This window comes from Sturnus vulgaris, chromosome 29, assembly GCF_052056855.1.
Source record: "Sturnus vulgaris isolate bStuVul1 chromosome 29, bStuVul1.hap1, whole genome shotgun sequence".
Taxonomy (NCBI): Eukaryota; Metazoa; Chordata; class Aves; order Passeriformes; family Sturnidae; genus Sturnus; species Sturnus vulgaris.
In genome coordinates, this window is record NC_142271.1 from 3871069 (window position 1) to 4009566 (window position 138498).

Below are 138498 nucleotides of genomic sequence, written 5' to 3' on the forward strand. Positions count from 1 at the left end.
TGCCTGCGTGGGCTGGGGTGGTTTTGGGGGGTTTGGGTGTCACAGGGTCCCTGCTGGGGACAAAGCCCGGTGGGGTTTGGGGTGGTTTGGGGGAGCAGTGGTGTTCCCCTCCAGGGGAGGGTGGGGAGGTGGGATGGCCGTGCCAGGCACTAAACGGGGGATGAATGGGAGATAAATGGGAGATAAATGGGAGATAAATGGGAGATAAATGGGTCTGAGGGATCCCACCTCGGCCAGGCTGTGGTGGGATGAAGGAGGGATGAACATCCCAGAAAAAGGCAGGAGAAGCTCGGCCCTGGGTGCCTTTGGCCATGCACCAGCCTGGGGTTACCTGGGCATCAAAGGCAATACCCGAGCCCCAAAATCCCGTGTCCCTGATCCCAATGTCCCTGATCCCAGTGTCCCTGATCCCAGTGTCCCTGATCCCCAAAACACTGTGTCCCTGGGGAGAAGAGGAAGAGAAGAGAAGAGAAGAGAAGAGAAGAGAAGAGAAGAGAAGAGAAGAGAAGAGAAGAGAAGAGAAGAGAAGAGAAGAGAAGAGAAGAGAAGAGAAGAGAAGAGAAGAGAAGAGAAGAGCTTTTATTTTAATTATCATACACTGGAGTTTGAAAACCCACTGAAGGAGGGGTTTGTTTACAGAAACTCAGATGATTCTCCTTTGAGCTTTGAAAGAGTTGTTGCCATATTTGAGGTGTGAGAGGCGCTAAATATTCCCCGAACAGACCCCTGGAGAGCTGCTCCCCATTTCTGAGCAGTCAGATGCTCCCAGCCTGCTCCTGTTCCCTCATTCCTGTACACATTCCCAAGCTGACCTGCTTTAGGAACGGGACAGTTTGGCCAAACCCAGAGGTTTGTGTTGTATTTACCCTCATGACTCCCTGAGCTGCCCCTTCAGCACCCCTGGAAATTACAGAAATTCCCATTTTAGCCCTGCCACGGGAATGTTCCCATTTCAGACCAGTTTGGGGATGCTCAGGGGCTCAGGTGGCATTGCCACCTCCCTCTAACACCTTGTGGAAGGTTGTGATGGCTCTTGGGAACTCCAAACCAAGCTTCTCCCATCCCAAAAGTGCAGGTGAAGCCCCTCCCTGCTCCTCCCAGGCTGGGAATGTGGGAGCAGCTGATCCCTGAGCTCACCTTTTATACAGCAGAGCCATTGGGACAGAGTGAACACCCCCAGCTCCTCCAGCCCCTCCTGGAGGATCCCCAAACCTCTTATCCTTGATTTCCTGCTCGCCTTTGAACTCCCTGAGGTCTCTGGGTGTCCCTTGGATGGGTGACAGGCAGGGCTGGCACCTGGCAGTGCCCCACAGCCCAGCCCTGGGCTCCCACACCTTGTTACAAGTGCACCCCAGCTGCTTTTTACCCCAAACTCGTGCTCAAACACAAGTTTTTGGAGACTTTTCCAAAAAATAAGCAATATTTGACTCTTTTCCTTCTCATTCCTGGCCCCCTGGCCAGGCTGCAGCTCCCTAGGTTGTCATTCCTTTATCAAAATTATCTGGGACACCAGCCCTGTCCCCTGAGGTGTCCCTGTGTCCAGCCTGATTTGTCACCAAAAATATCCACCAGGTCCATGTTGGGGACAGCCCCCCTGCCCCAGAGCCCTGGGAATGTCATTCCCATTCCACAGGGGGACATTCCTGCAGCTCCTGGGGTGTTTTCCCAGCCAGCTGTGCCCTCGTGGGGCAGTGAGTTCATGCCAGGCTGTCCCGGGATTTCCCTGTGGGAATACCTGGGACACTTCACAGAGCTGTGCCACCACTGTCCCTGTGCCACCACTGTGCCACCACTGTCCCCGTGCCACCATTGTCCCTGTGCCACCATTGTCCCCGTGCCACCATTGTCCCTATGCCATCACTGTTCCTGTGCCACCACTGTCCCTGTGCCACCACTGTCCTTGTGCCACCATTGTCCCACCATTGTCCCTGTGCCACCATTGTCCCACCACTGTCCCTGTGTAACCATTGTCCCTGTGCCATCATTGTCCCTGTGCCACCACTGTCCCTGTGCCACCATTGTCCCCGTGCCACCATTGTCCCTATGCCATCACTGTTCCTGTGCCACCACTGTCCCCGTGCCACCACTGTCCCTGTGCCACCATTGTCCCTGTGTAACCATTGTCCCTGTGCCACCATTGTCCCTGTGCCACCACTGTCCCTGTGTAACCATTGTCCCTGTGCCACCATTGTCCTTGTGCCACCACTGTCCTTGTGCCATCACTGTCCCTGTGTCACCACTGTCCCTGTGCCAGCTGTTCCTTGCAGGAGGGAATTCCTTGGATGCAGCATCCAGGCAGACCCATCTCCTTGTCATCATCCTTACAAGTTGAGTATTTAATGATCTATTTTTGTGGTTTTCTACCAATTTACCCTGACTGACCCCTCCTCCTTTCATGGTGGATGTTGGGATCGGTTTTCCAGTGGGAATTCGCCCCCTGGGTCCCTGTGGATCCAAACCAATGGATCAGAGAGTCCCTCCTGGTCTATGAGAAGGAAATGCAGAAATTTTTCTATTTGAGGAGGAAGTTTTGACCTCCAGCCTTGGATCTGGGTGACCCCAGTGAGGTCCTGGGGGTGAGCACAGAGCTCGTGGTGGCTCAGGTCCCTGCAGGGGCACAGGGACAGGGACATGCCAGCCCCCTGTGCAAGGCCACCTCCCTCCTGCTCTTTGCCATTCCCAACCCCAGTCCTGACCCATTTCCTTCCCTCAGCAGGAATTTGGAGCTTCCCAATTCCTTTTCCAGCCCGTTCCCATCCCTGGATTGGCTCTTCTGGGCCAAGGGAAGCCCCGTGGGGGGCATGGACTGGAGACAGCACTTCAGCCTTTGGGCCTCAGCATCTCATGGGAAGGAAAGAAGGATTCCAGGAAGGATTCCAGGAAGGATTCCAGGATTCCAGGATTCCAGGAAGGATTCCAGGAAGGATTCCAGGAAGGATTCCAGGATTCCAGGAAGGATTCCAGGAAGGATTCCAGGAAGGATTCCAGGATTCCAGGAAGGATTCCAGGAAGGATTCCAGGATTCCAGGATTCCAGGATTCCAGGATTCCAGGAAGGAAGGAAGGAAGGAAGGAAGGAAGGAAGGAAGGAAGGAAGGAAGGAAGGAAGGAAGGAAGGAAGGAAGGATTCCAGGCCCTTTTGTTGAGCTCTCAGGCTGTAATTTCCCTGTCAGATCCCAGCAGCAGGTCAGTGTTGTGACTGACTGCCTGAGGATCGCTCCCTCAAGGGTAATTACACTAAATTCCCGTTTGAAGGACAGCTTTTCCTGGATATGATACAAGGAACCCACTTTTTTTCCATTCACTTAAATTCATGAATTCAGCTCGGCTGTCACCGAGCGTGGAGCAGTCGGGGACTCGCAGCTCTTGCAGCTCCGTGCTTAAACCCAAGGATGTGGGATGGGACAGAGCCCCCAGCCTGGAGAAGTTGGGATCCACGGAGCTCCTGATGGATTTGGAGGATGGAAAAGCGCTCCACACAGAGCTGGGATTTCTCCCTTCCCTTCTTTCCACCTGGGTGGCTCCGCTAAAGCTCCATCCCTTCCTTCCTGGAGTCCTGGATGCTCCCGTGGGCTCACCCACGGAGTGTCCAAGAGCCACCCATCAACAACAAACAGTTAAAAGGAAGAAAATAGGCTGGAAATATCAATGCACTTTGGTAACAATAAACCCTGCTTTTAATTTATGCTAATATGTAGGGTTGTGGTGACAGTAAGAACAAAATTACAGAGTGGCTTTCTAGCTGGTAATTATCCCTCCATTTTCGTTGCTCGGGAAGATGGACACACAATTATGCTCTCTTGCTGTATATTAATACGGATTCTTGACATCTTCAGCAGACCTGGAGCTGTCATCGGGCTTTTTGTCTACTTTAATTGAAAATTAATGGTTACTGTGTTACCACGGAAACCGTGGCAATGGACGCCAATAGCGCTCACATATCAAACAGGCACTGGTGGCATTGTCTGTCCGTGGTGACCTTGAAAGTTAAAAGAAAAACTTAAATTAAAAAAAAAAAAAAATGGTGAGAGGGGTAGGAAGGAAGGAAAAAAAAAAAAAAAAAAAAGAACACATGGAAAAGAGAGGGTTGGATGAATTGAGGGGAGGGGAGAAGGGGGAAGAGGGATGGGGAGGAGAACTTGGTGCCTTTGTATCTCCAGCAGGAAAAAGAGGGAGCTTTGGAATGAGAGAGGTGGAGTGGTGGAGAGGAGAAGGAGGCTGGAGTGTGGAATCCATCGGGATGTCTCCAGCAGCTCCGGGGATTTTGGGGCTTTGCCTCCTCGGGATGCTTGGGATGAAAAGAGGGAACAAAGCGAGCAGAGGAGCCCCGAGCAGGGTGGGCAGCACCGGGAGAAAGTTCATGGGCTGTGTGGAGATAAGAGAGGGGAAAAAGGCTGGGAAGGCAGAGAAACGGGCAGGAGGGAAGGGACAGCAGCTTTGCTTTGACTGGAAGCTGCAGAGCCTGGGGATTAAAGCTGGGCTTTGGAGAGGCTTTGGGGCCAGGCAGCGCCTCTGCCCCACAGAGAGACCCCAAAGCCCTTCCCTCTGTGAGATGAGAGTGGGAGAGGGGCTGGGGCACACAGGACCCCCCTCCGGGACCCTCCTCCAGCTCCTGGTGTGGCTCAGCCCCCAGCCCAGCCTGCTCCGAAGAGGGTGGGACTTTTTCTCCCTGGAAAAGCAATTTTAGGTAGGTTTGGCTGTCCCCAGCGTCCCTCTGGGGGTGGCTCCAGCTTCCCCAGGGGAAATGCAGGAGCACCGACCCTCTGGGGGCTGCAGCTGAGGGGGGAGGACCCAGAGCAGGGTTTGGGAAGGGGGATTTGGGATTGCTGGAGTGCAAACGCACAGCAGCCCCTTTCCGGGGACAGGGGGAGCAGGGGAAAGTTGTGGCAGGGTGACAAGTGGCCTTGGTGACACGGTGGAAGCAGCAGGGCACAGGCAGCAGCCGAGGGGACTGAGGTGCTCCCTGCCTGCCCCTGCTCCAGTGTCCTGCCCCTAAATGAGCTGCACCACTGGCCTGGCTGTTCCTGCTCCCTTCTCGCTCCCCTAGGGCTCTCACGATCCTGGTTTTTCGCAGTTCTGGAGCTCGGGGAGAGGCGGCTGCTCTGCTTTTCCTCGGGCAATAAAACCACCCTGGAGCAAAGGGATTTGCAGCTGGAGTTTGCAGTCACCACCTCGGTGCCCCAGCCCGGGAGGGAGGCAGGGATGCCCTGGGCCAAAAGTGGGAATAGTTCGGTCAGGAAGTGGAATATCGACATTTTGGAAACTCCTGGGAAAAGGCAGAGATGTTCAGAGAAGAACCAGGGATGTTCCTGCATCCTCGCACGGGGCAGGGCTGGGTCTGCCCTGGCTCTCCCTGGATCTGGCTCCTCCAGGAACAGCAGGATGGCCCCACTGCCTCCTCCCGAAAAAAACAAATTTAAAGGGGAGATGGGAAAGGGGAAAGGGAAAAGGGAAAAGGAAAGGGAGAGGGAAAGGGAAAGGGAAAGGGAAAGGGAAAGGGAAAGGGAAAGGGAAAGGGAAAAGGGGAAGGGGAAATGGGAAATGGGAAATGGGAAATGGGAAATGGGAAATGAGAAATGAGAAACAAGAAAGGGAAAGGGGAAGTGGGAAGGAGAAGTGAGAGGGAAAGTGGGAAGGGGGAAGGGAAAGGGGAAATGGGAAATGGGAAATGGGAAATGGGAATGGGAATGGGAAAATGGAAAAGGGGAAAGGGAAAAGGGAAAAGGGGAATGGGAGCTCCGAGGTGAACCCCAGCCTCTTCAGGAGCCTTTGAAAGCCTGGAGCTCGTCCCTGCCCGGCAAACACGAGCACAAACACAGCGGAGACACGCCTGAAAGGCAGAGCCTTTTTTCATTTCCCTGCATCCCTGATCCCAGCCTTAATCCCTGCTCTGAATCCTGTCAGCCCGGCTGTTCTAGCACTGACATTGCTGCAGGCATCCTCCGCGCTGCCTTCCCTCAGATCTGCCTCCTCCTGGGACACCTAAAGAGGACTCGGAGATTTGTGCCGTGCTCGATGATTCAGTCCGTGCCCTCCAGCAAAGCGCGGGGGTCCCGGGGGGGACGGGGCTGTGGGGCCGGGGATGCTCGGGGATCGGGAACGGGAGGTGGGGGATGCGGGGTCCGGCCATCCCAGGGGGCAGGAAAAAGCACGGGATGGGCAGGGAAAGGGAAATGGGAAATGGGAAAGGGGAAAGGGAAAGGGAAAATAGGAAAGAGAAAGGAGAAAGGGGAAGGAAAGGGAAAAAGGAAGAGGGGAAATGGGAAGAGGGGAAAGGGGAGGGGAGGGAAGGGAAGGGAAGGGAAGGGAAGGGAAGGGAAGGGAAGGGAAGGGAAGGAAAGGAAAGGAAAGGAAAGGAAAGGAAAGGAAAGGAAAGGAAAGGAAAGGAAAGGAAAGGAAAGGAAAGGAAAGGAAAGGAAAGGAAAGGAAAGGAAAGGAAAGGAAAGGAAAGGAAAGGAAAGGAAAGGAAAGGAAAGGAAAGGAAAGGAAAGGAAAGGAAAGGAAAGGAAAGGAAAGGAAAGGAAAGGAAAGGAAAGGAAAGGAAAGGAAAGGAAAGGAAAGGAGAAAGGGAAAGGGGAAATGGGAAAGAAGGAGAAAAGGGAAAGGGGAAAAGGGCGCTGCTGGCTCTGGTGCCCAGGAGGTAAAACCATCCCCCAGGGCTCTGTGGTGCCAAATTCGCTGTCAGGTCCTTTTGATAATGAGGCACCGGAGCCTTTTCCCAGCCCAGCAACGGGAACGCTCCGTGACACACCCACAGAGGTGCCCATGGCCCATCCCATGGGATAAACTGCAGGGGGACACCCTGGGAGTGTCCCCTGTTTGTGTGACACCAGCAGACACCCCTGGCGATGGAGCAGAGCTCCTGGCTGAGCTCACCCTGCTCTGACTCCCTGAAATGGGGAAGGAAAGGGAAAGAATCCAAAGGCTGAATTCTCCTCGCTCCCATCCCATGACAGGGCCGGGAACGCTGCGGGATTTCTGCACCTCCAGAGCCGGGGTGGCCCCAAATCCCGGATCCAAACACCTCCGCCCCCGGGCGCCTGGAAAAGCGAGTCACAGGCTCCCTGTTCAGGCAGGTTTCCTCCATAAAACGCAGCCAAGCTGAACTGCAGCTCTCAGGCAGCGTTCCCTGGGCCCTGGGAGGGACAAGAGCTCCTCACTCCCACCCCGGGCTCTGCCACCCCTGCCCCACTCCCCTGGTGGGAAACAGAGTGAGATCGCAGTTGGCAACTCCAAAACACCCCAAAATCAACCCCTGGTGAGACACAGAGAATCTTTGGGACCTTCAAGCTGGGAAAAAAAAAAAATGTTGTGAGGTCTCAGAGAGGGTCTGTGCCCCCTCCTTCACCCACCCAGGACACCCCAGCAGTGCCACCCTCTCTCCTTGCTGCAGTCACAGGTGGTGGCACAAACCTTGTCCCGTGGTTTATGTGGGCAGTGAGTAGGGTTTTATTCTCTGTGCAGGGACTTTACTGGCAGATATTTGGATTTTATGAGCCTGAGTCCGTGGGTTTATGGCAGGAAAGGTGGGGATGTTAATGAACTGCTCCAGAAACAGGAACAAGAGTGGAAAGACATTTTCAATGGGCCTTTAATAAATAACAAAGGACCCATCCATTAAAATGTTGTAAGCAATAAAAAAATCTCAGTGTATATTGTTGAAAATACAGAGTCCCTGGGAAATTTAAAACCATTATTACTTAAAAATCCAACTGTGCCCACTGCCCAGACGAGAATATCCCTGGGGATGCTCCATGAGAGCCAGGCCTTGAGCATCCCCAGCCAAATTCCAGCACTGCTTTTGGGTGAATTTCTGCTTTTTGAACACCCACAGACAGAGGTGAAGTGGGCTCCAAATCCCGCAGTCCCCCAGCAGGAGGAGGGCTGGATTCCTGCGAGAGAGCCTGGAAATATCTTTCTTTTTTGAAATGTTTGTACAGCATGACTTGGCCGATTTACCTCCCAATCTCTCACGCTGGCCTCAAGCCGAGGGCATTAGCGACACTGTGAGCCAGATAAATGAGCCCAACGCTTTTTCTTCTCCCTATCTGCTGCTACAATAAAAAAAAAATATAAAAAAAAAGGTTTTTTTTCTATCCAAGTGCCTCTCGTTAACCCAGGCACTGCTGGGGGGGGGTGAGTGGAGGGGCTGGAGAGCAGCAGGGCCGGGTGTTTGCACAGCCAGGAGTGGAAAAAAGCCATGGAAAACCTGGATGCTTCCTGGCACAGCCGTGGCTGGAGGCCTGGAGACAAGGGATCTGCAGGTAGAAGAGCTGCCAGGATGGAGCTGGTTTGATGTTCCCTGCAGTTGTGTCAGATCCAGCTCCCAGCTGATGTGGGATCAGCTAAAATTGGGATTTTACGAGCCTGCATCTGTGGCTTTATGGCAGGAAAGGTGGGCACATTCAGGAACTGCTGCAGACACAGCAGTGAGCTTGGAAAGGCATTTCCAACGAGATTTTAACCAAAAACCAAGGATCCATCCTCTCCAGAGGGTTTGGATTCCCCCAGTGCCATCAGCCTGGTCCCCAGGCTGGCACCTGCACTGGTTCACCCCATGGCAGGAGGGTCTGGGGTTTGTGACCCCACACGTCCCACACCAGGACAGTGACCTGGGGGAAGAGGGGACATCCCCAGCTCCCTCTGTGCAGGGAGAGGGGCAGCAAGGACACGTCAGACCCAGCAGGGCTCTGCTGGTTTGGTTCCAGAGGCAAAAGGGGGTTTTAATATGAAATAACCCCAATTAACCTGCCAGCAATTCCCAGCCCTCATTTGGTGCTGCTGGCAGGGAGAGAGGAGCAGGAGGAGAGGAAAGGAGAAGGTTTGGGCTGAGGAAGAGCTGGGCCAGGAATGGGGTCAGGGAACCTGCAGGGTCCATCTCCCCCCCAATCTGCAGCTCAAGCCCTGCAGTGAGAGCTTCTTGTGACCTGAAGCAAGAAGATCCTGATTTCACTCAGTTAATTGCTTTTAGAAAGGACAAATCCATCAACACCAAAGTGTTCAACCCTGAGCACACGGCTCAGACTCCGAGCTGGGGTGGTTTTGCTGGGATGGAGTGGCTGCAGTGTGGAGAGCAGCTGCATTTCCAGCATTTGGGGTGAATTTGGGCACTTTTAGGGCAACAACCTCATTGGTGGGACCTCAGTGAGACCTGGAGGGCGCAGAAAAGCCATTCTGTCCCCAAAGCTGTCACTGCAGAGCATCACAGAGCAGCTGTGGGCACCGGAGCAGGGTGGGGATGGCTCTGAGTGCTCAGGCTGCCATCACTGCACACAAAACCTCGGGAGAAATGGTTTCCCTACATTTGGAAAAGGGACCAGCCCCGGGAGGAGGTGTGTTTGCCGAGTTTAATTGAGGTAATTCACACCCAGCCAAGGCTTTGGGATGCTGTAAGGATCAGATATTGTGAGCACGTCGTGCTTCCACACCGGGGGACAGGGCCTGGAGCCACCAAGGTTGGGTGACTGCAGGAATTCTGTGTGAGGGAGACACTCGGTGCCATGTCAGGGCAAAGGTGACCAGGGACAGCAGCCAGGGAACGGCTGGAGCTGCATCAGGAGGATTTAGGATGGAGATCAGGGAAAGTTTCTTCCTCCAGAGGGTGCTGGGCACTGCCCAGGCTCCCCAGGGGATGGGCACACCCCGAGGGTGCCAGAGCTCCAGGAGAGTTTGGAAAACCCTCTCAAGGACGGGGTGGGATTGTTGGGAGGTGATTTCCATGCCGGGGTGAATTCCACGGAGCAAATCCACGGCAGGGTCCGGATTTTGGGGGCTCGGCGCCACTCGGGCTCTTCTCTGCCTCATCCACAGCTGGTTTGGCCCCTGGGAATTTTGCCACGGTTAATTGCGAGTTTCCTGGGAGCTGGGCTGGGGCTCTGGAGCGAGCCAAGAGCCGGCTCGGGATGAGCCGAGCTGCGGGCACACCCGCTCGGACCGGGCTGGCGCAGCTCCCCGAACGTTGGTGACCTCATGCCGCAGACATGGATGAGGTCACTGCCATAATTGCCCTCCCAGAACGAGGGAATCTTGCGGGAAGAGGATGTTGTGAAGCCGGCGAACTTGCCGGGGCGAAAAAAAAAAAAAAAAAACCAAAAAAAAAAACCACCTCGCACGCCCCTGGCCGGGAGTGCTGAGAGGGGAAACTCATCCCCGGAGCGTGCCAGGAGCTCCCGAGAGCGCCGGCAGCTGCGGGGGATGGCAGGAGAAGAGACGGCGGCGGGCGGGATGCGGATAATTGCTGCAGGAAGGTGTGCGGTACCTGGCGGGGAGGGAGAGGGGCCGTGCAGGGACCTGCCCTCCCCAGGGCACGGGCGGGATGCGCTCCCGGAGCTCTCCCGGGCCTCTCCTCGCTCATCTCCTTCTCAGGCTGCCACACATCCTTCCCTCCCCCAGTTCGCACCACGCTGCGGGATGGGTCACGCCTGGGGGATGGAAGTGCCCTGGATGAGCTGCCTGGAGCACACAGTGCCTCAGTTTCCCCTCCTGCAAACAGCGATGCTCTGTTACCCTCCCAAAACGCTCAGAGATACAAAAGCAGCTCGTTCTCCCTCATCCGAGCTCCAGAGGGTTTTATCCTCCCGGAGGAATTGCTGCAGCCAGGGAGATGCTCAGCTCAGCTCAGCTCGGCTCGCCCGGGGTGCCGAGCCCTCCCCACGCTGCTCTCAGCTGGTTCTTCTCCCCGCAGCCCCGTGACAGGTATTTGAAAAGAAGCTGAGCACAATCCTATCAAACCTCCGCAGTTCCTGGGACAAGCCAGACTTTAAGGAGTCGGAGTCCGAGCGAATTTCACAAGAAAACAAACAGAAATACTTCAGTCGCTGCAGAGGGGAAAAAAAAAAAAAAAAAAAGAAAAAGAAGGGAAGTCGGGCAAAAAAATCGCAGCACTGTGGAAAAAAATCAACTCTTTCCTGAATAAAGCAGAAAAAAAAAAACCGCGGCCGTATTGAGCTGTGACATATGGTTACACAAATAGAAACCACAGAGGGGAAAATCATGTTTTCTCTTTCATTATTTATCACTCTCTAACTGTCTCCAGCTGGGTGAGTAAACAGCCTCATTGGGCTGTAATGAGAACAGCCTGCTGCCACTGTGCCGGGGCTGCCGGAGCGTGTGCGAGCCGGGCTGGGACCTGCCGAGCCCCCGAACCAGCCCCCCGCTGCCCTCGGGCATCGCTGTGAGCCCCGGGGATGCGGAGGGACCCGGGGGGGACCCAGGGATGAAGGAAGATCCAGGGGGATGCTCGCACGTGGCCGCGGCGCCCGCAGCATCCTCCCCTCGGCACCCGCTAACGAGGTCCAGGCGCGGAGTTAAATTAAGCGGCCGCTCCGGTTATTGTTCAGGGGAATTATGTGCCCAATTTCCCCCCTGAGCCGCGTTGCAAATTGACTCCTAAGTGTCCCGTGAAATGGCTGCATAATTTGCACATTTGAGAAGCCAGCAGCGGGTCCGAGCGCCGGTTCTTGGCTTCGCTTTTCTTCCCTCCCCTCCTCGCCCGGTTCGTGCCGGTTCCGCCGCCGGTTTTCGCCCATCCCGCGGCTCTCAGGGGGTTCAGTCTCACAGTCCGTGGGCTCCGAGGGCATCCATCCTCCAAAAAGGATCCCAAAGGGGAATTTTGGCAGCTCCCAGCACTGTGGGAGCAGACCCGAGGCCGCGATCCTTTCCCACTCGCTGCTCCATCCCCGGGAGCCTCGGTGGCTGCCCAGCAGCTGCTCCCGGGCTCCCGAATCCCAGCGCGATTTCCATCGGCTTCCCTGGCCTAGGGGGGATCAGTCTCGAAGGTTCGGATTGCCCCCGATTAGGACAGGCTTTGGATTAGGCTCTGAATTAGGTCAGGCTATGGGATCTTCCACCCTCCCCGTTCCTCTCGTCTTTTCATCCCACGTTTTTTCTCCTGGATGGAGTTGGGATTCCCTGAGCAGCTCATGTCGCATACCCAGGCAGGGTGACACAGGTGACACAGGTGACACGGGCACAACCATCGTGGCCCAGCTTTAATCAGCCCCATCCCACCTGAATTCTCACACCCAACACCCCCCCAGGAGCCTCGGGAAGGGGCACCACGGAAACAACGAGTCCATCCCAACTTTTGGGAGGAGAAAGGTCTTCATTGAGATCCAGAAAGTCCTTGAGCAGTGATTTCCCAGGAAAATTAACCCATTTCTCCAGTGGAGAAGGGCAGCCGGTGTCTGGAGCCCATCCCAGTCCTTCTGACATGTGAAAAACTATTAGTAAACGGAAGCGTTTTTAATGAAAACTGACCCAATTTTGAATGCCACTTCTCCTCCCGCCTCAGGAATAGGCTGTGCCAGAGTTTGAGTGAAATTAGGTCATTGTTGAACAAAGGTCATGAAAGAACTTGAAAAGCTTTTTGATGGGAAACCCCAGTTTTTATGGGGTTTTGTGGAAATCCCCTCCCAAATAAAGTTATAAATTGAGTGACAAAACAGCTCAGGGAGCCAACCATCCCTGAGTTACCCATCCTGGTAAAAAAATCCACTGCAATTTCACCCTTCCTGAACTCAGGGGAAGAAACAGAGTGAGAACCTGACCCTTTTTTTTCCCCCCCTTACTAAATCCTTGCATCCTTCAAGCTTGGCCATCCGGGATGGGGATTTAGGGAAATGTCCCAGGAGCTTGGAGTGTGGGCAGGGAGGGCTCTGCTGTGCCTCTGATTCAACACATTCCCCATCCCACTGCCAGAGCCCTCGAACTCAATCAAAGGCCTCTTACAGTAAATGCTCCCTGAGCTTTCCCAATCGCCCTCGGGATGAGCTAATCCCTGCCCCATTCCCCTTCCTGTGCCAGACTTGGAGCCACCGGGGGAGCTTGTGCAAATAAGTCAATGAAAAAGGAAGTTTTTAGGGTTGGGAACACCCCAGGAAGTTGGGGTTTTTTTATTTTTAAGGGGAAAGGATGGTTGAGGTGGCTCCTGTGGGAAGAAGGTTTTGTGTTTCTTCCCCCAAACCTGCTCAGGTGTGGATGGATCCAACCCCCAGGAGTGTGCAAGAGGAGCAAAAGCCTGAAAAACTTCTGCCTTTGCATTTGGGGATGAATTCTTGGATGAGGAGAGGCCTGATCCAGCAGCAGAGGCAGCTCTGATCCAGGGAATAACTTGATTTTTGAAGGCTCCTTGCACACACACATGGCCATATAAAAACAAATATCCACACTCAGCACCAACTCCCCCTTCATTCTCCAACAGAAATTCGGGCTGATTGTGACTATTTTGGGTGGTTTGAGGTGCTGGTGGTCACTTCCCTGGCCATGCTGAGGTGCCACGGGTGGGGACAGGGTGGCAGCAGAGCTCTGAGCTTGGCGTGAGAGGGACCAGGGGTGTGCAGGCACAAAATCACCAGGGAAGTGACCAACAGCACCAATTCTCCCTTCACTCTAACAGCAATTTGGGCTGATTGTGCTTGGTTTGGGTGGTTTGAGGTGCCCCTTTAACAGAAATTTGGGCTTGTTGTGCCTGGTTTGGGTGGTTTGAGGTGCCCCCTTTAAGAGAAATTTGGGCTGATTGTGCCTGGTTTGGGTGGTTTGAGGTGCCCCCTTTAAGAGAAATTTGGGCTGGTTGTGCCTGGTTTGGGTGGGTCGAGGTGCTGGTGGCTGATTTTGTGCCTGCCCAGCCCTGGTCCCTCTCACGCCAAGTTCAGAGCTCTGCTGCCACCCTGTCCCCACCCGTGGCAGGGCCAGGAGCCATCCCCAGGGCACAGCCAGCACAGGCTGCAGTGCCCAGGTTGTCCCCACGCTGCCAGGAGTGGCTCTGAGGAACCCTGGCCCCAGGGATGCTGCAGTGCCCTCAACCCCAGAGCCGCGGTGGGGGAAGCAGCACAAGGAGAATTCCAGCCCCAAACAAAGCACTTTTGTGCTCCCACAGCGAGGGGCCGGGGGGGGTTTCCTGCTGCCCTGCTCTGGGGGCTCCTTCCCTCCTTCCCTGGCCTGTCCTGACCTCCAGAGCTTCTCCAAGCCCACATTTCAGCTCTTCCAGCAGCTTCCCTCGCCTCCTCCTCGCCATTAGCATCCTCCCCGTGTAAATGTTAATGAATTGTCATCAGCCCAAAGTAATCGCCAGTCAGCAAAACTTAATTTTACTAAAAGACAAAAAGAGGCTTCGCTCTAATTGATGGAAAATTGGTCGTTTCTTGTCAGGTTATTGTTCATTTCCCGCCTGTTAATGACCGGATCCCTCCAGCCATGCCCAGCCCGGAGCTTGGAGAGCGGCACGGAGGAGCCGTCAGGAAACCTGGGATGAGCAGGGACATTTTCATTAAACTTCCAGAGGAAAAGCAGTGGGAGCTTCCAAAAGGAGAGAGCAGGACGAGCCCCTGAGCTGCCTGGGGAAGCAGTGAAGGCTCCTCAGAGCTCACAAACAGCACCCAGAGTTGATAAGAGACAACGATTACATTTTTTGGATGGTTTTTCTGTTTTAATCACCCAAGGGGTTGGAACTGGAGGAACTTTGAGGTCCCTTTCCAAGCCAAGCCATTCCCTGATTCTGTGATTCCAAGAGCCAGGCAGAGGGGGTTGGAGCCCTGGTGCAATTCATGGATGTCAGAAACGCCTTTGGATGTCCCTTTATCACAACGTTGGGTTGGGAAAAAAAAAGGATGGAGAATTGTCTTTGCTTTCAAATCCTGGCAGCCCAAAGGGAAGCAAACCTGCTTCCCACTACCCCAAGCTCTGTTTTAGGGACACAAGGACCCTGCCCTGGTCACACCATGCTCGGTGACATCCGTGGGGGCTGTGGAGTCCCGGTTTTGGTGGGAGCAGCCCCCAGGCTCCCCGTGCCGCTCCCCGGGCTGGCTCTACTCAAGCTATTACGGTAATTTGATAAGGCACTTCTTCGTGATATGAATCTTCGCCTTCGTTAAAGGCAGGGGGGAAAAAAGAAAAAAAGAAAAAAACAACATTGCATTTTGATGGCTCACAGGGACAGTTCATTAAGCAATCAACTCTTTTAATGAAATATTTCTTTGTTAAAATATTCATTGATGTGCCGCGGGTGTGCGTGGAGCAGGGGAAGGGCCGTGTGTCCCGAATGCTTTTCTGTTGAGTCCTCCCGAGCTGGTGCTGGGAGCAGCAGGATGAGCCCTGGCATTGCCAGGACAGGAATTCCCACAGTGACCTTTCCCTCTGGAGAGCCTGGAGCAAGGATTTGGGGGTTTGTGGGTTGTTTTTTTTTCCCCCTCCTCTAACCCACAGAGGTGTCACACTCCGGGTCTGGGGAGGGATGCAGGGTGGGTTTGGTTGGTGCCACGTGGGGACATTGTGACTGAGACAGGGGAGGATTTGGGCCAAGAATGAGGAGAAATGGGCAAACGTGGAAGTGGCAGAGTGGAAGGGGAGGGACTGGTTGTCCCAGGCAGGTGTGAGGGGACCCCTCTGTGACCATGGGACAGCACAGCAAAGAACATTTGACACCCCACAGGGCTGAGTGTCCAACCCCAACCCAGGAGCGAGCAAGAGGGAGCTCAGGGAGCCAGGACGGAGAACATTGGCAGGAGAAGAAAGAGAGGAGGGGGAAAAAAAAAAATATCAAAGGGTGAGAAATGAACAACTGCAGACAAAGCAGCGAATGTGGCCTCCCCCCTCCTTCCTCCAACCTTACACCGTGAGTAATTCCCGGCCGGCACCGTGACGGCTCCGGCAGCAGCACCACGTGCGAGTGAGCATCTCCTGAAGGAGCAGGAGGGAACAGCGCACACAAACACGGCAGCAGCCCGGAGCTGAGCCCTGCTCCGATGAGTAACGCTCTTGGAAAAGCAGGGAAATGATAAAAAAAAAAAGAGGAGAGGGGAGGGAAATGCAGCAAAATTGCTGCTGGGAACAGGGGAGCCACGTGTCCGGTGTGCCCAGGTGCTGGTAGCACAGCTGGGCTTGGCAGAGCTCGGGAATTCCGTCCGGGCTGGGTGATCGCCACTTGCAGCTCCTTCCTCTCCCGGCGTGGGGCTGTGCAGGCACTGAGGGACTCTTGGGCACTGTCTGGGGACTCCCCAAACACCCTGAACATCCTCATGTCCCTGGCTGGGAGCAGCACTCCCAGGCACTGGGGGTTTCCTTCCTTTATCTATTACCTGCAGCTCCCCAAAACCCAGCTGAGTCCAACCCTCAGAGTGCAACGGGGGAAACTGAGGCACGGCACAGCCACCAGCCAGGGATCTGAGGTGGTGAAAAACCCCCTCAAAACCCCCTTTGAGCCCAAATTCCTGATTATTTCCTTGATATCCCCTCTCTGGGATGTTGGGATGCCCCTGCCTGGGGAATCACCGGGAGAATCACTGGGATTTCTGTCCGAGGGTTCTGGGATGTCTCTGGCTGGAGCAGGGGAGCAGTGCCAGCCCCTGGACAGGCAGCAGCCTGTGGCTTTCCCGGGGAGCCAGGAGCCTCTCATCACTTCCAGGAACTCGGTGCATCATCCCTTGGCCTTACGCAAGAGGCGAGCGGGGTCCAAGAGCTGCAGCGGCCACGGCCTCGCCAGCACGTCCGGGCAGAGCCGGATTGCTCCGTGTGCTCACAGCCTGGGATGGGGCCAGACTGACCCTCGGGGGGGCTCTGGGGCACCCCACAACCTCTCCAGCCCTGTGCTGGCCGGGGGTGCAGCACCCAGAGCCGTGGGATTGCCCCAGGACGGGCTGGTCCTGCTCCCTGATCCCATGGGTGATGCCCTGGAGGGTTTTTGGGGATGGGATGAGCCCCAGGAAGGGCTGGTCCTGCTCCCTGATCCCATGGGTGATGCCCTGGAGGGTGTTTGGGGATGGGATGAGCCCTGGGGGTTCAGGCCTGGATCCTCAGGAAGGAGAGGGAGCAGGCACAGGGCTGGGATGTGGGCACTGCTGGGCATCACACGGTGCTGGGGTGAAAGTGGATGGTGTAATTGGGCTGGAAAAGCACATTTGCTGCTCATCAGTTGAAATTTCCTCCTTGGAAGGGACGGGAGTTTGGAGTTTAGCTGTGTCAACGCACAACACCATCCCCAAAACACTGCTCTGCAAGGGAAAAAATCACTTTCTCCCCTCATTCTCTCCATTTTCCCATCCCCAATTCTCTCCTTCCTCATATTTCCAAAATTTTTTTTTTCTTTCTTTCTTTTGCCTTGGAAGCAGAAGGGAGAGAATCCAAGACAAGGCAGGAAGCAGAGGAGTCAGGGGGACTTGTTCCCATCACCAAACACTGATATTTCAAGCGAGCACATTCAGAAAACTCAGATTTTCTTTCTGAAGTTGCTCTTCCCACAGAAGAAAAAAGACAAACCAAAGGAGATGCTCTCTCCTCCTCGTTTGCCAGAAATCCAATTCAGAACCTGTGACAAACATTTGGATTCATCTCGGAGAGGACTTTCCTGGAAGGATGAGGATGCTTCAGATGAGGTGATTCAGAGCTGCTTTTCCTTGGGTGGGATGCAGGACAAACCCAAATTGACCTTTTCCATGGAAGATTTCAGCTTTCTGTCAACCCTACAGCAAACTGGGATTGTTCCCATTCCAGGCAAACACGGGATCACCGTTCTCTGGCTGAAGATTTTCAGGTTTTAAGGGCTTTCAAAATCCTGGTTACGAGATCAGACAGTCCCTGGAGGAGGAAAACCAAGTTCCCACAGCTGGGGGTGGAATGCAGATGCTGAGGATGAGCTGGGAAGAGGTGGAAGGTGGAGTTTTCCTGGAAGAGCTGAAGGACTCAGGGTTTGGGACTGATCACCCCACTGTGACTCTGCCCACGTGGCTCAGGGTTTTATATCCACACAAAATGTTTCATCCCAGAGCTCCAAACCCTCCTGCCTCCTCTGGATCCTTTGGTGGTGATCCACACCCGAGGCTTTATCTGGTGCAGAACAAAAGAAGTTTTTTTTCCCTTTCCCTTCTTCCCTGTGTCTCTCTTTTGACAGCTCAGCTCTGCTGCAGGAGTGGAATTCACCTTCCTGGGGATTTCCTCATCCCTGCAGCATCCCTGATGTCCCCATTGGTGTCCCAGCAGCCAGGTGATCCCTCAGAGACCAAACCCCAGCAGGGAAGGAGCTGTTCCAGCCCTGATCCATCCCAGATCCCTCCTCCCTGCTCTGCCTCATTTCCAGGCTGACGCAGCTGAACAAAGAGGGATCTCAGGGCCAGAAATTCAGAAATTCCCCTCTGTGGAAGGCTGCCCACGTCTGTTGGTGCAGCTCCTTCCCACTCTGATGGTGTTTGATGTCTTCAAAGGGGCTCCTCTGGTGCAGGGAAAAGAGGGCAAGCACAGGTTGGACGAGGCTCGTCACTCAAAGCTGTTTATTCGTTCAGAAAAATTTGGGATGGGATAAAAGTGGGCATTGTGTTTGGCGTGGACTGATGGGGGGGTGGGTAACTCACAAAGCTCTCGGAGCTTCCAGCACTTCCTGGGGTTTGGAATCCAATGGAGGGATCTGGGCTGAACTGGGGGGGGGTCGAAGCTGCTGAACTTCCCATGTGGGGACCCCCTAAAATGGGGAGGGGTGTCCCAGTCCCATAACTCTGAGTCCTGAGCACGGAATGCATTGAATTGATTGATCCAAGGGCTGCAACTGCCCGGCCATACTGGGAGAGCTGGGAATGTTCAGCCTGGAGAAATGGCAGCTCCAGGGAGACCTTAGAGCCCCTCACACCTCAAGGTGCTCCAGGAGAGCTGGAAAGGGATTTGGACAAGGGGGAGAAGTGGCTTCCCCATCCCTGGAAGAGCCCAAAGCCAGGATGGATGGACCTGGAGCAGCCTGGTCTGGTGGAGGTGTCCCGTGGACACCAGAGCCAGCCCTGCTGGGCCAGCCTGGCCCTGGATCCCAGGGGTCACCCAGAATGTGGGGCTGGAGGAGAGGCTCTCCCTGGTGTTTCCTGGTGGGGAGAGGGAACACTGTCCTCCCATGAAAGGAGGTGCTGGCAGGAAGCAGAACTGTGGCGCTTCCGAGAAACGGGGCCTGGGCGCCTCTTCCACGAATGTTGGGGCTCCTTCCAGCAGGAGCAGGTTCTGCAGAAATGGGTGCAGCAGAGGCTCCTTGATGGGAGCTCCAGAGGGGGCTGAAACCAAGCCAAGCCCTCTGGAAAATCCCAGGGCTCCAACAGGGGTGGGTTAAGACCTCGGTTTCAGGCTCAGCACAGCCCAGGAGCCAGCCTGGCACTTGCCCTCATCCTGTTTGGCCCCTTAAAGGAAGATTTTTAGGGACAAAACCAATGGGATATTTCCTAGGGCCATCCTAATGTAGTTATAGAAAACCAGCTTTGCCATCTCACAGAAATTCCCTAACTTTTCATTCAATAACAGATTATTAAAAAAACCCAAACCAACCATCAACAGTCCTCTTGTAAAAGATTAAATTATAGGGGGAAAAAAATCCAGGTGGGTTTAAATACTTTTCATTCCAATTTCACCTCTCAAAGCTACTTTAGCTGTCCTTAAAATGGAAATTCAAAAGAGCTACTTTTGAATTAAAAAAAAAAAAAGGGCAGAGTGACCACTCCTTGGTGCCATGAAGATGTAACTGGCTTTGGAAAACTTCTCCATGTGGGAGTGGGATCATCCATCCCCAGCCTGTGCTGGTGCCTGAGGCTGGTGGCAATTCAGGCCCCAAACCAACACCCCAAACCAGCCCCAGTGGCAGGGCTGGAACGCTGCTGGTCCCTGCTCTGCTCCAGCTGTGTCACCCTGACCCGTGTCCCCAGCGCTGGGCGAGGGTTTGGGAGCAGCACCTGGCTCCTGGATTGGGTCCAGCCTCCTCATGGAGTTTTGGGGCCTCTCTGCAGATGTTTGGGTGCAATATCTGGGTGCAGGTTTGGGTGCAGCACCCTGACACAGCTCCGCTCCCGCAGGGGCTCTGGGGACCCTGTCCTGCTGTGGGACAGGATATCGGGGTGTCACAGGGGGTGTCACAGAGCGCAGTTGGGGGTGTTGGGGTCACCGGCTCAGCCTCTCGCTGTCCCCATCTGTAAATCGCCCTGTCCTGGCTCTGTCCCGTGCGCTGAACTCGATGTTCCGAGCGCTCTTTTCCCCACGCGGCCGATCCGCTGATCCCACCGAGCGCCTGGGGCCGTGTCCCCAAAACCCCCGTGCCTCAGTTTCCCCGCCGCTCCCCCCCTTCCCCATGCCCACATCTTCGCTGCGCGCCGGGGACCCAACGCGGCAGAAACCAATTAGCGCAGGCATTAATGAGCAAAACGCAGGAGGGGAGGGGGAAGGAGGGCAAAGAACTGCGAGGCGAAGGGGGGTAGGGAGGAGGCTCCATCAAGCGAGGTGGGGGGGGGGACGACACCTCAAAAAAAAAAAGAAAAATAACCCAGAAAACCAACATCCCCGAGCGAACGGGGGACACGGGGCGGTGCAGGGGGGGCGATGCTCGGGCGGGGAAAGCGGCTGCACCTGCTTTAGAGGAACTATGGTAGGGCGGCCGGCGCCCGCCCCGCGCCGCCGCGCCCGCGCCGCCGCCGCCGCCGCGCCGAGCCGGACCTGAGCGCGGCCACGGCCCGGCCGGCCCCGGCTGCCCGAGCCCCCCGAGCCCCCCAGCCCCGCACGGCCCCGCTCCGTCAGCGCGGCCGCACGGAGCCCCCACCCCTCGGGCCATGCCGCGCCGCCTCTGAGCTCCGGCCCCGCCGCGCCCGCCCCGTCGAAGTTTGGGGAAGGTGCCGGTGCGGGGAGGGCTGTGCAGGGGTGGGGGGGGGGGGAAAGGAGCGGCTCGGCTCATGCCCGTCCCCGGAGCCCGGCGCTCGGAGCGACCAGGTGGGTGCGAGCGGAGCGGGAGGGTCGGTGGGTGTCCTTCCCCCCCCCCCCCCGCCAACAGCAGGGGAGGGGGGGGCGTGGGGCGGGACCCCCCGGCAGGTGCGGGGGGCGCGGGTTGTGTCCCCCGTGTGTCCCCTCGCCCCTTCCCCTCGCCATGCTCCCGGCCGGGCCGTGCCCCGCGCTCGGCCGCGCCGCGCTCGGAAGTTTTGTTACGGAGCCCGGACAAAGGGAGCGGGGCCGGCGCTGGGGGAGCCGGGGGTGCGGGCGAGCCGGGGCTCGGCGGGGCCAGGGGGGCACCGAGGGGCTCGGGGATGGGGGCGCTCCGGGGTGCGGGGGTCCTGTGGTGGGGGGGTGCGGGGGATCCCCGCGCTCGCAGCTCGGGGGTCCCGGTGCGTGCGGGGGTCTCGGTGCGTGCGGGCGAGCGCGGGGGTCGCCGCCGCCCCCCGAGGCGTTTGGGCGGCCGGGAATGGGGAGGGGGGGGTGGTCGCAGCCCCCCTCGGAAAGGAGGGGGGGTCGGGCCCCGGGAAAGTTGCGCTGCCGCCGGCACAGCCGCGCTGCCGGTGCCGGATCCGGACCCGCCTCCGCTCCGGCGCTTCGGGGGTCCCGCACCCCCCGAGGGGGCAGCGCACCGGGGCGGGGGGGGGAACCCGGCCGCCCCTGCCCTGCAGCCGCCCCAGCGCTCCCTTTGTTGGTGCTTCCCATTTCCTCCCCATCTTTTCCTTTCTCTCCGGCAGTTTTGGTTTAATTCCGGCTGCTGGAGGGCTTGGGTGGGTTTCCCCCCCCCCCCCTTTTTTTCCCTCCTCCATCACATTTTAACTCAGCCTCGACCCGCCGCTGCTTGGGCCCGGGGGTGTGATTCCCTCCTTGGGGAGAAATCCGTAAGTCTGCCCCAAGTTTTGCAATTCCTGGGAGAAGCAGCAGCAGCCGCCGCCGTCCCCGACAACCTGCAGCCAGCCCGGCCGTCGCTCCCGCAGCGCCCTGGGAAAATCCAGCGCCGTGTCCAAAACCCTAACCCAGACCGCAAGGTGAGGGAGAGGAGGACGAGGCACGGCTTCGGATGGAGCTGGAGAATATTCCCGAGAAAGCCCCGCAGGTTTGGATTCCGGAGGGGCTGGCGGCAGCCGGCTGCCCCGCGCCTCGCCCGCGCCCGGCTTTCACCCGCTTGTAAAGTTTGCGGGGGTTCCGTGCGCCTTTGTTTGGACGGGGAGAGAGGTTGGGGGGGCTTTTCCGAGGATTTTGGGTCGGGTCTGTGGAACCCGGACGCGATTGCCGCGATTGCCGCGGGAGCTCTCGGTGGGGACGCTGCCGGCAGCGGCTGCTGATGGCACCGGCAGTGATAACGTGTTTGGGAAGAGTTTTTATTACGGAGCATCGTCTTCTGGGAGTTCCGAAATTCCCGGGCAGACAGCGTGTGCTGGCTCACCCGGAGCCCTGGATCAGCCTCCAGCAACATCCCCTTCCCAGCCGGTGTCCGCCGTCGTTGCGATGCTCTCCCGGCGCTGGCAAAGTTCAGGGATTTCTATTCTTCCCTCTCCCCGCTCCGTGGGATAAACAAACGCGCCTCTGTCTGCTCGCCCCTCTCCCCCTCTCCAAGAGCGCTTCGGGAAGTGCCGCGGATGGCTCTGGATATTTCTTTGGGTGTAGGAAATCTGGTTTGAGTTGGCAGGCGCGTTCCGAGGTGTGGATGGGAGAGAACAAGTGGAGCGTAATTGGGTTTTCTTTTTCCATTTGGGAGCGATGCTGGTTTCTCTTTCCCCGTTTAAAACGCAAACAAGTCAAGGGCCGTGTGTCTCCCCCTCTCTCCCTCCTGTGCACTTTTTAATACATATGAAAAATGTGCGGAGGAGAAAGCAGGAATAATTCACAAACCCCACTTTTCCCGGGAGTCGTGGTTGGGAAGCGCCCGCTCGGAAAACTTGTGCTGAGATTATTATTATTTTTTTTTTTTTCCTTCTGCTCTTAATATAGTGCTGGAGGAATTCGTGTCCGAATTCCTGCCTGGGATCGCTCCTCAGCTTCAGGCAGCTCTTCCCTCCCCATCAGTTGATACCCCAAGATTTTCCTTTTCCCACCCTCCACCCCAACTTCCATCAGATTAAGACCTCACTTCTCTCCGCGAGCGTCGTAAAGCTGTGGGGCAGACAATAAAATTGTTATTAGTTTCTGTATTAAAAGGTTGGGTTGTTTTTAACCCAAACCAGAAGGAGGATTTACTTTTACAAATTTCTGCTGGTGTGTTAAAAATTTACACGGGGAATACGTTCCGTGGAGAGCAGGGATTTGATGTTAAATCAACCCAACATGTGTCTCACGCAGGCAGCGTGACCCGGTCCCGGGTGTCGGCAGGGATGTGTTCCCTTTCATGCCTCCCCATATCCTCGATTAAAACACACCAAACTCTCAGGGTTTTCCAAAACCTTCACTCTAAATTAAGGATTTTTAGTTGGTTTGGTTTTTTTTTTTTTTTTTAATTGCCACCCCACCTTAAAATCCATCAAAAATAAAAATAAATCTAACAAGCTCTACGAGCGGGTGGGTGGAGGAAATAATCAGGATTGGAAAAATGACTCTGCTCTCCCCCCTTTTTATTTAATTTTTTTTCCTCCTTCAGGTCGCTTAAATCGAGCTGGGAAAGGAGAAAATGTGGGGGAGAAGGGGCAGAATTCCCTGTGCCAAGCCAGGGAGCTTTGTCAGGGCTCTGGAGCTTCTCCTGCCCTTTGTGGTGTGGGATTGGGGGATCTGTGGAGAAGATCCCGGAGCCCTCTGCTCCCAAATCACGCCGGGAGCTGCTGCTTTGAGCTGCTCCCCGTTTATTTTGATGCGTAATTTTAATTTATTATTTCTCGGGAGTGTGTGGGGTTTTTTTGGTGGATCTCCCCCATCCCAAAAATCCCCTTTTTAACGGGATTCTCAGTGTGGGGGGGGGGTGGGATGCGAACGTTCCCGGCCGGATCGAGCATCGCTCCGGAGGTAAAAAAATATCAAATGCAAAGTGGCAGTGCCGAGCAGCACAAAGTTGGATTTGATGGAGGAGGGGGGGGGGAAAGGGCAGGAGAACGGGATCGGAAAATGGAAAATCCCCCCCTCCCAACCCCTGCACCCCGGGATGCGTCGCCCGGCGGGGTCAGGGAAGGAGGAGGCGAGGGGTGGGGAGGGGGGAAAAGCTGAGCAAACGGAGCGAGGTGGAATAAAACGGATTAAAGTTGCTGCTGGGGGAGGTGGGGAAGAGGCTGGAGAACAGATAATATCCCAAATATCTCTAAAAAGCCGTGTCCAGCTCCTCTGTCCTGCCTGGGAAGCAGGCAGCCGTAGGTTTTACATCCCTTTTGGAAAGGGAAGAGCAGGGAGCATTCGGAAAACAACAACAACCAGAAAAAAAAAAAAAAAAAAAAAAAATCAGTGCAATGTATAAAATCAAGTGACACTAAAATATCTCCTCGGGCCCTCGGCCTTTCTCTCCTAATAACCCGGCAGGAATGCGAGTGCACTCAGTTGTGAAGTTGCTGCCCGGAGAGCCCGGGAGCTTTTCTTTTCCGCCGCTGGCTCGGGGGATGCTTTGAGTCTGCTGATGTTTGTGTCTCGCTGTGGGGCTGGGGAGGGGCCGGGGGGCTCCGGCTTTCAGGGTTTTTTCTATCCTTTGATTTTTTTTTTTTTAAATTTTTTTTTTTCATTCCCCCCCCCGCACTCACCCTTTTTTTCCTCTTTTCTTGTCGGGCCGGAGGGGGGAGAGTTGTGGGGCTGGGATTGCCTTTGTGGCAGCAAGGTGGGGGGCGAGGGGAACGGGCTCATTCTTCCCACTGGGGAAAGGCGGGAGGAAGGAGAAGCCCGGAGGTCCCTGGGTTTATAACTCATACACATTTATGGCTCCTTGCCTTTCCCTTCAGTGGTGGGGTTTGGGAGCCTGAAGGATTTGGAGAAAAATTCTCTTATTTCGGGACGGGAGAGCTGGAATGGTTTTTTTCCCCCTTCGTCGCCGTGGGTTTGAAGCCCAGCAGAGCGCTGGGATGGGCTTGGCAGGTGGCTTTGGGGTGTGCAGGGGTTGTTCCCCATTTCTGGGTGCATGGGGGGGCTCCCATCTCATCCTCCAGGGCCACCTTTGGGTTTTTTCCTCCGCTCCCGAAATGACCCCGCTTCCGCCTCGGCGTCACCTGCCACTTCTGGGAATGGGAACTTGAAATTTCCTGGCCCTTCCTCTTTGGTTTGCAGCTCCTCCAGCACGGTCAGGGGCATTCTGTAGGGTGGGCAGCTCGGTCCTGCTCCGTGGGCATCTCCCCACAGAGGGATGAGCTCTACTAGGGGCAGAAGGAAGGAAAAAGGGAGAAAATAAAATTACTCAGAGCTTGGAATTTCCATGTGTTTGCCTCAGAAGGTGTAAAAATCCTCCGTGAGCCACTCCTGGATGCACCTGATTGAAACTCAGGGGGAGCAGCTGGCTCAGAAATAACCCCAGGGGCTGGGACATGGCCCTGCACGGTGCTGGTCACCCTTGGGGTGGCCCCAGAGCCCCCTGAGTGGCCCTGGGGCTGTGACCAGCAGCTCTGGCTCCTGGGCCAGCTTAGGGCAAGGACTTGCACCCATTTTATCTCTTACAAAACCTCCTTGTGCTGCACCTTTTCAAGTCAAACAGAACTTGTAGATCAAGATGGGGCCGGGCACAGCTTGAAAAACTTCCTAATCTTTTTTTTTTTTTTTTTTTTTTTCTTTTTTTTTTTCTCTCCCCCCCTCTCCAAGTGTTTGGGAGATGAAATCCAGCCAAGACGCTGCTTGAGGGTTTGTTTTTGTTTTTTACAAACTTTTCCTAATTTAAACGGCTCTTGGCATGGCTCAGGCGAGGCTCCAGCGTGAGACGTGCTGTGGTGATCCGGCTGCCCGTGACAAAAACGGGTTTGGAAGTGGAATGGCATCAGGGAAAAGGGAGAGAGGAGAGGCAGGAGCAGCAGAGGAGAGATCCAAAGCCACGATTTATTTCCCAGGGATCCTGCCGGAGCAGGGATGAGCTGGAGGGAAATCACGACGGGATTCCTGTGCCACGGGCACGGCGTTGGCAGCGGGATGCGCAGGGAAAGGAGCCCGGCGTGAGTCTGGATCCTTTCTCCCGGGCTTTATTTATTTATTATCTTTTTTTTTTCCTAAGGAAAATCCAGGCTGTGTTTGCAGCCTGTTGTGCCGAGGTCTCGCTGGGGTGGAGCGATCCAGTGCTGGTGTTCCAGCCCCGGGTGACACTTCCCGGCGGCTCCCGTGCCCTGGCAGGTTGGCAGCAGCCGCTGGCAGCGTGTTCCAGCAGAAGCTGTCCCTCCTCCTCCTGGATTGCAGAGCCAGGTTGGCAGCAAAAACAGGGATTTTTTTATTATTATTTTTTTGATTTTTTTTTTTTTTTTTCCCCTGGGAGAATAAGGAGCAGAGGGTGGATGTGGAGGAAATCTCACCTTGCTCTGCTCAGGGCTCCGCGCTGGCTTTATCAGAGGCAGAAGTCGGGGGTAATAAAATGATTTGATGGGTGACTGCTTTCAAAGCTGTGGAAAAGTGCACAAAAAAATTTAAGGTGATAGAGGAGGAAAAGAATCCCGTGGGGGGGATGATTTGGAGGTGATTTGGAAGTGTTTTTTTTCTGCCTCGTTGGGAGAATTCCTCCGGTGTGACCGGGGCTGGAATGGGCAGATGGGGCTGGAGAGCACCAGGATGGCCCCGGCAGGAGAAGGAGGAGGAGGAGGAGGAAAAGGAAGAGGAGGAAGCCCCAGTGGGATGGGTTTGTGCTCTGGGTGCTGTGCAGGTTGTGTTTGGCAGCTCTGGAGCTCGGGGAGATGCTGCTCCCGTTTCCACAGCCATGGATCCGTGGCTGGGATGAGGCGCTCACTCGGAGCAGGTGCTCACAAAACAACTCCTTGGAACAGCCCTTGGCCAGAGCTGGGGTTATCCACAGGAATTTCACTGCTCCAAGGCTGGAAAAGGCACAGAAACGCTGCCATTCCAGGTTCCTGGCTGAGCATCCCACTGCCAGCTTCCCTCGGGATGTGTCAGCTCTGATCCCAAACCTTCCGAGCCTTCCTTTGCTTTCTCCAAGTCCTGCTTTATTCCACACCCCGTAGATTCTAGGTGAGTGATTTTCTTTCTGTTGCTTGTTGTGAGTCTGGGAGCCGGGGCCTGGCTGCAGCAGGATGTGGATGGGACCACCTGGGAGAAGCTGTCATGGACTGGGAAAAGATCCCTTGGGAAAGGGGGAACAGTGGAGCAGGGCTCGGGGCTGGAGGCTGAGTGCAGAATGGAGCGAGGGATGAGCTGGGATCCCGAGTTCCCAGCAGTTCCCTCTGTCTGGAGCCCCTGGGACTCAAATTCCTGCTGTGCCTGGGATTGGGGATGTGTCCCCAGTGCCATTGTGCCAGGGACAGCTCCAGGGACAGCTCCAGGAGCTGGCACCGGGCTCAGGGCTCCACTGGTGCCTCCCATCCCCAGCCGGGATCACGGCACATCCATTGGGATGGGGGTTCCAGCACAGGGGCTTTGCCCACACGGCCCTGGAGCTGCTGGGGGGATCTCCTGGAGCAGGAATGTCCCCACAGCCTGCAGGGACCTGGGGCTTCCTCAGCTCCTGGATTTTCACCTCCAGTTCCTGGGAGAAGGGAATGCCTGGCAGGAATGGCAGGGGACAGCCCCACTGCAGCCTCAGGAAAAGCTTTTGGGGCTCAGGGTGGTCACAGCGGGGTTGGAGGAGCCACCCAGGGTGAGGGGACAGCTTGTGCCAGGAAATACCTGGCAGAGCTGCAGTTCCTTGCTGAGGATCTGGCGTTTTTGGCTGAACTGGGGCAGGAATATCGGGCAGAGACTTTGTGCTGGACAGCGAGAAGAGCTCTCCTGTGTCCCCTCTGGGTGCCACTTGCCGGGCTGTGTCCCTTGTGCCAGCAGGGAGGGAGGTGCTGAGGAGCTCTGTGCTCCCAGGAGGGTTTCTGGCACCCAGCAGGTTGGTTCTTCCTCCAGGATGCTGCCAGAGCTGGCAGGGACAGGGAAATTCCCTGGAGCGTGGGGTGACTTGGAGCAGGAAGAGAAACACGGCATCACCGGGCCTGTTAAAAACAGAAGAAGAGCAAATAAAGGCACGGGGAGCAGTGTCCTGTAAGTTTTGAGGCAGGAAATGTTGATTTTGGAAATGTGCTGGGCCGGGCAGAGCTGCAAACCTCCGGATTTTTACCGAGGTGGATTCGGGTGGGATTATAAAGTCTCCAGCTCTGCCTTTCTCCGGGATTATTTCCTGAGAATTTCCATTTCTCCTTTACACCCCAACCTGCTTTCCCTGCAGCTTCCTGGATGGATTTTTATCCTGCATTTCTGCAGCTGGGATGAGGTTGGGTTCCCCCCTGTGCTCAGCCTCAGCTCTGTCCAAGCGGGGTTTGGGGAACCAGGCTGCCACAAATCTTCCTTATTAATAAATCAAACCCTCAAAATCAGGAATTCCTATTTTGGAAAACAAAAGAGGCTCCTATCACCTGCTGGGTGGGTAAAGCTGGGGCTGGGGGTGAGGAGGAGGAGGAGGGGGGATGCTCCTGCTCATCCCATGGCTCCCAGTTTGTCTCAGCCTGTTGGAACTCACGCTCTGGGGTTCTCATCCTCAATTCTGCCTCAGCAGGACCCATCCCTGGCCCTCTGACCCCAAAGCACTCGGGGTGTGTAGGGGCTCGGCTGCAGAGCCCTTGTTCCCCCATGGGGGTGAAGGAGAGGAAGAATTGGGGCAGATCTCTGTAATTTTGCCTTTTTGTGCATATTGGGGAAGGGAGATTCCCTCAGTGTGCTCTCGAGAGGGGCAGGTGAAGGGAAATGTCCAAAAATCCATCCTGTGAGAGGTGGGAGCACGAGAGTGCTGGAGAAACCCTGGGAAGGGATTTCTGTCTGAGCTCTGCTCCCGTGGCACAGCACAGCCTTCACTTCATCCCCTTTTAACAAAGGGACAGCGGTGAGATTGGGGCTGGAATCGGGATTTGGTTTTCCCAAAATCAAACCCAAAGGTGCTGGGGGCTGCAGGGCCCAGCTCAGCTCTTTCCCACGGGATGGATCTCAGGGCTGGGCTCTGCATCCTTGGGATGCTCGGGCCCCTCTGGATGCAGCAGCACAGCCCTGTCTGGGTTATTCCCACTTCTCCTTTTAACCCAGGATTTATTATTAAAGGATACAGGGCAGGGCCTGCTCCCAAATCCCTTGAAGTCTTTCCCTTGATTCTGGTGGACTCCCACTGAACAAATTCCGTTTTCCCTGGGAAGTGGAGGCTCTAAATCTGGGTCAGCCTTTGGAGCTGTCAGAGCAGCCCCATCCATGGATCAAACCCCTCCTCATCCCTGCATCCACAGGTTTGCCACTGGCACCGCGGGGAGGAGGAAATGCTGGAGTGCTGCTCCTGCTCCCTGGGGCTGGGGGTTTAAAATAATCCCTGAGGAAGAGCCTGCTCCGTTTGGGAGTGCAGTGGGAGGGAGTTGGGGGTTGCTGCCCTCGTGTCCCCACCGTGCCAGAGCAGGGGATGCTGAAATTTCCAGCTCTAAATTTGGGATGGAGCTTCAGGAGGAGACAGGGCTGTGCCCATCCCTCTGGGAAAAGGATGGGGGGACAGACCTCTGTCCCCTCAGAGGGGACACGCAGCTCCTGCCACTGCAGCCTGGGCCCTTTCCAAGCGCTGTTGGAAGCACAAACGCTCTGGGAATGAGCACAAATCGCTGGGTTTGTCTGGAGGTTTAGAATAATAACTGAGAGTTGAAAACTCCTGGCAGTGGGCAGGAATGTGCTGGGGCTGGAGGGGACATGGGGGACACGGGGCCAGGGGTGTGGCTCATGTCCCTGAGGGCTTTGGTGTCCCCAGCTGCGTCCTTTTCACATCTTGTCTGATTCTGTGTCCCGGTGTTTTTGCCTTCCCTCAGCGCGATGTGACAATTTTTGGTCTGGGGACAACGGGGGATGTCCCCTGGCTTGGTACCCTGCCCCTGTGCCACCGTGTCGTGCAGTGGGGGATCTCAGCACTCTCTGCCCGCCCAGGGACAGTTTGGGGACAGTTGTGTGTGCCCCTGTGGCAGGAGGATGTGGCTGGATTGTGAGAGCGGTGCCAGCAGGGCTCGGGGGCTGTGCTGTGGCTGCCAGGGGACAAAGGTGGCACCCAGATGGTGCCCGAGGTGGGCACCCTCACCTGTGACCCAATGCCACAGCCCTCAGCTGGGGGAGGTTTGGGATTTCTCCTAAAAATTGAGATTCATTGTCCTGTGGTGAGTCCTGCTCAGGCAGGGGACACGTTGGGAGCCAGGTGGGCACCAGGGACCTCGAGCCCCTCCTTGCCCCAGCACCCCGAGGTGCTCACAGGACCCCAGCCCTGCAGGAGGGTGATGGCAGTTGGTGAATCATTAATTAATATTTTTAAAGGATGAGGGTTATTTTTAGTAGGGGTAGAGGGAGCCCAATTCCTGGGAATAATCCTTGGGATTTGCACGGTGCTGTGTCCCACGGGTGCCCAGGGCTTCCTTGGCCACTGAGCTGGAGCAGCAGCAGCCACCTGGGGGCCAGGCCACCCTGAAGATGTGCTTTGGGATCTCAGCATTCCCGGGAGGAATCACTGGCTGGGATGAGCAGGATTCAGGACGTGCATTCAGTTTCCTGAGCTGTGTCCCAGTGCACGGAGCAGGGACGTGCTGGGTTCGGGAGGATTCTGTGCCTGCTGTCGCTGAGCTGTGGGGATGCTCCAGAGCCTGGATGGATCAGCACAGCCTGGGAATGCTGAGAGTGACCCCGAGCGATGCCGTGGGACCCTGAGCTGGCATCCATGGAGCCACAGAAGAGCTTTGCTGCCATCCCCGTGGGAGGCAGAACCTCCGGGATTCCCGTGGAAGAAGCACAGAGGGGACATCGCTGGGAAGAGGACGTGGTGACACCGAGAAGGGGACCCCGGTGACCTTTTGACTTCAGGCTCCTGGTGGGAAATGCTTCCCGCAGCCGAGGGATGCTCCTGCCTCTCCTGCTCTCTTCCCACCACTCAGATTTTAAATGCAGCATCCCAGTCCCCTCCAGGGCAGCCAGCAGCATTCCCAGGGCAGGATCCCAGCCCTGCTGAACACGCTGCTGCCCTGATTTTAGTGGAGAAATCTCCGGGGTTATTCCCAGCCGAGCTGCCGGGAGCTGGGGGTGGCAGGTGCCCAGAGAAACCAGGAGATGCTGAGGCTGACCCTGGAGAAGCCAAACTGTGCAGGAATAAAATCAGGGAAGCCGTTTGGAAGTGTGGAGCTGGGCTCTGGCAGGGCTGTGAGACGGAGCCGGCCTCGGCTGCCTCCAGTCGGGATGAGAAGAAAAATGGACTTGAGACCAGGAGTTTGAAAATGCCCAAGGACAGTTCTCCCCCCCCACTGCCTTTTTTCTTCTCCCTCCTCGTGAGCAGCATCATTTCTGGATGGAAACCGGGCCCTCTTCCTGCACAGAAATGGGATTTGCCACGGAAATCATCGGGGAGCAGAGTAACCAGAGCCTTTTCTGGATTGATTTTTTCACAGACCTGACGGAGTTTGGGAAAACCTGTGGCATCCGAGTTCCTCCCTCCTGCCCCATAGGTACCATGCCTGTTTTTTCCTCCCCTCTGGATTATTTGAAGGCCACGAGAGACTTTTAGCAGCTTCCAGTCTGAACTCGGCTGGAAAATTTTGCTCGGGGTGGGACGTGGGAGGCCCTGGCATCGCTCCTCATCCCATTCCAGAGTGTCCCTCACCTGCTCCGGGGATTTTCTCCCTCCCTGGCTCCATCCTTGCCCTTTGCAGCCTCTGCTGAGGGGATGGGGCAGGGGAAGCTCCTGGAGTTTTGGGATTTATTTTGATTTCAGAGCTTCCCCCATCGCTCCCCTTTTCCGGGAGTTTTTGTCCTTCCCAGGGATTGAGTCGGGACATTTTCCCGTGTCCCTGCTCCTCCTCACTCCCACAGGGCAATGTCCTTCATGCCTCCATCCAGGAGGAAGATCCCTCCTCTTCCTCAGGTGTCCCAGGCTGTGGCACCATCCTGGCTGTGAATGGGAGGCACAGAGGAGATTTTGGCTGGAGAATTCCGTGTGCTCCAGGTGGGATGAGGGCTCTGGATGCACAGAGGAGATTTTGGCTGGAGAATTCCGTGTGCTCCAGGTGGGATGAGGGCTCTGGATGCACGGAGGAGATTTTGGCTGGAGAATTCCGTGTGCTCCAGGTGGGATGAGGGCTCTGGATGCACAGAGGAGATTTTGGCTGGAGAATTCCGTGTGCTCCAGGTGGGATGAGGGCTCTGGATGCACAGAGGAGATTTTGGCTGGAGAATTCCGTGTGCTCCAGGTGGGATGAGGGCTCTGGATGCACAGAGGAGATTTTGGCTGGGGAATTCCGTGTGTTCCAGGTGGGATGAGGGCTCTGGTGCTGGTGGGATGCTGCAGCAGGAATTCCAGGTGGGATTTGCACCAGGGGATGTGTCCCCAAGGCATGAGTGTCAGTGTGAGCCAGGCACTGGGAGTGTGGGAGAGGCTTGAACCGAGCTGGGATTTATGGAGAGATGCTGGAAAAACCTTTGGAAAACTGCTGTGGGTGATGCTGTGCTGGTTGCAGCTCTATCCCACCCACACCAGCGATGGGAGCTGCTGGTAATTATTTTAATGGGAGTTTGGGGGGATTGTGCTGAAAACCTCATCCCAAATCCTAAATCCCTGATCCCATGTGGAAGCGTGGAGCGATGGACGGGAGTTGTGCATGAATCTCACCTCATCCCGTGGGCTTAGGTTTTTTTCCCCAGGAGTTTGGAGATTTTTTTTTTTTTTTTTATTTTTTTCCCCCACCATCTTCATTATCATTTTTGTTAATTAGATTGTGCTGGGGAGCAGTCTCTATTCAAAAAGCTCCGAGATGGGTTTTTCCAAGTGCGGCTGCGTTCCGGGGCTGGGAGAAGGACAGAGAAAGAAAGAAATATAATTTTTTTTTTTTTAAATAATTTCTTCATAAATCTCTTTAAAAAGAAAACCCCGTGTCCCCTTCCCCCACCACGGCCACCTCCCCTCTTTTTTCCCCCCCCCTCCCCAATTAAACGATTTGAATTTCCACGTTAACCGCTTGGTGCTTCCTCGGCGCCTCAGATGATTAGAAAGGGATATTCATTTATGCCTTTTAAACGCCGCCCCGATTAAAATCAGAGAGATTTTTTCCTTCATCAAAATCTAACATCCTTGAAAAATTAATTTGATGCCTCTTGTTATCAATTAATTGAATCTCGTTGGGAGAGAGGCTCGTGCGGCGGGTGGTTGGAGCCGGCCCTTCTGTTCTTAGTTGCTTTCCCCCCTCTCCTCTCCCTTCTGCTGCTTCCAAACACTGGGACATTATCAAACTCGGCCTTTTCTTTTCTTTTTTTTTTTTTTTTAAATTTTAAATATATTATTTTTACTCATTTAAAATAAAATAAATGAATAAAACTTGCTCTTTTTTTCTCTCTCTCTCTCTCTCTCTCTCCCCGCCCTCCTCCTCCATTCCCCCTGAGTTCCTCTCGGATGAAAGACTCTTTTTTCCCTTCCTTTCTCTCATCCCTCTTTCCTATAACTTCCGAGAAAAGGGGGAGAGAAAGAAAACTTGGGGCTTTTAGCAATTTCTCGGCGGCCAAGGTCCGTCTTTCTTCTTTTCTTTAACAGGGGATATTGGATATTTCATTTGAATCTCCCTTTTTTCAATTAAAAGTGCCCCGTTCCTTCTCTTCCAGCCTCTCCATTCTCCTGCTCTGCCTCAGCAGCCGGAGAAGCGATTTTCCTTTCTTTAATATTTCAGCTCTTCCCCTGAGACGGCCTGCCTGCCTTATTTTTTTTTTTTTTTAATAGACTTTTTCTCCCTCTATTAAACTTTTCCAATCTTCGTCCCTTTATTTTTTTTTCCCTTCCCACCTCTTTAAACAAAAAAAAAACCAAAAAAAAACCAAAAAAAAAGAGAAAAAAAACAGAGAGGAAAAGTTATAAAATGGGAAGAACTGGGTCATTCAGGAAGTTATTGGAATAACTTCAAAATTAGGCTTCACTTTCACTCTCCTTGGAGTGGTTGTGCCTTTGGATCCAGAATCTTCCCTGGTGCCTCCGTTATCGATGTCCAGTTGGGAATTTGGGGTTGGGGAGAGCAGAGTTTTGGGTTTTTTTGAGGGAAGGATCTGAGATGGGGTTTGGTGGGGGTGTCCCTTCCCAGGACTCCTCAGGGGGGTGGTGAGGGGATGTGTCCCCCCAGTCTGGTGCCCTAGGGGGTGATTTGGTGTCAGGATCTTGGTGTCACATCCCCTGTGCCCTGCAGTGTCCCCTCACTTGTGCCCAGCTGGATTTGGGATCTGACAGGTGAGAGGCTCTTCCAGCCCTACCTGTCCTCTCCTGCTCCTGTGTGGGGTCACCCAGGATTTTGGGGCAGGAGAGAAGGTGACCCTGATCCATGTGCACAGAGGGGGTGTTTTTGGATGTTTCAATTCCCTTTTGGATCATGTTGGGCAGAAGGAAGTTTTTGGGGGGATGAGAAATGAGGGGATGCAGGGCTGGACCTGGCACTGCAGTGGCTGGTGTAGCTCCATGGGGGCTGCCTGGATTTTGGGATGTGCCCTTGGCCTTGCTCCCAGTGGGCATCCTGCAGAATTTAGGTGCTGGGCTTGCATCCCAAACTGGTGGGACAGAGGTTCCAGACCTGCATCCCAACCTGATAGGGCACAGGTACTGGATCTGCATCCTGACCCACCAGATCATGGGTACCAGAGGTGCATCCTGACCTGATGGGACACAGGTACTGGACCTGTATCCCAACCTGATGGGAACTTGGGTACCAAATCTTCATCCTGACCCACTGGGACACCAGAGCTGCATCCCAGCCTAATGGGACACCAGGTACTGATCCTGCATCCTCAGCCTGATGGAGCACTGGGACCAAACCTGCATCCCATCCCACTGGGACGTGGATACCAGATCTGCATCTCTAGTGGTGCCCTGATAGGACACCAGGTACTGGTCCTGATGGGACACAGGTATTGGACCAATATCCCACCCTGAAGGGACTTGGGTACCAAATCTTCATCCTGAGCTACTGAGACATGGACACCAGAGCTGCATCCCAACCTGATGGGGCATGGCTACCAAACCTGCATGGGTGGGACAGGGGTACCAAACCTGCATCCTGGATGGGTGGGACAGGGGTACCAGACCTGCATCCCACCCTGATGGACACAGGTGATGGATTTCCATCCCACCCTGATGGACACAGGTGCAGGATCTCCATCCCACCCTGATGGACACAGGTGCAGGATCTCCATCCCACCCTGGTGGACACAGGTGCAGGATCTCCATCCCGGCCCAGCAGGATTCTCCATCACCCCAGCAGTGACCCATGGTGGGTGCAGGGAGCAGCAGCACCCACCGAGGGGCTGCCCTGCTCAGGGTCCCCCGGGTCCCCGCGTGTGGTGGCTCCGGAGCAGCGAGGTGGGAGCCCCGTGCTCCACGTCACTATTTAATTAGACGCCCCTGATTAACAAAACTTGGCGTTCGGCTTCCTCCTGCCCTCATCTTTCCTGGCTCCGAATCAATGGCTTTGATATGCTAATTAGGGAGTAATTTAATTTCAAAAGGCCGCAATTAACAAGGGTGTTGTGGACATGCTGTAGTTAAGCGGCGTAATCTAATTTGCATTAGTAACAAGCAGGGACTAATTAGAAGCTTAATTAGACACTTAGACGGCTCTTGTGTTTACTTTCTTAATGAGATGGAGTGGGGTTCCTTTTTTTTTTTTTTTTTTTTTTAATCTTTTCAAGAGCACAGCGAGGGAAGCCGGGATGGAGCAGCAGCCCCGGTGCCCGGCACGTGCTCTGGGATGGAGCAGCAGCTCCGCTGTCCCAGCACCGGCCTGGCCACCCCCAGCCCACGCTGGGAGGGGTTTTTGTGTTCCTGGAAGCTTGGCAGGGAATGGGAGAGGTGCCAGGCAGGCATTGGTGTCTCTGGGAATGGCTTGTGTGGGGTGGGCACAGATCTCCTGCGGGGTTGGCTCTGGAGGGCAGGGGATGCTCTGGGGGTGACGGATTTTGGAGGGGCAGGTGGGGCTCACCAGGAGCACAGGAATCACCCCATATTGGTGTCCTCACGCTCCCATGTGCTCTGCAGCTCTCTGAGTGAGCTGATCCGAGCATCCCCGATTTTTTGGGGGGAGCAGAACCTCGCTGTGGCCATCCCTGCCTGGTTTCCACAGAGCAGCAAAGGTTTCTCACTGCCTGCCAGTCCCTGGTGCCCACGAGCGTGGCTGGGCTGGGCTGGCACCGAGGCAGGTGAGGAGAGCCAGGGGGTGAAGGTGAAGAGCTGGAGCTTGGCTCTTCCCAAAGAAGTTGCTGGGAGCGAGATGAAAGTGGGAGATGAAAGTGCCCAGAGGTGAGATCCCATTAAAGCAGTGCCTGGGCTTAGCCGGTCCCTGGTTCCTTAAATATCTTCTAATTTACAGTAATGCTCCGGATTCGTCTCAGCTCCCCCAGACTTTTATTTTAATCCCCTTTCCACATTTCCATGTGTTTATGTGTTAATTAAAGGGTAAAAAGCCACTCTCGGAGCAATCCCGTGCTGCTGCTTCTTTTCCAGCCGAAGCCTTTTAGGATTAGCAGCCGCTTCCTAAAGCCTGGCGGTGCCGGAGCAGGACGGGCAGGTTGCTCAACTTTCTGTAGCTGGGAGCGGATCCAGTGCCTGGGATCCAGCTTTTCCTGAGTCCTCTTCTCCTTCCAGCTGTGCACAGGAACATCCTGCAGATTTCCGAGGGCTTTTGGGAGGATTTGCTGGGTCCGTGCTCCTTCGGGATCCGCCGGTACCCGGGGGGAGAGGCCGCCTGCTCCCTCTGCATCCTGGCGAGGCTGGAGCTGGGAGAAGGCTCTGGAATTCTGCTTTGGGGCTGGGATGTGCTGGGAAGCCTCTGGAATGTCTCAGTGTGGGTTTGTGTCGTGTCACCTGTGCTGTCCCAGCTCGTGGAGATGTGGCAGGAGAGTTTTCCCAGCGGTGTTTCCCTCGTCCTTCCCTCCTGGGTGATGGTTTAGGAGCTCTTGGAGTTTGTGGCTGGGGAAACTCAGGGCAGGGTCACCCACAGTGGTCAGGGATGGGGAATCGAGGACAGGGACAGCAGGGTGGAGGTGACACTGGGTCTGTGCGTGGCCCAAAATTACGGAGCTGCCGAGGGTTGTGGTGCCGAGGGGTAATGAAAAATAGGGAAAGCTGCTGGAATTGGTGTTGGGGCAGCGGTTTCTGAGGAGCTCGTGGTGTGGCTGTGGCTGTTCCAGCAGCTCCTGGGGGCTGGGAAATGCCATTGAATTTCCCGTGGAATCAGGTGGAGCAGTGACATCGCTTCGGACGGGTCTGGATGACCCCAAATTCCTTGGGAGCTTTTTGGAAATCGCTGCTTCATCTGCTCTTGCTGCTCCTAAAACCCCACACCCGTCGCTTTGAGTCCATGGTTTTGGTCAGCTCCATGTTGGCCCTGCCCTTCTGGAAGGCTCCATGGCATGGGACACACTCGGCATTCCCACGGGAATCGCGGCACACGCCGTGGGACCCCGGCGCCTGCTCCAGCCCCTCCCTCCCAGCGAAGCTCCGGGCATCCATCAGCCTGTTAATTGCGCTAATTAGAGAGTGCGGAGGTGTTAATTGGAAAACCCTGGGATGGTGGCTGTTGGCGGGAGGGATGGATGTCAATAAAGCGGGATTGATGGCTGGGATGGCGCGTGCTCCGCGCAGGTTAGCGGCGAGTCGGGGGATGTCAAGGAAATGTTGCTGCTCAGATGAAGCAATTGTTAATTAAAAGCCACGGTAATTAATACACCCTCGTTGCCATATGGTCCTGCCGAAGGCAGGGGGATTCGTTGCTCCGTTTGTAATTCTCCGTTTCCTTCCCTTTGTCCTGCGGAAGGTGCGTGGTTGGATGAAAGGGGGGGAACAAAAAAGGCAGAGCGGTGGTTCAGCGGCGGGGCTCGGAGTCTGAAATGGTAATTAATGGTAATTAACGATCCATTTGTGCAGCTTCTGTTGCTGTTGCCGTTGGAGGGGGCTCCTCCCTCCCCTTTTAACCAAGCCCACCCTTTCCCCTGCGTGTGGGTGTTGTTGGATCTCCCCCCCGGCTGTGTGCACCCCGTCCCTGTGCCCGGGGGAAGCTCTGACCCTGCCGAGCCCTCGGGGTGCACGGCCAATCCCGGGAATATCGGCTGGGTGTGAGCTGCCAGGGATGAGCAGCAGGAGCCGGGATGCTGCGGATCCCTCCCGGCTCAGGGCAGGGCTGCACGTGTGCTCCGGCATCCTTCAGCCCAGTCCTGCTCTTCCCAGTCCTCCCGCATCCGTCCTGGCTGGAAAAGTGCTTGTTCCTAATTTAAATCCGCTTTAGAACCTCGCAGACACCGGCTTCGTTTTTATTTCTTTCCCCTTTCCCTTTTTGTTTTTTTTTTTTTCTTTAAGGTTTTGTAAAACTTTTTATAGGAATGGAAATATTTCCATTATTATGATGATGACTTTCTTTTATGACTTCCCTCGCAGCGTTGTTGGGATCCCAGACACTCCAGCATCCCAGAGGGGTTTGGGAACGGGAAGTGGAGTTTTACAGGACTTGGAGAGAGAACTCAGCTGGCCTGGTGTCCCCAGCTCCGGGAATCACCCGGGCTGCAGGAATCTGCTCCAGCATCCCGCCTCTGGCAGGGGCTGGAACCACCAGAGCGAGCCCAGGGCTCCTCCACCAGCAGAGATTTCCTCCTAATTCCCAACAGTTAAACTCCAGTTTATGCCCGAAGCCAGGAAAGTTTTATATCCTTTCCAAAACCGTTTTTTTCTCCTTTTTTTTTTTTTTTTTTTTGGCCTTTTTTAATACTTCCTGTTGTAACTCTGGATATTCCTGTTCTCTGTGTAAAAGTCAAATCCCTGCTTGAATCCTGATGAGTTTCTAGCCCTGGTGATGCCGTTCGAGTGTGGGACACGAAGCGTTCCCTGTGGGGCCTCGTGGGTTTCAGAGGGAAAATGGGAATAGGAACAGCAATAATTCCATATTTCCGAACTTGAAATCCTTGAAATTCAAAGTGGGAAAGGAAAAAAAACGTAGTTTTAAGGCAAAAGGTGAGAGGTTTATTCCAGATTTTTTTGCTCCTGTGAGCATCCCATCCTTGGGAAGCTGCTCCAACCACGCCGTGCTCCAAGCAAACCCAAATCCCAATAATCCCCTTAACCTTGAGCTGTCCCACAGCCACCGGTGTGTCACCCCCAGAGCCCTGGGACAGTGGCAGGGAGCCAGGAGCTCCCCTTGGGAATGGATGTCACTCATATCCCCTGCGGAAATGACTTTTGAAATGCAGATAATCTCCAACATGCAAATGAGCAGCTCGCTGCTCCCTGTTTAATATGAATGATCAGCCCCTGAATAGCGATTATTACACGCCACATTTCAGCAATTATGTTGTTCCTGGTTTGTCTCGCTGCCTTTTGGGGTGTGGAAGGGGGAAATAAGGAAAAAAAAAGAGGGGGGAAAGAGAAAGGGAGGTGGTGTTTTTTTCATCCCATCCCACTGGTTTTGTTCCCATCTCGTTACAAACTCGGCGAGCGGCGCTGGGTGAGCGCTGAGCCCGTGCTGCTGGGATGGAGGGAGTGGAATTAAAACTGCTTTTCCATGGAGGGAGTGGAATTAAAACTGCTTTTCCACGGAGGGAAACGTGTGCTGGGAAGGAGGGAGAGGCCCTCACTGCTGGGTGGATTCCCTGCTGCCACTTCTCTGTGTCAGGGCTGGATGTGGCAGAGACCAGAGCTGGGTGTGCTGGTCCTGTTTCCTCCAGCCCAAATCCAGGAGGTTCTCCCAGAAAAAGGCACCCACACCTTCACAACCACCAACCTGCCACTCACCCAAGCCCACTGAGCAAAAAACTGGGAGAAAGGAAGGATTTTCCAACCTGTGAGCTCTCATTTCCACATCCCAGCTCTGCCGTTCCTTTGGGTTTCCTCTACCTGGTGCCTTCTGCCAGGTGTTTTTTTCCTGCCAGGTGTTTTTTTCCTGCTGGGAGATGAAGCACTTGGAGGGAATGTTTTGACTTTATTAGGATTTTCAGGGTGCAGTCTGAGGTGCAGGTTCCCTGTGCTCGGTGTGCAGCCTTGCTGGGGTTTCGGTTGTGCTCCCACCGTGGAATATTTTGGGATTTGGGGAAAACAAATGGATTCCTGGAGCTCTGTGCCTTGCACCAGGCTCAGGCAAAGCTGGAATTGTGGCTTTTCCTAAGGATTGGGTTGCACTTGCTTTACCTAGGGACGTGCATCGCGTTTGCAGCAGCTTCTCATTAATTTCCCGGGGTGAACTGAACACAGCTTAAAAAACCCAAACAGAGTTTTGACATCCCATCCCACTGGGGCCGGGGACAGCCAGGCATCTCAGCCCTCCTTCTCAGGCTCTCCTCTCTCCTCTTTAGGTCCTGCTAGCGAGTCATGATGGTTGAATCAGCCTCGGAGACGATCCGCTCCACGCCCTCGGCGCAGAACGGGGTGAGCAGCCTCAGCAACCAGCCCGATGGAGGAGGGGGTGGCCCCGGGGGTGGCCCCGGGGGCGGCCGGGACGGAGCTGCCGGTGCCGAGGCCAACGGAGAGATGAGCCCCGTGGAGCTCCTGCACTTCCAGCAGCAGCAGGTAGGACGGGGCGGTTCCTCCGGAGCTGCCTCCAACCAGGCAGAAGGGTCCAAGGATGGGGTTTGGGGTCAGCGCCGGGTTCTGAGCCCGTTTTGTCCTCTGGGTTGGGTTCTGCCGGGTTTGGTGGTTCCTGGGTGAGCTGGGGTGTTGGTGCTGCCCCAAAAACCGGGGGTTTGTCCTTGTCGCAGTTCCTTGGGAAGCAGAGCCCATCCATCCCTGCAGTTTGCTGGTTTGGGGGGAAGGTCCTGCCTGTTCTGCCCCCCAAAAGTCTGAGGGACACCAAAAACCTTTGGAGCAGCTGCTCCATGAGAAGGTTTGGCTGTCCAGGAGCTGCTTTCCTGTTCCCTGGGGCTCCTGGAGGTTGAACCTCACCCACATGGCCCAGGACACGTGTGACAGTGACATGTGTGTGCAGAAACTCAGGGATGTGTCCCCGGCCACACACATCCCTTCTCAGCCCTGGGGCCGTGCCTGCAGTTACCTTTCCAAACAAACTTTGGCAAAAAAACATCAATTTCCCTGCTAGGCTACTAAATAAGGCAATGATCCCTCGCCTCGTACGGAGATCGCCTCCCTGAGCCATAAATTCCAGCGTGAAAGCTGTAAAAAATTGCTGTGTCTGATACTTTAGTAGGGAGTGCTGTAAATCCATTACCTGGATAACAGGCGTTCTGCACGCTGCTAAGCCCCTGTTCCCCGCATCCAAAGGGTAATCATGCGTGTAATGCTGCTGCCAGTGTCCCTCCGAGGAGCTGCCTGCTCTCCCTCCCGGAATTCCAGCGGAGAACGGGAGATCCGTGTTCCCCCCCCTCTCCCCCCCCGGCCAGAAAGATGCAAATCGTGGCTGTGAAATAGGGGATCTCCTCCAGAAAATCGGGGTTTTTCCATCCTTGGGGATGCTCGCTGGATGCTGATGTTTCATTTCAGTCCCTCGGTGGGAAGGTACATGGGGTTATAAAACAGAGGGTTTGGTGAACTTCCCAAAAATCCAACAAGCGAGTTCACCTGGGGAAGGGGGAGGATCTATGCCGAGGATTATCCATCTTCCTGCTTCAGGGAGCAGGCTGAGCACCAGCTGGGGTCAGGGATAAATGTCCCCACAGCGGCAGTTTTGGACAATTAGGTGCTTGATGGAGGCTTTGCTCCATCCCAAGTGTTCTCCGTGGGTTTTCGGACCGCTGGGCTCTTCCCGTGTGCTCACTCGCTCATCCCAGAATGTCAGCACTCAATCTTGATTCTCGTTGAACTTCATGAAATCTCTCCAGGAAATATTGGGAAGCCTGCAGGGGGTGGGAGCCCATCCTGCTGAGCCTAAAGCCCCGTGTCTGTTGGGATTTTTGTGGGAGCTGCGGCTCCCTGGAGCTCGTGGTCCCATTTTTAGGCTGGGTTTGACCTTTTCCGGTGCCTGTGACCTCGCTGCTTTTACAGGGATGGAGCCAAACAAGCCTTTGCAGGGAATTTTTGGGTTAAAGCTCCTCTCCAGGGGTGCTGTCTCGAGGTGGGTGGGATGTTGAGGCCATGGGGGTGTTTTGGGATGTTCAGGGATGTTGTTTTGGGATGTCCCCGGAGCAAGGGGACGTGGATGTGTGGCAGCTGGATTGCTGAGACAGGGTCACCCAGCTCTGCTCCACTCTGGAGCACAACATTCAACATTCCCTCCTCTTCTTTTCCTTCCTTCGCTTTCCCCTCCCTCTTTTCCTTCCTTCGTTTTCCCCTTCCTCTTTTCCTTCCTTCGTTTTCCCCTCCCTCTTTTCCTTCCTTCGTTTTCCCCTCCCTCTTTCTTTTCCTCCCTCTTTTCCTCCCTCTTTTCCTCCCTCTTTTCCTCCCTCTTTTCCTCCCTCTTTTCCTCCCTCTTTTCCTCCCTCTTTTCCTCCCTCTTTTCCTCCCTCTTTTCCTCCCTCTTTTCCTCCCTCTTTTCCTCCCTCTTTTCCTCCCTCTTCCCCTTCCCAATCCACACCACTTCCAAGCATCCCAGAGATCCTGGAAGTGGGGAGAGCAGGCAGCACTGGGGTGGGGAAAGAGCATCCCCCTCCCCTTCCTCCCTCCCTCCCTCCCTCCTCCTCCTCCTCCTCCTCCTCCTCTCCTTCCCTCTCCCGCTGGCGCTGGGCTTAAATCCCTGGATTTCAATGCTGGGGCTCCAAATCCTCAAAAGCTCCGGCCCCGCTTTGTGCCGGGGCTGCCGGAGGGGAGAGGTCGCCCGGGGGGCACCGGGGGCAGCCCCCGGCCCGGGACCCCCTCCCCGGAGTTGCTGTGGGAACGTGGAGGGACCCCCAAAGGGATCCGGCAGCCCCCCCTGCCAGGCTGGATCCCCCCGGAATTCCCGGTGGAAGGAGGAAATCAGGGCAGCGGGGGTGCCGGGGGTGGCACAGCCCAGTGCTGGGGGATGCTCTGGGGTTTTAGGGGAGTGCTGCTCTGCCACGATTTGGGGGTTTCCAGGGTTTTTTTTTGCTGAATTCACGCAAAAAATTCCAACTTTTAGCCAGCAGCTGGTGTTTAATGTATGGGGTGCAGAAATGGGGTCAGTGCAGATTTTGGGGTACAGAGATGAAGTCAGTGGAGTTTTGGGATGAAGAGATGGGTCAGTGCAGGTTTGGGATGCAGAGATGGGGTCAATGAAGATTTGGGGTGCAGAGATGGGGTCAATGAAGATTTGGGGTACAGAGATGCGGTCAGTGAAATTTTGGGATGCAAAGATGGGGTCAGTGCAGGTTTGGGGTACAGAGATGGGGTCAGTGAAGATTTGGGATGCAGAAATGGGGTCAGTGCAGATTTTGGGATGCAGAGATGGGGTCAGTGCAGTTTTGGGATGCAGAGATGGGGTCAGTGCAGCTTTGGGGTGCAGAAATGGAGTCAGTGCAGCTTTGGGGTGCAGAGATGGGGTCAGTGCAGATTTGGGGTGCAGAAATGGGGTCAGTGCAGAGATGGGGTCAGTGTGGATTTGGGGTGCAGAGATGGGGTCGATGCAGAGATGGGGTCAGTGCAGATTTGGGATGCAGAGATGGGGTCAGTGCAGATTTGGGATGCAGAAATGGGGTCAGTGCAGATTTGGGATGCAGAAATGGGGTCAGTGCAGATTTGGGATGCAGAGATGGGGTCAGTGAAGTTTTGGGGTGCAGAGATGGGGTCAGTGCAGATTTTGGGATGCAGAAATGGGGTCAGTGCAGGTTTGGGGTGCAGAGATGGGGTCAGTGCAGATTTTGGGATGGAGGAGAAGAATGGGAAGAGCTCCTTGCAGACCCAGCAGGGGCAGCACATGAAGAACCCAAATGTGCCCAAACCGATGGATCAGGGATGTCCTGGGAGAACCAAGGGGACAATCCCCAAATCCATCACCCCCCTGAGCTCCTTCCACCTCGAAATCCATGGAAAAGGAACCCTCCAGAAAAACCCAGCTGCTCTGGTGTTGTTTTACACAAAAAAAAAAAAATACCTCCAAAAAATCGCAGCGTGCTGCAGACAGACGTCAAAGAAACGGCGAGGAATAAACAAAAATAAAACTTATTTTGGAGAGGGAGCAAAAACGGGACTTTTTTGGGAGTTGGGGAAGGGCGTGGAGGGGGAGGAGAGACACTTTGCTGCCCTGGGAGAGATACCATTCCATAAAACATGTGATCACATCTCAAATATATTGTGTAATCCTCTATTATTAGGGTATTGAAGATAAAAACGAGGCCAGAGCACTTAAGTGAAACTCATCTCTCTCTTCACTTCTCTGATTCGTATTTAATATTTCACTGAGGGCAAATGCAGGAGCAGTTTTTTTCTTTTTTTTCCCCCCTTTTATTCAATTTTTTTCCTCCCTATTTTCCCCCTTTTTCCCCTCCCCTTTTTCTTCCCCCCCCTTTTTTCCTTTTTTCTTTTTTCCTTTTTCTTTATTTTTTCTTTCTTTCCCCTTTTTTCCTTTTTACCTCCTTTCCCTTCTTCCTCTCCTTTCCCCCTTCCCCCTTTTTCCCACTTGTTCCCCCTCCTTCCCCCCTTTTTTTCTCACTTCTCCCCCCCGTTTTTTCCCTTTTTTCCCCCATATTTTCCCCTTTTTTCCCACTTTTTCCTCATTTTTCCCCATTTTTTCCCCCATTTTTTCCCTTTTTTTTCCACAGAATGGGATTCTCAGGAGCACCTTCCTTTTACCCTTAATTATTGGGGCTGTTTTTAACCCCTCTCCTGTGAGAATTAAGCATTCAGGAATAAAATCCAGGAGCTGGGTGTAAAAATGACTTTTTTTTTTTTTTTTTTTAATTTTCCTGTGAGGAATTATGTCATTTTAATATTTTTTTTTTTTATTCTTTTGGATCTCTTGGAGCCATTTGGTTCTGGTTAATCGAGGCCAGGGCTGGGCTGGTGGAAATGCTGCTCAATATGGCATCATTTACTGTTAATATCCAGCTAAAAATATCCCCGTGTGTTGTTTTAATGCCTCTAATTCTGGAATGTGACCATGTCATTTTTATGAGGTTAGTGTAAAAAATCTTCTTTTTTTTTTTTTGTTTTTTTACCATTTTTTTTCTGCTCTTCCCAAACTCTTTCCACCCTCCAAAAGGATTGGAAAGAAAAAAAGAAGAGAAAAATTCCCTCTTTCTATGCAAAAATTCTTGTTTTAATGGAATTTTTCAGGTGTTTTTTTTTGCTCTTTTTGGAAGTTAAAACACCACAAAAAGCTCTGATCCAGGTAAAAAAAAAAGAAAAATCCCTCAGCTGATTTTGGGCAGCTCTTCCCAGCTGGAGCATCCAGGAATTAAAAACTCCATCCTCATGTAATGAAATATCTGATAAATGATGCACCCCAAATACCCCGGGAGAGATTTTCCTTTGTCCTGGGATTATTTTGGGTTGATTTTTTTTGGGGGAAAAAGCTGTAACTCCTCTTTTTTGATGTCCCATAGATGTCTCCTTTTTTTTTTTTATTTTTTTTAATTTTTTTTTTTGGAGCTCTTGACCCTTCCCAATCAGGAGGTCTCAGAGAGGCTCTGCTGGGGCAGGTTTTGAGGAGAAAAATGTAAAAAAAATTAATTTTTTGGGGGGGAAAATGAATCCCAAATTAATTCAAGGTGTGAGGCAGGTGTTTTCCTGTGGCAGAAAAGGGAATTTTTTGGTGTTTACCATGGAAAAACCAAAATCTGCCCTTCCTGGGGTCAGGAAAAATGTCCAGAACATTCAGGGGTGGATGTGTGAAGCCTCACAGGCTGGAGGGGGAAAAAATCAGGATAATTTAAATAATTGTATAAAAATTATAAATAATATATAGCTAAGAAATAAATACAGTTCTATAAAAATAATTATAAATGATTTATATTAGAAATATATATAATTGTATAAAGTAATTATTTATAATTTCTATTAGAAATGTATAATTGTAAAAAGTAATTGTAAATAATATATAAGATATAAATATAATTATGTGAAATAATTATAAATAATAAGTATATATTAGAAATATATGCAATTATAAAATAATTATAAATACTGGAGATATATATTAGAAATATATAATTGTATAAAGTAATTATAATTATATAATTATAATAATAGATAAGAATTATGTGAAATAATTATAAATAATAAGTATATATTAGAAATGTACACAATTATATAAAATCATTATAAATAATATATATTAGAAATAAATATAATTATATACAATAATTATAAATATAGAAGAAATAAATATAACGATGTAAAAGAATTTTAAATAATAAGAAATAAATACAATTATAGAAAATAATTCTAAATAATTTCTATGAAAAATCAATATAATGATAGAAAATCATTACAAATATTAGATATACATGTGTTATAAATATTTATAATGATATAAAATGAAAAGGCTGGGGGGAAGTTGGAGGAAGGGGCTGCTCCCCTGCTGGAGGATGAGATGTGTGGGGCTGGGGATGGTGCAGAGAACTGGAGGGATTTGGGGTCTGAGGGCAGGGAGGATTTTAATCCTGGCAGGGTTGGGCTGTTCAGGGACCCCTCCCCAATCCCGGGGATTTTCCACATCCCAAAGGAGCTCTGGGCCTGCCCCAGTCGTGTCCATCCTCTTCCTCATCCTGGAGTGTGCTGCTCTGGGGGAGGGCAGAGCCAAAAAAAACCAAAAATCCAGAGCCAAAAAATCCCCAAAAAACCCACCCAGAGCCAAAAAACAAAAAAAACCCCAGAGCCAAAAAACCCCAAAACCCAGAGCCAAAAAACCCCAAAACCCAGAGCCAAAAATGCCAAAAACCCAAAAAATCACCCAGAGCCCAAAAAACCGAAAATCCATCCAGAGCCAAAAAAAGCCAAAAAACGACCCAGATAAAAAAAAAAAAAAAAAACACAAAAACCCAGAGTCAAAAAACAAACAAAAAAAAAAAAATCCAGAGCCAAAAAACCACCCAGAGCCGAAAACCACCCAGAGCCAAAAAACCCAAAAATCCACCCAGAGCCAAAAAAACCCAAAAACCCAGAGCCAAAAAATCCCAAAAAAAATCACCCAGAGCCAAAAAAACCAAAAAAAAACCACCCAGAGCCAAAAAACAACAACAACAAAAAAATTCCAGAGCCAAAAAACCACCCATAGCCAAAAAACCAGAAACCCCAGAGCCAAAAACCACCCAGAGTCAAAAAAAACCAAAAATCCCCCCAGAGCCAAAACAACCAAAAACCCATTCAGAGCCAAAAAACCAAAAAACTCAAGAGCCAAAAAATCCTCCCAGAGCCAAAAAACCACCCAGAGCCAAAAAATCACCCAGAGCCAAAAAAACCCCCAAAAACCCCACCCAGAGCCAAAAAACAAAAAAAAACCCCCAGAGCCAAAAAAAAACAAACAAAAAAACCACCCAGAGCCAAAAAAACCCAAAAACCCAGAGCCAAAAAATCCCCCAAAAAACCACCCAGAGCCAAAAACAAAAAAAAAACCCCAGAGCCAAAAAAACCCAAAAACCCAGAGGCAAAGCACAGCAGGCCTGGCTGGGTGTGACTCTAAAAATCCTTCTGAGATCCTTTGGGATCAGAGGGATCCACCCCAGAGTTTGACACCAGGAATTTCTTCCCAATTCTGGGTTGATTTTTATTAATAAAATAAATAATAATAATAATAATAATGATAATAATAATAATAATAATAATTTTTCTGACTAAAAATTATTTCTAAGTCATTTTTTTTTCTTCAGTTCACAGAACTAAAATCTCATTTACTCTCACAGGGAAATTTTTCCTTTTCCTCCCCACCTGCTCAGCCCCGAGGAGATGCTCTGGGTGACATTTCCCTATGGAAAAATTTCCCCTGGGCTGCTCCTCCTGCCCCGTTTGGGCAACAAATTTCAGCTGCCAGCTGCTGGCTCCTTCACTTTTGGGGTGTTCTGCATCCCAAAATTCCAGCCTGGCTGCTCCACTGGAGATTTCCAGGGACAGGGACAGCTCAGAGGGAATTGTGAGGCCATGTCAGGGTTTGGGGTTTTTTGGGGGTTTTTTTTCTTTTCTTTTTTTTTTTTTTTTTTTCTTTGTAATTTCGTGCTTCAGAGCACACCAAAGTGAGGGAGCCAGCGGGGAGTGAATTAAATTCCCCCCTGAGAGGTTGAGCTGGGCAGGCACCTTGGATTTGGGAAGAGAAAATTCCAGGGGAAATCTTGGGCAGCGGTTTTTTTTGGTTTTTTGGGTTTTTTGTTTTTTTTTTTTTTTTTTATTTTTTTAATTTTTTTTTTTTTTTTTTTTTTTTGTTTGGGTTTTTTTGTTGTTTTTTTGTTTTTTTGGTTTTTTTGTGAGCTGGAATTCTCCTCCTGAGGCTTTTCCCTCTGGTTTATCCATCCTTTTGCCAGGGTCCTGCCCTCACTCTGATGCTTGGAATTGAACTTGGAGAAGGCAAATCCATGTAAAACTCCACGCAGGGAGGACCTGAAATGGGAATTTTAAAATTCAGGGAATGACTTTTTCATTTGAGGAGAGGCTCTGGGTTGGGGTTTTGTGGGTGCTCCTTGGTTTGGATTGAGGCATGTGCTGAGCTGTGAGTGGATTTGGGAGAGAAGAGGGAGAAGGAGAATGGAGATTTTTCAGAAATGTGCCCCAAAAAAAAAAAAAAAAAAAAAAAAAAAAAAAAGAGATTTGGAAAAGCAGCTGGAGCTCAGGGATTTGCTGTGGGAACTCCAGCACCCATCCTGGTGGGTGCCTCCAAGTGGATTCCTCCACCTTGGGCTTTTAACTGGAATTACTGTTTTCATGCCCAAAAGTAATTAAAATATCAGAGCTCGAGCTGTCATAACTGTCACAGGGGTTTTGTGCACATCTATCCCTGCTAATAACAGGGAAAATAAAAATTGTGGGGAAACATCAGGGCTCAGGAGGCAGCTCTGGGATCTGGACCATGGGATTTTTCCATCAGGGATTCCCAGTGGTGAATTGCTGTGTTTGTCCTCAAGAATGTTGAGTTTTAAATTATTTGGGTAAAGGAAGTTTGGGAGTTATTGGTTGGGGGTGCTCAGTGGCCGTGGGGCAGCTCTGGGTGCACAATCCTGGGATGCAGCTCTGGTAATTCACCACAGGAATAGGGAATTTGGATCCATTCATTTATAAAAATTCCTCAGGTTTTGATTTTTCTTGGGGCTGTCTGGTTCATGTGATGGTGACAAACCCGGCCAAGGGTGCCCAGTGCTGTGTCTGGGGTGTTTGGTTTGGGTCTCCCGCTATAAAATTACAATTTTTAAATTTTTTTTTTAATAAAGCAAGGCTGGGTCTGTTAAACCTTCAGCCCCCAACTGGAAATTCCCTCTCATTTTCCACGTGGGCCAGGTGGATTTTCCTTGGTTTGGATTGAGGCATGTGCTGAGCTGTGAGTGGGTTTGGGAGAGGGGAGAAAGGAGAGTGGAGATTTTTCAGAAATGTGCCCCAAAAAGCCCCAAAGAGAGGGAAAGAATCCTTTTAAAGCAGGAATAAGGGGCAAGCAGGTCTGGGAGCTCTGGGTTGTTTTCCTCAGAGTTTTACTCCTTTTCCTGGCTCCCAGCTCACACTCTCTCCTCTCTCCTCCTCATCCCTTCACAGGATTTTTTCCTTAATTTCCCCCCTTTTCTCCATCTTCCCTCAGTGCTGGGCATGGCTCTGTTGTACCTGTGTTTTTCACAAGTGCATTTTATCCATTTCTATTAATTTTTCCCCCATTTTTGTGGGATTTTCAGTGCAACACCTTCACCTCTGTAAAAAACTTGAAGAAACTCATCACTTTTTTCTAGGAAAACTGAATCACCACCAGATCCATTTGGGCACATTCCTGGATTGATCCAGGCTGGATTCTGGCTGGTGACTGCAATTTTCTGCTTCTCCAGTGCCACAATCCAGTTAATAAAATCAAATACCCACGGTGGCTCTGGCATCAATCAGCCAGGATCTCCAGGTGCTTGTGCCAGGGCTGGGATTTGGGAATGAATGAATGGCCCGTGTGACGTGGGAATGGCCCGTGTGACGTGGCAATGGCCCGTGTGACGTGGCAATGGCCCGTGTGACGTGGCAATGCTGCTGGGGGTTTTTTGGAAGAGGACAGGACCGTCCCCGTGGGGGCTGGGATGGTCTCTGCTGGGATGTACTGGTCAGACTGGTGTGGCAGGAGGGAGCACCAAAGCATCAAAGCCAGCCCCGAGGAGGAGGAGGATGAGGAGGAGGAGGAGGAGGGGGGGGGAGCCTTCCTCGTGCCCACCCCTGTGTCTCTCTTGCAGGCTCTGCAGGTGGCTCGGCAGTTCCTGCTGCAGCAAGCCACGGGGCTCAGCTCCCCCAGCAGCAACGAGGGCAAGCAGCCAGCGGTGCAGGTGAGCCCCCAGCACGTGGGAGTGTCCCCTGTCACCTGTCCTGGGACACCACAGAACCCTGTCACCCTCCTGGGACACCACAGAACCCTGTCACCTCTCCTGGGACAGCACAGACCCCTGTCACCTCTGCTGGGACATCACAGATCCCTGTCACCCCTCCTGGGACAGAACCGACCCCTGTCACCTCCACTGGGACAGCACAGGTCCCTGTCACCCCCTTCTGGGACACCACAAACTCATGTCACCTCCGTGGCTGGAGCAGTCCAGCAGTTAAATCCTGTGGAAAGCTCCAGAAGTTTCTTGGGAGGTTTTTTCGTGTGTGGGAATGGGGAAGGGTGGTCACTGTGTGTCACCACTTTTTGGGACAGTGTTTGGGGCACAGAGTTTCCCGGGGTTGGAGCATCCCAGGATCGATGCTGGGTGATGTGAGGGTGGCACAGGGCTGGAAAAGGGAACAATCCTTGGGGCTGGAGCCAGGGCAGGTCCTCCAGGATGGGACAGAGGCCCAGCTGGGATGGGGATTTGTGGCAGTGGCAGGAAAATGGGCTTTGGGTGGGCACATCCTGCTCCTGCAGGGCTGGGGAACCTCCCCTTCGCTCCCTTCCCTGCCAAAGGAACGGGGCAGAAAATGGGCAGGGCTGAGGTGAAATGTGGAGAGAGGGGGAGGCAGGGAGAAGCAAAGCCCAAGCGATGGGAAGTGACAATTTAAATAGCTGTGCGGAGGGGCTCTCCCTTCAGGCTAATTAAATTTATCGGAGAACAGCAGGTTACCTTATTAGAGCCACGTGGGTTTAATTAACAAAGGAAAGTAATTAGCACAAGCGCTCTCGGAGCTGGAGGTCCTGCCTGTGCCAGGCTGAGCCGGGTGGCAGCAGGAGCTGGGATGGGATGGGCAATCCTGGCATCCTCTCCTGCCTGGGCACGGCTGAGCCCTCCAGCAGCAAATCCCGGAGCTGCCGGGGGTCAGCAGAGCCCAGAACCCCCCCGGGATGGGGAGCAGCAGCTGGGTGGGAGCGCTGGGAATTAGTCAGGGCTGCTGGTGCACAAACAGGCGGCTTTTTCCAGCGGTGCCGGCAGGAAGGAAATGCAGTCACTGCATGGAAAATGTCTGCAGAGGACAAAGGCGGCGAGGGTGAAGTCAGATTCCGGTAACCGGCGCCTCGCTCCCCTCCGTGGGTGTGTGTCCCTGCACTCCTCCTCCTCCTCCTCCTCATCCCTCCTTGCTCTCCCTGGCATTCCCGGCTGGATCCCATCCTCCCTTCCCCTGCCTGCCCATCTGGCCAGCGGCTTTTGCCGGAGCGAACTGGATCTCCCTCCCTCCCTCCTTCCCTCCTTCCCCTCCTCCCTTTTTTTATTTTTTTTTTTTTTTTCTCTCTCTCGGTGTTGCAGAAAGGACTTGTGAAAGTTGCAGACGTGAGTCAGAAATAGCTCATAACTCAGCGCCTCCCCCCGCGGCCCCGCCGGCAGCTGGAGCGGGATGGGAGCGAGGGGAGATAGGGGATTAAGCAGACTCCTTTGAAAGGAAGTTTATCTAAGGCACCGTGGTGTGCATGAGACTGGCCAGGACGGCTGCGAGAGGAGGAGGAGGAGGAGGAGGAGGAAGGCTGGCTCCCAGCACAGCCTGCCTCGGTTTGGAGGCAGCAGGATGGGAATTTGGGGTGTTCTTAGCGGTGCCAGCCTGGATGTGCAATGCCGCCCTCAAGCTCGGGAATGAATTTTCACATCCATTGGGAATTTTTGTGTCTCCTCGGCTCCCTGCCAGGCACCCAATCCTGGGGGGATGAGCAGGAGACCCCCCCCCCCCCAGGCTGGCCACTCTCCTTGTCACCCCTCCGATGGGGACAGGACGTTTTTGGGGCACCAAGCCAGAGGGAATATTAATGACATTCCCAACAGGCTGTGCTTAAAAACAACCACGGGGCTGCTGGGCTCAGCAGCATCTTGGATTTGGGGTTTGTTTTTGGAGTGGGGACCCTCTTCCCACAGATGCCTGGAGGTGTGTGGGGAGTCTCACGTTGTCACTCCACTTACAGGGCAAGGAAGAAAAAAAAAAACACCCCAAACCCCATCTTTGGGTTTTCTAAAACATTTAAAAATAGGTTTATTCCTTTACAACTTTAAAACTCTTGGGGACTTGGTGGGCACTGACAAAATGTTGCTTTTGGGGGCTTTTGGTGTTGCAGGGCATTGTCGTGCTGGGATCCAGCAAAGCCCAGGGAAGGAAAAAAAAAGCCAAAGGAAAGGAAAAAAACCCCCAAACCCCATCTTTGAGTGTTCTAAAACATTCAAAAATGGGATTATTTCATTGCAACTTTAAAACTCTTGGAGACTTGGTGGGCACTGACAAAATGTTGCTTTTGGGGGCTTTTGGTGTTGCAGGGTGTTGTTGTCCTGGAGTGGTGGGAGCAGCAGATCCCCCTGGGATCCTGCTGGGATCCAGCAAAGCCCAGGAAAGGGGAAAAAAACCCAAAACCACATCTTTGGGTGTTTTAAAACATTTAAAAATAAGTTTATTCCTTTAAAATTCTTGGAAGCTTGGTGGGCACTGACAAAATGTTGCTTTTGGGGGAGTTTTGGTGTCGCAGGGCGTTGTCCTGCTGGGATCCAGGGAAGGAGGTGCTGGAAAAGCAGCACCCTGAGTTGTCAGGGAATGATGATTTTTTTTTTTTTTTTTGGGTGCCCTCAGAGCTGGGGGTCTCCGAGTGGCTGGAAGGGGAGAGGGGCTGGAGGGCAGCCGGGGAAGGGAAGAGTTTGGAGCAAACTGCGGGAAATTGCTTTTCTTTTGTCTGCTGCAGCGGGGAGGGCAGCAGAGCGGAAAAGTGTATTTTGTTGATTTGAAACTTGAGTGAAATGGGTAATGAAGACAGATCAATACCAGCCCTTCTGTGTTCCCTCTCTGGGAAAAAAAAAATATATATAAAAAAAAAAAAAAAATCCAGCAGCCCGTCTGTCTGGGCTCACAGTGAGGTTTTTCCATTTGAACTTGGAGCATCCCTGCTCCATCCCAAAGCCCCCAGCTCTGCCAGCCCGGTGTCACTGCCACCAGCCCACTCTGGGATTGACATTCCGGGCTCACAGAGGAGCAAAATCGCTTTAATCCCTGTGGAATCATGGGTGTGAGAGCTGTGCCAGCACCCTGTGCCCACGGAGGGGACACGGGGACCCTGCCCCGGTGGTGCTGGGGGTCACTGAGGAGGGGGCTCAGTGCTGTCACCTCTGCTGCCACTGTCCCCAAGCAGCGCTGGAGCCCAGCCAGGTGTGATTGGGGCCTCCCCAGCGGGAAGGCTGCGCTAACGAGGCTGCACTAATGAGGATGCACTAACGAGGATCCTCGTTGGGCTGAACATGCTGGGGATTGATTCCTCCTTTTCTTCACACAAAGATGAACATCAGGGCCTGGTGTCCTCCAGGCTGGTGTCCCCTCACCTGCTCACCCTGCTGCCACCCCACCCGGGGCACTTGAGGCTTTGATGCTGGGGCTGTTCAGAGTGTTCCTAAAATTGTTCCTAAAACCACCCACAGCCTCTAAACCCAGCCTGGCACGTGGGGCTGAGCTTTATTTCTCCTCTGACCCTGGCCAGATTGTAGTGCATTGTCTCATCCCCAGCCTGGCGAGGTCCAGGGGTGGCACAGCAGCATTTGGGTGGCTCCTTGCCACCCCTCAGGGTTTCTAAGCCGTGGTTGGGGTCACCTCAGTGTCAGTGGCATCACTGCCTGGCACTGGGAGCACTCCCAGGGTGTCTGAGCCAGCTGGATCTTGGAGCTCACCCCGGGATGCTGAGGGCAGGAAGGGAGGCTGGGATGTGCCAGCGGGGCTGGGGTTGCTCTGCTGGGAGAATTGGGTGCTCTGGGGTGGGATTCACTCATCCCCTGCCCCTAGAACAGCACAGCTCAAAGCTGCTCTCTGTGCTTGTTTCCCCACTTCTGTTCCCAGTTTGTTCTCCTCAGTTTGTTTCTGTTGGGTTTGGATTTGAAAAGAGCAGTTACAACGAGGAAAAACAGCACGGAAATGTTTCCTGCTGCTTCTAACTGGGAGTTAAACCCCGAGGCTGGGTCAGAGCAGGGATGTGCATCCTTTGGGTGCTCATCCCAATGATCCCAGAGCCAGCAGGGATGAGATCTGGGGGATTGAGGTGTGGACCAGGAGCTGCCCCAGTGCAGTGACAGTGACGTGCAGCCCTTGGGGACACGGTGGCTCCTGCAGTGACCTCGTGGCTGGGTGACGGCCAGAGCAGGGATGTTTGGCGGCTGTCAGAGGATGTCCCCAGGCTGTGCCAAGCCAGCTGTCCCCGGGGTCAGGAGGGCACTGTCCCTCTGATGACAACCCCGTGCCTTTCCCCGCTCTGCCTCGCGCCTGGGAGTTCACTCCCTTCCCGTAAAAACAACCCAAAAAAAAAAAAAAAAAAATCTAGGAAAAATTTCTCAAGAGCCTCGCTCCCCTTCCTGCCTCCTTCCACACGGCCAAGTCCTGCTTCCCTCAGCTGGCTTTGGCTCGGGGAGGGAATATTCCCTGGAATACCTGCCTGCTTTTCCAGCCACCGCCTGCAGCTCCCGCCCCATCCTCTGGCACGGGGATTAGAGGCTGGAAAAGCAGCCCCTGGAGATGCTGCTGGCCGGCAGGAGCAGCGCCGGGTGTTTCTGGGAGCAGCCAGAGCTGTTAGTAAGCACTTTCTGCGGGGTGGCAGGCGGCCAAGGCGTGAGTCAAACCCTTCCTCACTCGGTGTCTGGCAGATGCCAACTCGTGACGTGCTGGGCTGGTCCCCAGCCACTGCTGGGACCTGCTTCCCCAGGGGCCTGCTGCCTGCCAGGACAGTTCCAGCCGCTCTGCTGCCCCGGGGGTGGTGGCAGCTGGGTGGCACTCACCCCTCAGCTGGGTGGCACTCACCCCTCAGCTGGGTGACATTCACCCCTCAGCTGGGTGACATTCACCCCTCAGCTGGGTGACACTCACCCCTCACAGCTGGGTGACATTCACCCCTCACTGTCCCTGTGCTGCTCTGGTACGCAGGGGTGGTGGCAGCTGGTGACATTCACCCCTCACAGCTCCTGTGCTGCTCTGATGCCCAGGGGTGGTGGCACCTGGATGGCAATCACCCCTCAGCTGGGTGACATTCACCCCTTACAGCCCCTGTACTGCTCTGATGCCCAGGGGTGGTGGCACCTGGGTGGCAATCACCCCTCACTGTCCCTGTGCTGCTCTGGTACGCAGGGGTGGTGGCAGCTGGTGACAATCACCCCTCACTGTCCCTGTGCTGCTCTGGTGTCCTGGGGTGGTGGCAGCTGGGTGGCACTCACCCCTCAGCTGGGTGACACCCCTTAAAGCCTCTGTGCTGCTCTGGTGCCCAGGGGTGGTGGCACCTGGGTGACATTCACCCTCAGCTGGGTGACATGGACCCCTCACAGCCCCTGTGCTGCTCTGGTGCCTAGGGGTGGTGGCATCTGGGTGACACTCACCCCTCAGCTGGGTGGCACTCACCCCTCACAGCTGGCACCCTCCAGCTCTCATTTTGGCCACCTCCATCCCAGATTTTGAGGCATTTTCTCCCCACATCCCGCTGTTGTCCCAGGATAGCCAGGCTGGCCTCATCTTGTCACTGAGGGCCGTGGCTGCAGGTGAAGGGGTGTCCCAGGGGTGTCCCCAACCCTGTGGGGCTTTAGGCCAGGTTGGGATGGACATTTCCAGCCCCATTTCCATCCCTGTCTGGCTTTGCTGGAGCAGCAGCTCTCCCTGTCCCCAAGAGCTGGCAGTGTCACCAGGGTTGGGGACAGAGAGCCCCCAGCACTGGGGGCTTTGCTGGCCCACACTGGGGTCAGGGCATTGCTGGAACATTCCCGACAGCGGGGCGTGGGATGAATGGCAGCGCCTGTAAGTGGGAATTTCCTCTTTGACTAAAACTTGCTTCTTTCCCTGGAAACCTTAACTGGGAGAGGAGCGTTTTTCCACGCTGTGGGGAAATTCTTCCTGGGAACCAAGGAAGCAGCAGAGCCCTGATGCCCCTCTCAAATTCACCCCCTGCCCACCTCACCCCCACACGGATCCGCCACCGTTTCTCCGTGTCAGCTCCGCATCGGAGCGCGGGGGGGTGGTGGGGAGGCGAAAAAAAAAAAAAAAAAAAAAAAAAGCCATTTAATGCAGACAAAGGTTGTATGAAAATATAATTCTGCTTTTGTTAGCAGCCATCAAACTCTAAAAAGCGTCACTTTTGTTTTCTTGTAACATTGTGAAAACCTCGTGTCGGATCGAGAGCTGGGGCCCTCTCGACTAATCGCCTCTCCTTTGTGTTTTTAGATTATAGGGGCAATTAGTGTTGTCAAAACCTCTGGCAATTCTCTTTGCTCTTGACAGGGTGTCAGTCCGCTGGGCGAGAAATGGAAGGTGTTATAACTCTCCGGTAATTAGGATGCCTCCGATTTGAAAATGCCAGCAAACGTGTTGGAGGGGGCTGGGAGCCCGCCCGGGCTGGGGAGGGGGGGGGGATGTGGAGGAGCAATTAATTAGGGGCTCTCATTCCGAGCACGTTGCTTGGCTGATGAATTGGCAGAGGGAAATTAGCGGCGCTCCTGGGCTCGCACCTCGCTCTCCTCGCCAGCTTCTCCCCTGCCCCAGATGTTCGCCCGGGGCTTGGCACAGCTGGCTGGGAGCACCTGTGTGCCCAAAACAGCGGCTCTTCGCTGGGTGCTGGCGCCACGGGGGGGCTCTGGTGGGTGCCAGAGCCTTGCAGGGTGCTGGGGTTCATTGCTGAGCTCCAGCCTTTGGGTGGGAAGTCGGAGGAATTAATCGATAGCTCCGCCACGGAGGTGGCTGGAGGGGGAAACGCTGGTGACAAACAGAGCTGGCCCCGTGTCCCACGCGTCCCTGCAGCAGAATGCCTGAGTAAATAGATAAGGCTTTGCAATCTCCCTTGAAGGTCAGCTGGACACCCATGACAGGCGGGAGGGACTGCACGGGGCCACCCCGGGGTCCAGACTGGGCATCACTGGGGGTCCAGGCCGGGAGCCAGGCTCTCAGTGGGACTTTGCTGGGTTTCTCTGCTCTTTGAGGTGCTGAGATCCTGAGTTGTTTAGTTTGGATCAGCCCTTGGCGTGCAGCTGGATCCTGGCTTGTGCTCTGCCCCATCCCACGTGCCAAGGAGCTGCTGCCTCTTCCTGGGATCCCCTGGAAAAGCCCGTGGCTGCTGGTGGCTCCCGCCCAGCAATTCCTAATTGCTTTCCCAGGAATATGAGGCATCCAGGAGGGTCATTAAATCACAGCAAGGCCCTGACCCTGCCCGGCTGGGATGAGGCAGCTCCTGATGGCTCCATCCGGGCACTGCTCCACCTGGGCAGGACCCAGCAGGGCTGGGATCCATCACCAGCACCTTCCCAGGAGCTTCACCTCACTACGGGGGTGTGGACCCGTGTTTTGATAACCAAAGGCAGGGGCTGGCAGGTTCCCTGCTCTTGGCACAGTAATTACAGAGTTGCTGGTGTCAGCTGGAGGTAAAAGCTTTGATGTGTCTGGAGAACCCCGTAACCTCTTCCTCAGTGCTCTGCTCTGCAGAGTTATTTGGGTGATCAGTATCTTCCCACTTCCCTGGCATTTCCCTCCACTCTTCCCATGCTCCCAGCAGGGGAGGGAGCTGTGGTTTGATGCCCAGTTCCCCCAGTTAAATTGTATTTTTAAAAAGAGCCCTCAGCTTGGGGGGAGCTCATGGTTCAGGAACTTCCAGTGGCACATCTCCCTGCCATTGCCACGTCCCAGGGGACAGACCCGTGCTCAGGAGCTCCATCCAGAGGTGTGGGGGGCATGGAGGATGCTCTGGGTGTTTGGGGACAGTGGTGACCGTGTCCTTGCTGTCGCAGGTCCCCGTGTCCGTGGCCATGATGTCCCCACAGATGATCACACCGCAGCAGATGCAGCAGATCCTGTCCCCACCCCAGCTCCAGGCCCTCCTGCAGCAGCAGCAGGCGATAATGCTGCAACAGGTAACGCTGCACAGGGGCTGAATGCAGCCAGGAATTCCCACCAGGGGTCTGGGAATGCTGGGGTTTGTTGGAGGCAGGAAAATGGATCCTTTCCTCCTTCTGCTTCCCACATATTTCCTTTGGGATTCCCAGCACGTCCAGGGATGGAAAGAGCTGCAGGTGCTGACAGGGCTGGTGCTGCCACCCTGAGCCAGGGGCTCAAAATTCCTACAAAATTCTGCCCAAGGGCTGCTCTGGGGCTGCCCAGCTCCTGGGAAAAGCCAGGGTCGGGGTGGATGCTCTCGGTTTGATGTGCCCCAAGCAGAGCCCCCGTGGCCACTGCTGGGCTTTGGGCAGGTGCCTGTATCGAGCTCCAGAGCTGAGGTTTGTTTCTCATGGCCCTGCGTGGCTTTTCCAGAGATTTTGGTTGGATGGGGAGGGAAGAAAAAGGAGGAGAAGGGAAAAAAAAAAAAATCAGATTTCCACTCTGAGACAAAATAGGTCTGCTTGGGTAATAAACAGCTCTGCCGGGGGAAGGAGGGAGAGAGGGAGAAACCCCACAAGCATCCTCCACACCCTTCCTCCTGCCTCCAGTACCTGTTTACTCCAAACAGGCCGATAAGGATTCAAGGTTGGCCCCAGGGAAAGAACAAAGGGTAAACACTACCCTGGGTGGGTCCTTCCACAAGCCTCTTTGGAGCCGGATAAAGAAACACGTTTGACTGCAAATTAAACAACCCAGGCCGGAATAGCTCACATTCTCCACCGGCAGCAAACCAAACATCACACCTCTCACCCCTGACCCAATGTTCCTGCTCCCAGCCCGGCGTGGCCGCTGCGCCCTGGCTGGGGCTGGCTCGGGGGTAAACACCCAGCCCCTCCAAACCTGTTCTCCGACACAAACAGCCACTGATAAAGGCATCCCGACATCCCCAGGGACATTCCTGAGCCCCTGAGAGGGGGCTGGGGGGTCTCACTGACCTCGCCGTGCCTTCCTCCCCCTCCCCTGCACGCAGCAAATCCATCACCCGCACTTTATTCAGGGGCCGGGGTGAGAGCTGCTGGTCCCAGCGCTGCCTGTGGCTGCTGGGACCCTCTCTGGTGGCTCCCTGTGGATCCAGGGGGTTTGTCCCGGGTTTTGTGGCCCCTGCTTTGATTTGAGGGGCTGTTTTGGCTGCAGGGCTGAGCCCCCAGCTCTCACAGGCCAGGGGTTGTGGTGTGTGTGTCCTGCTCCTGGGACCCCACCGGGCTCTCACAGCACTTGTCAGGGGTGTTTTGGGGTCTCACCATGCCAAAACCGGGCTTTCCCCACCCTGAAATGCTCTGTGATGTGCCAGAGCACCCCGGCCTGCTTTTCTCTCAAAGGGCAGTGGGTTGGCATTAAAATGAACAGCAGGGTGGGCACTGGGGGGGGGGGGTTTGGGGGTTTCATGGGGATCCAGAGCCCTTGGGAACGCGTGCCCAGGGTTCCAGTGCTGCCCTGGCTGCCCTGGGGGGTCCTTTCCTGCCAGCCTGCACCAGGTGACACAGGGAGCCTGCCCTGGTGACAGTGCCAGCAGGTGGGCACGGGGTGGCTCCCTGCTGATCCCATTGCTGATCCCATTGCTGATCCCATTGCTGATCCCATTGCTCTCTCCCCTTTCCCAGCTGCAGGAATACTACAAGAAGCAGCAGGAGCAGCTTCACCTGCAGCTGTTGACCCAGCAGCAAGCCGGAAAGCAGCAACCCAAAGAGGTGAGCTCACCTGGAGGGCTCCAGGACAGCAGAGCTGGCAGCAAATTAAAGGGGGGGGCAGCACAAAACAAAGTGGGGGACAACCCCCAGGGAGCACATGGGAATGGGACATCCTGCTCTGGAGGTGCCAGGGTGACCAGTTCATCACTGGGAATTGTTCTTCTTCCTCTTTTTCCTCCTCCTCTTCCTCCCTCTCTGCAATCTGGTGTGGGGTGTGGGGCACCAGCACCAGAGGGGCCTCCCTGGTGACAGGGACAGGTCCCAGCCCCCCAGCACAGAGCGAGGGCTCCCCAAATCCCCCCGTGGTGGGGTCAGAGAAGGCTCAGCCCAGCCCTTGCCCTGCCAGGCTCAGCTTGGGCAGCCCAGTCCTGGCTGAGCTGGCACAGCAGTGCCCTGAGGAGTGGCCAGGGCTGGTCAGGTGGCAACCAAAGCAGGGCTGGTCTGGTGGCAACCAAAGCCTGGCTTTTCCTGCCAGGAAGGGAGGCTCTCCAAAGCCCAGGGAATGTTGGATACAGCAGTGATCCCAGCAAAGGATCACTTTGGGCTTTTCCAGCAGGAGACTCTGGGGTGGGCAGGGCTCTCAGCCCCCCAGGATCACACTGGCAGGGCTGGGCAGGTGGGTGCCTGGTGGAGACTCATTTTATTCCCTGTGATGGCACCAGTCTTGTGTTTAACCTTTACACACCCCCAAGGGCTCGTGGCTGTGTTTTGGGGACGTGCTGTGGCCACCCAGAGCCTGGGGACAGAGCCCAGCCAGCAGACAGCACCACTCCATTCCTTTTCCTTGGGTATTTCTGCCCCTCTCTCTTCCCAAAATGCTTCACGTGGGGTGTTTTTTGCAGAATTCATGTCTGGCATGGCTGCCCCTCCACTGAGTGTCCTTCCATGGGCTCCCAGTGACAAGGGAGCCACTCCGTGCCCATCCCTGCTGCAGGCAGGGATAACGGGGCTGTTGGTGGCCATCACTCCTCCCAAAATCCAGCTCTGGATGGACACCCAACACTTGAAATTCAGCTTTTTTTTTGGCAGAGAGGGAAGATTTTAAGCCCAGACTGTGTTGGGGTGGCACAGGGGGGACTGACTGACGCTGGCATCAGGGCACCAGGGTGGCAGCAGCGGCTCAGGGTCACCTGCTCCAGCCTCAGCCCGGCTCTCCCTGTGGGATGTGGCTGCATTTACAGGGTCAGGGATATCAGAGCCATCTCCAGGAGCTGGGGAATGGGGGAGGAGTAAATGTGAGCTTCCTCAAGGACTTTGCTGCTGGCCCTGGTGATGTTCTCTTGCAGCAGCGAGCAGGGATATAATTAAGCTCTAACAAAGCGCTTGCTTAGCGGGCTCTGCTTTAAAAAGCTCGTGTTAACTTTTAATTAAATGCTACAGAGGAGACTGGAAATGTATCCAACAAGAAAGGGTGTAGCAGGGGGGAAGGGGTGTTGGATGCTGCTGGAGGGGTGTTTGTCCAGCTTTCCAGCTGGGAAAAAGCACTGTGGGGGTTCCAGCAAGGGGGATGTCAGTGTTTCCCTTCCTCAAAACCCTCGGATAAGCTTGGGTTTCACCCCAAAAATTTGGGTAGCTGGTGTTCCTAAAGTCAGTGTTCATGTTTGCCTGCTGGGAATGGCGATGCTGTGGCTTCCATGAAACTCAGGGAAGAGATGGAATGTCCGAGATGCCTCCACAGAGCTGCTCTGGGATCTCTCATGGAAACCCATGGCCAGATTTTATTCTGGCCCTGCTGCAAGATTTGTAACCCAGCGCCTTCTGCTTCTCCTCTGCCTGATCCCAAGGGCTCCTCTCAGCAATGCTGTGAGTCAGCAGCTCAGAGCAGGATCCCCAGGTGGGAAAGGGGCCAGGAAGGAGCTGGGATCAGGGGCAGCATCTCTGGAAGGAGCAGCTCTGATAGCCCTGGGATCAGGGGCAGAATTTTTGGGAGGAGCAGCTCTGATATCCCTGGGATCAGGGGCAGAATTTTGGGAGGAGCAGCTCTGATATCCCTGGGATCAGGGGCAGAATTTTTGGGAGGAGCAGCTCTGATATCCCTGGGATCAGGGGCAGAATTTTTGGGAGGAGCAGCTCTGATATCCCTGGGATCAGGGGCAGAATTTTTGGGAGGAGCAGCTCTGATATCCCGGGAGCAGCATGGCTGGGGATGCCCCAGAGAAGGGGAGGACACACAAGAGGATGGAGATGTGTGGGAAGGGCCTGTCAGCAGCATCCTGTCCCTGGGGATGTGGGGATGCTCCTGTCCATGGGTCTGCACCACACTGGGGGTGTGAGGAAAGGCAGGTCAAGGCAGCTGATCCATGAATTTATACATCCCACCAGGATGAGGCTGAGCTGTGGCACATCCCAGCCCATCCTGGAGCATTTTCCTGTGCTGGGGTGTGAGGGCCACCCCCAACCTCCAGCAGCATCCTGAGTGTGGAGGAAACGAGGAGCTGTAGTGCAGCTTCTCACCCTTGTGTCTCATCCCAGGATGCTTGGCTCCCCCAAACAGCGACGGGGTGCAGACACCCCAAAACCCCCTGGGAGGGTCTCAGTGTGTCCCCAGAGCTGCTGAGGGCAGGGGTTGTCCCTCAGCTGAGGCAGGCAGGGTGGGGAGGGGGGGCTGCTGGGCCTAACCCCGGTGTCAGCTTAATGAAGTGCTGCTGTCAGTCCCGCGTGTCACGGCACAAACTCCTCCTGATGTGCTCATAAATCAAAGTGACGGCGCCTCCTGCCCCGCTGGCTGCACCCACTCAGCTGCATCTAATGCGGGAGATGCTGCAGACCCCCAGCCCCACACTGGGAATGGGCTGGGAATGAGCTGGGAATGAGTGGGAATGGACTGGGAACGAGCTGGGAATGGACTGGGAACGAGCTAAGAATGGGCTGGGAATGAGTGGGAATGGACTGGGAATGGGCTGGGAGTGGATTGGGAATGTACTGGGAACGAGCTGAGAATGGGCTGGGAATGAGCTGAGGATGGGCTGGGAATGGCTCGGGAATGGTCTGGGAATGGTCTGGGAATGTGCTGGGAGTGGATTGGGAATGTCTCAGGAATGGTCTGGGAATGAGTCAGGGGAGCCAAACACAGGATTCTGCCTCCATACAGAGCCAGCTCCTCTGGGAGTGGCTTTTCCGACAGGAATGGTAGTGGTGAGGATCATTGGGGTGTGGGATTTTTAGGGAAGCTGGGGCTGTCATCCAAGCTCTCCCCAGCCTGGTTTCTCCAGGGAAGGCTTGGCCTGGAGCCCGTGGGCTGGTGGGTGGCTCTGGCTCCCTTCACCCATCACTCAGGGGTTTAGAGGTCTGTGGTGCCACAGTTGTTCCCTAGGGGTGGCAGATTGGCTTCCCCACAGGACCAGGCCTTGGTTTGGCTTGGATTTGTGTTCCTGGGGCTGCTCCTCCTGTTCCTGGTGTGTGGAAGCTGGAGGGACATGGATTTGAGGCACATGAAGGTGCAGGTTCAACCTTCACATCACCACGTTCAACAGCGTCCCTGCCAGAGCCACGTGTGGGTCAGGGCTGCTCAGGGGGGCTGAATCCAGGTCAGGAGAGCCCAGGGATCATCCTGAGCTCATCCACTCCCAGCAGCACAGCCTGGAAGTGACGTGGATGAGGAGCATCCCATCCCATCCCATCCCATCCCATCCCATCCCATCCCATCCCATCCCAGCTGCTGTTTCTAACCAAAGCAAGGACAGTGTGTCCATCCCACATGGTGGCAGAGTTTCCCCCACCAGGAGGGGACACTGGGGGACAGAGAAGTCGCTGTTAAAGCCCTCGGGCACAGCCTGGTCCTGCCCCTTTTCCCTCCATCCTGCTGATCCCATGGCCTGGAGCCCTCGTGGCTCAGGAATCAGGGATTTCTCTTCACAGAGCAGGAATTGCTTTGATTTGTGCCTTGATCTTTAAGCCTCAGAGGTGCAGGGCTGAGACTGAGCCAGGGAGGATCCAGATGTGACTCTGGGGAGGTGATTCTGCTGTGGCCAAGGAGGACAGGGAGAGTCCACACATCTCTGAGGCTGAGAAACTGGAATTAAACTCGGTCTGTACCCTGGAGAGGGCTCTGGTCATGCCTGATGTTGCAGAGAGGGGTTTGGAGCCCATCCTCACCCTCTGATTCACAAAGCCAAGGCTGAGCATCCACAGGGATCCACCTGCACCCAGTGGGGGGCTGACCCCAATCTTAGTCCTGGATTGGGATGGTCCTAAACTGGGTCATGGATTGGGATGGTCCCAAACTCGGTCATGGATTGGGATGGTCTTAAACTCGGTCATGGATTGGGATGGTCCTAAACTCGGTCATGGATTGGGATGGCCCCAAACTCAGTGATGGACTGGGATGGCCCCAAACTCATTCACGGACTGGGATTGCCAGGGAGTCTCTGCTGTTCCCTGTTGATGCAGCCTCAGGGATCACCAGCTCCCTGGAATTCCCAGTGTGGGGGATGTGCCCTGAATCCCCACGGTGCTCACAAACAGGGACATCCTGCCTGCAGAGCTCCTGTGCTCCTCAGTGAGAACACAAACATGGGAATCCTCCTTTGGGGGGGCTGCAGAGTGCAGCGAGGGGGGGATGTGCCCCAGCCTGGCTCCTCGCTCCCTGCCAGCACCGTCTGCCCAAACAGGGGGGTTTGGGGGGGGTTCACGGGGTCACGGAGCCGCCTGCCCCACTAATGAGGCCGGGCAGCCCCGGGGCAGCTCCCCTCTCCCAGCCAGCTCGGATTAGCAGCTGCCTGTCCCCAGCTCTAATTGAATTCTCTCCCCTTCACTTAATTCTCATGGATTTCTCGGCGCCTCCCCAGGGACCTGTCCTGCCTAACTAGTTTAGGGCCAGCAATGCTGGTCAGAGCCTGGCCAGCTCCGGGGGGTGGGGGGGAAAGTCACCTACTTGTGGGGTGGCTGTGATGGGGTGGGAACACTGGTCCTGGCACTGAGCACCCCCTCCCCTCAGTTTCAGCCCCTCACCACGGAATGACTGTCATTTTTGACAAACAGGGATAAATTTCTGCTTTACAAGAGGGTTCTGTGCCTGTTGCCTGCTGGGACCCCCCTTTTTTTTACACCCTCCCATGGGACCCCCCCAGCTGGGCTTCACGAGTTCCTCCCAGCACAGCTCCTCTCTCTCTCTCTCTCTCCCTTTCTTCCCAGCGCTTTATTTTTCCCTTCCCCTTTTCCCTTTCCTTCCCCTCCTCTTCCGATAGATCAAAGCCTCCGTCCGGCTCAGCCGGGAGCTGAGCAGGCCCCGCAGCAGGATGGAGGCACAGCCGAGCACCGTGTCCCTTCCCCTGTCACCTCTCACTGCCAGCGCCCCTCACCACCCCCCTCCTGCCCTGCCAGGCCGGGAATAAAGCCTGGATTTGGGATTTGTCCTTCCTTTTGTCTCGGCAGCCGTTGGGGAACAAGCAGCTGGCCTTCCAGCAGCAGCTCCTGCAGATGCAGCAGCTGCAGCAGCAGCACCTGTTAAACCTGCAGCGCCAGGGCTTGGTGAGCCTCCCTCCAGGGCAGGGCACGGTGCCCCTGCAGACCCTGCCCCAAGGTAAGGACACGGCCTGAGGGGGTTCTGGCGTGTGCTTGGCCCGGTTCTGGGTGAGGGCGGGTGGGGAGGGGCTGTGGTGTTGGGGTTTGTGGTGCCCCCAAAGTTTTGGGGGTGGTGGTGTCAGCGGTCGGAGCCGTGCGGGGTTGGGATCCGGGTTCCTGTGGCACCTGTGGCAGGGTCGGGGCACCTCTTCCTCTGGAAGGGATTGCCAGGATTTGGGGCACCTCTGGCAGAGGGGTGCAGGATTTGGGGCACCTCTTCCCCTGGCAGAGGGGTGCAGGATTTGGGTCACCTCTTCCTCTGGAAGGGATTGCCAGGATTTGGGACACCTCTGGCAGAAGGATGCAGGGTTTGGGGCATCTCTTCCTCTGGCAGAGAAGTGTCAGGATTTGGGTCACCTCTTCCTCTGGAAGGGATTTCCAGGATTTGGGACACCTCTTCCTCTGGCAGAGCAGTGCCAGGATTTGGGAAGCCAGGCTCTCCCCGCTTCTGGGAACAGCTCTGTGGGTGCTGCAGGTGCCTTGGTTTGTGTTTCCCAACGGGGCCGTGCAGCCTCCCCTTGCTGTGCCCAGCTCCAGCTGACGTTCTCCCAGGGCTGGGTGAGATTTGGGGAGTCAGGGAGCAGGGAGGAAGCCCTGGGTGCTGTCCCTGCTGACGTTGGTCACTCTCCTGTGCCACAGCTGTTTGCCCCTCAGACCTCCAGCAGCTCTGGAAGGAGGTCACAGCCTCCCAGCCCGTCGAGGACAGCATTAAGCAGGAAGGTCTTGACCTCACCACCAACACCTCCAACTCTACCTCGTTTTCGGCCGCCAAGGTCTCGCCTCCCATTTCCCATCACCCTCTGCCCAATGGACAGAGCACCATGCACACGCCCAGAAGGGACAGGTAGAGCCGGGTCGGGCCCTGGCACTTTGTGTTTTTATTCCTGGAGAGGTGGAAGGGGCTGGGATCCATCACCCACAGGGCTGGGAGGGCTTGGGGGGATTTCTGCCCACCCCATAAGAGAGGCCTGGCACTGTTTTGCTGCGGCCACAGGGGACGGGGGTCTGTCACTGTGGGGTCTCCCATGGGTGCCCCCATGGCTGGGAATGCTGGAGCATCCCCATCTGAAGATCCCTTTCCCTCTTGTGCAGCTCTTCCCACGAAGAGACCCCCGGCTCCCACCCACTCTATGGCCACGGAGAGTGCAAGTGGCCTGGCTGCGAAACCCTCTGTGAGGACTTGGGGCAGTTTGTCAAGTAAGTGTCACCTTTTTGGGGGAGTTTTGTCTGTCTCAGGCTGGGGCTGGTGGAGGGGAAGATGCTGGGAGCTGGTTCAGACATCCCAAAGTGTGTACCCAGAGCTGGGTGACCACGTGGAGAAAACACAGCAGGCATTGCTGCTGCTGCTGTCCCGTCCTTGGAAGTGTCCAAACCTGGAAGGTGACCCTGCCCATGGCAAAGGTGGAATGGGACGAGCTTTATGAGCGCTTCCAACCCAAACCATCGGATGAGTGAATGATGTGGAGGAGGCCAGAGGCCGGCAGCAGGCGAGGGGGGCTGGCAGGCGTGCTGGGGGGCGCGGGGGGAGGCAGCAGATGGCAGATGGCACCGCTGACACCGCTTGTGGGCTCCGGCGCTGACTGATTAACTCTGCTGTCGGAGAGCCCTCTGCTAGCGTCAGGGTCAAACAAATTGTTTTCACGCTTCGTCAGAGGTTTACTTAATTAGTTCATTTGCAATTAGATCTCTTTGTAGCCAGGATTTTTAGCAAAGACATCAGAAGGAGCTGACGGGCTGGCGGGCTCCTTCCCCCGCCTCCCCCGGCTGTCTGCTCGGCGAGCACCGCGCTCCGCGCCCGCCGCGTTTTGGCCTTTTCCAAACTCATCCTCTGGCCTCTGCCACGCTCTGGGCGCTGGCTCTGGTGGGAACATCCCTTGGACTGTGCCAGGCCACTCTTTCCCAGGGCAGGAGCTGAGCAGAGGCCTTGCCCAGCAGGGTGAGGAGGTGCAAAGGCAGCCCGGGGATGAGTGAGAGGATGATTCAGCCTCCTGTGTCCTCCTTCCTCTGAGTCATGGGGTGAACCCAGATAAGGCATCTCCTGCTGCCTGGCAGGACATGTTCCAGTGGCACGGGGCAGATGAGCAAGCTCCAGGCTGGGAGCTGGAGCTGGCAGGGAATGCCCAGGGCTGGGTCACGGGGCTGGCAGAGCCTGTCCCACCTCCCTGCCCCCCTGGACAAGCGTTTCTGTCCCCTCCCTGCCATTGTGGGCACGTGTTGGGACAGACAGACAGAAAACTTGCAGCTCCCCAAGGCCAAGCCCAGCCTGGAACCTGCCTGGAGTCTGGGCAGCAGCTTGGAGCCTCCTGTGAGCCCCCAGTCCATGGAGGGGCTGGGCTGGGCTGGGAGGGGCAGCCCGGCCTTAGTGGTTGATGAGAGTGAGAGAAATGAGTGGGAAATGGCTCTGGTGGTTTTTTTCCCCCTGGAGAAGCAGCCGTGGCCGTGCAGGGAGAGGAGCAGGGCTGGGGCTCTGGGGGCTTTGCTCACGGATGGGTTTGGCAGCAGGGCCGGGCTCCCTGACTTGTCTGTGCACGCTGGGGCTGGAAGAGGCTGCTGCCATCCTCCACATCCGGAGCCAGCCTGGAGAGGGCTCCTGAGGCGCCTTCTCCTGGGATGTCTCAGCCTTAATCCTGGCACATGGCCCCTGGCACCCTTTTGGGGTGTTCCAAGGGTGGCATCTGCCCAGAATCCCCCTCCAAACCATCCCACTCCTCCAGTGAGGAACCCCAGAGGTTTGTGCCCACCCCAGCCTGGCCCTGTGCCATCCTCGGGGCTGGCTGTGTCCCCAGGCTTTGGGACGAGGATGTCCCTGGCTCTGCAGCGAGTGACAGCCCTGTCACCAGGAGCCCTTCCCCTCCCTGAGGAGGAGGGAGAGTGTCCTGGAGCAGAGGTCCTGGTGCTTCCTAAACAAAGAGGCAGGGAAGTGCAGGGTGGGGAGCAGCCTGGCAATGCCACCTTCTGCCCCCAGGGCTTCCCTTAGCACGTGTGAGGCAACCTCCCATGGCTGCCTTTGTCCTGGAACCTGCTCCTCAGGTCCTCCTGGCACCTCGTGCCAGCAGCCTGCTCCAGGAAAATCCTGGACTTTCTGGGCTTTCCCTCTGCCAGAGGCTGCTCCTGAGCACCCTGGGGCTGGGTGTCCTCCAGGCCGGGTTTGGGGTGGTGGCACAGCCTGCTTTGCTCAGTCACCTCCGTGCCTCAGTTTCCCTCATGCTCACCCCGCTTTTCCCAGTGGTCCCAGAGCATCCCTGAGCAATTTCCAGGTGGGGGCTGATCCCAGGTGTGGTCCCAGCAGAGGGGCAGGGTGTCTCAGCCACCCTCCAGATCATGGTGGTTCTGGGAGCCCAACTTTGGGGTGCTATTTTTGGCGAGGCAGTTCTTTAAATAGTGTTTTTCCCAGCCCCTCCAGGCCGGGTTTGGGGGTGGTGGCACAGCCTGGCTTGCTCAGTCACCTCCGTGCCTCAGTTTCCCTGGTGCCCATCCCACTTTGGCCAGCAGTTCCAGAACATCCCTGAGCAATTTGCAGGTGGGGGCTGATCCCAGGTGTGGCCCCAGCAGAGGGACAGGGTGTCTCAGCCACCCTCCAGCCCAGATTTGGGGTGGTGGCACAGCCTGGCTTGCTCAGTCACCTCCGTGCCTCAGCTTCCCTGGTGCCCATCCCGCTTTGGGCAGCGGTGCCAGAGCATCCCTGAGCAATTTGCAGGTCAGGGCTGATCCCAGGTGTGGCCCCAGCGGAGGGGCTGAGTTTTGGGCATGCCCAGGCCTAACCAAACCTCTCTGTTCTCCTCCCCAGACACCTCAACACAGAACATGCACTTGATGACCGAAGCACGGCCCAGTGTCGAGTCCAGATGCAAGTGGTACAGCAGCTGGAGATACAGGTGGGTGTTTCACCCCAGCCCCCATGGACACGGGGACAAAAAGCCACTTCTTTGTCACCCTGTGCTTTGGCTGCTCCCCTCAGGAGAGGGTGACAGGGTTGGGGACTGTACCACCCACTGAGGACTCGTTTTAAACACCCTTCCCAAACAGGAATCCTGCATTCAGGTGGACATTAAACCCCCAGACTAGTTCCCCTCTCACCCCAAAGTGTCCCTGTGGGTAAAAGGAGGTGCCAAAGATGAGGAAGGAAGGCAGGTGCTGCCAGGAGGGTTTGTCCCCACATTGTGCCACCTCCCTGGGAGCCACGGGGCTGCTTGGAAACCAGGCCACTTAATTTTGGTGGCTGAATGTGGTTCTGGGAGCCCAACTTTGGGGCGCTATTTTTGGCAAGGCAGTGCTTTAAATAGTGCTTTTCCCAGCCTCTGCGAGCCCCCAGCGTGCTCTGCATAATTCGGTTAATGGAGAAGGGAGGGGGGAAAAGAGGGGAGGAAATGGGGGGGTCAGAAAATGGGATGGGGCAGGGGGTCACCCCCATGCTGTGACAGCACCTGGGGCTGGCAGGAGCTCAGGGTGCTGTGTGGCCATGGCTGTGTGTGACACCACAGGGGACAGTGTCCAGGACAAGATGTGCAGCACCTTTAGGACCCCCCACCCAGATTTAGGGGCCTTGCAGGGGCTGTGGGATGGCGGGGAGGGGGGACACAGCCAAACCTTGGGGCGGGTGTGGAGCTGCATCCTCCCGGGCCATCCCTGCCATCCATCCCGCTGCTGAGCCAGGGGTTGAAAGCAATTACTGCGGCTTAAAGAGAGGAGGGAAAGGGAAAAGGGGAGGAGGGAAAAATATAATAATAATTAAAAAAAAACAAGCTGAAGGGTGAGAGCAGAGCTGTGTGTGCAGAGAGGAACCTGCCACGGAGCCACCAATTAGAAAGTTTGGAGCGCGGAGCTCCCGCTGTGCCGGCGCGGAGCGTCTGCATCACGAGGGGAGAGCTGTCAGCTCTAATGAGCACCGCGGCTGCAGAAAGCGCCAGAGCTGCTCCAAACTTGCTGCAAACTCCGCTCTGCCTCCTGCTTTTAACCCCTTCCTCGCCTCGCTCTGCCAGGGGGGGCTTGGCTGGAGCGCGGGGACCCCCCGAGCTTGAGGGGTGCCGGTGGGAAGGGAAGGTGACGGCGAGGAGCAGAGTGTCAGATCCCATCGGAGCTGCCGGGCTCAAATCCTCTCGTGGTGCCACAGAGAATATTTCAGCCTTGTGCTCACTCCGGGGAGGAAACAGGCGGCAGGGAGCAATTACAGCGATGTGGGAACGCGGGGGATGGACGGACAGACGGATGGACAGGGAGCTGCTGGGGAGCAGCAGGAGGGCAGAGGGGACAGGAGCACCCAGGGCTGTGGTGGGTGGCAGCTCTGGGAATGGCTCTGTGGATTTTTCCCTGAGTGCACTCACAGCTCCTGTGCCCCCCATGGTGGGTACAGCAGCCCCACTGGGGAGCCAGAATCAGGCAGGAGGTGGCACCTGGGGGGACACTCTGAGGGGTGCTGCCTGTCCAGACCAGGTTTGGGGGCTCATGGCAGCTCCTCCAGGCCGTGGGCACCTCCGTGGTGACTTTGTCACTGTGTGACCGTCCCCCTCCTGCTTTCTGCCTCCCCCAGCTGGCCAAGGAGAGCGAGCGTCTCCAAGCAATGATGGCCCATCTTCACATGAGACCTTCAGAGCCAAAGCCTTTCAGCCAGCCTGTAAGCGTGAGTCCCTTCCTGCCCTCTATGTCCCCACCCCGACAGCTGCTGTCCCCTCCCTGCCCTGGGCACGCTCACCTGGGTGGGCTCGGTGGGATGGATGTGCCCTGGCCACCCTCTGGCACAGCCTGGTCCCTTGTGCCACGAGCAGGAGGGAAATGCAGCTGCTCCACCAGCTCTGACATGGAGTGGGTGCACCTCCATCCCATGGGTGCATCCCCATCCCATGGGTGCTTCCTATCCCATGGGTTCATCCCCATCCCATGGGTTAACCTCCATTCCATGGGTTCATCCCCATCCCATGGGTCCATTCCCATTCCAAGGGTTAATTCCTATCCCATGGGTTCATCCCGTGGGTCCGCCCCCATTCCATGGGTCCATCCCATGGGTTAATTCCCATCCCACCAGGTTCATCCCCATCTCATTGGTTTATCCCATCAGTTCATCCCCATGGGTCCATCCCCATCCCACGGGTCCATCCCACTGCTGCATCCCCACCCCCTGGCTCCATCCACCCTTTCCAAGCCCACCCGTGCCCCCTGCCAGCCCCTCCCCGCCTGCTTTGGCTCCTCCCGCATTCCCGGGGCTCTCCCGACCCCAACCCCATTCCTGACCCCCATCCCCTCCCTGCCTGTCCGTGCAGCTGAACCTGGTCTCCAGTGCCACCCTGTCCAAGAGCACTTCAGACACGTTTCCTGACGGTTTACCTCATCCCCCCACCTCGGCCACGGCGCCCATCACCCCCCTGCGGCAGGGCCCCTCCGTCATCAGCTCTTCCACTTTACACAACGTGGGGCCCATCCGCAGGAGGAACTCGGAGAAGTTCTGCACCCCCATCTCTTCAGGTGAGCTCCGGGCCGGGGCTCAGCACCCTCTGAGGGGCACAGTGGGTCCCTTCACCCCCCCCTCCGTGTTTGTTGTCCCCCTGCAGAGCTTGCACAGAATCACGAGTTTTACAAAAACGCCGACGTCCGGCCGCCCTTCACGTACGCCTCGCTCATCCGGCAGGTGAGAGATCCCTGAGCCAGCTCTGCACCCCCAAAATCCTCCCTGAACCCCATCTCTGCCCCTCGGGATGTGTCCAACCCCACGAGTGACAGCCTTGTCCCCTCTCTGGCTGCCCAGGCCATCCTGGAGACCCCCGACAGGCAGCTAACGTTGAATGAGATCTACAACTGGTTCACGCGGATGTTCGCCTACTTCCGGAGGAACACGGCCACCTGGAAGGTGAGAGCAGCCCTGCCTGCCACCCTGGGCTCTGCCCAACCCATCCTGGCATCTGCCCATCCCACCCCAGGCTCACCCCATTCCACTTTGGGCTCACCCCAGGCTCACCCCATCCCACTTTGGGTCACCCCATTCCACTCCAGGCTCACTCCATCCTGCTTCAGGCTCTCTCCATCCCACCTTGGGCTCACCCCAACCCACCCCAGGTTCACCCCAACCCACCCCAGGCTCACCTCATCCTAACCTGGCTTATCCCATCCCATCTTGGGCTCACCCCATTCCCCCCAGACCTCACCCTAACCCACTCCAGGCTCACCCCAACTCACCCTGGGCTCACCCCATCCCACCCAGACCCGGCTGCTGCAGGAGATGCTCCTGTGCTAAAGGACCAGTTGATTGCCCAGCTCTAAAATGATGCAGGAAATTATTTTAGGACCAAATCCCACTTTTTTTTTGCCCCCCAAACACCTCTCTGAGCTGTGGGGATGCATCATCCCTGCAGTGGGATACAGCAAAGGGCTGTGTGGTGAAATCCAGGGATTTTCTGTGGAGTAGAAGGGCAGAGGCAGGAGTGAGAGACTGGAAATAGCAAATAAGGTTAATGATAACCTGGGGGCAGGTGACACTGCTGGTGGCTGGGAATGCAGGTCCTGATCCTCAGGGAGGGATGAGAGGGGGTGGCAGGGGGACCATCAGCAGGGGATCCCCTCTGCCACCCCCCAAGCAGCTGCCTGTGCCCATCAGGTCCCCCCCCACCCCTCTCACAGGCAAACTTTTTGTCACTGAGGAGGTTTTGTCACCAACCTGGGCTGGTGGAGTGAATTTTGGGGCAGCATATGAGTGCTGGGGCTGCTCCCCCTTTTTTTTTTTTTTTTTAGAAATCAGAGCTGGGAAAAGCCATCTCAGAGGAGCAGGGGGTGTGGAAGGAGCAGTTGTGTGATTCTGTGATTCTGTGATTCACTTCTTGCCTCCATCAGGGAAGATTGATTTATTTATTGTTTCCTGCTGCACATATTTACCAAGAGGCAGCTCAGCTCCCTCCTGCTCGGGGCAGCAAGGAGTGAAGTGGCAAAGGGAAACCTGCTAGTTTAAATAAAAATAATTAAAATCAGCAAGGTGCAAGTGAGATGGAGCTTTTGGAGAGGCTGGAGGAGGAGGAATCCATTCTCCAGGAGCTCAGGGCCCCCGTGCGTTGCTGCTGCAGATCCAGGCTGTGCTTTTAGGTGGATAATCAGGAATTTTGGCAAATTTTAGAATGGGGACAGGGTGGCAGCAATGGGACAGAGCCCTCTGTGGCCATCACTGCTCCCAGGGCCTCAGTTTTCCCCTCTGCAATGAGATAATGGCAGGTCAAAATGCCTTTTTCCTGCCTTTTTATTGCCAAAAGGAATAAATATTTTGGGGTTTTTTTTTTGCAGTTTGCACATGCCCCATGTTAGCATGGGCAGAGTTGGACAAGGGCATCCCTCAGTTTCCTGCTTCCTTTTTTTTATTCTTTATTTTTTCGTGTTTTACCACCAAAAAGGGAGGGCAGGGGATTGAAAAGAGCTGAGGAGGGGAGGGATAATTCCCTTCACAATTTGCAGTGTCCAAGGCCAGGTTTTTTCTGAAGGAGGGGGATATACAGGAAAAAATAACACATTTCCTCTCCTTGAAAATCACTTTTCTGGGGTTTTTCCCTCATTTTCTGTAGGCTCCCCCCAGGATGGGACAGAAATGCTGGGGACCAAGGTGGGGAAACCACAGGGAGACCCCAGCAGGGCCCAGGGAGTGGGTGGAGGGTGCAGAGCAAACATCATTAGAGGAGAGAGATGAGAAGCAAACAGAGCAGCTGGGCCTGGCTCTGAGCAAACACGGGCTGGAAACACAAAAGCCACCTCAGGCTGAGGCAGGGGACACGTCCCCTCTGCCATGGGGGGGGTCCCAAACTGGGGGGCAGGCCTGGGACCCCCTGTGTGACTTGGGAACAGCACAGGCATGGGGCATGCCAGGCTGCAGGGATGCAGGATCACATCCTGCCCTCTACCAGGGTTTATTTTATCCCCACCTGAGCCTTCCCAGGCTTGTCCCCCCCCAGTGACTCGGAGCAGGAGGTGTTACCAGGGCCAGCAGGGGACGTGGACACTGGGCAGGGAAGGTTCTGGCTGTGCCACGCTCCTGGATGCAGCCAGGGACTGTTTGGACAAAAGGAAAGAGGGAGTGTGGTGAGGGAGGGACGTCCTGTGTGTGCTCCCAGGGGACAGGGACAGGGACAGGACCCAGCCCTGGGGTGAGGACAGAGTGGGGGACGAGGGCTTGTCCTGCTCCCTTGGAATCCCAGGTCCCTGGGGTGTCTCTCTGTATCCCAACCCCCCTGGCTGGGTCATGCCAGTGCAGAGTTTGGGGCTTAAGGGCATGGCCCAAATGGAGAGTGTCCCCCTTTGGGTGACAGTGGCACCAGGCTGGGACCCAGGGCCTGGCTTCAGCCACACCAAGTGTCCCCTGAGGAACTGAACCAGGGCCCTGCTGGATTCCCCCAAAATGCCACCAAGCAGCGCTGACTGGGCTGGATCTCCCTCCCCAGGGACACGGGGAGCTGCTTACAAAATGTCCCCAGGGCTGAGAGGAGCCTGTCCCTGCTGCTTGTCACCGTGTCACCATGGCATGGATGGATGGATGATTGATGGATGATGGATGGATGGATGATGGATGGATGGATGATGGATGATGGATGGATGGATGAAGGATGATGGATGGATGATGGATGATGGATGATGGATGATGGATGGATGATGGATGATGGATGGATGGATGATGGATGGATGGATGATGGATGATGGATGGATGGATGATGGATGGATGGATGATGGATGATGGATGGATGATGGATGGATGATGGATGGATGGATGATGGATGATGGATGATGGATGGATGATGGATGATGGATGGATGATGGATGGATGATGAATGGATGGATGATGAATGGATGGATGATGGATGATGGATGGGTGGATGATGGATGGATGATGGATGGATGATGGATGGATGGATGATGAATGGATGGATGATGGATGATGGATGATGGATGATGGATGGATGGATGATGAATGGATGGATGATGGATGATGGATGGATGATGGATGGATGGATGATGAATGGATGGATGATGGATGATGGATGGATGGATGATGAATGGATGGATGATGGATGATGGATGGATGATGGATGGATGGATGGATGGATGATGGATGATGGATGATGGATGGATGGATGATGGATGGATGATGGATGGATGGATGATGGATGGATGATGGATGGATGATGGATGGATGATGGATGATGGATGATGGATGGATGGATGGATGGATGGATGGATGGATGGATGATGGATGGATGATGGATGATGGATGGATGATGGATGATGGATGGATGATGGATGATGGATGGATGATGGATGATGGATGGATGGATGGATGGATGGATGGATGGGTGACGAGGGAATGGCCCAGCTTTGTTTGTTTTCCTCCTCAAATTCCAGGCCAAGGGGGCCATGCTGGTGCCATTTGCTGGGTTCCTGGGCACTCTGGCACTCTGGTGGCACGGGGGGGCTCAGTCCTTGTGTCTCCTTTTGCCTTGTTGTGCTGGCCAGGCTCCTTTGTTTATACAGCCCCCGTTCGACCTTTTAAATTGCTGTTAATGTTTTAGCGTAACGAATTAGTCTCTCATCACGAATCAGGACTCGAAATAAAAAAAAAAAGGAGAGAAAAAAAAAAACCCTCCAAGGCCAACTTCCTGAAATTGGGGTCATTCTCATTTGCAAGGCAGAGAATCTGAGAACCTTAATGCAAGGAAATTTATTCAAAGGCAGAGCCCCGGCGTGATTAGGCCCTTTGTAATTATAGCTCGGAGAGATTCCACTCCAGCCTCCTGCCTCCCTCATGGATTAGCAAGTGAGTCGGAAAAATACACAGGATTTAATTAGAGGCAAATTAAAATTGGTAATGAAATAGGGGCAGTAGCAAATGGCAGGGAGTTGGAAGGGGAAAAGGGAGCTGGTATCTCTCGGGGCTGCGCTGTCTGCCTACGTGTGTGTCTCTTTATTTTACATTTAGAAATGTAAAGATGGTCGATGTAAAGAAGAAAGGGAGGGAAAGGACCAAAACGGGAGGGGAGGGCTGAGGGGAAAGAAAAAGAAAGGGAATGAGGAGCTGGCTCTGCTGAGCATCACCAGAGCTGCAGTGGAGCTCGTGTCCCTTGTCCCACCCACCCTGTCCCCACCTTCCTCAGCATCAGGCCAGGCTCCTCCCAGTGGGGTCACGCCCCATGTGCAGTTTGGGATCATGTCCCATGTGCATTTTGGGATCGTGTCCCATGTGCATTTTTGGATCGTGTCCCATGTACAGTTTGGGATCATGTTCCATGTGGAATTCGGGGTCCTGTCCCACGTGCAGTTTGGGCTTTGGGCAGCGTTTGGGTGGCAGGACACCCACAGGAGCTGTGGGGCTGGGCAGGGAGGAGGATGGTGAGGAGGAGGAGGAGGGTCTGGGCAGTTTGGGGTGGCCCTGAGCCCGTGTCCCCGTGTTCCCAGAACGCCGTCCGCCACAACCTGAGCCTGCACAAGTGCTTTGTGCGCGTGGAGAACGTCAAGGGCGCCGTGTGGACCGTGGACGAGCACGAGTACCAAAAGCGAAGGCCACCAAAGATGACAGGGTGGGTGCTCCTTCCCCCTGGGACACAGCCCCAGAGCTGCCACCACCCCTGTCCCCAGGCTGGGGATGCTCAGCCCTGCATCTCTCTGCTCTCTCTCTTCCTGCAGGAGTCCCACCTTAGTCAAAAATATGATTTCAGGACTCGGTTATGGAGCACTTAATGCAAGTTACCAGGTAAGGAAGGAGCCAGCCCTGGCCCTGATGGGGACACGGGGACACCAAACCCTCCACAATCCTGTTCTCCACTGGGGTCTTGATTCTCATTGGGAAATGAGGGACGGGTGGGGTGGGTTCAAGGTGAAAGAGGGGAAATTTCAGTTGGATACATGGAGGAGATGATTCCCTGTGAGGGTGATTCCCTGGCACAAACTCCCAGAGAAGCCGTGGCCGCTCTGTCCCTGCAAGTGCCCAAGGACTGGGATCCTGAAAAGTGTCCCTGCCCGTGCCAGGGGTGGGATGAGATGTGACTTAAGGACCTTCCAACCCCAATCCCACGTCCCTCCGTGCTCCCTGTCACAGGCTGCGCTGGCAGAGAGCAGCTTCCCCCTGCTCAACAGCCCCACCATGATCAACACCAGCTCGGCCAGTGCCATGCTGCACGTGGGCCACGACGACGTCAGCAGCACCGTGGAGCAGGTCAACAGCAACGGCAGCAACAGCCCCCGCCTGTCCCCACAGCAGTACAGGTCAGCCTGGCTGGGCACAGCTGGCACGGGGGTGCTCGGGGAGGGGGGCACAGTGGGCACCGGGAGCTGGGTGGGGTCCTGTCAGCAGGGTGAGGGGGTTTGGGTGATGGGGTGAGGGGGGTTTGGGCTCCTGTCATCAGGGTGAGAGGGTTTGGGGTCTTGTCACTAGGATGAGAGGATTTGGGGTCCTGTCCTCAGGGTGAGGGGATTTGGGCTCCCGTCACCAGGGTGAGGGGGGTTTGGGTTCCTATCCTCAGGATGAGGGGGGTTTGGGGTCCTGTCCTTAGGGTGAGGGGGCTTTGGGGTCCTGTTACCAGGGTGAGGGAGGTTTGGGTGATAGGGTGATGGGGGTTTGGGGTCCTGTCCCCAAAGTGAGGGGGGATTTGGGCTCCTATCCCCAAGGTGAGGGTGTTTGGGCTCCTGTCACCAGGGTGAGAGAGTTTGGGTTCCTGTCAGCAGGGTGATGGAGGTTTAGGTTCCTGTCCTCAGGGTGAGAGGGTTTGGGGTCCTGTCACCAGGTTGCCAGGGGGTTTTGGCTCCTATCCCTAGGGTGAGGGGTGTTTTGGACCAAAAAATTCAGGGAGTTTTGGGTGGTGGGACCCACTCCCCAAAGCTGAAGTCTCCCCCTCCCCACATCCACCAGGAGCTGCTTGTGGGCAGCTCTCAGAGCAAGGGGGGTTTTGGTTGCTGTTCCCAGGGTGAGGGATGTTCTGGACCAGAAACTCAGAGAGGTTTTGGGTGGTGGGATCCAACTCCCCGAGGCTGAAGGCTCCCCTTGCCCACATCCACCAGGAGCTGCTTGTGGGCAGCTCTCGGAGCAAGGCGGCGTTTTAGTTCTGTTCTCAGGCTGAGGGATGTTCTGGATCAGATAATTTGGGGAGTTTTGGCGTGGTGGGACCCAAGTCCCCGAGGCTGAAGGCTCCCCTTGCCCGCAGCCACCCCGTGCACGTGAAGGAGGAGCCAGCCGAGGCGGAGGACGACAGCAGGCCCGTGTCACTGATGGCCACCACCAACCAGAATGTGACGATCCCCGACGACAGGGACCTGGAGGAGGAGCTGCCGGTGGAAGACTTGTCCTAAGGACTCCTTCCTCCTCCCCCACCGAGGGGAAAACCCTTCCCACCCTCCTGGACGGAGACCAAGCGACGCTCCCACCTCCCCAAGGTGACCTTGGCGTTCTCCTGGTTCTTTCAAGGCACTTCCACAAAGCAAAAGGTTTTCCTTGGGACAATGACAATGACAACGGCACCGACCTGTTGCTGCTGGCGTGTCCCTCACGCTGCCACTGCCCGGGGACGGACTGGCCCCGCCACGACACGAGAAGCAAAACCCCAAGAGCTGGACTTTTCCTGCCCTCCTCCCTTGGTTAGTGACTGGTGCACGAGGATGGCAGGTTGGTTGTTGCTGTCTGAAATGGTCCCTCCTGCAGGGGAGGCGCCTCTGTCCCCTCTTCCCCCGCCGTGCCCGAGCCCCGGGGAGCCGTGGCAGGACCCTGCTGTCACCTCTGCGTCCCCGCTGGGTTTTGCACTACAGAGGGATCGTGGACGCTGCCCTCGTGCTGCCTGAACGAGGCTTCGGGGGAAGGAACAGCAGGAACGGGGCCGAGGGCTCTGCTGGATGTGGGGTTTGTCACGGAGCTGGGATGGACACGAAGCAGCGCGGCGGGGGGACGGTGTCCCTTTGTCACCTCTGCCCGGCGAGCAGAGCGAACTCCCAGCTTGCCCTGAGCCCCAGCTGGTGGGGGACTGCTGGTCCCAGCAGTGCTGACCATCCCCAGCATTGCTGACCATCCCCAGCAGTGTTGACCATCAGTTCTGACCATTCCCAGCAGTGTTGACCATCAGTACTGAGGATCCCCAGCATTGCTGACCATCAGTTCTGACCATCCCCAGCATTGCTGACCATCCCCAGCAGTGCTGGCAGTGAGGACACAGCTCCCTCCTTCCTGCTGGGACATCAGTGCCACCCCCCAGCCGGCAGGGATGGCCACTGCTCCCATTTCACTTCAGGGAAAGGCTCCCTGTGCCTCCCGTGCTACCCCCGGAGCTGGGGCAGGGCTGTGCTGGAGCAGAGGGGTCCATCCCCACCTGCAGGGGACCTGGGGGTCATCAAAGCTGGCCCTGGAGGATCCCTGTGGTGGCCAAATCTGGCCGTGGCCCCTGAGCTGAGCCTGCTGCTGGTGGGGGGAGGAAATTCTGCTTTTCATCTTTTCTTTTCCTCATCCTTTTGTTTGCGTCCAGATGGGAAGATACCAAAAGATTTCTAGAGACAGAAGGTCCTTAGTTCAGGTGAACAGATGGTATTCATGCCAAAAAAAAAAAAAAAAAAAAAATCACACACACACAAAAAAATAATAACGAGAACAACACAACCAAATACCCCTCTTCTCCCTGCTCTTTCTTTCTGGGGTGGTGATGTGGGTACCCAGTGCCAGGCTCCTCCTGGGAGGCAGCGTGGCATTCCCAGTGGTCCCATGGTGGCTTTGGGGAGCATCACCTTCCTTCAGGAGCATCCCTTTCCTTGGGATTAATCCCTTTCCTTGGGAATCCTCCCCTTCCCTGGGATCCATCCCCTTCCCTGGCACAGCCAGGCTGGCTCTGGCTGTCCTGGCACCCAGCAGGGTCGTGAGGGACTTTGCTGTGATGGACCTGGAGCTGCTCTGGTGTTTAAGGCCAAAAGTGACCCCGAGGTCCCCTCTGTCCCTCTCCATCCCCGTTACCCTGCGGTGAGACATTCCCGGGGGGCTGTGTCACTGTTGGCATCCCAGGAGCCACTTTTTGGGCTAAAAACGCCACACACGGATCTGGGGGTCGGGGGAAGGTGTGACCTGTCCCCGTGTGTCACCTGTGGGACCCCCGGAGGGGCTCTTGGCGCTGTGGGATGTCCCCAAGGTGAGCCTGGACTCCCCTCATCCTTTTCCTTGCCCAGTGCATCCCCAGTGCCCGGGTGGCTGCAGGGGCTGGGGGGTCTCTGTGTCACCCCTGTGTCACCCCTGTGTCCCCGGGGGTGACCCGGCTCGGTGGGGCGGTGCCCGGGGGTCTCGGGGCCTCTCCCGTGCCCGAATCCCGGGATTTTCCTTCTCCCCCGGACACCCCTCTAGGTGTCACCCGCGCCCGCGGCTCGCGGAGCCGAGCGCCGGGACAGCCCCGCGCATTCCCGGCTCATTCCCGGCTCATTCCCGGCCCTTTCCCCATTCCCGGCCCCTGCCCGGGCTGGGGGGCACCAACCGAGCCCCCCCTTGTGCTGCCCAAGGAGCTGCGAGGCACCGTGGATTTTTCCCTACTTTATATTTTCCTCTTTTTTTCCTTCTTTTTTTCTCTTTTTCTTTTTTCCCCTTTTTTCTTTCTTTCTCCTTTTTTTTCCTCTCCCTCTTTCCCGTTTTTTCCCTTTTCATCTTCTCCTTTTTTCTTCTTTTTTCTTTATTCCCCTTATTCGCCCTTTTTACTCTCTTCCTTTTTTATTTTTGCTTTATTTCCCTATTTTCCTTTATTCCCTTTTTCCCTTCTTTCCTTTTTCCTTTTCTTTTTTTCTTTTGTCTTTTTTCTCTTTTTTTTCTGTTTTCTTTTTTCTTTCTTTTTTCTTTTGTTTTTCTTTTTTCTTTTTTTTTTCTTTTTTCTTTTTTCTCCCCATTGTCTTCTTTTTTTCCTTCTTTCCCTTTTCCCTCCATTTTCCTTTATTCCACTTTTCCCCCTCTTTCCTTTTCTCCTTTTCCTTTAATCCATTTTTCTTCCCCCCTTCCCATTTTTTCCTTCTTACTTTTTTTCCTTTTCCCATTTTCCCCTCACTCTTTAATTTAACTCATTTTTGGAACAAGTTTACAGTTGCCATGGGGGTTTTATCACCTATTGCTGCTTTATTCCCAGCAAGGAGCAGGAAGGGCAGGACCAGCCAGAATTTGGGATTCTCACCCTCCACAGGGAATCTCTGCCTCCATCCAAGCTTTGGGATTTTGGGAATTATTGTCCCTCTTTTCCAGCCCCTGCTGTTCACTGATTTTTTGGGATGGCTCAGTGGCTGTTCCCCTTTTTTCCCATTCCTGCCTCTTTTCCTTCACCTTCTTCCTCTCCCTTTATTTTTTTTTTCCCCCAGCTCCTCGGGGTGTGATTATTTTTTTTTTTAAGCTTTCCCAGAGGTACAAACACCCCCAAAATGCATCCCAAGGCCTCCAGATCCCCATGGATTCAGCCCAAATCCTCCTCATCCCTCCCAAACCCCTGAGGACCTCTCCAAAAATTCCCGATGCTCCTTGACCCCATCCCGGCTCCCAAAGAGCACTCCCTATATATTATATATATAAAAATAAATATATAAATATAAAGGAGGATTTTTTTTTTTTTTTTTTTTACCTTAAAACACAATGCACAGGTTTGGAAAATCCCAGTGGCTCCAGGTGATGCCTTTCCCTCCCCCCACTTCCCCCCCCCCCCCCCCGGGAATTCCACGATTCCAAAGGGAAACGTGCCCAGTTTGATACTCAGGGGTGAATTTAATTCCTTTTTTTTTTACCCCCAGCCAGCCTGGCCACCTCTGCAGGGTCCCACCTGAGCCCAGGTACTGCGTGTCCCCTCCTGCCTCGCTGCCTCCTCCCTTCCCACCCCTCTGCTTCATTTTTGGTTGGAATTTTCCGGAATTCTGCGAGTTTTACCTCAAACGCTGCGGGAGGGAGGATCAAGGACCAAACACGTGGCAGAATTTGTGTCTGTATATATTGAGATATTCTGGCGTTCGGCCTACTAACACAATTTGTTCTTTTTTTTTTTTTTTTTTTTTCGGGGGGGGGAGGGGGTTATTCTGTATTTTTGTGGTTTATTTCCTGTTTCTCTCCACCCTTGGGGCACTTCTGTGAGGGGGAGCCCTGGGCACCTCCCCGGACCTAAAGGCATTTTTCTGGTATCTCCCACTGAAGGAATTACTCACTTTCCCACGTTTGTTCTTTATTTTAATTCCTCCGTGATTTCTTTTCCCCAAACCTGGGGAAGGGGAGTCAAGAGCCCAGTGCTGGGAGGGAGGGGACAGGAGAGCAGCAGCCGAACCTGCATCAAACCAAAGGGTTTCTTTGCTTTGTTTACACCCCTGGCCAACCTCACGGCCCGCAGCATCTCCCTGGATCTAGGTTTTTGTCCTGGAAGCGTTGGGGAAGGTCGGGACACCCAGAGCCAGGGGCCGCGACAAATTGGGGACATCCCCCCACCGGGGAGCGCCAGCCCTGCCACGACCTTTTCCTGTTTTGTTTTGTTGGGGTTTTTTTTTTTTGGTTTTTTTTTTTTTTTTTTTCTGTTTTATTCCCATCCTCCGGGTGGGAAGGTGATGCTGGCGAGGTGGGGTGAGGTCCGAGGGGGCGGATGTGTAAAAAGCGACCCCTCCCCTCCCTCGCTGCCTCCCCTCCCTGCCTCCCTCCCTCCTCGTGCTGTATAAAGGAAATCGCCTGGCTGTGTATTTGTACTCCGAGCTCCGTGTGTCTGCGTGGGCAGACGGTAAACCCTTGTACAGTAGGTCTAGCTGCATGTAATCTGTATGGACAATGGCATTATAAAATGCAATAAAAGAAATTACCTATCGTGCTGCTGGCCTGGTTTGCTTAAGGTTATTGGGGGGGGAAAAAAAACAAACTAAACCAAAAAAAAAAAAAAAAAAAAAAAAAACCAAACAAAACAAAAAATAAAAAAATCAGAAGAGTTTTTACAGAATTCACGGGATTTTTGAGCTCTGGGATGGGAATGGGGATGGATGGGGCAACAGCAGCCCCTGCAAAAGCAGAGGAGCAGGAGCTCCCATTCTCCAGGTGTCCCTGTCCCCTCCCAGTGTCCCTGTCCATCCCATCCCAGTATCCCCATCCTCCCCCCAGTGTCCCTGTCCCCCCAGTGTCCCCATCCCCCCCAGTATCCCCATCCCCCCTAGTGTCCCTGTCCGCCCCAGTGTCCCTGTCCCTTTCCCAGTGTCCCCATCCCCTCCCAGTGTCCCCACTCCCCACTAATGTCCCTGTCCCTTTCCAGTGTCCCTGTCCCCCCCCAGTGTCCCCATCCCCCCTCAGTGTCCCTGTCCCCTCCCAGTATTCCCATCCCCTCCCAGTGTCCCCATCCCCCCCCCAGTATCCCCATCCCCCCCCCAGTATCCCCATCCTCCCCCCAGTGTCCCCATCCCCTCCCAGTATCCCCATCCCCTCCCAGTGTCCCTGTCCCCCCCCCAGTGTCCCCATCCTCCCCCAGTCCCGCAGCTCCCCGGGGTCATGGCTGGGAGCATCCCTGGCTCTGATGGATTTAACACTTGGAGATTTTAACTTTCCAACTCGAAACTTTTTTAGTCTTTGTTGTTGTTGTTGTTGTTGTTGTTTTTGGCACGGACGTGAAAGCTCTCCCAGTTTGATTGCAAAACCAGTCTGTGGATCAGAGGGGACACTGGGACCAGTAATCCCTGCCTGGTGCACAACAACTTCCTGCACCCCAAAAAAACTCTGGCAGGAGGCACCAATCCCTCCTGCTCTTCCCTCGGGGTTCTCCAGAGCTGTATCCACACGGATCCCTCCCTTCTCTCCAGCTGGGACGAGGTTTTGTCCCAAATCCATGGAAATTTTGCACACTCCAACACTTTGTCCCAAATCCATGGAAATTTTGCACACTCCAACACTTTGTCCCAAATCCATGGAAATTTTGCACAACCCAAAGCTTTGTCCCAAATCCATGGGATTTTTGAACACCTTGATGCTTTGTCCCAAATCCATGGAAATTTTGTACAACCCAAAGCTTTGCCCCAATTTCATGGGATTTTTGAACGTCTTGATGCTTTGTCCCAAATCCATGGGATTTTTGCTCATCCCTGAAGCACAACTGGGGGAAGTCACTGCCTTGGATAACCCAGAGCCAGCACAGCTTCCAAACAGCTCCAAAGAACCAAAAACAGGAGGGAAAACTCTGTTTTTTTCTCTGTTCTTTGGGTTTGTTTTTTTCTTAAATGAGCATTAAGACATTGGAATATCAGACTCAGGAAGGGAAATGACCAAAGGGTTCTTGCTCTGAGATCTGGGCTTTCCCTGGGGGTCTTGAGATTGGGGCTGAGAAGAGACCCCAAAACCCTCAGCCCACTCATTCCTGGGCCACCCATGGGGTTGCTGTGAAACCCCTGCCCTGGGAGGGGCTCAAAAAAAACGGGGAGAAGAATAATTGTGAGGAGGAAAAACGCAGGAATGGTGGGAGCAGGCCCTGGGTGGGTGTCAGCTCCCATTTCTGCCACCCCAAGCTCTCCAAAAGCCTGAGCTCGTCCCCAGCAGTGCAGAAACCTGGGCCAGCAGCCCGGGCCAGGAGGGAGGACAAAGGGGACGTTGTTGGGAGTGTGGCTCCGTGTCCTGCCCACAGCAGGATGTCCTGGGGAGCTTTGCTGACCCTGTGAGAACCCCAAAGTGGCCGAGGGGGCTCCTCCCCACCCCTGGGTGCTCCTCAAGGTGATTTTCGCAGCTCCAGCCCCTGCAAATGATGCTCAGTCCTGTGACACCCCCAGCACCACTGATGCCCCCAGGGTGGGTGGCAGTGCCCGATGTCCCTGTGCCTCTGTCCCCAAACCAACCCACACCCCTCCCAGGACGGAGCACAGAGTGAAGGGAATGCAGGAAATTTTGGAGAAGTCTTGAATTTTTCCATCTTCCAAAGATGAACGTTCGTGGGGCCTCATTTTTAATTTTTTTTTAATATTAAATATCCATTTCCTTCTTTTTCTTTTGCCTTTTTTTTTTTTTTAATATTAAATGTCCATTTCCTTCTTTTTTCTTTTGCCTTTTTTTTTTTTTTTTTTAATTATTTACAGAAATAGCTCGTGACTCATCAAAATCTTTCAGCAGCACATGTAAAACAGTGGGGTCATTCACTGCAGACCCAGCCAGGCAGGCAGAGCCTCCTCCCCCCACCAGAAGGGTTTGAGGGAGGTTATTTTATTTAGAGATTTTTGTGTGTGCACAGGGACAGGAGAATTCTGCTCCACAAATCAGGGGCGAGGGTGATGGCTCAGACCCCAAAAAAACACGGCTGGGGTTGCACAGCCCCGGGACCCAGCCCCATCCCACCACACTCCGGGTTGTTTCATTCCTTGTTTTCCAGGATCACACGCGTTTTCTCTTATTTATTTATTTTCTTTTCAAATCCTCTGCCGAGGGATGGGTGCCGGGAATGTTGCAAAACCTTCTTTGAACCGAAAAGTCGAGGCTTTAGTGCAAAATCCTCGCCGGAGACGGGAAGGTCAAGGAGGTTTCAATGTCCAACGCCTCCAGTCTGGGGGGACGGGGAGCGATGGGGGACCCACAGGTTTTGGGGTGCAGATCTGGGGGTTTTGGGGTGCAGATCTGTGAGTTTTGGGGTGCAGATCTGGGGGTTTTGGGGTGCAGATTTTTGGGATGCAGATCCAGGGGTTATGGGGTCCAGATCCGGGAGTTTTGGGGCACAGATCCGAGGGTTATGGGTCCAGATTTGGGAGTTTTAAGGTGCAGATCTGTGAGTTTTGGGGTGCAGATCTGGGGATTTTGGAGTGCAGATCCTGGGGTTTTGAGGTGCAGATTTTTGGGATGCAGATCCAGGGGTTATGGGTCCAGATCTGGGAGTTTTGGGGTGCAGATTTTTGGGATGCATATCCAGGGGTTATGGAGTTCAAATCTGGGAGTTTTGGGGTGTAGATCCAGGGATTAGGGAGTGTAGACCTGGGAGTTTTGAGGTGCAGATCTGGGAGTTTTGGGGTGCAGATCCGGGGGTTTTGAGGTGCAGATTTTTGGGATGCACATCCAGGGATTTATGAAGTACAGATTTGGGGGTTTTGGGGTGTAGATCCAGGGGTTAGGGGGTGCAGATCTGGGAGTTTTGGGGTATTAATCTGGGAGTTTTGGGATGTAGTCCAGGGGGTGATGGCGTTCAGATCCGGGGGGGTTGGGGTGTAGATCTGGGAGTTTTTGGGTGTAGATCCGAGGGGGGTTTGGGTGTAGATCCGAGGGGGTTTGGGGTGTAGATCTGGGGGTTTTGGAGTGGAGGTCTGGAGGTTTTGGGGTGCAGATCCAGGGCAGATGGCGCCCAGCCCCTGCTCCCCCCGAGGAGCCCGAGGAGCAGCCGGGAGCTGCGAGAGCCGGGCTGGGTTTATTTTGGCGGCGGCGGCGCCGGGAGCGGTGCTGGGTTGCCAGAGTTTGTGAATGTGGGTCAGCACATCCCACACCTACAGGAACGGCCTTGTTTTCCCAAATCCGGCCAGATCCCACAGCCTTCCCTGGAGCAGCGCAGGATGAGGCTGGGTGTGATCGCTGCGGGATTCACTCGGACACAGCGGGTTCGCACCCACCCCAGCCCCTGCTCAGGCTGCTCCTTTCTATCGTCCTTTTGTAACAGAGGACGAAGGTTTGGGGAGAAAAAAAAAAAAAATCCTTCTTTTCAGCACACTCCTCTCAGCGTGCTGAACCAGCCGTGACCCTCGGACACAGCGAGTGTTTTCCTGCTCACCTCCATCCCTGGAGTTTTCCAGAGCCAGGATGGGGCCGGATTTCCACCCAGCCCACCCTGCCCAGGGCCCAGCAGCCCCCAGCCAGGGCGGGCAGTGCTTGCTGGTCCCTCACTGTTGATGCACGGATTTTTCCAGGCTGTGCCAATGCCCGTGGCACAGGTGGCACCATTTACCCCTGTGGCTGTGGGTAAAGCCCCACTGCTTTCCGGCCCCAAAATCCCTGTAAAGCACTTCCCTGCACGGCACAGCTCCCACCGTGCTGGGGACTGCCAGCACGGGGAGCCCTGTTCCCCTCAAAGCCGGGGCTGCACAGATCCTGGACCCACAAAATTGTGGTTCAGAGGGGAAGTTTCCCCTTCCCCAGTACTCTTTAATATATTTTTTTTAGGTTATTAGGCCGAGCTGTCAGTTCAGGGGAAGAGGGATGCTCATCTCCACCCATCCCTGAGCCGAGCACTGGCACCCTCACTCCTGGCTCTTTTTCCCCTCTGGCACAGCCTCCCCTGCCCAGGGAGCCGAGCTCCACTTCCCACCAGCTCCAGGCAATCCCCTGGGCTCCCTTTGCCCACATCCATCCATCCATCCATCCATGGATCCATCCATCCATCCACCCACCCACCCAACATCCATCCATGGATCCATCCATCCATCCATCCATCCCCCCATCCATCCCTCCATCCCCTGGGGGTACAGGTGTGCTGGCAGGGCAGGTCACCAGCCCGGAATGTGGGGCTGGCTCGGTCCCGGTGGCTCAGGGGCTGCCCCAGCGATGCCGGCACCGCCCGCAGCTCCAGCTGCTGCCCGGGCGCTGCCCTAAAACGCCCTGGGCAGAGGCGGGGAGAGCCAGAAGGGCCCTGCTGGAAGCGGGAGGGGCCGCTCGGCAGCTCTGGGTGGGTTACAGGGATGGAAAAGTTTGGGGAATCCTCACTTTTTCCATGGGCTGAGTCCCCCGGAGCCCCTCGGGGTCGGTGGCCCCCGGTGCTGTCCCCACCAAGCTTCACGTGCAGAATTGCATTAAAAACCCCACTGAGAACCCAAAATCCACCGGAGCAGGAGGCTGGAGGGACACACAAAAGGGGCCAAATCCACGCCGGGATCAGCTCCCAAAATCTCCAAAAATCGGCTGCCGGGCTGAGCGGGAGCTCCCGGGTGGGGCGGCTTTCCCAAGGACAGGACGTCACCGAGCCGATGCTTCACCCTAAGTGACAACTCTGCCCTCAGGATGGAGCTCCGGGGAAAATCCCGAGCGGTCAGAGGGCTCCAGTCCCTCTTGGTGCCCCCATTCCCATTCCCATGCGGCCGCAGCGGTGGCGTCTCAGCGCCTGTCCCTTGTCCCTCTGAGCTGCGCTGGTGGCAGCAGAGCGGTGGTGACAGTGGTGGCAGCAGGGTTGTGGCACCACCAGGGATGTGAGAGCTGTCCCCTGGCTCCAGCCCCGCTCTGGGAACACGGAGCCGAAACTCCAAAATCCATTGCAATTCCAAAATTGCAAAATCCAGCGATCTGTGGGGTCGGTGACCCAGGGCACGGCGACTGTGCCACAGTGCGACAGTGCGACAGTGGGACAGTGTGACAGTGGGACAGTGTGACAGTGGGACAGTGGGACAGTGCCACAGTCCCCGCTGTTGCTGCCGGGCCGGCTGCAGCCTCTCCCTGTGGTGCTTTGCACGCTGGGCTCTTAAACACAGGAAAACGCAGCAGTGGGATTGAAAACAACTTCACAAACATCCCACCGGCTCCTCGTGACGCTCGGCACGGGGACAAATCCTCGTGGGGCCCTGCGGGGACACGGAGCAAACCCTGAACTCTGGGCTGGCCCGCTCGTGATGTGCTGCTGCTGCTGCTCCAACCTGGATTTCTCAGCGTTCTCAGCGTTCTGTGGTGGCGGTGACGCCGTCACCTCTGAGCCCAGCAGCCCCAGACATCGCCCCAGGGAGCAGAACCTCATTTTCCAGTTGGGGAAACTGAGGCACGAGGGGTGGGGATGGCAGAGGCGTTTCCTGGACACGCCAGCGAGTCAGGGACTGAATTTCCCTCTTGGCTCTCCTGCCTGGGAGAAAGTGGCCAGGCAGGAACACCCAGCCGGGGGTCTCCAAACACCCACCCGGGGGGCTCAAACACCCACCGAGGGGTCCAACACCCACCCGGGGGGTTCAAACACCCACTCGGGGAGTTCCAAAAACCCATGTGGGGGTTCCAACACCCACTCAGGGGGTCCCGAACACCCACCCGAAGGCTCCAACACCCACCCGAGGGGTCCAATCCCCACAGGGAGGTTCCAAACACCCACCCGAGGGATTTCAAACACCCACCCAAGGGCTCAAACACCCACCTGGGGGCACAAAAACCCACCCGAGGGATTTCAAACACCCACCCGAGGGGCTCCAACACTCACCCGGGGGTTCAAACACCCAACCAAGGATTCCAACACCCACCCGGGGGGCTCCAACACCCATCCGAGGGGCTCCAACCCCCACCGAGGGTCCCGAGCACAGCTCAGCCCCGCTGCTCCCCCCGCGCTTTTCCTTAGGGGGACCCAGCCCTGCTCCGAGAGCGCAGCTGAGCTGTGAAATCCCAAATCCGAGGCTGGCCCGGGAGCCACCTCCGCCTGCCCCGCGCCTCTCCCCTCTCCCGGCGCCGCTCCAGCCTCCAGCAGAAGCTCCCGGAGCGCTGCGGGCGCGGGTTGGCCGCGTGTTTGCGCTCCCAACCTCCGGGTTTTTTTTTTGTTTGTTTGGTTTTTTTTGTTTTTGTTTTATTTTTTGTTTCTATTTAATTTTATTTTTTTCTCTCTCTTTTCTTTCTTTTTCTTTCTTTTTTTTTTTTTTTTTCTTTTATTTTTGGAAGGAATTGAGGGGGAAAAAAAAAAAAAACAACCAAAAAAACCTAAAAAAACCAAACCCGAAGCCCAACCCAGAGGCAGCCCCGCGGCCCGGCCGGCCCCCATCGCCGGGGCCGGGGGATGCGGGGCGGGCGCGGGGGCGGGCGCGGAGCCCCGCGGGGCCCCAGGTGAGCGGGACGGGACGGGAAGGGACGGGAAGGGACGGGCCCCGCACCGAGCCCGCAGCTCCCGCACCCCCCGCACCCCCCGCACCCATGTCCCGGCCCGGCAGCCCCCGGCCGAGCCGCCCGGAACAGCCCCGGACCGAGCCGGTCCCGCCGCCAGGTACGGGGGGACACGGAGGGGACAAAGGGGTGCGGGGGTGGGGGACACGGTGGGGACACGGTGGGGACACACGGCTGGAGGGGGGGAGTGTGTGTGTGCACCATAAGGGCTGTTTTGTGCTCACTGGGAAGGTTTTGGGATCGTGGGGAAGGTTTTGGGATCCCAGGGAAAGCCGTGAGATCCCAGGAAAGGTTTTAGGATCACGAGGAAGGCTTTGGGATCCCAGGGAAGGTTTTGGAATCATGGGGAAGGTTTTGGGATCCCGGGAAAGGATTTGGGATCATGGGGAAGGTTTTGGGATCCTGGGGAAGGCTGTAGGATCCCAAGGAAAGTTTTGGGATCCCAGGGGAGGTTTTGGGATCATGGGGAAAGTTTTGGGATCATGGGGAAAGTTTTGGGATCCCAGGGAAGGTTTTAGGATCCCGGGGAAGGTTTTGGGATCCCAGGGAAGGTTTTAGGATCCCGGGGAAGGTTTTAGGATCCCGGGGAAGGTTTTGTGATCCCAGGGAAGGTTTTAGGAATCCCGGGAAAGGTTTTAGGATCCCAGGGAAGGTTTTAGGCTCCCGGGGAAGGCTGTGGGATCCCGGTAGGGTGTGTGCACGAGTGGGGGGTGTGTGCAGAGCTGCCAGGGCACCGAGTGAGGGATGAATAAATCAATGTATTCAGCGTGTGCGGGGCTGGGGGTGCATTTCTGGGGGATTGGCTCAAACCTCGGGGGGTGCGGGGATGCATTGCTGGGCACGGTGAGTGTGCACGGAACGGGGGAGGGGGAGAGCGAGTGCACGGCTGGGGAGGGGGCGTGAGCAGGTCTGGGGGGGGAGAACGCATGGCTGAGTGTTTGTGTGAGTGCTCCTGCAGGGCTGTGAACAGCTGGGTGTGTGTTTGTGAACAGCTGGGTGTGTGTTTGTGCCCCTGGAAGTGTTTGGGTGTGTTTGTGTGTGATTGTGAACTCTGGGTGTGTGTTTGTGCAGGATTGTGAACTCTGTGTGTTCGTGCAGGGCTGTGAACATGTGTGTGTGTGTGATTGTGAATATCTGGGTGTGTGTTTGTGAACAGCTGGGTGTGTGATTGTGAATATCTGGGGGTGTGTTTGTGTCCCTGGAAGTGTTTGTGTGAGTGTTCGTGCAGGGCTGTGACCATCTGTGTGTGTGTGTGTGTGTGAATATCTGGGTGTGTGTTGGTGCCCCTGGCAGTGTTCGGGTGTATTTGTGTGTGATTGTGAACTCTGGGTGTGTGCTTGTACAGAGTTATGAATATCTGGGTGTGTGTTTGTGCAGAGTTATGAATATCTGAGCGTGTGTTTGTGCAGGGTTGTGAACATCTGGGTGTGTGTTTGTGTGTGATTGTGAACATCTGGGTGTGTGTTTGTGTGTGATTGTGAACATCTGGGCGTGTGTTTGTGTGTGATTGTGAACATCTGAGCGTGTGTTGCTGCTCCTGGCAGAGTTTGGGTGTGTTTGTGCAGAGTTGTGAACATTTGAATGTATGTTGGTGCCTCAGCGTTATTTGGGTAAATCTGTGTGTGATTGTGAACATCTGAGCGTGTGTTTGTGCAGGATTGTGAACATCTGAGCGTGTGTTGGTGCTCCTGGCAGTATTTGGGTGTATTTGTGTATGTTTGTGCAGGGTTGTGAACATCTCAGGCTGTGTTGGTGCTCCGGCAGTATTTGGGTGTGTTTGTGCAGGGTTGTGAATATCTCAGGCTGTGTTGGTGCCCCAGCAGTGTTTTCCTGTGTCTGTGTTTGTGTGTGAGCTCAGCAGCTGCCGGGAGCCCGCCGGGATTTCGCATCCCAAAACTCTCCAGCAGTTTCTGTCCCGGGGCCAAGCCCAGGGAGCAGCCGGGGGGGTTTTGAGTTAAACCCCCCCAGGGATGGGTGAGGGGCTGGGGGCTGCTCGGCAGCTCTGGGTGGGTTACAGGGATGGAAAAGCTCATGGAAAAGTTTGGGGAATCCTCACTTTTTCCACGGGGCAGAGCTGAGCCCCCCGGAGCCCCTCGTGGTCGGTGGCCCCCGGTGCTGTCCCCACCAAGCTTCACGTGCAGAATTGCATTAAAAACCCCGCTGAGAACCCAAAATCCACCGGAGCAGGAGGCTGGAGGGACACACAAAAGGGACCAAATCCACGCCGGGATCGGCTCCCAAAATCCCCAAAAATCGGCTGCCGGGCTGAGCGGAGGCGCGGGAGCCGCGGGCACGGCGGATCCGGCACAGCTGGAGCGGCCCCGTGTTGGCTTTGGCCCGGAGCTCGGCCGGGCTGGGCTTTGGAGAATACATCCTCTTGTTCTCTTCCCCCTGCTCTTCCAGCTGGATGCTGCAGGCTCCGCTTCCCGGCCGAGCTCTGCTCCAAACTCAGCCCCAAACCCCGCGTCCCGGGGCCCAGGCAGCTGCAGGGGGCTGATTTCCCTGGATTTCCTTCCTTCCCCAGGTGGGAAATGGTGAGCTGGGAATGCAAAGAGCTTTTTTGCAAGGGGTTTGTCCCCAGCCCGGCTCGGAGTAGCGCTGAGCACAGCTCCTGTACCAGGATTTTAAAAAGTAGCTTTAAAATACTTTGGGGGAAATGGTTTTGGAGCTTTTCCACCTTCCCTGTGGCTGCAGGGGAGCTGTGGGTGGGTAGAGAGTGGTTCAGCTCCCAGTTGTGCTGGTCTGAGTGGGAGCACTGGGACCTGGCTGAGCTGCCTGGGGACATCTGTGGGTGCCCAGTTTGGTGTTCCCAAGTTTAAGGGACATCCATGAGTTCCCAATTTGGTGTTCCCATGTTTGAGGGACATCCATGAGTGCCCAGTTTGATGTGTCCCTGTTTGGGGACCTGTTGTCCCTATTCCCTGTTGGAGGGACACCCATGAGTTCCCAATTTGGGGTTCCCATGTTTAAGGGACATCTGAGTTCCCAATTTGATGTTCCCATCTCGGAGGGGCATCTATGAGTGCCCAGTTCAGTGTTTCCGTGTTTAAGGGACACCCATGAGTTCCCAGTTTGGTGTTCCCAGGTTTAAGGGATATCCATGCCTGCCCAGTTCGATTTTCCCAACTTGGAGGGACATCCATCAGTGCCCAGCTCCATGTTTGCCCAGTTCAATTTTCTCACATTGAAGGGGTCTCACCTCCACCCCAAACCATCCCAAACCACCCCAACCATCCCAAACCACCCCAAACCATCCCAAACCCCTCCTCCTCTTCCTCAGCCCCTCCAGAGGGGCACCCACGGTATGAACAGAGCAGGGCTGGACCAAATTTACCTCCCCTGCAGTTTGGGGAGGACAAGGGGGTCTCCCACTCCCCACCTGCTGCAGAGCCTCAATTCCACCCCTCAGGGAGCAGCTCCATCCCAAATCCCAAACCCTCTCCCCCAGCTCTGATTTTGGTGAGGGATGAGCAGCCAGGCCCCTCCGTGTGTGTCCCTGTGACATTTGGGTGCACAGCCCTGGTGGCCTGGGACGGGGCCAGCAGCTCTGTCACGCAGCACGAGCCTGGGAATTCTCCCTCCCTTCCCTTTCCCGACTTTCACAACCCAGACCGGCTCGTTTGGACGGGGGAATAATCAGGGAAATTGAGGTGCCAGGCTGGTTTGGGCCAGCTCGGGTGGGCTTTGCTGCTGATTCCCAGCTGGACACGGAGATTTTTTTTCCTGGAGTTTTGTTCCCTGGCATCTGCGGGTGCCACCACAGCTCCTCCCACCCAGCAGGGACAGGGACACGGCAAACCAAGGTCCCGAAATAACCACAGGTAGTCTGCAGAGAGAAAAGGCCTCTGTCTGCCCTGGGAATTATTTTTTCAGAGGAATTAGCAGAAAACAGGAGGGAAAAACAAGAGTTTTTAGCTCGGTAAATGATCCTTGAGTGAGAGGGAAGCAGGAGAGGATCTTTCCTCCTCCTCCATGTGAGGATGATGAAGATAAAATCCATCTCCAGCAGCAAAACTTCCCTGGGGTTGGCTCTGCCCATTCCCACCTCCCTTTTCCCTTCCCATCAGGACATTTGTCCCCTCTGTCACATTTTTTTCTTCTTTGCCAGGGTCAGGATTGATACACGAGAGAGACAGGATTTTTTGTTTGGAGTTAGATGTTTATTAATTTTTATTTACGTTACAGTATTTTTAGTTAATCAGCTAAAAAAACGGAGTCGTATTTTTCTTTTTATAAGGTTTTTTTTTAAGGCTAAATGGTTCAACTAAGAAATGCTACTTAAATTATTTTTACTTTTAACTAATTGCTTGTGATTCACAATGCAGATTTTTTTATTTCATCATATAAAATTACTTAGGCTCACGAAGAAGGAGGGGAAGAAGAAAGACAAAACTTTGGCTTTGAAACTTTTATTTCGCTTTTCATATATTGCTGTATTTTAAAACCTTCAATTCTAAATTTTGACACACAGCACGGGAAGTTCAAAACTCCAAAGTTTCCAAGGTTCTAACACCCCTCCATGTCCCCAATCCTTGCCTGTGTCCCAGTCTGGCCGCTCAGAATTTGGGACACACATTTTTCCTTAATTCCTTCTGCCTGTTCCCAAGGATTTTGCCCCGAGGTGTAAGAGGAGGCGGGAAAAATCTGTTTTGTGCTCAGCCCTAAACACGAAACATTCAGACCCAAAATATCCCCTGGGGGCCTGCACGAGGTGCCCCAAGCAGGGAATTCTCACTCAGGAACCTTTTCCTGGCACTGTCCTGCTCTGGGACAGGGGTAGGAACAAAGAAAAACCCCATCCAAAATCAAAATAAACCGATTTTTTTCTTGTCTCAGCACTGATTGAAATGCAGGATGGCAGAGTTGCATGCAGCCATCCCCAAAGTGCAAGGAGCCCCTCCCAAAAAAAAGCCCTGAAAGAAACAAAACTCTATTTTTTTTACCCCACAGAAAGACTTTTCTGCAGCATTTCTGTTTTTCTTTCCAAGTTTTTTTTCTTGTCAGCTCCTGAAAACGCTTCACTCATGTTTGTTCTTTGAACAACAGCAAAGCTTAGGAAGAAAAAGAAGTGAAACCCGAGCAAAAAAAAAAAAAAAAAAGAAAAAGAAAAATCAGAATTCTGGTTTTTTTCAAAGTTTCTGGGTTTGAGCAAAACAAAGCTGGGCCTTGGGGCTGTGTTGCTCCAGCTCCTGATTGAATTTCCTTGGAAAGCTCCTGCCTGGGAGCTGCAGAAACCCAAACCCTCCTCGGGGTATTTGCTGGAGTTCTGGCGATTTCTCCCGGAATTTTCCATGCCTGGAGTTCCCCCTCCTGTGGGACGGGCACCAGCACCCCCAGCAGGGCCCCAAAATCCCTTCCCATACCCAAATTTTTTTGGGATCTGTGCATGGGAGAAGCCCCGACCTGCAGAGAGCGTGAGCAGCAGCACTGAGGAGTTTTGGGCTCTATTTCCACAGGAGATTTCTTTGGGAAAAATCCCATTTTCGTGCCTCAGTTTCCCCACCAACCCAGGCAGATTTTTAAGGAAAATCCCTGGAGCTGAGGGAAGGTGTGATGGGCGCTGGTTTCAAATCTGTGCTGGCATGAAAGGGGCTGGAAAAATGCAAATTATTATCCTGGTTAATAACAGTGCCCAGCAGCTCCCGTTGATCCTGTCCTCAATTAACTTTTTTTTTTTTTTTTTTTTTTTTTTAAGGACTTATGTTGGGAAGACACAAATTTTCCCTGGCAGGACCTGTGCTGGTTTAACCCCCAAGGTTACCCAATTACCAACCTGGCTTGGGCTTTAATTACTCCCTCCATAATTTCTCCCTGCTCTGTAATTCCCAGAATCTCCTTGGATCTGATAGGTCTTTGCTGCTTCCCAGCCTTCAGGGATAATTGCTTTTCCTTAAGGACACCCAGGATTTTTCCCCTGTGTCCTTCTTCCCATGATTTCCCAGATTTTCCATCATTTTGGGGAGTTTTTCTGCCCCAGGTGTGCCCCAAACTCAAATTTAATCCCAGCCTGGGTCTTTTCCCTGTTGTTGTCTCATTGTTTTCCCTCATTCCCCGTCCCCACAGGGTGTTTGGGATTTTTTTATGTTGATTTTGGGATGATGCTGGTGCTGGGAGATGAGGAAAGGAACCAAGTTTGTGTCCTGGCAAGTTTTGTTGTCCCTTAAGATCCCTTCTTCCCTCTCAGCTCCACACTGGAATGGTGCTTTAATACCTACAAAATAGAAATATATTTACATTAAATCGATTCTTGCTGCTTAGGGAATAATTCCTCCCAAGCTGCTGCAATGTCAGAGGTGCTTCTTGCAGGGAATTTCTGTTTTACCTTCCCTGAAACCCCTTGTAGGAGCAATCCTTCCATGAATTTTTTTTGGCAGGAGCTGCTTGGAGGGATGGGATTTGTAGGGACACCGACCTGGAGTCGGGGTTTTGTCACCAAGGTCAAGCTCCCAGCAGGGATGGACTGGATGGACGCTGGTCCTGGCCTGTCTGGCCCCAAAATTCCTCCCTCCCTTCCCACCCAAACTCTATAAATAACAAATAACAACAACTCCCAGCCTGCTGAGCTATTTGGGGTTTTTTTGTGGGTTTTTTTTTTTTTGCTTTGTTTTGCTTTTTGTGCGTTTAGGAAGTCACTTCTCATAGAAACCACGAATTTTTTTGGACTGGATTCCTCACTGCCCCAGAACTGTTTATCCAAAGCTTTGCCCAGGTGAGCAGAGAACCCAAAGGTTTTCCAGGTGGGAAGCAAAGCTGTGCTGGATCTGTCCTGGCCATGCTTTGGGCATCTCTCCTTCCCTTCCCCCCTTCTTTTCCTTTCCCTGATTATCCCAAAACCCGAGGCAGCCTCGGTGCTTTCATTTCAGACCGACTGGAAATAAAACATTGGGATTTTTTCCCAGCTGAGCAAACTTTCCAACCAGGATCTTGCTTCCCTTTGCTCCTGCCTGGCTCAGGGAATGGGAAGGATTTGCTCTGATGCCATCAGCACTGGAAACCTGGAATATCCCTGGAATATCCCTGGAATATCCCAGAATATCCCTGGAATAGCCCTGGAATATCCCTGGAATAGCCCTGGAATATCCCTGGAATAGGCCAGGCAGGCACCTGGTTGGGCCAGGAAAACCAGGAGAGATCTCAGGCTCGTTTTATCTGCATGAAAAAAGGATTAGGGAGCTCCCAACCCAAACAGAGCAAGGGGCTGGGGTGTTGATGGATGTTCCCATCCCTCTCCTGCCACCAAATCCCTTCCCCTGGAGCCAAAGGAGCTCGGGAGGAAGAGGGAGAGAGAAACGAGAGCCCAGGAGCTGGGGGGATCATCAGCCACAGCCCAGGAATGCTGAGCAGGAGCCTCGGGACACCCTGGCTGGGTCTGACCCCAAACCACGGCTCCATCTTTGCATCTTTCCCACATCCTTTGGGTTTTTTTTTTTGTTTTTTTGTTTTTTTGGGAGCTGTGGCTGTGCTGGCTGTGCTGTGGCTCGAGTTTGTGCTGCTGGAGCAGCTCTGCCCCATCCCAGCTCTCTCCAGGATGCTGCTCCTGCCTTTTGTTTGTCCAGCTCTTTGGGAATGCTGAGCTCAGCTCATCAGGAATTCCATGTGCTTCCCACCCGGAGCACAAAGCACTTTTTTCCCCCTGATCAGAGCCACGGGGGTGGCCCCAGGAGCTCCTGCATTCCCACAGGGATGTTGGTACTTTGCACTTTGCAGGAATTTTTCGGGATCCTCGGTTAAAGCCGTGAAACCTTCCAGCCTCTTTGCATCTTTCCTCTCTCCTCTCCTGTTTTTCCAAACCCCCTGATGGACTTTGGAGCTCCCTGATGTCTCGGGACTTCCATGACGGATGGATTTGGACTTTGGGATTGGGGAGAATAATCAGAAAACCGGCTCCATGTGCATGTCCTGGGCTTGGCAGAAGAAAGCAGCTCCACATCTATCACTTTCCTGATCTCTGGTTCCTCAGGGCACTGCTGTGCTTTATTGAAGCTGAAATTATTATTTTTGAATGCCTCGTTACCTCTGTTCCCAAAAATCAGAGATCTGAGCCGCTCTTCCTTGTGCTGCTCCTCGGGGATCAGAGACTTGGACTCACCCCAGGCTCTGAGGAGGATTTGTCCTGGCCAGGAAGGGTCTGGGGGTGCAGGAGTTTTGGGGAAAAGTGAGAGATGTCCCATCCCAAGGGCTGGCTCACCTTAGGGTTTTGCCCGGGCTCGTGGTTGGTTTTAAGCCTGATGGATTCAGGTCAGGACTGGTCCTGTTGTGGGGCAGCAGGGCCGGGAAGGGGCCGGTCCCTGCTCTGCTGGCAGCAGGGAAAAGGGATCCAGGGGTTCTCAATCCAATTCCTGGAGGGGATTGGGGGAATCTAAAGGAGGAGAGGCAGCTGGGAGCTGTGGGATGAGCCCGTGCCAGTGATGGAAGGGTCTGTTCACCTCTTCCTGTGCCAGCAGAGCTGCTGCCTCTTCTTGGGGATTTGGGAGCTGCTGCTCGAGCGTTTCCTGGGACATTCCCTCTGCGTTTCCCTGAGAATTCCCTCTGCACTTCCCAGGACATTCCCTCTGCACTTCCCAGGACATTCCCTCTGCATTTCCCTGAGCATTCCCTGGACATTTCTCTGAGCATTCCCTCTGCATTTCCCGGGACATTCCCTGAACATTCCCTCCGCATTCCTTGGACATTCTCTCTCCATTTCCCTGGACATCCCCTGGACATTTCCCTGGACATTCTCTCTCCATTTCCCTGTGGATCCAAGGGGCAGGGGTCTGTGGGGTCTGTGCTGACCCCACACGTGTCCAGCTCCTCCCTGTGACCCCGAGGGCAGCCGGAGCCTTTCCCACCCCAATCCAGGGGGAGCTGGGGGTCAGCACCATCCCCACATTCCCTGTGACCCTGCAGCAGCCAGGAGGTGAGGCAGGGAAGGATCAGCTCCCCCCAGACTTCATTCCTGTCTATTTTAGTCGCTCTCCTGGCCAGCTTGTTCCCGGGGGAGTTAATTTAATCGCCACCTTCCTCCCTGCGTGGCTGTGGTTGTGTGTGAGCCCTTGTGCAGGGTAATTACAAGTGTGAAGTGGACACGGCAGGGACGAGCCTGGGCTCCATCCCAGCACCCTGGATATCCCTGTGGATGCACCCAGCCAGGGCTGCTGCTGTCCCACAGAGCTCCAGCCTGTCCTTGTCCCCAGGAATGGGCACACAGAGGGGCAGGGACAGGGATCTGCTGGAGCTCTGCCTGTGCCAGCCCTTGTCCTGCTGCTGCACCTGATTTTCCAGCTCTTTTTCCCAAGCACTGACCTGCAGGGAAGGGGATCTGGAGGAGATGTGGCTGTTCCGGGCAGCCCTGGGGGGTTTAAAGCCCTGAACACATTCTGGGATCTCACAGCAGAAACCGGAGCTCCCATTCCTTCCCAGGGACTCTGTGGGAGCTTCACCCTCTGGTGATGCCTGAGACGCCTCTGGCTCCACTCTGAGCTCCTCATCCCTCAGGATTTCATGTCTGGCTCTGCATCAGGGCTGACTTGGGCCAGTCCAGGTTGGGGCATGACAGAGGCTGTGGATTCAGCAATGTGTGGATGTTATTCACCCCCACACCTCTACACCCATGGGGAGATGACAGCCTGCTCTCCTCACCTCTGCATTTTGCCCCAGGCTTTCCAGAGGCATGGGAATGGCTTTTCTCCCGGCTGGGGCTCACGTGCTCACCCTGCATTGGGATTTGCAGCCAATGCAGTTGTGCAAAATTCAGCTGGAGCTGCTGGGTTTCCCTTGGTTGAGCCCCCAAATCGCCTCCCCTGTGGGAGCTGTGAGCAGGGCTCTGTGCTGGGATGAGTTTTCCTTCCCACAAAACCTCCTGTCTGCAGCACCCCCGGCTGCATCTGCACCCTGGGGAGGGCAGAGAGGGGAAACTGAGGCTGATTTTGGAGGGTGTTGTGGAGCTGAGAGAGGAGCAGCATCACTCCAGACGTGCTGCAGCCCCTCTGCAGCATTTCCAGGCTTCTGGGGCACAGCTAGAACTCCTAACTCCCCTCATTATACTCCTTTTAATTATCCCTAATTGCCCTGCTGCCTGCTCGGCTCTGGTGTGTGGGACCCTGGTTTTATCGAGGATAATGAAGTGTCCCAGGTCCCTTTTCCCCCTTCCCCTCCCCTCCCTGGCTGCTTGCAGGACTCCTGTTGCAGCCAGGCCCAATTATGGCTCTGCTCTCCCTCCCTCTGCCCAGCCTATAATTTAGTTTTATATAAAGTGCGTTCCAGCCCCTGTTGTGCAAGACGTTGCTATTCCGGGGGATGGGCAGAGGGAGGGGGCTGGGGGAGTGTGACATCGCACCGAGCCCCCCTGGGCACCCCACATTCCCCGTGGGATGGAGCAGGAACCCCACATTCCCCGTGGGATGGAGCAGGCAGCTCCCAGCAGCGCTGAAGGTGGTGCTGCTTTCTCCTGGCTTTCTCCGAGGGGCTTTTCAGCACCGAGGTTTCTCCCGTGGGGAATAACTCAGCTCCTTTCAGGTTTTTTCACGCCCCATCGAGGGGTCCTGCAGGGGTTACTGCTGCTCCGGAGCGCAGGAGGATGAGGGAAGGTGGCAGCCAGCTCCCGCAGGGAAGACAGTGGCCCTTTCATGGGAAGGGGGATGAAAAATCCAGCTTGAGCCGCTGAGTGTAACCAGATCCCTCGGCTTTTTGGAGAAGGAATGTGAGAGTTTGGGAGGGATTTTGGGATGGCGCTGCAGCGGGGTGAGCAGCTGCGGAGTGATGCGGTCCCGGCGCCCAAATCCCCAGTGTGCCACCACAGGGATGGGATCGGGAATCGGAGCCGTGCCCGGTGCCAGGGCAGTGTCTGGCAGCCTGGGTGTCCCCAGGGGCTCAGCTCTAACCCCGTTTCTCTTGCAGAGGTGGCCGAGCCCTCGCTGCCTCCCCCGAGGCAGATCCCGGCGCTGCCACCGGCCGAGCCCCGGCCTCTCGCCCGCCCCGCGGTGCCGAAGAAGGAGAAACCCCTGGAAGATGAGAAATGCCCGGCAGTGCTGACCAAAGGCCCCCGGGCCGAGCTGTGCGGAGCTCCCGAAGCTGTGACATGTGAGTGTTTCCCTCGGTGGCAGCTCCGGACCCGAGCCCTGGGCTGCTGCCACCTCAGCAGCAAAGAAGCCGGGCCGAGGTGGGAACCCGGCTCCTCCTCGCTTTGTTCCTCCCCACATCAAAGCTGGAGCCGAGCCTGAGTCACCTGGAGAGGCGAAAGTGAAGGGTGGCATCCCGGGCGGCTCCCGGGGCGCCCCGAGGCGGAGCGGGGACAGCTGGAGCAGCTTTGGGAAGGGTTGGGGGAAGAGGGATGAGCCTGCCTGGGAAAGGAACTGGATGGAGCATCCCCCAAAACCCCAGTGGGGGTCTGGAAATCCAAAATTAATGTTTTCGTGGGCACAGCCCGGGGATGTCTCTGTGGGCACCGCCCCGGAATGGCCCCATGGCACAGCCCTGGGGTATTTCCATGGCACAGCCCTGGGGTATTTCATGGCACAGCCCTGGGGTATTTCCATGGCACAGCTCTGGGGTATTTCCATGGCACAGCCCTGGGGTATTTCCATGGCACAGCTCTGGGGTATTTTCATGGCACAGCCCTGGGGTATTTTCATGGCACAGCCCTGGGGTATTTTCATGGCACAGCTCTGGGGTATTTCCATGGCACAGCTCTGGGGTATTTCAGGGCACAGCTCTGGGGTATTTTCATGGCACAGCCCTGGGGTATTTTCATGGCACAGCTCTGGGGTATTTCCATGGCACAGCTCTGGGGTATTTCCATGGCACAGCTCTGGGGTATTTCAGGGCACAGCTCTGGGGTATTTTCGTGGCACAGCCCCGGGACAGAAGCGCAGCAGCCGCTGGCAGAAGCCAAGGCAGACGCGTCCCGTCCCGTCCCGTCCCGTCCCGTCCCGTCCCGTCCCGTCCCGCCGGGCCAGCTCTTGCCTTGGCGAGTCCGGGGCGAGGGTGAGGCTGGTGCCGAGCCTGGCTGAGCCGGGCTGCCCGCACGGAGCTGCTTTGGCTGCGGGCGGTGGCGGGGCCGGGCAGCACCTCCCAAAATCTGCTGCCGTCAGAAAGGCCGGGCTGGGCTGGGCTGGACTGGGCTGGGCTGGGCTGGGCTGGGATGGGATGGGATGGGATGGGATGGGATGGGATGGGATGGGATGGGATGGGATGGGATGGGCAGGGCAGGGCAGGGTGCGGGCCTGGCTGGTCCCGCTCAGTTCACCGGTGCAGGGCTGCGAGAGCGGAGCTGGCAGATGTGGGAGGCTCTCCTGGAGCCCTCCATCCTTCCCTGGCCGCCAGCCCGGATCCCAGGGTTTCTCTTCTCCCAGGCTACCATTCCCTTTTTGCTGGATGCAGCTTCCCTTTCCAAGGGGTGTAAAGTGGATGGAAGCTTCGCAGAGGGATGAGGAGAGGAGAGAGGAGAGGAGAGGAGAGGAGAGGAGAGGAGAGGAGAGGAGAGGAGAGGAGAGGAGAGGAGAGGAGAGGAGAGGAGAGGAGAGGAGAGGAGAGGAGAGGAGAGGAGAGGAGAGGAGAGGAGAGGAGAGGAGAGGAGAGGAGAGGAGAGGAGAGGAGAGGAGAGGAGAGGAGAGGAGAGGAGAGGAGAGGAGAGGAGAGGAGAGGAGAGGAGAGAGGATGGGGAAATGCGGGAGAGCTCACGTTTCCTGCGGCAGAGCCCTCGCACAGCATCTGGGAGCTGGGCCGGCTGCCCACAGACATTCTGCACGCCTGAGTCACACCGCAGCCGCTGCACGGCCCCCTCCCCTCCCCAGCCCAGCCCCCCGGCCGCCCCCCACGGGCCCCGGGGCTGGGAGGGACTTGGGCACCCTCGTGCTGGTGCTGGGTGAAGGGACCTCTCCCTGTCCTCGCTGGGAAATGAGCAGCGTCACCTCTGGTGTCCCCCACTGCGCTGCTCCTGGAGGGGTCACCATCGGGTTTTGGGGGTTATTCCCCTTTTGGCAGGACCTGGGGACCACATTTAGGCTCTCCCATGGGAATTCCCGTGCCCATGCAGGCTCACGAGGGTCCGGGCAGAAGGGGCTTTGGGCTGCAGGGTCAGTCCTTGCCCACCAGTGCCAGGATTGGCCCCCTCGAGGAGCAGCGCTGGTGCTCCAGCCCAGTTTTCCATTATTTTGGAACGCTGGGATTGTGGATTTGGGGCTCTGGGCGTTGAGTTTCAGGCAGGAGCAGCAAACCCAGGTGGCCACAATATTCCAAGCCCTGGCAGTGGCTCGGGGAGGATCCCAGCAGGGGCACCCTGGTGATGCTGCCCTGGGACAGCCTGAGGGGATCCAGGAGCATCACCTCGTTGGGAAACCCGAAGTGGCCATCCAGGAGGGTTTTGGTTATTGAAGAGCTGTAGACTGGCTGTTTTCCCCAAAATCCAGGTTTTCCAGGGCTGGTCCCTTCACTCCTGCATTGCTGGGGAGCTGGAGGTGCCTCTTTCAGAAGAGCTTTGGCCTGGTGTCTTAAAGACTGTCCTAAAAAAATTGAAGTTATTTTCCGTAACTTTGAGGGGGGGGATTCCTGGCTGCCCTTGGCTGCCCCTCGCCGGAGCCAGAGCGTGATTTTGATTTACAAACAGTTTAATCTGAGGAATGCAGCGAAATGGGGAAAGTGCATCCTGCTGCAATCCCAGAGATTCCAGCTGCTGTCTGAGGCTGCTGGGTCCCTCCTGACTCAGCCCTGCCCGGCTCCCTGCGGGCTCAGCCCATTCCTGTCACAGCCCTGGGCACTGTGGTCACCTCGGTGCCATCCCAGTGCACACACGAGGCTCTGGACAAGGGTACACAGGAAGCGAACCTCACTCCATGAGGTTTTTAGGGAGGGGAGACAATTCCTGTTTTGTCCAAGACCTGTTTTCTGTCTCCTCAGTCTCGCATCTCTCCTGCTTTCAGCCCACTCTTCCCACCCAGCTCTGCTTATTTTAAGTTCCCTTCCCAGCGGGTGTCAAAGACCAAGCTCCCAGTTTAACCTCGCTTTGCAGCCCAAGCCCAGCTCAGCCTGGTAAAACCAAGCTCTGGGACCATCCACTTGTGTCTTTCACCTTCCATCTATTTTATTTTCACCTTCCATCTGTTTTATTTTCACCTTCCATCTGTTTTGTTCCGGTGGATGCAGGACAGGGACCGCCCGTGCCCGCTCCGCCCCTGTGTCCCCCCGTGCCCTGCACAGAAAGCAGCTCCTGTTCCCTGGTGCCAAGAGGTGCCTTTGCCCTCGAGCCTCTCTCCTGAATCATCCCCTGTTTACTGCCATGGCAGAGGAAAAGCAAAGTTTGGCCCAAGCACCGCCAGACGGGATTTGATTTTATTTGTGGCGTTACTGAGGAGGGTGATGGATGCTGGGACCCCCATTTACCTTGTGCCGGTTCCCAGCCCTCTCCCAGAGCACCGTGAGGAGGCAGGGTGGGGACACCGGGCACGAGCAAGGGGCTGAGCCACCCCTCTGGCTCTGGCTGGACACGGGGCTGCAGCAGGAGAGGCTGGAGGGAGGCACAGACACAGCTCGGAGTTATTTTCCTCCTCCTGCAGAGAAGTTCAGCCAGAGGTTGGGGAGACCTTAAGGAAGTGGCTGCAGGGCTGGGAGAGAGGAGCAGGCTGGCTCTGCAGTGCTGCCTCATCTCCTCTGCCTTTGCAGAGGGCGCTGGGGACACCCAGGAGCTCTTCGTCCCTCCTGGCTGGGCAGGGACTTCTCCTCCTTCAGGCCCACTGATGAGTTTCAGCACAACCTTCACGGCAAATCTTCATTTCTTGGGGTTTTTTAATCTCTTCCTCCCTCTGGAGCCTTTCCCTCCAGCCACCTTCCCATTCCATCTCCATCCTCTTGGACCATCCATCCATCACCATCACCTCCTGGTCACCCCATGGCCCAGCTGGGGACCAGATTCCCGTTTCTCTCCGGCCTCTGGGAGTGCTTTTCTCCCGCCAGAGAGGGCAGGGGTTGGTAACACTCTACTCTCCCCTGCAGGCCAGCCCCAGGTGCGGCCACCCCCGCAGCCCCCCGGGCCCTGCACCCTCCTGCTGCCCAACGGGGCCGGGCGGGGGCCGGAGCCGGGCGGTGCCCACGGGGAGGCGGGGAACGGCACCTGCCGGGCCGCGCCCAGCGCGCACAAACCGCACCGAAAGCTGCAGCCGCACCACGCCATCCACAGCCAGAGCAGCAAGAAGAGCAAAAACAGCTCCAAGTCGCCCTCTTCCCACATCCCCATTGAGGCGCAGGAAGGTACTGGATGTCCCCTGGGGGTCTCTCTCAAGCCCTTCCCCTCTGGGCCCTCATCCCTTGGGATTTCTTGGGTGGCATCCTCTGAGCCCTTGAGCCCCTCATCCTTGGAATTTCTTGGGTGGCATCCCCTGAGTCCTCGGGCCCCTCATCCCTTGGGATCACTTGGGTGCCATCCTGTGATCCCTCTGGGCCCTCATCCCTTGGGATTTCTTGGATGGCATCCTCTGACCCCCGGGCCCCTCATCCCTTGGGATCACTTGGTGGCATCCTCTGATCCCTCTGGGCCCTCATCCCTTGGGATCTCTTGGTGGCATCCTCCGACCCTCGGGCCCCCTGGACCCTCCTGGCAGCCTCTGCAGGGTGGGTGCTGAGCGGGGCCTTCTCCTCCTCTCCAAAATTGCTCTCTCTAGGGCTGGCTGTTGTTGAGGGAGACCCCTGGGGCAGTGGCCGCCTCCCGACTCCTTTTCCCTTCCCTTCCATGAATTTCTGAGGGAGGATTTCCACCCTTGTGGTGCTCCCCCAGCATCCCCCGCTCACCCACGCTTTCCTCCCCAGACTGCTGCGTGCACTGCATCCTCTCCTGCCTCTTCTGCGAGTTCCTGACCCTCTGTAACATCGTGCTGGACTGTGCCACCTGCGGCTCCTGCACCTCCGAGGATTCCTGCATCTGCTGCTGCTGCTGCAACTCGGGCGAGTGCGCGGACTGCGACCTGCCCTGCGACATGGACTGCGGCATCATCGACGCCTGCTGCGAGTCCGCCGACTGCCTGGAGATCTGCATGGAGTGCTGCGGGCTCTGCTTCTCCTCCTGAGGGGCCTCTCTGGGCCGGGGGAGCCGCTCTGGGACCCCCCCTTCCCCCTCCCCAGGCTCCGGTTGGTGCCTCGGGAAACCTCGCGGAGGAGGAGAGCGAATCCCCCGCTGGAATCTTCATCCTTGGAGCCGGATCCTGCCCGGGGAAGGCGAACCCGGGGGGCTGTGAGGGCTCTGTCCTGTCCTGTCCTGCTCTACCTCTGTCCTCACCGGGGGACCGCGGGAGCCTCCTGCCACCTGAGCCGAGAGCAGGAGCGCCCGTCCTGCAGAGCCACTCTGGAGCCTGGCATTGGGGACACTGGGGACAGCCCCGTCCTGCAGAGCCACCCTGGAGCCTGGCATTGGGGACACTGGGGACAGCCCCGTCCTGCAGAGCCACCCTGGAGCCTGGCATTGGGGACACTGGGGACAGCCCCGTCCTGCAGAGCCACCCCGGAACCTGGCGGTGGGGACAGCCCCATCTCACAGAGCCACCGAAGGCCCTGACATTGGGGACATTGGGGACAGCCCATCCCGCAGAGGCACCCTGGAACCTGGCGTTGGGGACACTGAGAGCAGCCCCATCCCACAGAGCCACCCCAGCTCCCAGCATTGGGGACAGCCTCATCCCGCAGAGCCACCCCGGAACCTGGCGTTGGGGACAGCCCTGTCCCACCGCCACCACCCCAGGACAGCACTCCAGGGGAGGTTACAAAGGGGGTGGCACGGAGCATCCCACCTCCAGGGACATCACCAAGGACACCTCCAAGGCTGGGTGACCCCCGGGAGATGCTGGAGCCTCCCCCCGTGCTGGGGGACCCGCCCTGCCTGCCCCCCCTGCCCTCGGTGCTCTGCCAGTGCAATAAATCCCCGCAGCGTGTCCCTCTCCTGCAGCCGGAGCTGTCACCGTGTGTCCCCGGTGTGGTGGGGCACGGTGACTCGGTTGGTGCCAAATGACCCTCAGCAGTTGTTGGCCTCGTGCCACCATCCCGGGGACAGGGGTGGTGGCAGGGTGGGGGTGGCACACCCCGCTGATGGGCTGGGGAGACGGGAAGTGTCACGGTATTTTATTTTATTATTTTTTTGTTGTTGTTCCTTTTTACTGTAAATAAAGGTCTTTCTTCATTTCTGACTGGCAGCTGGCCCAACACGTGCTCTGCAGGGCACTCCCTGGAGACAGAGGCTCCGTGTCCCCTGTCCCTGCAGCCTGTCCTGCTCCCAGCTGGCTCTGGGGACATGGGACAGGTCAGGGAAAGCCCCAGGGTGCTCCTGTTGGCTCCTTGTGCTGGGAAGGAAAATGCAAGAGGACTCCCTGTCCTTGGCTGCAGGGACAGGTTGAGGTCCTGGAGTGTCCCTGGGACAAACCCTGGCAATGCTGTCCCACCATCCCTGGGATGTCACCTGCTCCGGGCTGCTGCACCAGCCCCGGGGCACAAATTCCCCAAAGGAGAAAATAAATCATGCAGATTCCTATGGGAAGGGCTGGGGGCTGATGAATTTGGGTGGCTTTGGCCACTCCTGCTGCCACCCCCAGCCGTGCCAGGCTGTGCCACCAGGCTCGGGGACCAGGACCCCACCGCGGGGTCTCGCTGGCCCTGGAAAGGCTCAGCTGGCCCAGCTCAGCTGCTGCTGCCTGGGCTGAAGTTGAACGAGGAGGGAAAAACACTTTAAAACCGAGTCCAAATGGGTCAGTTGGTCACGGCGACAAGGGCGGCTTTGGGATCTGGGCTCGCTGCCCTCCGGCGCCGCCGCTCAGCCCAGAATCCTATTTATAGTGATGAGCAAGAGCCCGGCACGGTGCGAGTACACAGAGGGGGATGAAGATGGTGTGGGCAGCCTTCCTCCACCCCACACTCCTCAGGGCTGTGCTGGATTTGGGTTTGACCCCATCCCTGCCCGCCGCGGCACGAACGGCACCGGGGCCCCATCCGGCACTCATGGGGTCGCTCGGAGCTTTTCCACAGGCTCTGGCTGAGGCTCTGCTCCAAACCCTTCGCATCCTTGGCACGGAGGCCCGGAGGCGCTGGCCTTCCCCAGCCTGGCCTCGCTTCTGCTGCTAATTAGGGAGGCTGGAGCTGCCAGCGCTGCTCCCACCAGCCGCAGTGGCTTTAATGGGGAACAGATTCCCCCTGCGGGCTGGCCAAGCCCTGCGTGGATGAGTCCCGGCTGGGGTGGGGGTCACACACACACCCTGAGCCCCCCTCCTGCTCCTCCTCAGTCCTCCAGCCCTTTTAACGCTGTTCCCGAGGGAGCAGGTTCCCAGCCGGAGCAGGTTTGGGATCCTCCCGTGTTTTCCTCCGTGGATGTGACGTTCATGCCTGTGAATGGATTTTGGTGACAGCTGCCTTCGAGAAAATGGAAATAAAAGAGCAATAATCAGTGCAGACCTCGACCCTCTGCAAACCCTGTCTCAGAGAGTTGTTCCCACCTTCAGCAGCAGCTCCTCAGGGCTCCATGTTGGAAGGAGCAAACGCAGATTTATTTTAGCCCCGACCCCAAACTCGAGGTGCATTCCCTGCCCTGAGCCGTGCTGGCTGCTCTGCTCACGCCCCAGGAGCTCCTGAAAATCGCAGGGGTGGTTCTGGGATGTGGGATTGATGGATCAGAGCGGGGAATGATGAACCAGAGCAAACTCGAGTCCCTGAAAGGGCTGGAAAAGCCGACGTGAACCTTTGCTCTGGATACAAGTTGGCACTGGCCATGCAGGCTGCAAAACACTGGGCCAGGCAAGAGTTAAACCCTCCTGCCTGGGAATTAATTAACAACAGATGTGCTTGGTTTTAACTAATTACTCTCCTGCCAGCACTTGGTTTTATGGTTTTCTCAGAGCTGGAGCACCGTGCCCGTGCTGATGTTGACCCTGCTGGGCTTTCCTGGGCACCCTGGGCTTCCCTGCCCGCCTTCCCCAGCCTGTTTTAAGTGAAATAATTCCATGAAATTGGCTAAAACCCATTAGAACTGCAGTCACCTTTATGCATTGTTGGGTATTTTGGTGCAGGGTCTCCCCAGTGCTCCCTGGGGTGGCCAGTGCCCGATCCCTGCTGGCCACAGGGGTTTCCTTCTCCTCCAATCCCTGCTGGGCATTGATTATTCCTGGGATATTGGAGATCTTAATGATGGGAGCTCGCTGTTTAATTGCTGATGGATTCCAGGGGCTGCTGAGCCTGTCGTGGGTGCAGCCAGAGCAGAGCAAGAGGGACAATTCTGGAAATTTTGCAGGCAGGTGTGGAACCCCTGGGATCCAGACCTGGCTCATCCCCACAGCCCTGGGCTCTCTGGACACCCCGTTTTTCCATGGATGGAGCAGCTCAGGATGAGCCCCACATTTGGCTGCTCCTTCAGTGGGGAGGGCTGTCAGCAGCCCAGGCTATTTCTGTCCTCAATCACGATCAATAAAGCAGGAGAGGATTTTTATTTTCCACTCCAAATTCTTTCTCCATCCTGTTTCCTCCCAGTTCACACGGCGGACTGGGGAGAGCTCCAGCAAGGAGGCCCACGGAGCCTTCTCCTCCTCCTCCTCTTCCTCTTCACCCTCCTCCTCCTCATGCCAACACAACCCCCACTCCTGCTCTGTGCCACCCCAAAATTCCCTCACAATTCCCAGCGATCCAAGGGTTCAGCTGGGTGAGGCAGCGAGTCCTCGCACACGTGCGTGCACACACACTCACACATAAAAGAAAACACTCCCAGAGCCAAAAGGAAAAAAAAAATAAAATAAAATAAAACAAACCCGGGTTTTTGGAAGGCAGAGCAGCTCTGTAATCCCAGGTTCTGGCGGGATGGGGGACGGGGCCGAGGGGAGACGACTGCAGTCTATTAAACTTCCTTTGAGAACCTGCCAGACTGACAACAGCTGGAAGGAATTAACATTTCGGGTCCACCAGCTCCGCTCCTCGCCTTCACCCGTCCCCAAAACGCAGCCTGAGGCCCGGCAGCATCACTTTTTCCCACTCCCTGGTGTCCCACAGTCTCTGGCTGGAGCCGATTCCTTTAATCCCAAACCTGCCAGAAACGTGAGCATCCCCTGAATGAAAATTCCAGAGGCTGTGCTGGCACCAGTCCCCCCCCCCCCCCAGTCTGGGTCTGGTGTGTCCTGCGGGCTGGGACAGAGCTGTGGTGACACAGCTGCGGTGACATCGTGGCCATGTGGCACCTCCCAGCCTCCTGCACGAGGGACAGGGGAGGGGAAAAACGCCCAGGGAGGGCAGGAAAGGGACAGGGAAGGGTTTGTTGGGTGTGTTTGTTGTCACTTTGGGGTGAAGCCGTGCACCCCATTCCCTGATTGTGGGGTTCATCCCCAAAAACTGGGACAAACACCCAGGGAAGGGGCAGGAAGGGTTTGTTGGGTGTGTTTGTTCACTTTGGGATGAACCCATACACTCCATTCCTTTATTGTGGGGCTCGTCCCCAAAAACTGGGACAAACTGGGCAGGAAAGGGAAGGAAATTATTTGTTGGCTTCTGTTTGTTCACTTTGGGGTGAAGCCATGCACCCCATTCCCTGATTGTGGGGCTCGTCCCCAAAAACTGGGACAAACACCCAGGAAAGGGACAGGGAAGGGTTTGTTGGGTGTGTTTGTTGTCAGTTTGGGGTGAAGCCGTGCACCCCATTCCCTGATTGTGGGGTTCATCCCCAAAAACTCGGAAAAACACCCACGGAGGGCAGAAAGGGAAGGGAAGAGTTTGTTGGCTCCTGTTTGTTCACTTTGGGGTGAACCCATGCACCCCATTCCTTGGCTATGGGGCTTGTCCACCAAAAAAATGGGAAAAACGCCCAGGGAAGACAGGAAAGGGACAGGGAAGGGTTTGTTGGGTGTGTTTGTTGTCACTTTGGGGTGAAACTCTAGGACTGTCCCCACCATGGGGGTGCTGCCCCTTGGCTCCGTGTGCTGGGATTGGCAGGATTTGGATGAGGGGAGCAGGGTGGGATGGCTCTGGAGTGTCCCACCAGCAAAGATCCCCCCAAAATTCCTGAGTTTTGAGTGGAGAGGCAGAGATTCCCCAAAAAATCTTGAGTTTCAAGAAGAGGAACAGAAATTCCCCCAAAATTCCTGAGTTTCAAGAAGGACAGAGATTCCCCCCAAAAATCCCAAATTTTGATAGGAGGGGCAGAGATTCCCCAAAATTCCTGAGTTTTGAGTGGAGAGGCAGAGATTCCCCAAAAAATGCTGAGTTTCAAGAAAAGGGACAGAAATTCCCCCGAAATTCCCGAGTTTCAAGAAGAGGGGAAGAGATTCCCCAAAATTCCTGAGTTTTGAGAGGAGGGACAGAAATTCCCAAAAAAATCTTGAGTTTCAAGAAGAGGGACAGAGATCCTCTGAAATTCCTGAGTTTTGAGTGGAGGGGCAGAAATTTCCCCAAAATCCCCGACTTTCAAAGGAGTGGGCAGAAATTCCCCAAAATTCCCAATTTTCAAGAAGAGGGGAAGAGATCTCCCAAAATTCCTGAGTTTTGATGGGAGGGACAGAGATCCCCCAAAATTCTTGAGTTTTGAGTGGAGAGGCAGAAATTCCCAAAAAAATCTTGAGTTTCAAGAAGAGGGGGACAGAAATTCCCCCAAAATCCCCGAGTTTCAAGAAGAAGGAGAGAGATTCCCCCCAAAAATCCCAAATTTTGATGGGAGGGTCAGAGATTCCCCCCAAAAATCCCAAATTTTGATGGGAGGGGCAGAGATTCCCCCCAAAAATCCCAAATTTTGATGGGAGGGGCAGAGATTCCCCCAAAATTCCTGAGTTTTGAGGGCAGGGGGGTGCAGGAATCGTCTGGAATGTGAATTCCAGAGGTTTGGCTGCCAAAAGGAGGCTGCGACCCAAAGCAGAGCAGGGATTGGTTTGCTTTGAATTGGAGGAGGAAAATTTGGGAATTTTTTAACCCTCTCCTCATTCCTGGGAGCCTCAGCAATCCCAAAATGGATACAGTGGGAAAATCAGGATGTTGGAAAAATGGGGGGGTGTGGATATTCCAAAAAACAAAAACAAAACAAAAAAAAAATCAAGGGGGAAAAAAAAAAACAAGGAAAAAAATCAAGGAAAAATCAAGAAAAAGATGAAGGGGAAAAAAAAAAAAATCAATAAATCAAGAAATTCCTGCCCAGGGAATTCCCAATTTTTTATTTTTATTTTTTTTTCCCCCAGTTCCACCCCAGAGCTCTCAGTTCTGGGTCCAGCCTGGGCCTGGAAAATCGTTGAGAAAATCAAATTGAATTTCTGTGTTCATTAAGGAGTTTCTTGGTTATAAAGGAATTTCGTGTTCTATTAAGAAATTTATTTTTTTATCAAGAAATTGATTGTTTCTTTAAGGAATTTATTGTTTTAACAAGGAAATTTTTGTTTATTATGGAATTTCTTGCTCTATTATGGAATTGCTTGATTCATTAAGGATTTTCTTGTTTATTAGGGAATGTCTTGATTTATTAAGAACTTCCTTGATTATTAAGAAATTACTTGTTTATTAAGGAATTTCTTGTTCTATTACGGAATTTCTGGATTCATTACAGATTTCTTGTCCTATTAAGAAATTTATTATTTGATTAAATAATTTCTTCTTTTATTAAGAAAATTCTTGTTTTATTAAAAAGTGTCTTGATTTATTAAGGAATTTCTTGCTTTATTAAGGAATTTCTTGTTTTATTAAGGGGAATTTCTAATCTATTGAGGCATTTCTTGTTTATTGAGGAAATTCTTGATTTATAAAATAATTTCTAGTTGATTAAAGCATTTCTTGTTCATAAAGGAATGCCTTGATTTATTCAAGAAATTTCTTGCTTTATTCAAGAATTCCCTGATTCATTCAGGAATTTCTCGTCCTATTAAGACATTTTTTAATTTTATTAAGGAGTTTCTTGTCCCAGGGGCTCAGAACTTTCTCTGTTTTTTCCAGAGCTTTTTCCAGCTTTTCCAGAACCTTCTCCAGTTTTTTCCAGAGCTTTTTCCTGAGGAAGAGGAGCCTCCCAAACCCAAGGAGGGATTTCCTGCCTCGTTTGTTTTCTTTAGGAAGCGGGGCTGGGATTTGGGAATATCTGGGAGCTGGAGGTGCCAACATTCCCAAAAAATTCAGGGGAATATTTTGGGGAGGAGGAAAATTCGGCCCTGACTTCAGCTCTAAACTGAGTTATGGGGTGGGGGAAAAAAAAAAAAAAAAAAAAAGAAATGTTAAAAATAAAATATTTTAAAGTATCACATTTAAATATTACATTCAAATATTACATTCAAATATTACGTTTAAATGATATTAAAACGTTCGATCAAAATATGACATTGAAATATCAATAATCAAATAATCAACTCAAAGTAAAATGCATTTTATTATATTTTATACTCCATTTAGAAATAATTTTAGACTCTATTTCTGTCCCATAAATCCCTAAGGGGGGGTTTGGATGCTCTTTTTCCCACCTTGGTGCTCCCATTCCCGATGCGGTCCCGATTTGGGGTTTTGCTGAGGATTTTGAGGGAATTCCTGGGAATTTCCACCGTGCTGGGTGTGCAGCCCCACGGATTTCCCGGTTGTTTTTTTTTCCCCAGCCACTTCCATCCCTTTTGGAGCTTCCCAAAATTTCCCGGTCATGCCCTGAGGAGCCGCTCCCCAAAAAAATCAAAAAATCCCATCCAGATTTTTGGGACCAAGCGGTTCCTGCAGGAGCCATTCCCCAAAATCTGCCCCAAATCCCAAATTTTTCTTTTTTTTTTTTTTTTTTTTTTTTTTTTTTTTTTTTTTTTTTTTGGGAAGTCCTTGCGGATGTTCCCACCTGGCTGATCCCAAATTCCCGGAATTCCAGGGGTTCATTCCAGGCTGGATGCTGCCCTCTAGTGAAGTCAGCACCAGTTTGACCAGTCCGACCACAGAGATCGGACTGGGAGCAGCTCCAGGAAGGGGAAAAAAATCAAAGGAGGGGAAAAAAAATATAAAGGAAAAAAAAAATAAATAAAGGAAAAATCGAGGGAAATATGAAGGGGAAAAAAACAAGGGGAAAACGAGTGGGGAAAAATTAAGGGGAATATCAAGATGAAAATAATCAGGGGAAAATAATCAAGGGGAAAAATAATCAGGGGGAAAATAATTAAGGGGGAAAATCAAGGGAAATAGCAAGGGAAATATCAAGGGAAAAAAAATCAAGGAAAAAAATCGAGGGGAAAAAATCGAGGGAAAAAAATCGAGGGGAAAAAATCGAGGGAAAAAAATCGAGGGGAAAAAATCGAGGGAAAAAAAAAACCGAGGGAAATAATCAAGCAGGAAATAAAGGGGAAAATTAAGGGGAAAATCAAGGGGAAAGCAAGGAAAAAAATAAGGAAAAAGCAAGTGGGAAATAAAGGGCCAAATCAAGGGAAAATCAAGGGGGAAATAATCAAGGAGAAACCAAGGAGAAATAGGGGGAAAATCGAGGAAAAGAACAAGGAAAAAAATCAAGGGGAAATCAAGGGAAAAATCAAAGGGAAAAAATCAAGGGGAAAAATCAGAGGGAAATCAAGAAGAAATCAAGGGGGGAATCAAGAAAAATATCAATGAAAAATCAAGGGGGGAATCAAGAAAAATATCAATGAAAAATCAAGGGGGAACTCGAGGTAAAAATCAAGGGAAAATCAAGGGAAAATCAAGGGAAAATCAAGGGAAAATCAAGGGGAAATCAAGGGAGGGAAATGAAGACACGAGGGTCACATTTGAATTCCAGAGGTGCTGAATGACTGCACCTCTGGAGACACCCCTGGCACGAGCAAGGATTTCACCCAGCTTGATTTAAAGCAGCTTTTTAGCTTTAAAAAAAAAATTTAAAAATATCCAAATAAATGATTTTATGAGAGCTGAAAGAGGCTGACATGGGGGAGATTCCCAAACTGAGATTCCCTGGGGTTTGAAGTGGGTGGAGCAGCTCCGCAGCTCTAAAACCATTTAAAAGTTCTTTTTAATTAAATAAATTCCGATTTAATTATCTGGACACTCCCAGTGCCAGCTGGGGAGGGTGGTGTCCACATTGTCCAGGTGGGTAAGGAACAGAAAAACTCAGAAAACCCAAAAAAAACCCCCCCAAAATTCCAAATCCATGGCAGGAAAAGAATCCCTGCACTTTGTTTTTGGTTGATTTTATCCCAAACGAGGCGCTGGGGGTGGCAGGTTCACAGAGCTGAGCTGGCACCTCAAATATTCCAGAAATCCTGAGGTTTTTAGGGAAAGAATAAATAAAAAGTTGGCTGTTAATTGGTACCAGCCTCGAGAACTTCACTGCAGCGGAATGTGGAGGAATGAATAAGAGTAGTGAGAAACAGGAAAATAAAAAATAAAAAAAATTAAAAAAAAAAAATTAAAAATCGATCAGGTTCTTCTTTTGCCACCAAACTCAAGCATTTAAAAAAAAAAAAAAAAAAAAAAAAAAGAAGAAAAAGAAAAAGAAAAGAAAAAAAAAGAAAAAAAGAAAAAAAAAGAAAAAAAGAAAAAAAGAAAAAAGAAAAAAGGAAAAAAAAGAAGAAAAGGAAAAAAAAAAGAAAAGAAAGACAAAAAAAAAGAAAAAAAAAGAAAAAAGAAAAAAAAAGAAAAAAGTCCCTTTGTCCCCTCTCTTGCCCTCTGTAGAGGCAAAAAAAAATCTAATTAAAATTTAGCAGAAGAGGGGGGGATTAAAAAATGGGAAAAAAAAAAAAAAAAAGACACGGGGTTTTTAGCTTTAAAAAAAATAAAAAACCAACAAAAAAAACCCCACAAAAAGATCCTTAACAAAGGCCATAATATTACCAGGGCTGATTCGTCAGCTGCTACCTGATAATCTCGAGTTGAGCGAGCTTTATTAACGTTGGAAGCCTCGGCTCTTTGTTAATTACGGGCTTTGCTAATGATTTGGAATATTGGCCGGTTCTGGGGGATGTTGATGAATAGAGACCTCGCCAAGATTTATTCCTAATTATCTCATTTGTCTCCCTCCATTACTTTTTATGGCTGAAATTTATGGAGCTATTACCGGGGACCTCGGCGCGGCTCCGAGATGATTTGGGAGAAGAGAGATGTTTAATAATAATAACAATAATAATAATAATAATTAAAAAAAAAAAAAAAAAAGCTGGATTAATAGGAAAACGATTACAGGGAGGAAGGAGGTGGGGGCTGCTCCTGGGGCCACCCCGGGGATGAGCCCTGGGAAGGAGAAATGTCCTTGCTCAGCAGCCAAAGGGTGTTTGGGATGCTGGAAAAGTTGGGAAATTTCCTCCTGGCACCTGTAAGAGTTGGGAACTCCTTCAGAAGGAGAAATCCAGCAGGGTTTTCCCAGTTTTCCCCATCCCAGATCTTCTCCCTCCCATCCAAACGATGCTCTTGAACCTCTGGGATGCTCTGGCTCCTGATCCACCCCAAAAGCTGAAATTTGTGGCCCCAAAAGCTGAAGATTTTTGACCCCAAAAGTGCTCCAGAGTCACTCCTTTAACCCCAGTGCTGCCATTTCCAGGCTCATCCCAATAAAATAATCCTGTGTTTGAATATCTGACACCTCTGGATGCCCATCGTGGAATTTCCTGTGTCCCCACCAGAGATTTTGGTGGCTGTGGCAGTGACAAATCCCATTTGCCACATCCAGCCCCAAAAATCCAAGGAGTTTTCCCAGCAGTTTTCCCCATCCCAGTCTTCTCCCTCCCATCCAAACGATGCTCTTGAGCCTCTGGGATGCTCTGGCTCCTGATCCACCCCAAAGCTGAAATTTGTGACCCCAAAAGCTGAAATTTGTGACCCCAAAAGCTCAAATTTGTGACCCCAAAAGCGCTCCAGGGTCACTCCTTTAACCCCAGTGCTGCCATTTCCACGCTCATCCCAATAAAATAATCCAGTGGGTGAATATCTGACACCTCTGGATGTACAGAGCAAAAACTTTTCTCCCAAATTTGCCCTAAACCAAGACAGCATCACGGAATTTCCTGTGTCCCCACCGGGGATTTTGGTGGCCGTGACAAATCCTGGGGCTGAGCTCCCCACCCCTTTTAATTACCCTGTAAAAAGCAATTATCACTTTTCCTCTCAGCTGCACTGGGGACTGTTCTCTCCCAGATTTCTCCCAGTAAACATTTTCCAGTCCTATCGAATTTTCCCTCACAAAGCAGAGCCGGGGCTGCAGCTTATCTCTGGAGTATTATTCCTGTATCTTCAGCGTGTAAACCGACTCTCGTCCCGATAAGAGCCCTCACACAAAAGATCAAAGGCAGCCAGACTCGCATGGAGAGGAGGGTTTTGCTATTTTTTTTTTTTATTATTCTTTCCTTTTTTTTTTTTTTTTTTTTATTCTGAATTTTTAGATCCAGAAGGAGAGGCTGCATTCCCGCCCAGGAATGCAGATTAAAATAATTACCCACAGCTTGTTTAATGAGCCAAGAGGGGGGAAAATAAAAATCAAAATCAGCGTTAGGGATTTGGGGAACCCCAAATCGTAGAGTTGCTCGTGGCGGGGGGGGAAAACAGGGACAGGAGTGTCCCAACACATCCCAGGGATGGGACAAGAGAAACACGAGGAAGATGAGGGAGCTGCTCCTTCCTCCAGGTCGCTGGTGGGTATTGCAGGTTGGAAACAGCACAGGGATTGGGATTGATGGCCAGGGATGGGGCAGGGATGGGAGTGGGGAGCGCAGCCCGGCAGAATCCTGGGAATCTCGGGCTCAGTGCGGAGCCCGGCCCGCTGAGATCACGGCAAACCCGGGAGCAAACCCGGATCCAACAGCCCCGCCTGCCCCTCCTGCCCGGGGTGACGGCAACGGCACCGGCTGGAAGCCGGGATCGGGGTCGGGATCAGGATCGGGATAAGGACAAGGACTGGGATGAGGATCAGGATCAGGACAACGATCAGGATCCGGATGAGGATCAGGATCGGGATCAAGATGAGGATGAGGATCAGGACAAGGACTGGGACGAGGATTGGGATCAGGATCAGGACAAGGATTGAGATGCGGATGAGGATCAAGGTCGGGATCAGGATCAGGACAAGGACTGGGACGAGGATGAAGATCGGAATCAGGATCAGGATGAGGATGAAGATCAGGATCAGGACAAGGACCAGGATGAGGATCGGGATGAGGATCAGAATCAAGATGAGGATGGGGACTGGGACAAGGCTCAGGACGAGGAAAAGGATCAGAATCGAGATGAGGATCAGGATTAGGATGAAAATTGGGACCAGGATCAGGATGATGATCAGAATCAGGACAAGGATGGGATCAGGACAAGGATCGGGACAAAGATGAGGAACAGGATTAGGACGATGACCAGGATGAGGATGGGGATCAGGACAGGGATTGGGATCGGGATCAGGACAGGGATTGGGATGAGGATCAGGATCAGACTCAGCCTGGGAGTGGAGCACCCCCTTCCCACCCGAGCTGCAGCCCCATCAACACAGATGGCAAAATCTAAATGTTATGATAAGGTATTTCTCCCAAATTTCCATCTTAATAGAATTACGAGCCTGTAATTACCCTACAAGCCTGAAAACCTGCCGGAATCCCAATTAGGAATCTGAGGACATAATTGGCCCCTAATTAGAAAGATTTGTCAAATGAGCACAATTTTCTCACCTCTTTCTTTTTTTTTTTTTCCCTCCCCCCTTTTCTTTGCCTCCTCTTTTCCCCCTGGTGAAAATACAGATATTTTCTTTCCCCCTCCACCTCTTTTCCCATAAACACGGGGCTGCAATCCCAGCTGCACATCCCGTTCCTCCAGGCTCTTGGGAAAGACAGGCTCTGCAGCAGGTGTTGGGCCACTTTTATTTTTTTTTTAATTTCCTGGGAAACTGCACAATTAAAAAATGATAAAAAATGCATAAAGAAGAAACAGAGAAGGAGAGAGACCTGGAAAACTCCAGGCTCGTTCCCCTGTGAGGATGGGCACCGTGGGCTGGCTGGGGTGGGAGCAGATTTTGGGGATGGGGGATGTGGAGAAGGTGGGAAAAAAGAGCATCACCCCATGGCTGCTATTCCCAGTGGGTTTTGGGAAGGGATGGAGCACCCCCAGTCCCACATAGCAGTGGCACAGCTGGATTTGGGTAATTCCTCTCCCAAAATTCAGGTTTTGAGGTCAAACACACTGATCCAAAATCCTGGAGTGCTGTGGCGCCCATGGAGGGTGAAATCCACCCCGGGAGCAAAGCCAGGATAGCCAGGCAGGGAAGAGCACCCAGAGACCCCGTTTTGGGGTGGGCCCAACCCCCACCACCAGAAGTGGCCACATGAAAGCCTGAGGGGGCTCTGGGGCCCATCCTGAAGGAGCTGGAACGGGGATGACCCCAAGGAGCGCTCCCATCCCCCCCCACAGGTGTTCCTGCACCCCACCCCTGTCCCAAACCCCACCTGGAGCCCCACGCCACCCCCCGTGCCACGTGCTGGCAGCACAACCCCCCCTCACCATCATCATCATCTTCCTCCTCCTCCCATCAGAGCCTCTCCAGTTAAAAGCAACAACAGGAGGGGAGGGATGGGGGGGAGGCATAGGGGGAAGCCTGGTTTTCCTAATTAACAATTAGCACAGAGTGTGCTGCTAATTATGTGGTTCCATGTAATTAAGAAGCTAATTAGTGCAGTGTCAATTAAGATTTAATTAGTACCCTTGTCAAAAATACTTGAAAGCGCCGTTTATATGCGAGTACTTCAATATTTCAATGGTCACGATCCCGGCGGCGCGGGGAGCGCCCGCTGCCGAGCCTGGCAACAGCAACCCCGACTTTATTGACATTGTCCTTTAAAACCCGCCACGTGTGTCCCGTCACACACCTGCATTGGTTCCACTGGCAGCTGGGGAGGTGGCAGAGCCGTGCTGGCGTCCCCAGGGATGTGGCAGGTGGGTGTGGAGCATCCCTTACCTGTGGAAGCAGCACCTGCAGGGCCCCGCTGCTTGGGACACGGGGCTGGCGGGGATTTCTCCACCTCTCAGCAGCTCAGGGCCATCCCCGGGGAGGTTCCCGGATTCCCAAAGCCGAGATGGAACAGCCACAGCGAGGGGATTCTGTACATCTGTGGACACATTTAGAGAGCTGGGGAATTCCAGCTTGGGAATTCTCTCCAGGCCTGGATTTCTCCTGGCTCTCAGCTCCATTCCCAGGCTGACAAGCTGACTGCAGCTTCAGTTAGGGAGGAGTCTCCCAGGGTGACAACACGGTGACAAACAGAGTGGAATTCATCACCAACATTAACCCCTGGTGTCTTTCCCGTGGGACACATCCTGAGGTGCTGTCCCAAGGATGTTTTTCCCAATTGTCCAATGAGCTCCTGTCCTGTCCTGGCTGCACTGACACACTTTAAATATAATACAATAAATTGGCTTTTTTTTCCCCGAAAAGGTCCGTGTGTGTTGCTGTCCTTTCTCTCTCTTTTCAGCCCAGTAACCACATACATCCAAGTGCTTTTATCCTTAAAATCATTCCTGGTGCTTCCAAAGGTGACAACAGCAAATCCAGAAAAGAGTGGAGCAGCTGGATCCCAGCACATGTCCCCAAAGGGACACCTCAGGGCTGGCTCCATGGGGCTGTGCCTGAAGCTGCTGCTCCTCCAAGCTCCAGGCGTGAAGGTGGCACAAAAAAATTCCCAAAAATCCTTGGGAACCGCAGGCAGAGCAAGGAGAGGATGGGAATAAAAACCCCACAGAGGTGCAGAGGGAAAAAAAAACCTCCCCTGGTCTCTGTCCGGCCCTGCCCCTGCTCCTCGGGATCACCCTGGAATTCCTCACGTGGGGAATGGTGTGGGCTGAGGCAGGAGGAGGAAAGGAAGAAATATGTGGAGGGCTCTGGAGGCTTCAAGAGACGCATAAAGCAAAATCCAGCTCGACAAACACGCCAAGGGAACCTCGGCAGTTTGTAAATCATCCCCTGCGAGCCCGGAGACAACGGAGCAGAGCCAGAGGTTGGGATTTTTCAATGGGAAGGGGCAGAGCTGCTTGCAGGGAGTGAGTTTGGGTGTGCCACGGGATGGGACAAGACTTCCCGAGCTCCACATTCCCTGGGAGTCATTGCAGGTGGATCCAGGAGCTGCTGTTGTGTTCTCCTCCAGAAAACCCCCAGGAAATGATCCATGTGTAAATCCAGGAGTGTTGGAAAATCAGCCTGGCTCACTCAGGGAGCTCTTTGCTGCATATTTCGGGTATAAATTCATTTCATTTAGGTTTTTGGCTCGGTTTAGGAGCAGATTGTTGTTCCAAGCTGGAGCCCTCTCCTCATGCACACCCAAAATCATCCCAATCATCCCACAAACACCTTCAGCACTTTCACCAACCGCCCCACCCCTTCCCCAGCAAAAATTCACAAAAATTTAACAACTCGAGCATTGACTGGGAGGTTTCTGGCCTCAAGGAACTTTGGGAAGCTCCATCCCCCAGGGGAGCCCCATCGGGCTCCAGGCTGGTCCCTGGGCTGGCACAGAGCTGCATCCTGGGGATGAGGACAAGGGGACACTTCCCCATCCCAGCAGGAGGAGCTGCTCAGGAGCTGCTGGGTTTTGGGATCATTTTGCAGCCAAGCTCTGTTTGTGCATATTTGGGACTCAGCACCACACCCAGAGCGAGGTCCTGTTCACAAACTGGTTTTCTGAAGGTTTTTATCTGCCCAAGGACCATGCACCACCTCAATCCCAGAAATTTCCCAGTTCGTGCTTGACCAGATCATTTCTTGTCAATTCTTGCTCAGGATGTGGTGGCAGGGGGCACGTGTGGGGTCATCACCTGGCTTCAAAGGGGAGAAAGGAGATGAGGGATGGAGCAGCTCATCCTAAACAGCCACGGCCTGGAACCAAACCTGGCAAAGCCAGCGCTCTGGAATCACACAGGAAGGGATGAGGAGAGCACAGAGGATGCCCAGGAAGGGCTGGAATTTTTTTCCCTTTTTCCCTTTTTCCTGCCTGTCTTGCATGGAGCAGCCCAGCCTCAAACAGCCACAACCTGGAACCAAACCTGGATCTCCAGAGTCACACAGGATGGGATGAGGAGTCCAAAGAGCACAGAGGACACTCAGGACGGGTTGGGATTTTTTTTCCCTTTTCCCTTTTTTTGCCCCTGCCTTGGAAGGAGCAGCTCATCCTCAAACAGCCAAAACCCTCACACCTGGAACCAAAAGCCACCAAACTCCACCTGGGACTCCAAAGCCAGCTCTGGAGTCACACAGGAGGGGATGAGGAGAGCACAGAGGATACCCAGGAGTGGCTGGGATTTTTTATTCCCTTTCCCTTCTCTCTCCCCTGTCTTGGAAGGAGCAGCTCATCCTCAAACAGTCACAACCATCACACCTGGAACCACACCTGGCAAAGCCAGAGTCACACAGACAGGGGCACAAGGAGTCAGGGGGGCACAGAGGATGCCCAGGAAGGGCTGGAATTTTTTTTTCCCTTTTTCCTTCCCGCTTTGGATGGATCAGCTCATCCTCACCCATCCTACTGGAGCCAAACCTGGCAAAGCCACCTCTCTGCAGTCACACAGGAGGGGACGAGGAGAGCACAGAGGGTACCCAGAAGGGGCTGGAATTTTTTTCCCATTTTCCCTTTTTCCTGCCTGTCTTGCATGGAACAGCCCAGCCTCAAACAGCCACAACCTGGAACCAAACCTGGCAAAGCCATCACTCTGGAATCACACAGGAGGGGACGAGGAGAGCACAGAGGATGCCCAGGAAGGGCTGGATTTTTTTTTTCCCCCTTTTTCTTCCCCTGTCTTGGATGGAGCAGCTCATCCTCACCCATCCTACTGGAGCCAAACCTGGCAAAGCCACTGCTCTGGAGTCATGAGGGGACAAGGAGGGCACAGAGGATGCCCAGGAAGGGCTGGAATTTTATTTTTTTTCCCTTTTTCCTCCCCGCCTTGGATGGATCAGCTCATCCTCACCCATCCTACTCCAGCCAAACCTGGCAAAGCCAGCGCTCTGCAGTCACACAGGAGGGGACGAGGAGAGCACAGAGGATACCCAGGAAGGGCTCTGATTTTTATTTTTTTTTTTTTTCCCTTTTTCCCTCCCCCCTGCCTTGGCCGCTGCTGAGCCGCTGCTCTCCCACAACGGCTGCCAAAATACAGCGAGACAGGGTATAATTACAGACACTTACTGCGGCCATTACACCACCAGCACGGGCTGCGCAAAGTGACACACGACCCGTCAACTCCTTATTCACGCCATTAAGGGGACTCATTAGCATCTTCGCTCAGAAGCAAAATTACCCTCACTGCTCATTTCAAGATGTCATAAATTTTAATTTAGGACCCAAAGATAGCACAATGGGAGCGGAGCTGGCGCTCTCCCGGCAGCCGCTGGCTGGCGGAGGGAGGTGGAGGTGGTGGGAGGGAGGAGGGAGGGTGGTGGTGGGGTTGGAGGGGGAGGAAAGAGGAATGAAAGGGTTGGTTTGATGAAAGATGGTGGGGTTTTGAGGAGAGATGGGGAAGGAGGGGAGAGGAGATGTGCCCGAAGGCCTGGGAAGTTCTCCATCCTCTTGGATGCAGTGGAGGAGGAGGAGGAGGAGGAGGGATGAAGGATGAACGTTTCCTGGGAGGAGCAGGAGAACAGGGGGAGTTTTGAGCCACCAGCAGAGCACAAAATCTTCTAAATCCCCTTCCTCGGGATTGCTCCATCCCTGGAAGTGTCCAGGGCCACGCTGGGATTGAGGAAGGGATTGAGGAAGGGATTGAGGAAGGGATTGTGGAAGGGATTGTGGAAGGGATTGAGGAAAGGATTGAGGAAAGAATTGAGGAAGGGATTGTGGAAAGGATTGAGGAAGGGATTGTGGAAAGGATTGAGGAAGGGATTGAGGAAAGGATTGAGGAAAGGATTGAGGAAAGAATTGAGGAAAGGATTGAGGAAAGGATTGAGGAAGGGATTGAGGAAGGGATTGTGGAAAGGATTGAGGAAGGGATTGTGGAAAGGATTGAGGAAGGGATTGAGGAAAGGATTGAGGAAAGGATTGAGGAAGGGATTGAGGAAAGGATTGAGGAAGGGATTGTGGAAGGTGTCCCTGCCCATGGCAGAGGTTGGGACAGGGTGAGGTCCCTTCAAACCCAAAAAAATCCAAGGATTCCACGACCCAGCAGCATCACCCAGGGCTGGATTTTTATTTTTTTTTTGGGAAAATCTCTCAGAGGGAGATCAGGAAGGGGGATCCCAGAGGGACAGAAGCTCAAGGCTGTGATGATGCTGCAGCAGCAGAGAGCAAATCCCTGCAGGAAAAGGCTCTTGGTGCCCAGGACACATTTTGGTTTAGGAGGCACAAACCATCCCTGGCATCCCAATCCCATCACATTGCTCTGGATGTTCCCACTCCTCAGTGAGAGCAGCCCCAGAGCCTGGGGCACCCCCAAACCATCCAGTTTTGGATCCATCCATCCCCCTTGCTGGGCTGGGATCTCTGCAGCCTGGAGCTCCTCAGAAGGGTGGGGATGTGCTGTAATCCCTAAAAAAAATTTTAAAGTTGCTTTTAATTTAGTGTAAAAGTAGCTCCTCGAACTGCACAGCAACTTCTGCCAAAGCCTTTTCCAGCCCATCTCTCCTCCAGCCAAGCCCTGGTGAGTTTTTTTGGGGCCCAGCCCATCCCAGCACAGAGGATGTCCAGGAGTGGCTGGAATTCTTTTTTCCCTTTTCCCACCCCGGCCCTTGGGTGCAGCTTTAAACCCCCCCAAAGGAAGGAGGGAGGAGATCTCCCCCATCTCCCCCTTCCCTGCAAACTCTGCCAGCAGCAGAGGCAATTACAAACCCCTTAAACTTTACCAGCTACCAGGCTCGTGATTAATGAGTTCAAATGTCCACATCTCTAAAAAACAGGCCGGGGAGGGGGGGAAAAGAATTAGAAGCAAAGCAGCTCCAATTACAGGCAGCCGAGGGACTCTGGCCCACTCCTGTGCCATAAGAACATATATCCAGAAAGGTTATGTTAATTTTTAATGTACAAGGCCGTAATTAATTTCTGGGGCTGGCTGGATTAGCAGAGAGTGTAAATTCCAGCCTCGGCTTGGGCTGCAGATAAACCAGCACCGCTGAGGGCTGGGGGCTCAGGGCTCCCCGGGCTGCAGCAAAGCCAAGACCAAGGATTTTGGTGGCTCCTGGGGACCCCCAGCTGGCCACAACCCCCTCTGCCAGCCCTGGGCACGCTGCTGGTGGCACCAGGGACGGAGTTGCCATAGAGATTGGCACCACATCCAGCCCTGGAGATGCTGAAGCATCCAGAGCAGCTTTGGCAAGGTGGAAAACTCCGAAGAATCCCTCCAGAAAAGCTTTGGAGAGGCTGGGAGGGAGGGGTGTGCAGCCGGGCAGGCAGGGATCATGTGGCCTGGAAACGCAGGAAGTTTTTAAAGGAAAGAAAAGGCTCCATTATTCTCCCATTAAAGTCTCCCCCTCTCTCCTTTGCCTCTGTCAGTCTCTCCTTCGCTCCCTGACTTCCCCCAGCCTCTCCGAAGACAGATCGTTCCCTTAATCATTCTGGAAAAGAACCCCAAGCTGATATAATATTATAATTAATTAATTCACTAAAAAGGTATTAAATTTCTTTTCCCCCCTGTGGATATTATCTGAATTCATTGACCTTTAGAAAAATCACCCTCTAATTGTAACCAGGTTCAAGTGCATTTCCAGCCTGTCCCTTTTACATTAATAATATCTTCCAGGACTCCACTATGCTGCTTAAATATTGTATAAATTTCACTGCCCCCTCAAAAAAGGAGAGAGAGAGAGAGAGAAAGGCATGAAATGAAAACTCAGAGCTGATTAAACCAGCTCCAGAGCGCTGGGGGAAGAGGGGGAAAAGAACTCCAGGGTGGCACGGGAGATGGACAAACTCACAGCAGGGCCCTGGAGGGGTTTGGGGTGAGGAATCCACATTCCCAGGAGGAAAATCCCTGGACTGGGGATTCAGGGTGGCTCCCAGGCAGAGGAAGAGATTACCAGGATTTGGGGTGCAGCCTGAAGCGGTTTGGGGTGAGGAATCCCACATTCCCAGGAGGAAAATTCTGGGATTGGAGATTCAGGGTGGCTCCCACCCAGCCTGGAGGGGTTTGGGGTGAGGAATCCCACATTCCCAGAAGGAAAATCCCAGGATTGGGATTTAAGGAGGCTCCCAGGCAGAGGGAGCAGATTGCCAGGATTTGGGGTGCAGCCTGCTGGGAGAAGGGGTCTCTGTGTGTCCATAAAAACCTCTTTGGGGTGTCCCTGTGGCACAGTGAGTGCGACAGAAGTGAATTCCCGTCGGGATTTGCAAACACCAGGACAATGGAGGCACCCCCGAGCCCTGCTGTGCCCTGGGGTTCTGCTGCTGCTCAGCCACCCCATTGTCCCCTGTCCTGGTGGCAGGGACTCTGTGACTGCTCAAACATCCAGCCAGGAGCTGCCCCAGCATCCAGGGCTGTAAATCCAGCAGCAGGCACAGAAAATCCCGATTTTGCTGGGAGTCTGTGGGGCCAGAGCTGCCCTGGCAGAATTCCCAGCCCTGCCAGGCCTGGTGGCTCCAGGGGAGATTTGGGGCTGAAAATTCCTGCAGATCCACAGGGGAGGCAGAGCTGAGCCTCTCCCAGCACCTCGGGATGGTCTGAGCTGGGGTTTTGCCCATGGGGGAGTTTGAACCCCCAGGGAGGGCCAGGACATTTCCCTGTGTCACCCTCGGTGTCCTCCCCTGGCTGCTGGGGAAACTGAGGCAGGAATTTTCCACCTGCACCTCAGTTCCCTCCCTTATTTTCCAGCACATCCATCGTTCTCTTCCCAGCTCCACCATCCTTCACCCCACAGAACCAAAAACCCCAAACCAGTTCCAGAAATCCTCCCAGCTGTTACACCAGGAACGAGGGCTCCCCAAAAAATCCCAAAGGCTCCCCAATCCCACAGCCTTAAAAAGCTGCTGGTGGAAAAGCAGAAGGCCAAACACACCCGGGGAGAGACCAGCCAGACACTCAGTCAGGGACCAACTCTTTTTTATTCTCTTTGGAATAAAATTCTGGCCAGGCATCAGAGGTTTTCCAGTCTCTCTTTGTTTATTAGGAAGATTTCTTTGCAAGGAGCTGCTCTGGTTTTTGGGAGCCAAGGGAGCTCTGTGGCTGCTCCCCCACCTGAAAAATCCATCCCTTCCTCCTGACCTCATCCCACAGCAGCCCCAGGAGAGGCAGCAGGGCCGAGGCTTTGGGCTCAGGTGGGGAAGGAGCAGCAGGAGGAATCAAATCGTGGAAAAGGCTCGGAGGGAGCCAGAAAGGAAATGGTGGGAGAAGGAAAACTCAGCCAGAATTTCCAGAGCACAGGGCTGGGCTGGCCCGTGCCAAGGATGCCACGGGGCCACTGGGGATGAGTTCAGAGAGTCCAAGATTTGGGGTGAAACCTTTTGATTTTCCCTCTGTGCTGCTCTGACATCTCCAGGGGTGCTGAGGGATGGTTTGGCTCCTGCTCATTCCTTCTTCCTTCAGGATCAAGCCCATCCTCTGATATATTAAAGATTTTTTTTTTCTTTCCCTCACCAAGAAAAGTTTCTGCAGAAAATGCTCTGGGATTTGAGAAACAACTGGAAAGGAGGATTTTGTGAGGGGCTGGAGAAACAACTTGCCACCAGCACCTGAGAGGGGGTTGGAGACACATCCAAAAGCTGGTGCTGGGAATTCCCAGCTCTCTTTCCATGGATCTCTGTTTTCAGACAGCATGGAATAACAGAACTGAACCCAGACCTTAAACCTGGAGCAGCACAGGGGATGTGGCTGCAGCCTGGAGCATCAAATCCCCTGCTCCTGGTCTGGGAGGGTGTCAGCCCCAGAACAAAATTCCCAGCAAATTCCAGCCCCAGTCTCCAGGGAGAGCTGGGCTTTGTGTGGTGCAGCCGCCACAAAGAATCCTAAAAGGGTTTGGGTTGGAAGTGACCCCAAAGCTTATCCAGAGCCACCTCCTGCCATGGCAGGGACACCTCCCACTGTCCCAGGCTGCTCCAGCCTGGCCTTGGGAACTTCCAGGCATCCAGGGGCAGCCACAGCTGCTCTGGGAATTCCATTCCAGGGCCTCCCCACCCTGACAGGGAACAATTCCTTCCCAATATCCCATCCATCCATCCATCCATCCATCCATCCATCCATCCATCCATCCATCCATCCAGCCCTGCCCTCTGGGAAGCCATTCCCTGTGTCCTGTCCCCCCATCCCTTGTCCCCAGTCCCTCTCCAGCTCTCCTGGAGCCCCTTTAGGCTCTGGAAGGGGCTCTGAGCTCTCCCTGGATCCTTCTCCTGTCCAGGTGAGCTCCCCCAGCTCTCCCAGCCCCGGGAATGTCCCGGTGTCTCCTCTGGATTTGCTCCAGGTCCTGCTGCTGCCGGAGCCCGGGGCTGAGGCAGCTCCGCAGGTGGGGCTCTCACCTGACCCCCACCCATGGATTTGGGGGTTCAGAGCCCAAATCACGGCGTCCAGGACCCGGAGCAGCCCAGAGCCTTGGGGATCTCCCCTTTTCCCGTTCCGCGCATCCCGCCCAGCCCCGGCTCCTCCGCAACCTTCGGGCTCTCTCTTGTGGCTGCTCAGCCCCGCTGCAGCCTCGCCGCTGCCGTCCCGACCCTCCCGGCCCCGGGTCCCCTCCCCGGGGTCCCCTCCGCCCCCTCCCGGTGTCCCCATCCTTCCTCCTTCCCATGGGAACCATCCCGGAATTGGGAAAGGCGCCAGGGGCAGCGCGGTGGGACAGCGGCCAGGACAGCGGTGGCTCCTGTGCTGTCCCCGTCCCGGCACTCCGTGCATCCACCCCAGTCCATCCCAGTCTATCCCAGTCTGTCCCAGTCTATCCCAGTTCATCCCAGTCCATCCCAGTCTGTCCCAGCCCATCCCAGTCCATCCCAGTCCATCCCCGTCTGTCCTAGTCTGTCCCAGTCCATCCCAGTCCATCCCAGTCCACCCCAGTCTGTCCCAGCCCATCCCAATCCACCCCAGTCCATCCCAGTCCACCCCACTCCATCCCAGTCCGTCCCAGCCCACCCCAGTCCACCCCACTCCATCCCAGTCCATCCCAGTCCATCCCAGTCCACCCCAGTCTGTCCCAGCCCATCCCAATCCACCCCAGTCCATCCCAGTCCGTCCCAGCCCACCCCAGTCCACCCCACTCCATCCCAGTCCATCCCAGCCCATCCCAGTCCATCCCAGTCCAGCCCAGCCCACCCCAGTCCATCCCAGTCTATACCAGTCCATCCCAGTCCGTCCCAGCCCAACCCAGTCCATCCTAGTCCGTCCCAGTCCATCCCAGTCTATCCCAGTCCGTCCCAGCCTACCCCAGCCCATCCCAGTCCGTCCCAGCCCACCCCAGTCCCTCCCAGTCCATCCCGGTTGGCAGGCACACCCCGTCACCCCCTCATCCCCCGGCCCATCCAGCTCTCCCTCCCTTTCCTCTCCCCCTCTCAGCCGATTTTTCCAATTTTCCCGATTTTTCCGAGGCCGGCTCTCCCACTGTCATTAAGAGCCTCCTCTCCGGTCTCCATGTGCTGTGGAAGCCCAGGAAAGCCCTTTCCTCCTCTCTCTCTCTCCCCTTTATAATTTTATTTTCCCCCCTCCTCCGTGCAGCACATAAAGATGACAGCGCTCCGAGCCGGGCTCTTTTGCATTTCTGAGTTGGTTCTGTTAATTGGAAGGAGGGTTAAGAATCTGCAAGGTCGTTTCAATCTCCATCTGACCTTCAGAGTAATCCTCTATGCCAACACCAGAGCATGTCATTAAAATGAGGCCCCTCTTCCATATCCCGGCATCCCTTTATTCTCTCCTTGTGCACATTAATTGCTCATAAGTTGATTTGATCTCCCTATTCTGCAAGAAGTAAATTGCCCTCTTATTTCGCCATTTTCATCCTGTTTTCTTAATTAGGCCCTTAAAAATCTCTAGGGCCTCAGCCGGGCCTCAGGCCTCATCCTGGGAATAAATTTTGATCTCAGCCTGATAAAGAGTGAGCAAAGCCCGAGCTGGAACAATGTCATTGGCTCCCCTCCCTCCCCGTGTGCTATTCTCCTGACATGAAAAGGCTATCAGTTTTTCTCTGTGTTAATATAGGAAATAATTCACACTTCAGGCGTTGTTCTCTATTTAGTGTTCACACTCCCCTGATAAATCAAATCAGGGATTTTTTTTTTTTTTTTTTTTTAATTTTTTTTTTTCTTCTAAAGTGTCTGGAACCACTCGCTCCTTCTCCCCCTCACCTCCACCTTCAGCCTCTTCTCACTCTTCTTTCCCCTCCTTCTCCTTTTAATAAAGTTTCCAAGATAAACCCCTGTGATTTTCCAGCCTGGGAAGTCTAATTTAAGGTGGATTTTCTTGCTTTTTTTCCCCCTCCTGTGTGTGTTTAACACCAGGGGAACCTGGCACGTGGCTGAGGAGCTGCAGACGTGGCTTGGGATAAGTTTTGCCAAGCACAGGCTAAGCAGGACGCTTTAAATTAGAATTTTTTTCCCCTTGCACTGGGCAGGAGAGTCCCCAAAACCTGCCTGGAGCAGCACCCAGAGGGATTTTGCAGAACCCTGAGGTGATGCTGATCCAGCCTCCAGGACAAAGAAGAAGCTGCCACGCTCCAGGATGTTGTAAATAAATATATTTTTAATGATTCTTCTTCCATTCCAGTTCATTCTTTTATACATTTATTTATAAAACAGTAGTAAAATTTTTTAATCAGAGCACAGTGCATTAAAAAAAAAAAAAAAAAAGGAAAAACAAACAAAACTCCCAAAAAGATTAAAAAAAAAAATAGTAATTATAATCCACAACTGTTTACTCACAGCCAGGGGAGACATCTCGTGCTGAGCAGTGGCCAGGCCTTGCCCAAGGGCACCCTAAAGCCACAATAATCCCAATTTCCCGTGGGATTTCCTGCCCTGGAGCCCCTCTGGAGGGCACAGATCCGTGACTCTCCCACACCCCCAGGTCCCCAGCACGGCCAGGGGTGACCCTGGTGGGGACAATTCTCTTTTCCAGGCACTGATGGCAGCACACAAAGGGTGCCAAGGCCTCCTGTGAACACCCCCAGACCTCCAGCTCAGAGCCCCTTCAGGCCCTGGAAGGGGCTCAGAGGTCTCCTGGATCCTTCTCTTCTCCAGGTGAGCACCTGGAGCCCCCCTCAGGTCACCTGGAGCCCCTCTCTGGTCACCTGGAGCCCCTCTCTGGTCACCTGGATCCCTTCTGTGGTCACCTGGAGCCCCCCTCAGGTCACCTGGAGCCCCTCTCTGGTCACCTGGATCCCTTCTGTGGTCACCTGGAGCCCTCTCTTGTCACCCAGAGTCCCCTCAGGTCACCTGGAATCTCTCTCTGGTCACCTGGAGCTCCTCTCAGGTCACCCAGAGTCCCCTCAGGTCACCTGAAGCCCTCTGTTGTCACCTGGAGCCCCTCTCAGGTCACCCAGAGTCCCCTCAGGTCCCTCCCTGCTCCCTGCCCTGCTCCAACTCCTCCTCCTCCCTCTTCCTTCCCACCTTCCACACTTCCCCCCACCCTCACGTCCCACAGGCTCCTCTCCAGGGCTGTCCCCCACCTCCAATCCCAAATCCTGGCATCTCTGTCCCCTCCCAGGACACCCAGGTGCAGGATGGGGGGCACGGAGGGACCCCCAGCCCCACAGGGACAGCAGGGGGGACAATGGCCAAGGGCTCTCCTCTCCTTTAATAACCCCAGGGAGGATTTTGATTTTCCCTGTGCTCCCCTGCCCTTCCCAGCTCCCTCCCAGCTGCACTGGGCAGTCAGGAGCTCCCCAGCACAGAGCTGCAGAACAAACTGGTTACACTGGGAAGACAAACAACCCCCAAACTCCAAGGTGGGAGCAGCAGCTCCCAGGTTTGGCAGGTGGCACAAACCCTTCCCTGGTCACAGCCCGGACCTTCGCGCCCACGTGGGGCAGGACTTGCAAGAAGTATCCCCCAAAAAAAAGAAGTGAAAAACCCTTTGATCCTGGCAGGAAAGAGCTGGGGCTCGGTGTCACAGGGCAGGGACACCTCCAGGAGGCTCGGGGTCACTTGGAAGCCTCGCCCAGAGGTTTTGGGGTGGTGGGTGCTGCCCCACGAGGTGGGGGTGACAGCAGGGGGTTGGTGGAGCATCAAACCCCCCATCCCAGGTGTTCTGGATACCTTCAACACCCACCTGAGACAACAGCCCTGGCGGGTATATTAATGAACACACACTAATTAACACCTTGTCACCCTCCTGTGACCCCAGAGGCAGCGGGTGCTCCCAGGAAGGAGGAACTGGATGGACTGGGAAGCATCCAGGGGCTGGGGAAGACCGGGTGGGGATAAAAGATCCCAGAGCAAGGTGAGGAGACACCAAATCGGACACAGAGCTCGCAGCATCGTCCCTCTGCTCCTGGGGGCTCTGAGGCACCACCCTGGGGAAGGGGGTGAGGCCAGAAAGGCAAAGCAGCCGAGATCTCAGCCCCAGGCTGTGGAATCTGCAGTCAGGCCAGCGCCACGGCAAGGCCAGGAAGGTCCATCCCCGCTCCTGGCAGAAAGAAGCTGCGAAAGACACGGTGGCACCCGGCCCCAGCCCCATTGCATAGAGAAAGGTACTCCTGGGAAGGTTCAAGTGCATGGTGAGATTGGGCTCCTCCTGCCAGGAGTGTCCTGGCACTTGCCCACCCCCAAGCTGGCGCTGCAGGCGCTGCCCCAGCAGCTCCCCATCACAGCATGTCCGTGTCCTCCATGCTGAAGCTGCTCCGGCGACTGCTGGCCTTGGAGGCCTCGGGGGACATGGCTGAGAACAAGGGGTCAGAGGCCAGGGGCAGCATCGTGTCCTGCATCAGCATCAAGTCCAGCTCCTTCTTGGATAGGGAGGGGAAGGAAGAGCTGTGCCCGGGCTCCAGGCTGTCGGGGAAGCCCTGGGAGCCGTCTTCGAAGCTCAGGCTGTGGGTAAAGTCCAGCTGGTGATACGGGGACTGGGGTGGCACGGGCAGCGCCGGCTGCGCCTGAGATTCGGGGTCTGGGGGTGGCAGCAGCGGCTCCAGGGTCCCCTCGTCCCCGCTGGCTTCTTGCTTGACCACCTGCTGAGCCAGCTCGGCCACGTTGACGCCCGAGGGAGAGGAGGTGGGCAGCCCATGGACACGTGCCTGCATCTCCAGCTCCTGCCGAGGGGACACAGAGGGGCTTTGGTGGGGCTGTCACACTCAGGGACACGGCACAGGGACATTCATGGAGGTGGCAGGGAGTGAGAAGCCCCCAAGGAAAGAGCCCCTGGAAGATCCACGCGAGGCTGCAGTGAGCCTCAGATATCAGGTTTGTCTCAAGGCTTTGCTCCCGGTGATTTCTCAGCCAAAAAAAAAGGCAGGAGATGCCCTGGGCATGCCCTTGGTGGGGCAGGAGTGAGGGGCTGGTGGGGCTGGGGTGGAGCAGAGGCAGGAGGGAGCCCAGGGAAGCTCACCTGGATGCGGAGCAGCAGCTGCTTGTTCGTCATCTCCAGGCGCCGAGAGTGATTCTCCAGGTCCCGGGACCTCTGCAGGTCCTTCTGCATCCTCTTGATGTAATCCACAGACGCCTTCAGGATCGTCCCTTTGTTCCAGCGCACGTCCCTGCCAGCCAGGATGGAAAAAGAGATAGATCTGGGTGCCAGGGTGGGCCCCCTCCTCCACCAAAAAGCCCTATTGCTCCCAGTGATCCCAGTGACCCCAGTGCTCCCAGTGACCCCAGTGATCCCAGTGATCCCAATTATCTCAGTGACCCCAGTGATCCCAGTAACCCCAGTGCTCCCAGTGACCCCAGTGCTCCCAGTGATCCCAGTGACCCCAGTGATCCCAGTGACCCCAGTGCTCCCAGTGACCCCAGTGATCCCAAGGATCTCAGTGATCCCAGTGACCCCAGTAATCCCAGTGACCCCAGTGCTCCCAGTGATCCCAAAGACTCCAGTGACCCCAGTGCTCCCAGTGCTCCCCGTGCTCCCAGCCCTGCAGGAGCTGTGGGTACGTACAGGTCGTTGGCTTTGGGGATCAGCATTCCCAGCTCCTTGATGCGGTCGTTGATGTTGAACCTTCGCCGCCTCTCGACTGCAGGTGAGAGCACAGGGATGGAAGTGAGGAGGCAGCAGGAGCAGGGAAGGCTCTGTGTCCCTCCCTCGTGTCCCACAGGTCCTTCAGGTCCCTCATGTCCCAGCCAGACCCTCTGGAATTGGGGGGCTCAGGATGAGGAAGCTCAGGAGCCAGCCCTGCTCCATCCCTGGCCCAGCAGGTCTCATCTCCCCCCAGGAGGACAGTGGGGTGTCTCCTGGACCCCCCTGTGTGAGCCAGGAAGGAGGGGCCCTTTCCTGAGGGTCAGCTGGGATGGGGAGGGGGATCCAGCTCAGACAAAGTGGGAATGAGGAAATGGGGAAAGGCTGTGGGGTCGGGAGAGGCAGAGCTGGACTCACTCAGGTTGTGATTGTCTTTCTTCTGGCGCTCTTTGGCCAGGGCTCGGCTCTCAGCATCTGCAAGAGACCCACGGTGTCACCCAGAGGGGACAAGGCTGCACCTCACCCCACCAGCACCCCGGGCACCCCATGGGGACAGGGCAGCCCCGTTTTTGTCACTCGCTCTGGGGCCAGGACGTACCTGTGAGTTCTCTCTTCTGGGTGAGCTCGGCGGGGCAGGAGCTGCTGGTGACACCAACGAGTGACGCTGTCACCTGCGGGTCCCCACTGTAGACATTCATGTGGCTGCTGGACATGGGCAGCTGCAAAGCAGAGGGGACACTGGGTGAGCTCCATGCAGGGCACCGGGATCACACCCAGCTGGGATGGCAGTGCACAGCCTGGGCAGGTGGAATTCTCTTCCCAGGAATTCTATTTGTCCTTAAAGCAGCTTTCAGCAGAGCAGAAAAGGAAACAGGACTTCAAAGGGCACAGCTGATCCCCTCCCATGGCCAACATCTAAAATAGGGCAGATGAATCACATCTGGCAGGATGAATCCCACTGGGATTCATGGATCTGCCACATGGATGTGACCTGGGACACCCTGCTGCTGTGGGGAAGCTGCTGGCAGGGAATTCCCTCCTGGCTCTCCTATCGCCCCACTCCTGCTCCCTCCCCATGCCTCTCTCATGCCTCTCCAGCTCTTTAAAAAGATTCCCAACTGTCCTCAAGGGGGGAAAAAAGCTGGAGAATTGATTCTCGTGGGTGGCGCTGTCTCCAGGGACAAGGCTTGGGCTGCCACCAAGGCAGACGGTCCCCTCTGTGCCACCCCTGCACCTGCAAGGACAAGGCTGTGACCCCTTCCTGTCACCGCCCCCCCTCACCGTGTTGGGCATGTGCACTTCGGGGTTCATGTAGCCCAAAACATCATCCAGGCGCATGATGTCATCGATGACCTCATCAAACTGAAAAGGAAAAGGACAAGCACCCGTGGGCTCCTCTGGCCCTGCCAGCACCCCTGCGTGTCCCCAGCAGCCTGGTGACACCTCCTGACCTCTCTCTCGGGGTTGGAGCCGATGTTGAGCATGGCCATGGGGCTGTTGGGAGCGCTGTTGCCCGCTGAGGAGGACAGGACGTGGCCGGGCCGGACGCCGGGGGACGCGGCCGGGGGTGGCTTGGGAGAGTGGCTGGCAGGGCTGACGTGGGCAGCGAATTTGTTCCCGTAGGTTTCGGACAGGTACGCCTGCACCTTCTTGTCACGAGACTTCTGCAGGTGGTAGGTGGTGGGGTTCTCCAGGTAGGACTGGACCTGTGGGGACAAAACCCATCAGGGACCCCATGGGCTGTCCCAGACCCAGATACAGGGGACAAAACCCATCAGGGACACCATGGGCTGTCCCAGACCCAGGTACAGGTGACAAAACCCATCAAGGACTCCATGGGCTGGCCCAGACCCAGGTACAGAGGACAAAACCCATCAGGGACACCATGGGCTGTCCCAGAGTGGGGTACAGAGGACAAACCCATCAGGGACCCCATGGGCTGTCCCAGAGTGGGGTACAGGGGACAAAATTCATCAAGGACCCCATGGGCTGTGCCCCATTGAGGTACAGAGGACAAAACCCATCAGGGACCCCATGGGCTGTGCCAGACCCAGGTACAGGTGACAAAACCCTGTGGGCTGTCCCAGAGTGGGGCACAGGGGACAAAACCCATCAGGGACCCCGTGGGCTGTCCCAGACCCAGGTACAGGTGACAAAACCCTGTGGGCTGTCCCAGAGTGGGGCACAGGGGACACTTCAGTACCTTGAGGACCTCTCCAGGCACGGGTGGTGGGGACTGGAAGTGGACAGGGGTGTTGATGGCGGGGCTGGAGGCCACGGGCATGCGCTGCTGCTGCATGTAGCTCATCATCATCTGCTGCTGCACCCGCTCCCGCTCCGCTTCCTGCTGCGCCTGCTGCTTCATCAGCTCCATGCGCAGCCCGATGCGGGACGCCATGGTGGCACACGGGGCTGGCGGCCACGAGCCCGCCTGGCACACAGGTCACCCTGGCAGGGAAGCATGGCACGTCACCAACAGCCTCACACAGAGGGGAAGCTGAGGCACGGAGACATCTCAGAGCACCCAGAGCACTGGATCGTGGCTGATGCAGGAGGGCTGGCTGGATGTCACAGAGAAGAGGAGCTGGTCCCACCACCCAGCCTGGCTGTGTCCCTCCCACGTGTCCTTCATGTCCCTCATGTCCCACATCCCTCTGCTGTGCCCCAGCCGGACCCTCTGAACCCTCAGCTGCCTCCTTACAGAAAACGGGTGAAAAAGTCAAAAGCTCCAGGAAGCTCCAGGGAAGGGGAACTGCCAAGGATGAGGATGAGGATGGGAAAAGGTGGCAGAGCTGGGATTGATGAGGAGAGGGGTGAAAAATTCAAAAGCAGCCCCAGGAAGCTCCACAGAGGGGGAACTGCTGAGGATGAGGATGGGGAAAGGTGACCAGAGCTGGGATTGACGAGGAGAGGGGTGAAATGAGGGTTTGGCAGGAAGGGAACCCTGACAGACCCCGCGCCGTGCACTCACCCGGGATCCACTTCCCAAACACCGCAGCGCCAGCAGAACCCAGAACGAGCCCCGGGAGCGAAAGGGAAAGAGAAAGCGAGGAAGAAAAGCAGGAAGAAAAGGCCCGGCGGGTGCCAGGAGCCGGGGGAAGGTGGAACCCCCCGGGCCGGGCCGTGCCCCAGCCCGGCTCCGGGCTCCGGCGCGGGGCGAACAAGGCGAGCTCTGTGCGGGGCCGGCACGCGAGCGCGGGGACGGGGGGGACCCGCAGCGGCCCCCGCCCGGCACAGAGCGCCTCTTGTTCCCCCGGACAAAGGGGATGGAGGCTGGAGGGTGCCGGGGCACCGGGAGCTGCCCCAAGGCTTCCCACGGGGTTGGTTCCCCGGGCGGGGCTGGGATGCGGGAGGTACCAGAGGGGTGTCTGGAGCGCAGCATGGCAGGGAGGAGAAGGGAAAGCAGCGAGGGGAACAGGCAGGAGGGGGGACAGCAGAGAAATCTGGAGGTTTTTGGTGTTGAAATGCAAGTTTAGAAACGGAGGAGCCACGGGCGGTGACAGCCACCCAGAGCCACGCGCTACCCGGAGGGGAAATTAAATCAAAGCAACGCGATTACACAGCTCGAGAGCGGCTATTGAGCGGCGAGGGGAAGGGAATTAATTAGCCATGGTGGCCTGGCCGAAGGGGGATGGGAGCCCGGAGCCGGGGACAGCGATCCGCTGGAGTTTTGTTAACCGGGAACAGCCTTGGAGGGGGGCACGGGGAGGGACTGGGATGAGAAACGGCAGAACCCTGGAAAAGACCCCAGTGAGAGCCCCCAGAGGATGGAACAAGGCTGAATTAATGGGGAAACCCCAAACTGATGCTCACAGGGGATGCAGAACCCCAAACCAAGGCTGAATAAACGGGGAAACCCAAAGCTGATTTCACAGGGGATGCAGAACCCCAAACCAAGGCTGAATTAACGGGGAAACCCAAAGCTGATGCCCACGGGGGATGTACAACCCTAAACATGAAAGGAAGGGCAAAAGGCTTTTCTCAGGAAGGGCTGGCCCTCGTGGGTGTCACAGAAGGGTGCCCCACAGCACCCACGGAGCCCTGCTGGCCCCGGTGCCACCACCCAGCCTGGCTGCAGGACTGTCCCCTTGCAGAAAAGGGGGGTGGTGGGAGAGTCAAAAACTCCTGAGAAGAGCTGCACAAGATGAGGATGAGGATGAGGAAGGGTGGACAGGGCTTAGCTTGGTGAGAAGAGGGGGGGGGAATATTAGGTCAGGTTTAAAATAACCCCTTTGGTTCTGCTTGGCTTCTCCCCCACCCCCCAAAATGCCGAGCAGCTTCTGCTTTCGCTCTGAGTCAGCCGCGGCAGCAGGGCGGCAGCGGGACAGCATGGGGACCCGGGGCCCACGTCCCAGCCTGGGGACACATCTGATCCACGGGGACAGCCATGGAAAGGCTGGAACATGGAATATGGAACGGCAGCTCCACCCTGTTATTCCTGCCAGGGCACCCAGTGCTTCTCCCACCGAGCCAGAGCCATCCCAGCACCAGTGGGAGCCCCAGACTGGTCCCTACTGGGAGAACTCAAGCCAGGCTTATCGCTGGAGGCTGCAACACCTACAAGAATCAATTCTCCAG

The 138498-nt window shown here is 54.8% G+C and overlaps 3 protein-coding genes across 6 annotated transcripts in view; 2 read left to right on the forward strand and 1 right to left on the reverse strand.

The window, feature by feature from the left end:
• The first annotated feature begins 20605 nt into the window (after window positions 1-20605).
• On the forward strand, window positions 20606-80505 carry FOXP4 (forkhead box P4). 2 transcript variants are annotated; one of them, XM_088180281.1, is made up of 17 exons: window positions 20606-20708; window positions 40122-40335; window positions 50010-50099; window positions 57942-58064; window positions 59691-59777; window positions 65151-65298; window positions 65979-66183; window positions 66432-66536; window positions 69127-69214; window positions 70867-70956; window positions 71594-71795; window positions 71882-71958; window positions 72076-72177; window positions 76746-76867; window positions 76974-77040; window positions 77386-77552; window positions 78488-80505. In XM_088180281.1, the coding sequence occupies exons 2-17, from the start codon at window positions 40138-40140 to the stop codon at window positions 78630-78632; spliced, it is 2016 nt and encodes a 671-aa protein (XP_088036407.1). In that variant the 5' UTR covers window positions 20606-20708; window positions 40122-40137; the 3' UTR covers window positions 78633-80505. The 2 variants fall into 2 exon arrangements, with proteins under 2 accessions (XP_088036407.1, XP_014728196.2); XM_014872710.2 differs by lacking the exons at window positions 20606-20708; window positions 40122-40335 and having other exon boundaries at window positions 50012-50099; window positions 70867-70950; window positions 78488-80503.
• A 9600-nt stretch (window positions 80506-90105) lies between these two features.
• MDFI (MyoD family inhibitor) lies at window positions 90106-107219 on the forward strand. Its single transcript, XM_088180204.1, has 4 exons — window positions 90106-90175; window positions 100954-101136; window positions 105043-105297; window positions 105853-107219. Exons 1-4 carry the CDS (start codon window positions 90106-90108, stop codon window positions 106107-106109), a joined length of 765 nt encoding a protein of 254 aa, XP_088036330.1. The 3' UTR covers window positions 106110-107219.
• A 23321-nt stretch (window positions 107220-130540) lies between these two features.
• The window catches only part of TFEB (transcription factor EB), a 17136-nt gene continuing 9178 nt past the window's right edge, over window positions 130541-138498 (reverse strand). The window contains exons 2-10 of one of the 3 annotated variants that reach the window (XR_015808730.1): window positions 136124-136368; window positions 135372-135626; window positions 135202-135282; window positions 134519-134639; window positions 134338-134394; window positions 133903-133978; window positions 133360-133507; window positions 131150-133063; window positions 130541-131107 (exon numbers count right to left, since the gene is read on the reverse strand). Coding sequence is in view for 2 of the 3 variants with exons in the window: in XM_088180258.1 (XP_088036384.1) it covers window positions 132623-133063; window positions 133360-133507; window positions 133903-133978; window positions 134338-134394; window positions 134519-134639; window positions 135202-135282; window positions 135372-135626; window positions 136124-136318 (1374 nt within the window). In the remaining variant the exon portion in view is untranslated. Of the gene's footprint in view, window positions 133064-133359; window positions 133508-133902; window positions 133979-134337; window positions 134395-134518; window positions 134640-135201; window positions 135283-135371; window positions 135627-136123; window positions 137024-138498 lie in introns of those variants that run through there. The other 2 variants (XM_088180258.1, XM_014872709.2) reach the window with 2 other exon arrangements.

Bases quoted from the DNA above. Each gene is read 5' to 3' on its own strand.
- FOXP4 (XM_088180281.1), top strand. From the start codon at position 40,138: ATGATGGTTGAATCAGCCTCGGAGACGATCCGCTCCACGCCCTCGGCG. The intron at 58,065-59,690 runs GTAACGCTGCAC...CCCCTTTCCCAG, and splicing joins AGGCGATAATGCTGCAACAG to CTGCAGGAATACTACAAGAA. The intron at 69,215-70,866 runs GTGGGTGTTTCA...TGCCTCCCCCAG, and splicing joins TACAGCAGCTGGAGATACAG to CTGGCCAAGGAGAGCGAGCG.
- MDFI (XM_088180204.1), top strand. From the start codon at position 90,106: ATGTCCCGGCCCGGCAGCCCCCGGCCGAGCCGCCCGGAACAGCCCCGG. The intron at 90,176-100,953 runs GTACGGGGGGAC...TTTCTCTTGCAG, and splicing joins CGAGCCGGTCCCGCCGCCAG to AGGTGGCCGAGCCCTCGCTG. The intron at 101,137-105,042 runs GTGAGTGTTTCC...TCTCCCCTGCAG, and splicing joins AGCTCCCGAAGCTGTGACAT to GCCAGCCCCAGGTGCGGCCA.